The sequence below is a fragment of the Pezoporus occidentalis genome, unplaced genomic scaffold (genome assembly GCF_034315485.1).
Source record: "Pezoporus occidentalis ecotype Australia unplaced genomic scaffold, CSIRO_AGI_Poc_V1 ctg421, whole genome shotgun sequence".
Classification (NCBI taxonomy): Eukaryota; Metazoa; Chordata; class Aves; order Psittaciformes; family Psittacidae; genus Pezoporus; species Pezoporus occidentalis.
The window spans coordinates 1-116,265 of record NW_026915749.1 but is presented as its reverse complement, the minus strand read 5'-3'; the positions used below and the strand labels follow the sequence as shown (position 1 = coordinate 116,265).

The 116,265-nt window shown below is 56.5% G+C and overlaps 9 protein-coding genes across 15 annotated transcripts; 5 read left to right on the top strand and 4 right to left on the bottom strand.

Annotated features, from left to right (window-relative positions):
* Positions 1-432: 432 nt before the first annotated feature.
* KXD1 (KxDL motif containing 1) lies at positions 433-2,135 on the bottom strand. Of its 3 annotated transcripts, none has more exons than XM_062634335.1 (5): positions 1,967-2,135; positions 1,649-1,756; positions 1,417-1,569; positions 1,060-1,142; positions 433-768 (listed from the first exon to the last, which is right to left on the bottom strand). In XM_062634335.1, the coding sequence occupies exons 2-5, from the start codon at positions 1,741-1,743 to the stop codon at positions 533-535; spliced, it is 567 nt and encodes a 188-aa protein (XP_062490319.1). In that variant the 5' UTR covers positions 1,744-1,756; positions 1,967-2,135; the 3' UTR covers positions 433-532. The 3 variants fall into 3 exon arrangements, with proteins under 3 accessions (XP_062490319.1, XP_062490321.1, XP_062490320.1); XM_062634337.1 differs by having other exon boundaries at positions 1,060-1,106; XM_062634336.1 differs by lacking the exon at positions 1,967-2,135 and having other exon boundaries at positions 1,649-1,877.
* Positions 2,136-2,307: 172 nt separating this feature from the next.
* Positions 2,308-7,622, top strand: FKBP8 (FKBP prolyl isomerase 8). 2 transcript variants are annotated; one of them, XM_062634333.1, is made up of 9 exons: positions 2,308-2,435; positions 2,589-2,849; positions 2,967-3,136; positions 3,275-3,363; positions 3,618-3,835; positions 3,907-4,079; positions 4,182-4,259; positions 6,422-6,559; positions 6,773-7,622. In XM_062634333.1, the coding sequence occupies exons 2-9, from the start codon at positions 2,603-2,605 to the stop codon at positions 6,857-6,859; spliced, it is 1,200 nt and encodes a 399-aa protein (XP_062490317.1). In that variant the 5' UTR covers positions 2,308-2,435; positions 2,589-2,602; the 3' UTR covers positions 6,860-7,622. The 2 variants fall into 2 exon arrangements, with proteins under 2 accessions (XP_062490317.1, XP_062490318.1); XM_062634334.1 differs by having other exon boundaries at positions 2,361-2,466.
* Positions 7,623-8,054: 432 nt separating this feature from the next.
* ELL (elongation factor for RNA polymerase II) lies at positions 8,055-55,463 on the top strand. Its single transcript, XM_062634332.1, has 12 exons — positions 8,055-8,247; positions 29,537-29,584; positions 35,054-35,175; positions 35,453-35,616; positions 38,514-38,767; positions 41,553-41,677; positions 44,541-44,637; positions 47,766-48,261; positions 50,881-50,947; positions 52,881-53,052; positions 53,900-53,944; positions 54,827-55,463. Exons 1-12 carry the CDS (start codon positions 8,113-8,115, stop codon positions 54,929-54,931), a joined length of 1,830 nt encoding a protein of 609 aa, XP_062490316.1. The 5' UTR covers positions 8,055-8,112; the 3' UTR covers positions 54,932-55,463.
* A 6,994-nt stretch (positions 55,464-62,457) lies between these two features.
* On the top strand, positions 62,458-66,292 carry ISYNA1 (inositol-3-phosphate synthase 1). The gene is made up of 11 exons (XM_062634330.1): positions 62,458-62,615; positions 63,071-63,195; positions 63,420-63,581; positions 63,777-63,906; positions 63,989-64,182; positions 64,272-64,421; positions 64,496-64,711; positions 64,795-64,959; positions 65,032-65,145; positions 65,231-65,448; positions 65,933-66,292. Exons 2-11 carry the CDS (start codon positions 63,082-63,084, stop codon positions 66,144-66,146), a joined length of 1,677 nt encoding a protein of 558 aa, XP_062490314.1. The 5' UTR covers positions 62,458-62,615; positions 63,071-63,081; the 3' UTR covers positions 66,147-66,292.
* A 1,000-nt stretch (positions 66,293-67,292) lies between these two features.
* On the bottom strand, positions 67,293-76,894 carry LOC134171785 (single-stranded DNA-binding protein 3-like). Of its 2 annotated transcripts, XM_062634328.1 has the most exons (18): positions 76,733-76,894; positions 76,125-76,197; positions 75,922-75,983; positions 75,145-75,229; positions 71,354-71,443; positions 69,889-69,954; positions 69,707-69,766; positions 69,522-69,591; positions 69,340-69,410; positions 69,187-69,254; positions 69,055-69,100; positions 68,924-68,959; positions 68,785-68,839; positions 68,623-68,693; positions 68,455-68,533; positions 68,257-68,285; positions 67,537-67,638; positions 67,293-67,383 (listed from the first exon to the last, which is right to left on the bottom strand). In XM_062634328.1, the coding sequence occupies exons 1-18, from the start codon at positions 76,786-76,788 to the stop codon at positions 67,354-67,356; spliced, it is 1,149 nt and encodes a 382-aa protein (XP_062490312.1). In that variant the 5' UTR covers positions 76,789-76,894; the 3' UTR covers positions 67,293-67,353. The 2 variants fall into 2 exon arrangements, with proteins under 2 accessions (XP_062490312.1, XP_062490313.1); XM_062634329.1 differs by lacking the exon at positions 69,889-69,954.
* Positions 76,895-77,562: 668 nt separating this feature from the next.
* Positions 77,563-80,382, top strand: LOC134171783 (leucine-rich repeat-containing protein 25-like). Its single transcript, XM_062634327.1, has 3 exons — positions 77,563-77,767; positions 77,860-79,194; positions 79,658-80,382. The coding sequence occupies exons 2-3, from the start codon at positions 78,026-78,028 to the stop codon at positions 79,776-79,778; spliced, it is 1,290 nt and encodes a 429-aa protein (XP_062490311.1). The 5' UTR covers positions 77,563-77,767; positions 77,860-78,025; the 3' UTR covers positions 79,779-80,382.
* An 804-nt stretch (positions 80,383-81,186) lies between these two features.
* GDF15 (growth differentiation factor 15) lies at positions 81,187-84,135 on the bottom strand. The gene is made up of 2 exons (XM_062634326.1): positions 83,055-84,135; positions 81,187-82,456 (listed from the first exon to the last, which is right to left on the bottom strand). Exons 1-2 carry the CDS (start codon positions 83,926-83,928, stop codon positions 81,669-81,671), a joined length of 1,662 nt encoding a protein of 553 aa, XP_062490310.1. The 5' UTR covers positions 83,929-84,135; the 3' UTR covers positions 81,187-81,668.
* Positions 84,136-95,880: 11,745 nt separating this feature from the next.
* On the bottom strand, positions 95,881-105,435 carry PGPEP1 (pyroglutamyl-peptidase I). 3 transcript variants are annotated; one of them, XM_062634325.1, is made up of 5 exons: positions 105,350-105,435; positions 103,032-103,084; positions 98,156-98,272; positions 97,452-97,684; positions 95,881-96,812 (listed from the first exon to the last, which is right to left on the bottom strand). In XM_062634325.1, the coding sequence occupies exons 1-5, from the start codon at positions 105,381-105,383 to the stop codon at positions 96,620-96,622; spliced, it is 630 nt and encodes a 209-aa protein (XP_062490309.1). In that variant the 5' UTR covers positions 105,384-105,435; the 3' UTR covers positions 95,881-96,619. The 3 variants fall into 3 exon arrangements, with proteins under 3 accessions (XP_062490309.1, XP_062490307.1, XP_062490308.1); XM_062634323.1 differs by lacking the exon at positions 105,350-105,435 and adding an exon at positions 103,619-104,343; XM_062634324.1 differs by lacking the exon at positions 105,350-105,435 and having other exon boundaries at positions 103,032-104,343.
* A 326-nt stretch (positions 105,436-105,761) lies between these two features.
* On the top strand, positions 105,762-111,721 carry LSM4 (LSM4 homolog, U6 small nuclear RNA and mRNA degradation associated). The gene is made up of 5 exons (XM_062634322.1): positions 105,762-105,960; positions 106,071-106,112; positions 106,223-106,321; positions 108,743-108,926; positions 110,995-111,721. The coding sequence occupies exons 1-5, from the start codon at positions 105,958-105,960 to the stop codon at positions 111,081-111,083; spliced, it is 417 nt and encodes a 138-aa protein (XP_062490306.1). The 5' UTR covers positions 105,762-105,957; the 3' UTR covers positions 111,084-111,721.
* The last annotated feature ends 4,544 nt before the right edge of the window (positions 111,722-116,265 follow it).

Genomic DNA, 116,265 nt, shown 5'->3' with positions numbered 1-116,265 from the left:
CACCACCGGTGCCCCCCACTTCCCCCTTCCCCCAACCCCCACCAGACCCCCCCTGCCCCCGGTCCCGGCCTCCTTCCCCGGCTCCCGCCCGCCCGCACCCGCGGCCTCGCTGCTCAGAAAAGGGGCGACCGGAACCGGAATGCGCGCGGGGCCGCGTCACCGCCCCGCCCCGTGCGCGCCTGGCGCCAAGCGCCCCCTCCCGGCCGCTGCGCGCCAAAGCACCGGGACCCGCCCCACCGCGGTGCGGGGCAGCCCTCGGGTACCGGCGGCGAGGGGCACACGGGAGGATCCCGCCCCCCCCACCCCAACTCCTGCCCCACGGAGCCCACCCGCGCCCCAAGCGGGCTCCGGAGCGCACAGACGACACGAGAGGCGTTTGAAAGCCACGTTTTACTGCTCTGCCCCCGCGAGGCACGGGGCGCACCCCGGGGCGGGACGGCCCCGTCCAGCACCCGCCTTTCGCGTCCCTCTTCCCGGCAAAGAGAGACCCCGCTATGAACACAGCGCAGAAAGTTCCGCAGGGACCCGCCGCCTAGTCCAGGCCATCGGCTGTGTCCTCGTCTGTGAGACTCTGTCCGTTCACGGCCCGTAAATCGTACTGGCCTTGGGATAAATCCTCAAAATCCTGGCTCGTGGTGGGGGAGATGACGTCGGGGCTGGTGTCGCAGGACTCCGTGCTCTGCTCAGAGGTAGCGATGGTGGTCGTGGTGCTCTTCGGGATGGGGTCAAAGTCGTCGTCGTCCTCCAGGATGGGAGACTCGTGGATGTCTGCAAGGGAAGGCGCAGGCGTTGGTTCTGCTGCACCCAGCAGGACAATTGGCTCAGTTCTAAGGTGTTGTCCGCCCATGTAACCAATACATAAAGTGATGCCACATCAGTGAGCGGCCGTTTGGAACATCTCCCAAACGCATTTGATACAATCAAGGTGACTTTTAGCACAGGTGGATGTCTCGGCGGCTTCTCCCGACACCCACAGACCACCCGGTGCATCCTTAAGGAATGGGATTCTGACACAGGAGGGAAACCAGAGGGAAACCCATGCTGGGAGGATTCACTCACTGCTGAAGGCCTCCGGGTACTGCTTCGCCAGCTTCCCCTTCAGCGTCCTGGGGAGAGGAGGATGAGGTGAGGCTGCAGCAGAGCTGCTCATGGATATCACAACCGAGCTCTGGAGGTTCCTGGGGCTCCCTCCCCACCACCCCATCCCAGCACATGGGGTGCTCCAAGTGCCAGCTCCCTCCCAAGGGAGCACAGCCCATCCCAGCTGGAGCGGGGCTGAGGGATCCCGAAGCTCCAGCTGCTCCTCTCCATGTTGCTTACCAGCACGTTTGCCTCTCCAAGAGCATTCCGTGTTCTCCCTTCCACCCCTCGCAGCCCACCCAGACCCGCAGCACCGCTCCCGTCCCTGCTGCCCACCGGATCCTCCGGAAGATGCCATCCAGATCCTTCTTCATCTCCACCAGCGTCTTGGTGTGGTGGAGGAAGCGCTCGCTCATCTGCTGCATGCGGACGCTGGAGAGGTTGTTGAAGTTGAGCAGCATCTCGTTGGTCTTCTCAAACCGATCCAGCCTGCATGGGGGAAGCGGGCGGAGCTTGGCACGGACCCCGGGAGGCTCCCGGTGCCGGTGCCGCTTCCCCCGGGACTCACATGTTCTTCTGGGCCAGGATGATGGCGTTGACATCCTCGGCGTTGACCATGCCCAGCACCCGCCCGCAGAACACCTGCGAGGCCGTGGGCTCCATCGCTCCTGCGGGACTGCAGGGGGCGGCTCAGCACCAGGAACGGAGACGCCGGTAACCGGGCCCCCTGCACCCTGCCGCTACCGGACCTACCCCCCCTTCGCTACCGCCGTGCCCAGTCCCGGGGCGGCCCCACACGCACCCACCGACGGTACCGGGGTCCCCTGCCTGCCCCACCCCCGCACTCCCCGGCCCCGGGGCCCGGCGCGCTCCGGTGCCCGCGCACCTGGGGGAGCCGCTCCCGCTGCTTCACATGACGGGAACGGCGGCGGCACCGGCGGCCGCACCTCGCTTCCGGGTACCGGGTCACGTCGAGCGCAACCCCGCGGCGCCAGCGTGCCCCTGCGTCACGGCGCAGAGCCGGAAGTAGTGGCGGGTGGTGGAGGGACAGGGACAGGGCCGGGACAGGGACCTCCCCCCCGCGCCATCCCCGGGACATCCCGGGACCCCCCAACCCCCGTGCCGGGACCCCCGCCCCGCTCCCGCGGGCGCTCGCGGCACCACCCCCGCAGCGGCCCCTTTAAGGCGGCTCCAAGCCCCGCCCAGCGCTCGGCTGACGAACGTTCTCACCAGCCAATGGCGTCAGCGCGGTGGGCGGGGCGGGACCAATCGGAGCCGCGGGGCGGGGCCGCCGGGTTCGCGGGGCCGGGTGGGCGCGCGGCGGCCGTTGCCAGGGGGAGTCCCGGCGCGTGACGGTGACGTGGGGTCCCCGCGGGTGGCGGGAAGGCGCGTGGCGGCGGGGATCCCCTCTCCTTTTCCCGCGGTTACCGGACACTCCCCCCCTCCCCCGGTGCTGCCCGGTTCCGGTCCGCGCAGGCCCGAGCCCCGTCCTCCTTTCCCCGCTCCAGGTTGCTCCGCGGCGATGGCTTCGAGCGGGGAGGAACCGAGGAGCGGTTCCCCGGGCCGGGCGGGCAACGGCAACGGCCCCGAACCGGCGCTGGACACGGCGGAGGATTTCGAGGTGCTGGAAGAGGAGGAGGAGGAGGAGGAGGAGGACCTGAGCGAGATGCCGCCGCTGGAGGACGTGTCCCGGCCACCGGCCCCGCCGCCGGAGGAGCGGGGCGGGAGGGAAGCGGCCGAGGACCCTCAGGAGTGGCTGGATGTGCTGGGTGAGAGCCCGGGGCGAGCGGGGCCTCAGCCCCGAACCGGGGCTGAGCAGGGCGGTGGGGGCCCGGGCTCCCCCCTTCCCCGCCGCGGGTAACGCGGGGCCGGTTCTCCCGTCGCAGGGAGCGGGCTGCTCAAGAAGAAGACGCTGGTGCCGGGCCGGGGGGAGGACACGCGGCCCCGCAAGGGCCAGGACGTGACCGTGCGCCTGAAGGCCGCGCTGGAGGACGGCAGCGTGGTGGAGGAGAACCCTGCCCTCACCTTCACACTGGGGGACTGCGACGTCGTGCAGGTCAGGGCTCCATCCGTGTGTGCGGGGCCGGACCGGGGCACGGGGAGGGTTCGGGGACCGTGGCATCCTCATTTGTGGGTTGGAAGCGGCCCCTCTGCCTTCGCTTTCGTTCCCACCCCGTGATGTTTTTCCCTTCAGGCTCTGGACCTGTGTGTGCAGCTTCTGGAAATGGGAGAGACGGCTTTGATCGTGTCAGATGCGAAGTACTGCTATGGAGCTCAGGGCAGGTGAGCGGGGAGGGGTGGAGCAGGATGGCTCCGAAAGCTGCCCATCCAGCCACCACGGCACAGGTTCTGTAGGCAGCGAGATCCCACTCGTGTGGCGCATGCAGGGGACAGCAGCGTGTCCTGCCAGGGGCAGCAATTTGCATCATGACCCTTCCCAGGGAGCTCTGATTCCTGGTCTGTGGTGCTTAACCTCCCTGGCACAGCGCCCGTGGCACTGGCAGCGGTGCCATGGGTTTGTGTCCTCCTCTGCACAGGAGCCCTGACATCCCACCCAACGCAGCCCTCACCCTGGAGGTGGAGCTGCTGGAGGCTCGGGATGCCCCAGACCTGGAGCTGCTCAGCGGGAAGGAGAAGGTGGAGCTGGCCAACCGCAAGCGGGAGCGTGGCAACTTCTTCTACCAGCAGGCAGACTACGTGCTGGCCATCAACTCCTACGACATCGCGCTCAAGATCATCAGCTCCAGCTCGAAAGGTACCTGCCTGCTCCAGCAAAGGGTGCCCAGGCTCCCTTCCCGCTGTAACCTGCCCCTGGGGTCTTTGCAGTGGACTTCAGCCCGGGTGAGGAGGCTGAGCTGCTGGACGTGAAGGTGAAATGCCTCAACAACCTGGCGGCTTCTCAGCTGAAATTGGACCATTACGAGGCAGCTCTCAAGTCCTGTAACCTCGTCCTGGAGCACCAGCCAGGGAACATCAAGGCTCTGTTCCGCAAGGGCAAGGTGAGGCTGGGTGTGTGGCCAGCCTTTCCCCATGGCGTGGTGGAGAGCAGGACCAAGGGACAGATGTCACCCGTCCGGCTCAAGCCGTATCCTGCTTTCCAGGTCCTGGCTCAGCAGGGCGAGTTCAGAGAGGCCATTTCCATCCTGAAGGCAGCGTTGAAGCTGGAGCCTTCAAACAAGGTAGGCTGCTGTGGCGTGCTGCTGGTGATCCTGCTGAGCTGCATGTCTGGGATGCTCTCTCTTGTCCATGACCCTGCAAACCTCGGTGTCCCCATGGAAAGCTGATGTCCCCATAGCTGTTCCCAGCTCTCTCCAAGAAGGGAGGCTGGAAATAGCCCCCAGCCATGGGGCGATGCACCACATGGTGCAATGCCTGAGCTTGGCTGGGCTGGTGGCTCCCTTATCTCCATATTGCGAGCTCCCTCTTTGCTCTTTGGTCCCTGTTGGCAGGACTCACTGCCAGCCCAACCCCGCTCCAGCAATCCTTGTGTGCATGGTCCTGGCTGCTCCGGCCTTGCCGGCTGGTTCCATTGGCTCGTGCTGTGGCTGCGGGAGGTGGAGCAGAGCCGGGTGCCTGCAGACTGGCTCAGCAGCCCCGGGGTGATTCACTGCGTGGTGGGAGCAGCCTGGACCTCGTGCCAGCGCCAGGCCAGGGTCAGGAATTTCCTGTGGGTTAATGATCAGCTGCAGGACAGGATCCTTGGCACAAAGGGAAAGCCAGCGCCAGGAAATGGCCCCAGCCTGGGTGCGCTGGGGGCTGGTTCTACAGATGGGCTCCGACCCCAACCAGGTCTGGTGGTTTATCTACTTCTTTGGAGCCGGAACATCGTGGTTTGTGTTGTGATCCGATGCAGGATGGAGTGCTGTGAAAGCGGGTCTTGGTGGTCCCACAGCACCCACAGAGCTCATGGTCTCACAGCACCATGGGGAAGGGCGGGCAGGATCGCGAGCCCTCTGCTTCCCAGCAGGGTTTGAATGAACAGGGTGCTGAGGGAGCAGCATTCCTGGTGCATCCCTGCACGTCACTGCCAGGGCGGCTGCTCTCCAGCCCATCCCAACAAAGTGTTTTAATTGGAGAGGGGTGGAAAAATCCGGCTGCCCGGTAGTGACGTGACTGGAACCACAGGCGCAGCAGACGAGGGGCCTCTCGGCTGCCGGTCAGCGTTAAACACACACCGGTGAGTCAGGGCCACGGCTACCGGGGTGAAAACACCCCAAAACCGCCCGGCTCCACCTGCTTCTCTGGGGCCCTCGGCACCTCCCGGCTCTTGTGAACCATCACAGCTTAGAATCACAGCATCAACCAGGGTGGAAATGACCTTCAAGCTCATCCAGTCCAACCATTCCCAGCCCCTAACCCATGGCACTGAGGCCTCGTCTCCACGGGGTGTGAACACTTGCAGGGACGGTGCCTGCAGCCCTGCCCTGGGCAGCCTGTTCCAATGCCCGAGCACCCTCTGGGGCAGGAATTGTTCCTCAGCTCCATCTAAACCTGCCCTGATGCAGCTTGAGGCCGTTTCCTCTTGTCCCATCCCTTGTTCCTTGCGAGCAGAGCCCAGCCCCTCCTGGCTCCATCCTCCCATCAGGCAGTTGTAGGGAGCCATCAGGTCCCCCCTGAGCCTTCTCTTCTCCCTTCTCCTGACCCCTTGGAGCAGGGAGGTGCCAGCGTGGGCTGGAGACCGTGTGGGGCACGGGGAGGTGTCGGAGCCACCCGGAGCGTGGTGTCCCCAGCAGAGGGCACAGCACAGCCGCGGTGTTGGGCACCGTGGTGCTATGGCTGTGGCCGTTCTGCCACCGTGGGCTCAGGGCAGGGCTGGTGGTGCCGTGCTTGGCTCCGCAGCACCTTCTGCTCTGTGCGGGATGCAGGGGTTGCTCCTGCAGCATTCCCAGCAGGCGCAGCCATGGCCACCGCTCGGCACAGCCGGGCAGGTACCGGCGTGCTCCGGGTATTGCTGCAATCCTGCTTCCCACTTTCCTCAAGCCCACTTTCCCAGCCTGCTTCCAGACAGAGAAGTGGGCACACTGGGGCATGTCTGTGTCCCTGAGGCAGACACTTCCCTGTGTAAAATCCTTTTCCTGATGTCTGGCATCAACCCTGGGGTTTGCTCCCTGCTGCTGCACAGGGAATGGCTTGGGTGGCCCAAAGGACACAGGGATGCTCAGCCCCACAGGACACCCAACCCATCAGTGCAGGGCAGTGGGGCAGGATCAGGCCATCACCCCCCCCCCCCCCCTTGCTGGCTGCTTCTGAGCTGTTCCACAAAGCTGGCCCCGGGGCAATGGGGCCCGCTGGTGGTGGCCCTGTGGTCCCCATCCGCACAGCTCCACGCTCTCCTCCCCAGACCATTCATGCCGAGCTCTCGAAGCTGGTGAAGAAGCACGCGGACCAGAGGAACGTGGAGACTGAGATGTACAGGAAGATGCTCGGGAATCCCAGCGCCGCCGGAGCCCCCGGGAAGTGCAAAGACAAACTGCGCTGGGTAAGGGCTGGGGCTGCACCTCCGGGGGGTGGCACGGAGGATGTGTGGGTGCCCCCAAGGTCCCTGGGGGTCACAGCGGTGCTGATGCTGATGTGGGGGCCTGCTTCGGGAAAGTCGGATCCCTGTGATTCCAGCGGAGGGATCCCACTTGTTCCCAGCGGCTGTGCAGGGTGGAAGCGCTGCAGTCCCCTCACAGCACCCGTGTCTCCTCAGTCCATCCCCTGGAAGTGGCTCTTCGGTGCAACAGCCATCGCGCTCGGTGGCGTGGCCTTGTCTGTAGTCATTGCAGCAAGGAACTAAGGATGGCAACGGGGTGGCCCCGTGGCACAGGACCTGCACCGGGATCTGCCTCTCCCCTGCTGGGGCCTCGCTGACCCCTTCCCGTGGACTCACAGGAATACGATGCTTTCTCTGCCGGAGGTGCCGAATCCCCCCTCCCGACGTCCCCCCGTATCTCTCCCGGTGGCGCAGCTGCGGGGATGGAGCCGCAGGCAGGGCACAGCTCCCCTGAGCCCCTGCCTGGCAATGTGGGGCTCAGCCCCCAGCCCCGAGGGTGTTGGAGGGAGCAGGAGCTCCTGCGCACCAGGACAACCGTGGCTGTCCCCAGACAAATGAGCCCCCATGGGTGCCATGGTCTTGCTGGCACGGCGAGACGGTCAGGGGGAGGCACATGGAAGGAAAGCACATGGTATGAAGGGGCACGGTGGTCTCTGCAGGAAGGGAAGCGGTGCGGATGTGCTGTGGGGCACATGCAGTGACATTCCCCATGTGTTGGGGGGGCTGCCGGCGGCTCAGCCCTGCACCGGCACCCGCTCCCCTGCTCATCACTTCCCCAGAGCGTGCAATGTCCAAAGGAAGCCAAAGAACGCTGCGGCGGGCGGGATGCAGGGGGAGCGCCGGATGCTCTCCGGGGCTGGCTCGTGTGGGTCCAAGCTCTTTGGGGTCCCTCTTTTCCCTGCGGCTCTCTCCAGCCCCGGGGCTCAGCTCTGCCCCCGGGGGTTGTAGCACTTTCCTCCCACCCCAGACCGACTGTGAACTTCCCCAATAAAGGACAATTCCTTCACGCCTGCGCCTCGTCCTTGCCGAGGGACGGGGATGCTCCTCTTGGCTGCCCCCCTCTCACCCTACACGCGTGTGGCTGCAGCGGGCGCTGCGGCACGGGATGCTCGGTGCCTGGGGGGGGTTTGGCTCTGGAGGGACCCGCTGAGCACCGGGAGGGGGGAGAAACCCGGGGCCTGTGGGTCCTGCCTCGGCCCCGGGTCCCGGAGGCTGCGAGCGGGGCTGTACCGGGGGTACCCCAGACCACCCTTCCCGCCATGCACCCCGGTTTTAATTTGCATATCCCCGCCCCTTCTTCCCATGTCCCAATCCGGTGCAACGCCCGGCGTAGCTCGGCCAATAGCAGCGCCCGCTGCCCACCTCCTCGCCCCAGCAACAGGCTCCCCCGCTGGGCGTGGCGTCAGGGCCGGCGGCTCATGAATGATGCATGAGCGGGGCGTGGCCTCGGCGGGAGGCCCCGGCGGCCCAGGCGCGGAGGGGGAGACGGTCCCAAGATGGCGGCGCTGCAGGCGGAGCGCGGGTACGGGCTGTCCTGCGGCCGCCTCGGCCGCGGCACCCGCGTCTCCGTCTTCCACGTCAAGCTCACGGAGAGCGCCCTGCGCGCCTTCGAGAGCTACCAGGCCTGTAAGGTACGGGGCGGGGGGGGGGAGGCGGCGGGCACGGCCCCGCGGAGGGCGAGCGGCCGCCACGAGGCCCGGCCGGAGCCCTACAACGGGCGGCACCGGCGGGGTTGGGGAGCGGGGTGAGGCGGGGCAGGGGGGGGGCCCGGGTCTGTTCTGTGGGGGGGTGTGGGACGGGGGGGGGGGGGGAACCGGGGAAATGGGGGGGGGCGCTCGGTGTGAGGGACGGAGGGGACGTGAGGGGCTCCCGGCCCCCCCCTCTTTGTGAGGAACCGGGGGGGCTTGGGGGCAGCCCCATTGAGGGTGTCCCGGGGTGCGCCCCCACCGCTGTTGGTGTCTGAGAGGCCTCTGTGCCCCCCCGGTAGGTGACCGAGGAGGCGTCACGAGCCTCCGGTAAGTGCCTGAGGGGACCCGGAGGTGTCGGTGCCCCCCCCCCCCCGCGGTAACCGATGGCGGGACCACACTGTGCCCCCCCCTCCACCGGTGGGTGATTGAGGGGCCCGGGAGCCGAGACCTCGGTGCCACACCCCCCCCCGGTGTGGGGGCCGGGCTCTCGGTGCCCCCCCCTTCCCCCCCCCCCGGTGATGGTTGGCAGCCTCCGCCAGGCCCCGGTAAGTGGATTGAGGGGGGGGGGGGGGCACGTCGGGGCTGGGGGGGGGTTCTGTGTCCTCGGTGACCGTGACGTGGGTTCCCGTGGCCGGAGGGGGCCGGTCTGACCCCGGGGACGTGTCCCCTGGTGCTGGCATGCGGCCCTGGGGGGGTCCCTCTCCCTGCAGCACCCGGTTGTGCCCCCCCCATCGGCCGGTGCCCTCCGCGGGGCTGTGTTCGAGAGCCCCAGGTTCTCTTTTCCTTGCCATGGGCCCAAGTGCTTCTTAGCCATGTAAATAGGGAGTAATGGCAGCGCTCGGCCTCTGGTGCTGGGGGGGGGTGTGTGGATAAAACTCCCCTTTCTGTGGCCATTCCCTATGGATTCACGTCTGGCCCTCACCTTGCTGGGGAGCTGGAACCTGAACCCGTTTGCCATTAGGAGCGTCCTGCCTGCAGCTCCTGTAGGATAACCCATATGTTGTCACAACACTATTTTTAATGTCGTGCGGTAGTTACATCACATCCCCCAGTTGGGCAATCTCGGTGTGAGGACGAAGGGAATTACTGGACATGGGTTTATCCCCATGGATTTTAATGAGTGTTTATCAGCATTAGGAGAAATCAGCAGCGAGAGGTGTCATGGGGAAGATGGGGTTATTGGCTTTTTCCCCCCTCTGAAAAAGGAAAAACCCAGCATCATAAATGCTTTCCTATACATTCGGAAGCGTTTTCCTTGGAGGGAGGAAGAATAGGAAGACTGCAGGCGGCTGCGTTCCATATTTTGGGAAGTTATTCCCGGTCTGTGTCACACATGAATAGTGGTGTTTATTTGCTAAATGAAGTCTGGTGTGGGGATTGTTTGGTGGCCACTGGCCACTAATGAACTTTGCTTCCTTCACCGCCACCCAAAAGAGAAGTAGTCAAAGGCTACTGGTGATTAACTGGGCAGGAAGGGATAAGGGCAGAGGAGCTCGCTTGTTTGTACAGTGAATAACGCAACAATTAGTGGGCTATTAAACACATATGCTCATTCTGCATTTGTTCTATAAACAGTTTCTGCAGCGTGTTGAAGGTCTCTGCTCGCTCTGAAGCACACCATGCCAAGGAGTGACTTTCCAGCTCACCTTGGGAGCGGGTGTTTGTCCAGGCTCTGGGGTAATTCTGGGCTGCAGTAGGTAAATGGAAAAAATTTGCTAAGGCTTCTGGTGCTCGCTTTGGTTTTCAGTGTGGTAGAACTGACGGCAGGGTTGTGTAATGTGTATAATGGCCTGGAATCCAATACTGCTGTTTGTGTTACCTGCAGCCCAACATGTGCAGTCTGACCTGTTTTAGGCACCAGGGCAGCACGGCGGGGCGATTCCTGCGACAAGGCTCTGTCTCTTTGCCAGGACAGGAGGGTAATGTCTTCGGTTGCTCGAGTTTGTTCTTGGGCTCAGAATCATGTCTGGGGATTACACAATCCAAAAGTGATCACCCAGCCGGGCGAGCTGCCACTTGGTTTGAGTGTCCCTGGTGCCAGGGCAGTCGTGTTCCTGGTGTGGAGCTGGGCCATGTGTGCAGCAGGACTATGGACAACCAGATCTTTGCTGTCTTGAGTCCCTCCTGCTTGGGTCTCTGGCTAAATTGTCCATGGCCTGGTGGGGAAAACAGTCATGGATCTATATACTGATGCCCAGCTCTGTGTTTCAGCAAGCTGCTTCCCTGTAGCCTACAGAGATCATGGTGCTGCCACTGAAGAGGTTCAGGTCACAGGGCTGCTGGCTCCTTGAGAGGATTTCATTCTCCAGTAGCTCACTGGGTCCATGGAGGACACCTTAAGATGTCACCTGCCTGCTCCTTGAGAAAGTTGCTACCCCTGAAACTGCTTCCACGCAGTTGTGAAACCGAGCGCTGAGCCCCACAGCTGAGGGCTGAGCAGGGGAGAGCATGTCCCAGGTCAGTCGGTCCCCTGGTGAACTGCAGTGTTTTAGCCCACAACAGCTCCTGCATCTCCGAGGAACGTAATTTGATGTTAGCTTGGAGTTTCCTGCGTTCCCTTTGGGGGTGTGTACAGGCCTTCCCCCCCCCCCCCCCCGAAAAAGCAGGGCATGGCTTTGCCCTGGGGGCAAGAGGCTTCCGGCTTTGCTGCCGTCCATGGTGAGGTACAAAGGATCTCCTCATGCCCCTGCCTTGTTTTCCTCTTTCATTCCTTATCCTGGACCCTGTCCTCCATGCTTCATGTTGAGATGGCGTATCTATCCTCACCTAAATCACATGGATGCCCCCATCCGTGGCATTCATCCTTTGATTTTTCACACTCGCATCCTGGGGTTTCTGGGCAAGCAGGGACCTTACCCCAGCATTTGGGCGCTGCACGGCAGCCCCAGGTGTCACTTGGCAGTAGGTGCATCTGCTCACGCTGTAGGTGCTGATGGCGTGTGAGCAGTGTTAGGGCTGTTCCTGGAGCCCTTAGCTGGGAATTTCCCAATTTCCACAGGTGTATTTGAGCTCTCTATGGCATGAGGAGCAATGCAGTGAGAGCGTGGGGAGTGTCGTGTGAGAACAGCGTGCCTGCAGTTGCACACCTCTCTCTGGTACCCGGAGCTTATGTGTTGACCTAAGCAGAGCTGATGGAGGCCAGGCTCAGCTCAGCAGCCCTAGTCCTGGCTTCATGACAGCCCCATGATTTTAAGAGGATGTGAAGGGGGTTGTAGCATCCCTGCTTTGGTCGGTGCATGATGAACGGGGCCTCCTGCGCCCATTCTGCCTCTCTGCCCCTGCTCCGCAGAGTGTTTTGAACTGAAGCCACTGGGTTGTTTCACTGGTGAACTTTGGTAGATGCACAAATATTTATTGGGGGCTAAGTTGAGATAACCAAAGCACATTGCCCCTGTGCTTCGCTACCTGACTGCGTTTTGGAACCGTGCTCTGATAGATGTGGCTTCACAAGTCATCTTCCCCATGCTTTCTGTGCTCAAACCAACCGTGTCAGAAGGGATTTCTTGAGGGCTGGGGTTAAAGTGGCCCCTGGTAGTTGCAATTATTGAAAGAACTTTTTCAGAGTTGGCTTTTAAAGCAGGTTGCCTTCATCTCGCTGTGTTTAAAGCACAAAACACAAAATGAAGGCTCCTGCTGTCATTGCAGGGTCTTTAGGGTAATGCGCATTCATGCTGACGGGGGAATTGAAAGCTGCTTGCAGGTGTCAGGAGGAGAAGAACAATCCGGCTTTCGAATCAAAACTCATTGAATTATCTTCAAGCTTTTTGCATCATTCCTCCTTTCCTGTAACCTGTTTTTTCCTGTCCCATTAATTCACTGATGCTGTAGTCCGTCAAAATTGAAGCTATTACGACATCGGGAGCATGAGTCGGTGACATGACTGCATGAATCAGAGGAGGCTGCTGGAGAGGAAGCTCTTTGTACACGTACATCTCCTCCCCATCAGCAGAAATGGGACAGGATATGCAGAACACACTGAACTGCTAAACTCCTGCTAAATGGTCTTAATGTTGACCTGAATGTGGCACCTCCCATGTGAAGGAAGGGGACAAAGGGATGGTTTAACGTTGTGCATGAGGAATGTTTTGGCCTGTGGCAGTTTCCTTTTAATTATTTAGGGTAGCTTTTTCTCTCAGCCCTGTACCATTTGGATCTGCTGAAATTATAGATTCATCTCTCTAGTTTTCAAATTGCACGGGAAAGAATTGTCTGTAATTTCCAGCTGAAGTGACGTACAGTTGCTATGGGATTTGGTGGCAAATTAGAAACCCATTCTGCTCTTTTCTTTTATACTGGTGGTAGCAGGCTGGAGAAGTAGTTCTAATGGGTGCTGTGCCAAGGGAACATAGGAAGCTTCTGACAGAATCCTCAGTGCTGTTCTTCAAACCTGATCTGCTGCTTATCAGCAAATTGTAAGCAGCATTAATTGGAGGAGTTGAGTTTGGCTGTGAAGAACTGCTTTGGAGCAGTGCTGGGGCAGTGAGGCTGCACATTAACCCTTGAGGTTCTTTTTGAGGCGAGGTTGTGGTGTTTTGTTAAAGATAGGCAAGTGGAGTGTTCTGGCACTCCTATCAGTGGCTCCAGCAGCTGGATCCCGGTGACTGTATTCATTGCCAGCAAGACTAAACCCTTGCTCCTCCTTTTTTTCTAGAGTTGGTTTCTTATTCCACTGCAACAGCAGCAAAGGGAGCAAGGCAAGCTGGTACAATGCTGGGGTTTGCTGCCGTCTGCAGCCTGTCCGACCCAGCACAGGGTGCAGGCGCATCCCCTCAGAGCAGCCTCTCTCCCAGTGACCTCTTCCCTGGGCAGCCTGTGCTGCCCGAGTCCCTCCTCGCCATGGAGCAGCAGCTCCCAGCGAGGAGCCCCTGGCTGATCCTCCAGCAGCAGGTTTTCTCCTGAGCTGTGTGAAGTGCTCTGGCCTGTTCAGTTGGGTTTTGTCATCGCGCTGCTTGGCAGAGGGATGGTGGCTGTTGAAATAGTTCCCTTGCATGGTGCCGACTGTTGGGACAGCAGAAGAGCCTTTATCACCGGGGAGGGAGGGGAAGGTCTGTAAAAGCATTTGAGGTTAGGAATCCAAGGTGTTATCTCCTCAGCAATTTACACATCTCTGCCTCCAACTTGTAAGCATGAACTTGTGCAGCGTCTCCAAATCCCTGGGGTTTGTGCATGTTGAAAACGGAAAGGGACAGACTGCATGCGTCACTCCCGTGCTGATTTGTGCCAGCTAATCCATGGGAGAAGAATACGTTTTGGCTGACTTAGTGGTTTTGCTGCTAATGCACAAGAGAATGCATTTGAATGGATGGAGTGGCTGCACGGGTTTAGGTAGATGTTGAAGGGGCACCGTGTGTCTGGGATCCTGGACCAGATACCCTCATTTGGGAGCACAGTCCTGTAACACACTGGCTTGGTTTGGGGGGAAGGAGTGGAGAAGTTGAGGGGGGGAAAAGTGGTCCTCAGCTCAGCACTGTAATGTCAGGAAGGTTGAGATCAAGTTACCTCTGAATAATTAAGGTTAATGCTGTGGCTGGAGAAGCCATTATCTGGAGTGAGCTTCATGCTAATAATAAAGGAAAGCCTGATAACCTGAACGATGCTAATATTTTATACAGGGTGGATACGGAGGAGACAGCACCAAAACCAGGTTCTGCATTCAACGTGCCTTAGCTTGACCTAGATGCATTATCCAGGAAAGTAGCTTGGATTTGCTGATAAGAGTTTTCTATAGTAGCTCATGTGTTGCTTGGAAACATCCCATGCACATAAGGCAACTTTTGCACACCGGGGTAACCCACTCTTGCCTTTTGACTGGGGGCTATGGGTTGTTTTGTTAGGGGGCTTTCCCAATAATTTATAAAGCAAGGAGCCTGCTGACCCCCTGAGCAGCTCTTTGCAGGGTGTCTGTCACTGCTGCACTGGGAGAGCAGGTTTCTGAGCTCCAGTCCTTTGCTGCAGTGAAAAGGCAGCCCAGAAAAAACACTTCTCCGAGCGCTGGGTCTCTCCTTTCTTTACCTTGGACTTGTGCCCCTTCAATTTAAAGAAACAAGCATTTGCTCAACTCGGAAAGAGGTCACTGCTTGTGAGCAGGGCTTGACTTAGCTGCCCACCTCCACCCGCCGTGAGGCTTCCCTGATCTGGTACAGCCTCATGGCAGTTAACCCTCTGCGCTCCCTCTGTGCAGCAGGACTTTGCTTGCCTTTGGTTACGCAGGAGAGATTGCTTTAGCCCAAGGCTGTCATGGAAAACCAGGATCTTTTACTTCATTGTCATTCTTTTCAGGCCAGCCTCCACCACCAGGTCCTCTTCCTTCTTCCATGCGGAGCCTGCGAGCATCCTGGGAGGCTCTGGGCATGGCCTGGGCAGGAAAGCAGGCCGATCACAGGGAGAAGGCTGGAGACAGTGTCCTGAGGGGCAATCTGTGCGTAGCACTGTGAGCAAAGGCTTGAGCCAAGTCTAGACCATGGTGCTGGGCTTTCATGGCAGACACAGACGTTCTGCTTTAGGTTCACGTCCATGTGTGGCAGCGTTTAGCAAGTGACGCTTCCTGAAGGCAGGGAGCTGCTAAACCTTTGTAGTATTTAGATTTCATCAGTACAAACATCCTCTTGACTACTTGGCTCGGCTATTTGGTGACCTCCATCGTTGAGCTGATAGGTTCTTGCTTTGACAAGAGCAGCACCTGAGGCCCAGGCAGCTCTGTCCTGCAGCACCAGTGCTGTCAGGAGAGCTTGTGCTAATTGTCATTATTTAGGAAGAGCCAATGCGTTACTTAGAAGCCCATCAGGATGGAAGAATCCATATCACTATGCCCAAAGAATCCATATTTTCTATAACCGAGGTGGAAGAGGCTAATTTAATCTTTTTTCTTTATTCTTACCCACTGAGGGCCTGTTCCATGATGGGCTGCAATCAATACATTATGTGCCAGTTGTGGTTATTTGAATCATATTTCCACATTTCAGTGTCTAGACTTGATGTTTGTGTGAGTTTTGTTGTACCTTTCCAGCTCCAGCGCTGATTTCAGTTGGTTTTGGCTCCTGGTTTCTATGAGAAAATCAAATAGGCTGTTTCTGTCTTTCCCAGTCCCTGAGAAAGAAGGGACCAAGGGAAGAATTTGGGAGGCTTTTTAAGCTCCTTTGCCACCATTTTGCTCTCTTCTGAGAGAATCTGTGTGTGGATGAGCAGGGTTCTGCCATTTGGTGATGAGCAGACGAAAGCAAACACAAACCACTGATGGCTGGAGATAAATCTCTCCCTGGTTCTTGCAGTGAGAAGCATCTGCTGGGAAGATGTCTCGTGGGCAGTCAGGGCCAGCAGCAGTGACTAGGCACACCTTTTAGAAATAAAGAACTCGATAATCCACAAAGAGTGTTCGTTGGGTATTTAATTGACTGCAACTGCTGTGCTTCACTTCAGCCAGCAGCTTTCTTACACTGGCAGGTCCTCAGCACTGTGGATGTGGCTGTATTTACAGTGACCAGGAGGCTTGGTCTGTGTTTGCTAAGTCTGAGTTTCTCTGTGATGCTCAGAGAAGCTGATAATGACATGCACCCAGATGACGTTCATCTTACTGTGACCAGCAGGTAGGACAGGCTTCAGCAGCATTAACTGCCAGAGGAAGCATTGGCTTGTGCAGAAAGTAGTGTCTAAACCTGAGCTGAGGCTCTTCACCTGGTGCTGGAAACAAAGCTCCTGCTCTATAGCAAAGTGTATTGTGGATAAATCGGTGAAAGGAAATAATGTTCCCAACTCATCATTAACTTGCAAAGCCATGAAATTTAAAAGGCTTCAGTGCATCAGAACAGCAAGAAATCCTGGTGTGCAAAGAGCCCAAGCTGCAGTTCCAACTTCTCCGTGCGTCCCTGCCTGTGCATCAGCCCTCTGCTCCCGTTCCTGCCCGCTGCTGGAGGTGATGCTGTTGCTAGAGCCGTGGCTTCACCTCTGCAGGGAGCTGAGAGTAAGTTCTTCCATTCCTTTTGGATCCAGGGTTCCGAGCCAGGCATGGGCGGAGGAGTGAGGAAGCAGATTTTCCACCCAGCCTGAGCTTGGGCAAGAGGAAATGGTGCCTTGGGAGCCATGGAAGGGAGTGGGTCGGCTCCTCCTGGGCTCACCTTCCCCGCAGCAGGCTGGGGAGGGAGCAGCCCTTGCTCACAGGGAGAGCGTGAGCTCTGCTGGGCCTTTGAAGCTGCTCCCTGCGCGTCTGACACTGCCCGAGGTGTGTGGCCTCATTAGGTCCCAGCAACTCAGTAACTCCCTGACTCGTGGGGCTTTAACACGGGCCCAGAACCGAGGCGTCAACGTGTGATTCAGAATGAAACTGCTATAAAATGACTGGAGCTGGGAAGAGGTTGGGGCAGGTCAGAGAGTGGAGCAGCCGCTCTCGCAGGGTCTCTCCATGTGTGTGTGATGCTGCAGCAGGCTGGGCTGAGCAGGGCTTTGCTCTGAACCCAGCCTTCCTACGTCACTAAAATAGGTTTCTGAAAATGCTGGTGGCACCTGTGGGTGCTTCCAGGGCTGAAGCCACAACCGTGACCTCTGCTGCTGCTGCTCCTCACAGAATTAACAACTTCTGCTCCCATAAATAGTCTCCTAAGAAGCGCGTAGGAGCTCTGCTGCCCAGTTCCTGTTCAGAGGTGCTTTCAGAGCTCACAGGGCAGCTGGGTTTGATGGGAGTGTGGTGGTCCTGTCCTTGGCTCTGCTTCCTCCTCTTTGTTCTAGTCAGTAATTCAAAGAGCCTTTAGTTGCCAGTGCACTTGTGCTCTTCATGCTAAGGTAGGGAAGCTGCTGGTGCTTCTCTTTGCTTTTCCTGCTTTAAGACCTGAAGTGCCTCAGTGGAGCCCATGTTCCCTGTAGCCACTGAAGAGGTGAGGGTGGCTCTGGGGTTCTGTGCACCTTGGAGGTGGTCTGGCATGCAGAGGGATGGCTGCTGACCCTTGTCTGTACTCCAGAAAGAAAGGGTGGTTTTGCAAAGGCCAGCGATGCAGCCAAGCAAGAGCATTGTGATAAACCAGTTCTGCCAGGCTGGAGTGGAGGAGCAGCTCCGTGCTGAGGGAGAATCTCAAAACGCAGCTCTAGTAAGGAATGGCTTTTTGGTTGATCTTTAGAAATAGATCTTGGCTGGGTTTGAAATGTGCACGTTGACACGGAACGTGGTGTGATTCAAACCCCTGGCCGATCGAGAGGCCTGATTCTGAAATCATTTAAGATTTAATTAAGGACTTTGTCCTTAATGCATTACAGTGGTACAGTGGTGGTCACTGTGTTACAGGCTAGGAGACTTTCTTTTTGGGTTCTGTAACATGAAGGAAAACCAGATTTTGTACCTGGAAGGTTTGGTGTTGCAGTGGAAGGTGTTTCCGTGACCTTCCTGCTGGGTCTCTGCAGTCTGCACTGGGGATGTAGCTAACGTATGTGCGCGTTTTAGCTCCCTCTTACGATTAAGGCCATTTAACTCCCTATAAAGACCTTTTACTTGTCATTAAGATTAAACTTTATGGCTGCTGACGGCAGAAGCAGCACACTTTTATTCTAACCTCAGATGGGCTCAGTTAAGGAAGCAAAACCTTTCAGCTAACGTGAACTTGCAGGGTTATTATATTTAGACCAAAACCTCTGGTGAGACAACTCAGAGCCGGCTCAGTGGCCCCACCACTGCTTTTGCATGTAGGAGCTGGGTTAACGCCACCACTCGCCCTCTCCGGCAAGAGAGATTCTCTGTCTCCATGGATGGAATCCGTGGGGCTGGGGAGTCTTTGCACAGCTCTGGGGCCAGGATCTCTTCGTGGCTTTGCTGTTCTTATTGGCACGTTTGTGATGTTCGCTTGTGGGATTTGCTGGGGCTGAAACGTTTGCAGAGGTGTCTGCAGAGGGTATGGAACACGTGAGGTTAGAGAACGCAGTGGGCTTGTCTTGCTCCATGCCTTCAGCTGGGTTTGTGTTGCACATCTTCCCTTGGGAATAGAAAAACCTGGGTGTTTGTGGTGACTTTATCACTCACCCCCCCATGATGTTGATAGGAAACTTCATTCATGTCCCTGTCGAACCCTGTTGGGTTGTGTACCCAGAGTCCTGGTCTGGAGCTCCAGCCTTTGCTTGAAGGCCAAAAGAAGCCCTGTCTGAGCATCTTGCTTTGGCTTTTGAGGTTGATCTGTCTGGTGGGGGGGGAAGGGGTGGTTGGATTTCTCTGGGGTTCCTTTAGGATCCAGGCTCTGCTGCCTCTGGTTTGTCCTCACTTCCTCCAGCAGGGCTGGCTCTGGCTCCCTGAGGAACATGTGAAGATCGCCTTAAGTAGAACTGTGACAGCCCAGTAATTACACTTCCCTGCAAGTGACAATAGGGTAGAGTTGGGCACAAGGAGAGAACTGGTCCGGGCTTGTTTTCCTGGGCTCAGCAGTGTGTGCGCTCCGAGATGGTTGAACGGGTTCCTCAATCTCATCTCCAAATTGCTGCTCTATATGTTTTCTTTTTTTTCCTCTTGCAAGAAAACTAGTAAAGCTGTGTGGAAGATAAGGATCACAGTGATGCTTCAGCAGCTCCTTTAAGCCATTTTATGAGCACATAAGCAAGTGAATCAGCCCTGGTGTCTTGATATGCCCTAAAATGAATTAGACTTTGGTAAGCAGATTCGCTGGGTCAGAACTTCTGTATTTTCCTGACAAGATTGCAGTGGGGAGAGTGCTCTTTCCAGTCCAGCCTCGGGGTTGTGTTGTTCATTAACTGATAGTCCCTCCTGTTTACCCTGGCTGATAAGTACTGCACTCAGAATGGCCAACAGTGCTGATGCCGTCAGAGCTGCCCTTCACAGCGCTGCTCAGGGGCTTTATGGCTTCTTTTACTGACAGGTGGGGTTTTGGAGCTAAAATGCAAACAGACAGAACATCCGTCTCAGAATCATGGAAACCAGCTCCCCCCCCCCCTTGTTCCTAACAGCCTGGAAACGCTGCTCTGGGTACAAAGGGTATTTAAAAGTCTGACATGTCAGGCCAGCAACGTGCTGCTGCTTAGTGAGGCTTAAAGCCAGTGCGTGGAGGGACATTGAGCAGCAGAGTGGAGCTCTTCTTGCTCACCTGTAAAGGGGTTTGAGTTCTCTGGTGTTTGACAGCACGTGCGGGTTCCTGGATGAAAAGCCACTGAAATGCTTCCAAAATGCACGTTTTAAATGATTCCTTCCTGCGCTTCACAACGTGGTTCCCCCCTCCCAGCCTTGGCCTCTCACTGCCCTGCAGCCACCATTCAGCGTGATGCTGAGGAGGGCCTGCAAGGCCCGTTACTTCATCACTGTCTTGCTTAAACCCTCGCCTCCCTCCTCCCCAAAGGGTCACTTGACATTGGACTAAAGCTCTTGAACCTTCAGCTCCTTGCTCCGTTGGGTGTTTGAATGTCTGAGGGCTCCTGCTCTCATCCTGTTCCCCAGCACTTCAAGCTCCAGTACTGGAATTTCAGCACCTTCAGCCTCGCCTCAGTCTTTTCGGCTCTTTGACTGTTCTCCAGTTAAAACTAGGTCAGAAACAACTGTCAGCTTCTGATAGTTCACTGTTCCTGTTTTATAAGTTGCAACCTGCTGTTGCTGGCTTGAATTTAACACATGAAATGTCTCCTCTTGCTCTGTGTGAGCAGCCCGATATCAGAGCTGGGAATAATACCTTGGCTGTAAAAGCAATGTTACCTCGATGGGTGTGAAGAGGTGGATTGTCTGTTTGTTACACATGATGCCCAAGATGTCAAAGGGAAAGGTTTTCCCCACAAGCTCTCAGTGCGTGTTTGCAGTCAGCCTGTGCACAGGCAGGTTCTAGCTGCGATAACCAGCTTCTCCCTCCTCCTTAACATGATGGGTGAAGGAAGGATGGCTTAACGCTCGGATGGGTGAAGAGTACAGGAAAGTGGGAGCTGGAAGTGATTGCACGTGCTCTCTGGCTGAGTTCTGGCTCATTCAGCACTGTGGTAAGGCTGTTATCAGAGGGGTGCTTGATGTTTGAGCCGGAGCGCTCGCTGCAACCCACCTGGTGTAACTTCAGAGAAGCCTTCCTCCTCTCTTTGAGCTGCCGAGCAATAGTGGAGTTCTTGGGCATTCTGGCATTCATGGGACTTAAATTCAGTGAAGCTTATGGAGACCACACTGTTCGGTTGTACCCATGGCTCAAATCGGAGCCCATTGGGGGTGGGAAGGGTCAGGGATGGAGGTGCTGGGTAGCTGGAAGTTCCATCTCCTTTCGGAGGAAGCACTGAAGCCTTCATTCAAGGGATCTTCTGCTTGATCTGGAGGAATGGCCTTTAAAGCATTCATCTGAGAACACCTGAGGACTCTTGGCTCCCAAAACTGTTTGAGGAAAGCCTTTAGGGAAAACTGGAGCTGCCGTTCACCCTTCCCAGAGTTGGCAGGTTTGGAGGAACCCGTTGCCTTCAGACAGTTGGGGTTTGGTTTGGGTTTTTTCCTCAGCCCTTTCCCAGTTTCCCAAGAGCTGCAGTAAATTCTGCTCAGAACCAAGCAGTGCTGCCTGCAGGAGGTGCCTGCCCTGGGACTTGGAGCATGGATGTTTGATGGGATTCTTGCCAGACTGGGGTCTCTCTCCATTGCCTGGTAGTGTAAATGCTGCAGATGCTGGAGCCTTTTCTTAAGAGAATATTGAATTATTCCACTTTCTGGGATTTCCAGTCTCTAGGAAGAGCAGGAGCTGTCTTTGGAGGAGTTTCTTGTTGCAAACAGGGCTTCCAGGCAGATCCACGTGTGCAAGCAAACAAAGCTGAGGCTTTGCTTGCAGTTTAGAAATCCCAATATTTACCTTCCTTTTTCCTGCCCTCTCTTTAGCTTCCAGTCTCTGGGAACAGATATAGCATTGCTGAAAGATACCCACCATTTAACTTCCCCCCTCCAGACAATTCCTTGTAAGTAGCAAAACAAAGGAACTTGTTTCTAAGCTTTGTGCTTCAATGTGTTGCACTGGATTTGCCAGCACAGCATTATCTTTGTACGAGTGCTTTGGGAACTGGGGTTTCAGCTTGGTTTATGCTTTCCCGGATTTACCTTCCATTGCTTTTAGTCTGAGTTCCAGAAGCAAAAGTCCCTTCAGGAAAAAGGTGGTAAAAATAGCTGTTTGTGTGCAATTGTGCTGCTTCCCAGCATGCCTGTGGGGAAGAGGGACTTGAACTCTGTCTTGGGGAGAGCAGGACAAGGGCCTGAGATAAAGGTAAGGGGGTCTGAGTGGACAGTTTTGATTCAGGCATGCAGTGGTGACTGATGAAACTCAATAGGTGTGAGGGCTCCTGACTCTGGGTTTCAGTGAGGGTCTGGAACAGCCTTTTGGGACCACCAGGAACCCCAAATGAAACTTCCTTTTCAGAGAGGTGAGAGAATTGTGTTGAAACACTGAGGAGGGAAGGAAACCTCCTGTGTTACTGCACTGACAAGGGGCACAGTGGTTTCTGAGCTCCTAGTGCTTCCTAATTGATGACCAGACTACGAGCAGTTGTACTGGATACTGAAAGCTGCACGGGGATGTGAAGGGTTTTCTTTCTCCAAAAAAAGCCTTTCCTTCCCAAGCCTTTGGAAGTCATGGGAGTTATTTCCTGACACAAACCCCACTGAGTAGCCCTGCCTTGGTAATAGGGAAGTTGGTGGGATCAAACTGCACATAATCATCCTTTAAGCGCTCGTGGCAGTCTGGTGTCGGGCACAAAGAGCGGAGACTTTCTGGTTACTGCTTCTCTTGCTGGATTTAATGAGTGGGTCTCCCTCAGCTCCCTGGAAAAGCAGAGATGAAAAACACAGCATAAGAAAAGAGTGCTGTTCCACTGGGAAACGTGCTCAGAGGCTCCAAACCTGGATTCCCAAATGAGGCTTCTGCATCAGTGCTGAAGATGTGTACCTGTGGTGGATTAATTGGGAGCCAGGGGCCGTGATGCCACAGACCCACCTTTCTCTTCTCCTGTTTCTCCCAATGCATGCTCCCTTTGACCCCAGGCTACAAATCACCTCCCGTTGTGGTGTGGATTTGGGCTGGTTTCCAGCTCTGGCCAGGTGGAGACCTGCAGCCACCTGGTACCCATGGCATCGACCTGAGCTGGGAGTCCTGGAAGTAGCAAAGGTGGGATCCAGTCACCGGCAGGCCATTGGGAGTCTGCAGTGCCCCATCCCTGGCACTGTTCAAGGCCAGGTTGGACACAGGGGCTTGGAGCAAGCTGCTCCAGTGGAAGGGGTCCCTGCCCGTGGCAGTTGTTGGAGCTGGAGGAGCTTTAAGGTCCCTTCCAACACAGACCACTCTGTATTTAGAAGTGTGTGGCTCTTAAAATGAGCTAGGCTATGGCTGTATCTGTCCCCAGAGCTTGTTCTCTTTGCAGTGTCTCTCTCTGCAGTAACCTGTCCCCTAACAGGTGAGCCCTTTGCTGCTGACAGGTAGATATAACTCTTCCGTGTCCTCTGAAGTCCCAGGTTTGTTGTCTACAAAAGCAAAGGCTGTATTTTCTTTGGGGGCAGACCACTGCATCCTTGCAACATCATTTGTGGCCATTTCTGATCATGTGTGTGTGTTCATACTTACCACAGATCAATTCTGTATCCATCTTGGTGCTCAGGAGAGGGAGTTACTCCATTACTGCGTTTGTATTGCCATGGAGATACAGGGATTGCAACAAGTCGTTTGGTGGTTCCTGCTCCTGGGGAGGAGTTGGTGCTGCTCTGCTGTAGCCAGGTTCTCCTATGGCCAGCCAAGGTCTCCTGCTCTACAGCGACTCTGTACCAAGTCACAGTACCTTAATTATTCCTCCAAGGAATTGAGCATCCCTTTAATTTTCTTCCTGAAAGGCTTTGCCTAAAAGGCATCTGTGTGGCTTCCCTTCCCAGTGGAAAACTACTGTGCCTCGTGCTGGCCAAACACCTTGGCCTGATGATGGAAGCAGCGTGTGGTTTGTCCTGGGAGTTTTCAGCCTATGCAGTGAGCAGGAGCTCCTTCCCCAGAGCCACCTTCACGGGACGGGTGGTCTGGTGCTAGGGGGGATCAGAGCAGCGTGCTTTGTGTCAGAGGTACCTGTGCTTTGGAGGCTTAAAGGTTTCTTTTTGCAAAGCCAGGATCAGCAAACCCCCATCCTTTAGTTCTGCGCTGGGAAGCAAAGACTCCTTTGAAGCACGGCCGGGAAGTTGGACTTGATGTTACCAAGATGAAACAAGCAGATTTCACTGGGCTGGAGCATAAAACTTCAGCTGCCCTTGGTGTCAGACACGATGGGGGTGAGCTCTGCGTGGGTTGTTCAGTGCTGTGGAGGGAGCTTCGTACCTGGGACAAGGGAAGGAGAAGGATGGGTTTGAGGAGCTGGGTGGTTTGTGCCCAACCCTCAGGTCAGCCTCTGCTCCCTTGAGTGCTGGGGAGCCAGTTTGCTCCCATAGGTGCTATTTCTCTCTCCTGTCCCCTAGTTCTTTACAGAAAGCTCCCTGGCCTGTGTCCCACAGTGCTGGGCAGGAAGGGTTCCTCCCTGCCCTGTGTCGCTGCCTGGGGCTCGGTTCTTGCAGTTTAAAGTTTCCAAATGAATCCTACAGCGAAGAGACCGATTGATAGATGCATTGGGTTTTACTCAGGAGGCTCTTTTGAGCTCAGGAGGTCCAGGCATGCGTGAGAGAACGGGCTCCATGGCCAGCTCAGCTCTCGGGCCTGTGGGGTGGCATCTTGATGACAGGGGACTTTAATTGCTTTCTGCTTTGCTGATACAAGCTGTTGGCCATGCTGGGACCGAGGCTCTGCTTTACATCGCGGGCACAAAGCTTTCTGATTATTCTACACTTGTGTTTTGGGGGGTTGTTCCATTTCTTTAACTTACTCGTGTGTTTTACTCCGCGTTTCCACCCAGGGTGTCTCAAGTGGGACAGTATGTTTGATGCTCAGATGCTGTTGTGATGCTCTGCTCACACTGCTTCCAGTGAATGCTGAAGTCCTGTAACTCAGCCACACTTTCAGTAATGACAGGAGGTTTTGGGGGGTTTAGCTGACGTTTTTAGTAACACTTCTTTCCTGTTTTATCAGGAATTGCTGCATTTTGAGCCTGGAAAGGTGAACTCCCGAGGAAGCTGCTTTTGTGCTGGAGTAGGCGCTTCCTATGATGCAGTTAGCACCAGGGAAGCCAATGTGTATTTTGCAGCTTAGCAATTAAACACTTTCAAATGCACAGCTTGGCCTTTCTGGCTGACATTAAGAGCTCTTGAGCATTTTATTGCTGCTTGCTCTGTGTTCTGCCTGGGAGTTGTAGGTGCTTTAATGCTGCAGTGACAATCTGCAGCCATTAATGTGTATTAGGAAAGCGATAAGCCAGTTCCCAGAGTCATTGGGAAGTCTCCAGCTCCTAAACCTTCATCAAAAGCACCTTCTAAAGAACGATTTGTGCTTCTGCCCCACATAAATGCTTGTTTTCAATGCTGAGGAGGGGAAATGGGGTAGAAGAGTGGTGGGTTCAGAAAGAGGTGGTTTTGTTCTTTGCTCATGGAAGTCACAACCAGGGTGATGTCGACTGAGGAGCAGACGTTCCTGCCCCTTGTCCCTGTGGCTGCTGGCATCTCTCTTGAGTCGAAAGCTACTTTGCTTCAGTAGCTGTGGATTTACGTGGCCTTTCCAAGGCTCCCTCCCTGACAGTGTTGTGTTTGAATGGCAAAACTGTAATTGTCAGGTCTCAGCAGGCTCGCTCCGTCTCAGTCTGTGTCCTCAGCATCAAAAGAGCTTGTTGGGAGGCCTTCAGTTGCAGATGGAAGTTGTGTTGCAGGCAGACAGTGGTTTGATTCCATAAGTAATAGATGTGACATGAAAAAGAATATGCAGGAGGCTTCTTACTGCTGTGTTTCTGGTGGGAGGCAAATGCAGGCCTTGAAAGAATGGAATGTCTTGGGAGAAGTCTTTTTGTCTCTACCTAACGCACAGTGCTTCTCTCCTGGGCCAGCTTTGGCTAATGACTGCCAGGAAGCTTCACACACAGGCCCTGGAAGTTGTGGCTATATTCAAAGGTATTTGTTTCCCCTGGGGTTTATATATCTTACTACTAATGAACTTTGGGACTCGGAGGCGTCTCTTGCGTGCCTGTCACAACGATGCACTGGATATACTTGCTTTGGGTTTGCTCTGTTGGACATTGCAGGATGTAGGTGGTGTATTTAAAACTAAATGAAACCCTGAAGCTCTGCTCAGGTCTGCAGCCAGGTCTGCTCAAACCAAGCATCCTCCCGGATTGGGATCTAACCCTTTCCTTGTCAGCCTTTGCCCAGTTGTGCTGCGAAGCTGGAGGAAGCAGGGGAGGGAGTTTGCCTACATTTGGACCCCGCTGCGTGGGCACCAGAAACATGAACCAGTCATAACCAAAGCCGTAAAGAGGAACTTTGGGTTTGGGCGAGTCTGAGATGTATGGATTTGAAATGAGTTCTGTTTGTCCTCAGTTTTGCATCTGGTTTCTGAGCTGCAGCAGCTTTACCCAGCTGGGACTGCACGTGAGTGTCCAAAGTGCCCTGCTCGTGCCAAGGGGGGGGGGGGGCAGCAGGATTTGATGGTTTCTATGTATATTTATTGGAATTCTTGCTACTAATTTTAAGTGTTACATTCTGGAAATCATTCCCTTGTTCCCACAGAAATAAGGGGAAGCTTTCATTTGCTCTGCTCCACGTTTGGACTCTTTAGCAGTCAAGAAAACAGGCAAATACACCAGTCAAAACCCCAGGCAAAGCCTATGTATAGACAAATATTTTCCATAGGACACTGCCTCCAGTATAAATTCCAGTAAATGCAGAACAGGGCTTCTCGAAACAACATTTTCCTGAATGCTCTGTGTTTCCCTGAAGAAACGGGGATGTTTCCAACTGCTTACTTGACCTCAGGATTTCAAATGGCATTCCTGCTCCTCTGCAGAGGGATCCCATCCAGCTTTTCCACTATAGGTTTTTAAAACCTCAGGTCAGCTTTGCTCATACCTAATAATGCAAAACTAATGAAATCCGTTCAATTCTTGGGTGTTTTGTCAACACTTTCTTGTTTCTCCTGCTCTTTACTCAGGCTTCCATGTGCCACATGTGGAGTATTTCAGCGTGAAGAGCTGTTTGTGCATTGCCACCGCCTCTTGGAGCCCATGGCAAGGGTTACAAGCTCCCCTCTAGCATGGGAAGCTCCAGGCTGATGAGCGTAACACCATGCTAATAAAAGCCAAATGGGTTTGTGGGAGCTGTGGGCATGAGTGGCTTTTTGGTTTGATCTCATGACTTCTGCAGTAACGTTACGGTATCTGGTGCTGGGTCTGTGCGCTTTGATTCCAGTTGGCATCCCGGAGCCGGAGCTTTGTGTGAAGGCTCGTGTGCCCAAAGAGTCCAGCAGGAGCTGGGGCAGGCACTGAACTGGGCACAGAAGCAGGGAAATGCTCCTTCCAGAGAGCACATAAATGAAGTTTTATGGAGAAGAGTGCTGGGTTATCACTGGACATAACCAGAGTCTATTCAGGCCCTGTCTGAGGGGCAGGTAATGATGCTGAGGCTGGCAATTGACTTTTAGGTAGATCTCCACACGAGTGCAGCCGCACATCTGCGGCGTGGATGTGCCTTTGGCAGTTACTCCTGTGGAGCTTTGGAGCAGTGGCAGTGCAGGAAGGGCTCCCCAGTCTGTTCATGCTCTCTTGCAGTGAGGTGGGAGGAAGCCTCGATGCTCTTTTCTTGCAGATCCACTGCAGGAGGTGGCAGAGTCGTGGCAGGGATTTGCCAGCCCCTCAGTCCTGCGTCAGGAGGTGGCAGTGAGCACCCAGCAGGGATAACCTGTGTGTATCAGGTGTGTTCAGGGGGGCTTTGCTTGCTCCTGGTATGCACAGCACTGAGGAGTTCTTTATTCCTGCATGGCAGTGGCGTGTCTCTGGTCCCACGCTGCTTGGACCTCTCCAGCATCACTGTCACTGTGATGGATGAGTGTGTTAAGCACAGAGGTGAACATCTGGTGCCTGCTGCCCTGCCAGCAGCTTGTTCAGAACACTTGAACTGTTCGGTTTGTCTTTATCCTCAGCTGCTCCCAGGAGCTGTTCTTCAATACAGAGAGTCTCGTGGAGGAATAGAGCTGGGATGTGTTAGCTGGAGGCTGGTGGGGCTGTGCAGGTGGCCCCGCTGCTCAGATCTGCCTTAGTTGAACACAGGGGAGAGGTTTCAGCAGCAGCCTTGATTTACCAAAGATGCACTGAACCCTTGTTCATCAAATCACATCCTGAATTGGGTTTGGGTCTTGCATGTTTCCTCTTCCATCAGCATTGTCAACCAACCGGTAGCCAAGGCATCAGGCATGAGCAGAAGGGAAGCAATGCCTGTGCAGGTACAAGGTGGTGTTGCCGAGGAGCCAAGAGCCTTCCTCTCCTCTCCCTAAAAGTGGAAATTCAGACAGTGCAACAACTCTCCAGCATCCAGCTATTCCCTGGGATCCCTTCTGTGGATCATGGTGGGAGTGATGCTGTTCCTATGGAGCAGGTCACCAATCCCAGCGGTCCCCAAGCACTGATAGCTCGGGAGCCTAGGAATATTTTGGAGGTTCAAGGAGATAAAGCTCAAGTTTGCCACTGAATTCACGTTGAAGTTGGAGCTTGCACATTTACCTTTGAGCTATTCTGTCTGTGATCAGGGAATTGATGGGTTCTGTGGCTAAAGCCTGTACTCGTGTGCTGTTATCACCTCGCTACTCCCCTTGCTGTGCTCTGTGTTACCCTCTTATTACACTGAAGTCATTTCCCAGCTGGAACTGCAGCACCTCCCAGATCTGTAATGAGCTGGACAAGATCCCCGTGGAGTTTTGTGGAGTTTTCCTCTTCCAAATCCCCATTCTTTCGCTGTTTCAAATGCCTCTTTGCTCCGGTATGTTCATGTGGATTGCTGGCCGTGCCGCGCAGCGCGCGCTGACACCGTGAGCGCAGCGCTGGCTCTGAACAGCGCGCTGTGGTATGCGGTGTCGTGGCACTCCAGGAATCCAGGCATCTCTGTACGAAGAGCAAGATGTTGTTTATTGTTTCTTTATAAAGGTTGTTTCGGGTCTATAAAACTCGCTGTACAGCACAGAGCGGGTGCTGTTGCCTTCAAGCATATTCTTGCTTTACTCACTGCCATAAATATCTAGTAACTATTTAGGGTGTGAGGCAGAGCTGTTAAATCGCATTGGATGGGCTCTGAAAAGGCTCTGAAGCCTGTGTCTCGGTATGAGCTTACTCATCTGGGCTCCACGGATGTTTTCCTGCTAGGAAATGTATTTCTTTCTTTGTTCATGTCAGCGTGTCGTGGCTTAGATCCTTGAAAGGGATTTTATGAGAGATGATAAACTCAATGGGCTTGCAAGCCATTAACTCTTGGGCTGCCAAATGTGTTTCTCTAATCCTATGGGAGCTGGTGTGATGCTTTCTCATGTCAGGATATACGATAGGAAAAGGACAATGGACTTTGTCTCCTCAGCCCTTCTTGGTGTTTTTCCCTATTGAAAAGTCTCTCCTGTAGATGTGGCAACACAGTCACTTCTCAATGACGTTTCAACCTACTCATCAATTCTTCTGGCCCTTTGGGAGGCTTCCCAGTGGGATCCATGCTCAGTTTTCCCACCCGGTGGAGCATTTCCTTGTGCTGCAGGAGGGTGTCTCTTAGCGTGCCTCGGAATGGTTTATGTGACTTTAGGAAATAAACCCAACGCAGCCACAATCCACCTGGAATACAAGAAGTAAAACCTTAGTGGATTCAAGGGGGTTTGGAGCTTGCAGGAGTCTGTGAGGATGGAGGGAGAGGCCGACGGTTGAAATGGGCAAGGGAGCAGCAGGATTTTGCAATGAAGCTGCAGTTTGCTTTTGCAATGGACTGCCAGCTTTCTGCTGGAAAAAAAACATGCTGAAAGGCTCCTCGGCCCTACAGCTGGAACAGATTTCCCCTCAAATATCCACTGTTTAACTCGCAGCTTACACAGCTGAGCTGCTCCCTGCCGGAAAGGTGGAGCAGGAGGGAACTTGGTGTTGCCCATCAGGTGTCATCTCAGAGCTGACAGGAGGGACCATTGGGGATGTTACAGGTTTATCCTTTTTTCTAGGTCCAAATCACTGTTTCAGCATTTTTTGGTGTTTTTTTTTGCTTGGAATATACTTCCCCAAAGCTTTTTCCATTAAAAACAGGCACGTAAAAAGCGCAGGTGACAACTGCAGTGAGTGGGTTTTGGCAGCAGATGTTGGAGCTTTAACTTTCTCTAAGGTAATGTCTTCTTTTTTTTCCCACTTGTTTTTATAGGATGCTGTGACATCAAAACCAGTAATCCAGTTTCAAGGAAGCCAAGGGGTAAGTTCATGTGTGGGTTGCTTGGAAAGTTCTTCACCATTAATCCAAGTAAGGTGTGTGTTCTGTGTGTCTGCCCTGGCCCTGTTCACAGAGCAATGCTCTGCTTTCTGAGAGGGAGAGATGCACAGTTGTTTTCTCACCTTGCTACATCCATCACAGCAGCAGCACCCGCATTGCTGGTGGTGGAATTCTGGTTCTATAAGGCCATGCTGTTGGGTAAGAGCAAAGAGAGTTTGCTGGTGGCAGCACTGTGATGGGTGCAGCAATCCATGGAAACCCCATTGTGCAGAGGAAAGGCCATGCCTCCTAGTGCAAGACTTCATGGGTACCAGTTACTGCCAGCAGTGCTTGGAGGCTACTCTGAGTGAAGCTTTATTGCAGTACATACATCTAACCACCCGTGCCATGTCTGTGAGTACCACAAGTATTGTATCTTGAGGAGTTTTATTTCTCTAACTTCTGTGCCAATGATTGAACTCCTCTGAGATTATTTATGCTTGAAAGCGTCATACCAGTCAGTGACAACACTGAGATTTAACTGGTAAAGTAACACAACTCCTTAGTGAACTTTAAAATGTCATTTATACACCTTTTAGCTACAAAAGGTGCGTGTCTACCTTTAGTGCTCTGCATGAGAAACCTGGAGAGGGGCTTTGGACAAGGGCCTGCAAGGACAGGCCAGGGGGAATGGCTTTAACCTGCCAGAGGGGAGACTGAGATGAGCTCTTAGGCAGAAGCTCTTCCCTGGGAGGGTGCTGAGGCGCTGGCACAGGGTGCCCAGAGAAGCTGTGACTGCCCCATCCCTGGCAGTGTTCAAGGCCAGGTTGGACACAGGGGCTTGGAGCAAGCTGCTCCAGTGGCAGGGGTTGGAGCTGGAGGAACTTTAAGGTCCCTTCCAACCCAAACCAGTCTGGGGTAAAGAAGGTGATTGTTTTGTTCTAAGGAATCTGAACTCAGCTGTAAATAACTCCTGAATTTATTATAGTGGTGCAATAAACCTTTCAAGAAGGCTTGAATTAAGTAAGCACTAAAGTCTAGCACATTTGTCCTTGCCCATATTTTACCTTGGGGTATTGGTCTCACTAATAGTACTTTGCATTCTAACAAAACCGAGCAGGAAAGACATGATTGTTATTGTAAGTTAAGAAGAAAAATCCAAACTTTCTTGTCCTGGGAAATAAAGCAAGGAGCAGTTTCCAGGTTTCTTTTACTTTGTTGACAATGAAACTTCCCAGAGAGCTCAGCAGGAAAGCTTAGATTAAAATCTGCAACTGCACTTGGGCAAAATGAGAAGCGAGTGACAAGAGAAACCTTTAAGGCTGTGTGATTTGTTGTTATTAGATGAGCAAACAGCTCTGCCTGTAATGAAGCAGCTGCAAAGGCTGCAAATGCTTCCCTTTCCCTTTGTAGAGCACCTTGTGAGGATCTGCATCCAACTCTTCCTGTCAAACTGCTTCAGTTCGAGAAATGCCTCTTCTCTTGCTTAATCTTCCTCCTGGAAGGAAATGTAGGGGAATGAATCAGAACAGCTTAAAACACTGCCGTGCCTCAGCCCCGGCGTGCCCCGCGCAGTGGGGTTCACACAGAGCTGAGATCCAGGGGTTCAGGTTAACCCAAAGAAACCCTGTTTAAAATGATGCTGTTCCTCAGGAGAATGAAAAACATTTTGAAATGATGCAGTTACTTTATTAAAAACAAAGCAAACAAAATCCAAATCTGTTGAATGCACTGAATTGTATTTGAGCCCTTCACTGCCAGAGAAACGTGTTCTGGTCACTGGTGGTTCCAGTCCAGGGGGAACATCCCATGTGCCATTTACAGAGCATCAGGGGTGAAGGAGGATGCTGGCAGCTGAAGCTGACCTCTGCTTGCCTCATCCTCAGCTCTTTCATTAATTGCACTGTTGAGTAAAGGGCAAAGGTAGAGCTTTGAGGAAAGTGAGCTCCAGCTCAACAGGGGCAGACGGAAAGAGATCTTTGTCCTGTTAGTGTTAATTTAATGGGTACGACAAGAAGCTGCAGCTCAAAACCATCTGGGTTGAAGTGTGGTGCTCGCATCGGTCAGGATTGTGCCCTGCTTTGAGGAATTAGCACTGGGGATTTACATGCTCTCCAGTGAGCCCCCAGCAATGGGACTGGAAAGGTAATGTCAGGGATCTAGCAAGGTCTCGGATGCAGATGATGACATTAAAAGACATTTGTTTAGTTGCTTGTTTTTGGAATACACTTGCTTCTGCTCTACCTTAATTCCCCGATTTGTTGCCTTCCTGCTTTGCTTCCTAAGAAATATTGCTATGGATATTTCCCATTAATTCTGGGGGGTGGTAGGTTTTGTGTGTAGCACAAATGGCAGCGTGTGACTTCAAGCAGTGGCCAGTGATAGGAGATTTCAATAGTGGGACTATTCTGTGTAAATATGCCCCTTGCAAGGAGGGAAAACTTAAAGCACTTCATGAGTAGGGGAGGCAGGACATAAAATCAGAGTTTAAAGCAAACTCCTGCTGAATTTAATTCTCTAGAAGCCTTTAAATTACTGTGTCCATGTCTTTTTTTACCTGTTCCCAGTGCTTGTCTGAGGAACGCTGTCGAGGATGCTCTCAGCTTCTAAGACACAGCTTAATACTCAGTTAACCAGGGAAAGGAATTGCTTGGGAACAAAACAGCAGGTCAGGGAGTTTGGCAGCTTGGCCAGAGGAGCATGTTGGTGGCTCTACCCCCCAAAAAAAGCTGTTTCAGTGCTTGGATCCTGGTCTCCTGCATGGATCCTGGCCTGGGTGGAGGCTGGCGGGAGTTTCTCAGCTAGGGACGGTGAATGAGCTGTGCCTTGTGATCATTTCTTCACTGCTGGTCTCATTCATGACTTCCATTGAGCACAATAATCTGTGCAACAATCAGCATTTCAACAGTAGGAATGGGGTTGGAATTAGCAAAGTGTTGCTCTGCTTTGAGCTGCTCAAGTGGGACTCGCCCGATAGGCCTTAAGAGCAGCACCTGCTTGTTCGTGTGTCATCGTGGGCTGGGTTTTCTTGGATAGTTCTATTCAGTTTAATGCAGTCTGGAGCATTTGGCTCGTCTCAACATGCATGCAAATGAGAACGTAAGAGTTGAGGCACCCAAGCGTTACCAGCAGTGGTAGATGGTGCTTGTGACCATGCAAGAAAGGCTAGAGGTGCTTATGTTTCAGTAAAGCACTTGCTGAATTTGAGCTTGGGTTGGGTCAAATTTACAGGTGCTTATTGGGAGAGGGGAGCTGAGATGGAGAGAGAAGGGAAAGAACTGAACTGGGGCTAAAAAAAACCTTCAGGTGCCAAATACATGTATGTTCATGCAGCTCTTAAATAGGAGTTAAGAACAAAACACCTTAACGTGACGTGATTGCAAAATCTGACGTTTTCCCCCATTTTGTGGGGTGAACTTGTGCTGGTATGGATAGAGGAAGAGGAAATTGCCCTTCAGAATGAGCTGTGCACAGATGAATATTGCTTGAGAGAAGAAAACCAGAAGTCACATCTGTACGGAGCTATTTTTAAGTGTCTATGGTTACTGGTGTAATGCTCTGCACCAGAATTAGGGCTCCCTGAAAGCAGTTACCACGCTGCTTTGGTGGCTTGAGAAACCTTCTGTTTCAGCTAAAAATAATTCCTAGATAACGGCCAGTTTGCACACAGGAGGCTTTCCAGTACTGCAGCGAGCAGCGTTAACACTGACGTGGCTGACGGAGGGGAGACTGAGATGAGCTCTTAGGCAGAAGCTCTTCCCTGTGAGGGTGCTGAGGCGCTGGCACAGGGTGCCCAGAGAAGCTGTGGCTGCCCCATCCCTGGCAGTGTTCAAGGCCAGGTTGGACACAGGGGCTTGGAGCAAGCTGCTCGAGGGGAAGGGGTCCCTGCCCGTGGCAGGGGTTGGAGCTGGAGGAGCTTTAAGGTCCCTTCCAACCCAAACCGTTCTGTGATGCTCTCACTTCTGTCTTATTTTACATCCCTTGAAGAAGCTGCAGAAACTCCACAGAAATGCCTAGATCAGGGCTCTGGGAGCAGCTGCTTTTCACAGCAGTAAATCAGGAACCAGAGGGCAGTTACTTTATGTGAATATATGATTTGGTTGCATCCTCCAGGTTTTATTTGGCAAACCCCTGGTGTGATCACAACTCCCTCGAAGCAGGATGAATTCACCTTCTCAGTTAACCACTGGGTGAATGGTGCTGGCTGTGAAAGCCCCACAATCTGCTCTTCACATCCCTCTGCCCTGCCACATGTTCCCTAAAGCACAAGAGCATCTTGCTTGTCGTGGCTGGGTGGGGGCAGAGGGTGCAGGGACAGATTAAGGGCTCGAGGCTGTGGCGCGCGTTTGGCCGCGTTGATAACAGGGCTCCGAGTCCTTCCCTGATGGCCACCAAATCTGCTCCGAGTATTTTGGGCCTGTGTGGGGGATAATTTCTGCTCCTGTCTCCATGGGAAGCCTGGTTTGAGGCCGGTCTGCAGGGAGGGGACGTGGAAAAGGGCTCGGCTCAGCGCAGGTCACACAAGCGCTTCTTGACGTTTCTGAAAGCATCGCTGTGGTTTAGCCAAGTGGCTCGGATGCTCTGGGCTTCCAGGCTGCTGCAGGCAGCTGAGGGCATAAGGAAACCACCTAGAAGCCCTTCTGCACCAGTAGTCTTCTTTTATGGAGCACAGTCATACGGGGATGCCACGGGTTGGTTTGCTAGGCGTATATATTTTGTGCATATATGTGGCCATCTGGGTAAATATAAATGTGTGTGGTAGAGCAGAGCCTAAAATAGGTTGAAGCTGATGTTCTTTCTGCCTCGTTTTCTGGAAGCCATCTTCATTATCCAGTATTGATGTGATAGCAGAGCTCGGCTGCTGAGATTGCTGTTGGCTCTCTCGAGTGCAGAGGGAAACAGTTTGCTTCCCTTTGGAACAAGGAATGAGCAGCAGCGCAGTGTCTGTGGAGCACACTTACTGCTTGATGAACTATTGAATGCAGCAGCAGTGGCACGCTCTGCTGGGAGCCAGGAGCTCTCATGATGGAATTAGAATGAGCATGTTACCTGGTCACCTGGTGTGTGCTGCATCACTCATTCGAAAGGAGCATGCCTCAAGTGCTTGAAGTTGAATATAAACACTGGTAGCGAGTCTGTTTTGAGCCAGAATCAATAGAATTGGGTCACATTCTTAGAACAAGGTTACTGTGGGCTCCACTTTGAAAAGCAGCAAGCTGCCAGCTTGGGTCTCTGTTCTCTTCCAGACAGAGCAGTCTTTTTAGCTGTTCTCTACAGCTGTCTACCCCTTACCCTATCTTTTATGGGCATAGGGTTTTGCAAAGTTGAATCCTTGTAGCTTCTTGCTCGGGGCAGCAGTCCCCACGCTCGTAGCGTGTTGCCAAACAGCTAAAAGCATAGTGACAGCAGGACAGTTGGATCTGTGGTACTGTGGGCTGCCCAAGTGACCGGTATTTCTCTCCTTCCAAACAGCACATCACGATCCCGAGGCCGGATCGCCCTACGGAAGTGCGGACCTTCACATTCTATCTCTCCAATATTGGCAAGGACAGCCCGCAGGGAAGCTTTGACTGCATCCAGCAGTATGTATCTAGGTGAGTGGGACATCAAGAGAAAACCCAGCCTTGGGTTTACCTTCTCTCCTGTAGAATCTTTTCCCCATCAGACCTGAACCAAACTGAGTACCTGTTCTGTCTTTTTAATGTGTTTCTGTGGATTTGGGGTAAGGAGGCACTCGCAGAAGAATCTGTTCACTTCTCAGCTTCTTTCTGCCCTCTTCTGTATTTAACACAACCTCCATTAGTCACCCATGACAAAGATGTTCCCATTTGCAGTGTTGGGAGTGTCTTTTCCATTGCCTTTCTTTTACAGCAATGGCAATATCCATTTGGATTGCCTTGGAAGCATACAGGATAAAATCACTGTGTGTGCTACTGACGATTCCTACCAGAAAGCAAGGCAAAGCATGGCACAGGCAGAAGAGGAGACTCGCAGCCGGAGCGCTATAGTCATCAAACCTGGGGGGAGATACGTAGGTAAGGAGCGCCTGGGCTTGGGGTGTCCTCACCAGCTTCTGAAGTCAAATGCTGACCTTTGCGTGACCATGGAAGTCTTTAGTAGTTCCTAATGGGAAGTGATTTATTAGGGTGCCCTTCTGCTTGGATTGTGACTTCCATGGCTTCCATCTTCACCCTGGAGCGTGTGTGGTGGTGTTTGTGTGTGGCCTCGGAGGGTTGTCTGTGTGCATTCATGTCGTTCTCTGGTGTTGCTTCCTATCTGTCCTATCTGATGCTGAGAACACACTGCTGATCCACCAGAAGCATCTGTGCTCCTAGAAAAGTCAGCTGCAATGTGCCACTGTTGTCACACATCTGGGCTGTGCCTGCACTTGAGGCCGTAGGATGCGACATCTAGGATGCAGATACAGTGCCCTTGTGTTGAAAAACAGATTAAAGCAGTGCTGCTCACTGCAGCCTTAAACAACCATCTTAGTGTGACAACAACAGGAGAGTGTTAGGGGAGGGAATAAAACTGTGGCAAGTATCAGTGCATTCCAGAAGGAGCCTGCACAGACTTAAGCTTGAGCTCAAGTCCCTGCTTAAGCTCAGTCTTCTCAAATATTTAGGGCATAAATACTAAGCAGGAAGCAGAATTTCAGGCTGGTGTGTTGTGAGCCAGCTGTTTCTCCTGCAGCCCATGGGATCTGTAGCCAGTCTCTTAGAGCATGTCTGTGATGAGAACAGTGAGTTGCAAAATGTAGAGCTGACCCTGACTCATTGTTTTATCCGCCAAGTGCTCAAAGCTGAGAAATCAGATAGTAATCAGGAAGGAAATGCATCGATTTCCTGTAGACCAGAAGATGATTTTGTTTAGCTTTCTCTCTGAGAACATTACAGTAAGTGGATGGAGTTGTTGGGCTCGTGAGGGAGAAGATGCTCAACACAAATTGCTTCCCAGAGAGACAGAGCAAAACTTCAGATTTAGAAATCCTCTTGCTAAGCCATCTCCTGCCCTGAGATGGAGGCACAGCCATGCACAAAGCAGTGGAGTGGAGTGCATGCTGCACAGAGCAGATGTCAGTGTTCCAGCCAGGAGGCGAGCACTGCTCCAAGAAGGAAGAGCCTGGGCAAGGACAGTCTCTGCTGGGATGCGCACGTACCTGGTGTGCCAGTGCCAGCCCCAGGGGCTGATTCCCCTGCAGGCTGGGCTCTCACATTGCCAGAACATGGAGCTCAGCACTTGAGACCTCGCTGGGGTCATTCCGGGCAGCTCAGATGTGGAAGGATTTATATGACACATTGAAACTTGGAGATAACAGAACAGTGTAGATGGGAACTAACACGGGTGAATATATATATGTATGTGTGTGTGTGTAAACAGGTAGCTGATATGCCTGCAGGGGATGTGTGTGCTCATATACACACTAAATGTGTGTGTTGCATCTGTTTATATGCACATGCATAAATAGGTTAAGATTTCACGTTCTGGCTTAACTGAGTTTTCTCTTTTCCTCTCATTGCACATTTTGGCTCTCTCCTTGAGTGGAAATGTCCCAGTGTGTTTTTGCTGTTCAGGACCTGGCCAGAGCAAAGCTGATGAATCTTGGCCCAGTTCTGGCAGTGAAGTCCACTTGATCTCTGAATTCAGGGATGTTTAACGTGGGAACTGTTGTTGTTCTCCCTCTGTGTTAGCTCAGCCCCGCCGCCGGTGGGTCGTGCTCACTTGCATCAGTGCGGTGCGTAACAGGGAGCAGGAAATGGGACTCAGTTGTGCAATCTGCAGTTCAGTAAAACAAACACTGCACACAATCACCAGTATCTTCAGATGACTCAGTTGAAAAGTGCTTCCTAGCAGTGGAGAGCTGCCGTGCTCCTAAACCTCCCAAATTCCAGCCGTAAATGCTGGGTGTTTGTCCCAGTGAAGGTCACTTGCTTGATCCAGAGGGGTTATTGATGGCGTGTCCCTGGTTTAGACCTTGGAACCTACACATTTTCTTCATTAATCTGCTTGTTGCACCTTTGGTAGCAGGAACCTGGCTTTGAGACCTGTTTCTGTGTTCAGAATAGTAAACCCCTTTGGTTTGTGTTTTCCCAAGTGATGTGGGACTTGGGCGAAGGGCTTTAGTTTAAGCTGATTTTTCAATAGGAATGGGGGAAAATGAATCCTTGCAGGATGCTGGCAGAAACCAAGAACCACATTTGGGAGAGAGTTGAGGAAGCTGCCTCTGAGGGCTCGAGATGAACTCTTGAGACATCTTTGTGTTCTCACGTGTATGTGAATGTATCAGAGGGCAAAGCAGTTGTTACTACACTGTAGAAGGGGTTATTCTATTAGACCAGACAGCGTACTAATGAATAGGCTAACGCTGAATATATCAGTGTTAGACCCCATTCATGGGGCTGTGTTTGGCAGGGGGAAGGGAGGTGGACCCAGCCCCATAAAGTTCCTATTGTTCTAAAAGCAGAAACATCTGCTGGAGTGGCGTTTGTGCTGAGCTCAGCAGCAGGGAGCCCGCTCCATCACCAGCTCTGCTCTTTCCACTCCAGATTTCAACTCGTCTACATAATAATGCAGAATTTTCTTCTCATTGGGAGGGAAAAAATGGTTAGATTAAGCATGGGGATACTTGCACTTGGGATAAATGAAAAGCTGGCAAACAAAGAGAGCTTTATATAAGCTTGTGGCCAATAATACTCAGGTTTGCAGAGCTTGGTGCTGCTGTTTACTTGTTACAAGCTTGTCGTGAACCATGAAGCTCAGGGGATGCTTGTTGCGGCAGCGTATCGGAGCGGATGGAGTGTGCTGGTTGTGTTTGTCCTTGGTTGTCATCTTCTGGCACTGCAGGTGGTGTAATGAGCTCCCTATACGTGTTGACAGACCACTGGCCTTTGCAAGGTGACTGCTGCACTTCACTATTCTCATCTCATTTTAGGCAAAAAGGTTCAGGTGCGTAAACCTGCACCAGGAGCTTCCGATGCTGTTCCCTCCAGGAAGCGCCCAACGCCAGTCAACCTTGCCAGTGCAATAAAGAGAGGCAATAGTGCCATTTCTCAGAGACCCTTCAAAGATAGGGTTGTGCACTTACTGGCACTAAAGCCTTATAAGAAACCTGAACTTATTCTCAGATTGCAGAAGGATGGACTTTCTCAGCAGGACAAGGATTTGCTGGACAACCTTCTGCAACAGGTTTGTACTCTGATGAAGGCAACCCTTTAGGTAGAGGGAAACGTCTTCTCAGAACAGTGGTACCTTCTGTGTCAGCCTGACCATGACCTGCCTGTCTCAGAGCTGCAGGCAGGTGTTCCTCTGCAGGCTGTGACCAGCAGAAGCTCACATGAATTGTGTGTACAGTACTTGTGTGTACGCCTTGGTTTAGGTGGCTGCAACTAAGCTGTATGATGTCAGTGCACCAGATCAGTTGCTTAAGAGGAGCACTTGGGGTTGGTCATGGTGAGAATGGCCTAACAGAGGGGTCTGCAAGCTGTTTGGGTTGTTAGAAGCTATAAATCTATGTCTTTTGATTAACATGGACATAAAGGAACAAGTTTTGTCTCAATCACGTAATGTTTCCTCTGGGAAGGAAAAACCACATCCCTCTCCACAAAGCTTTACGTGTTCTTTGGATTGTTCAGGCCTTTCCTGCTTAGAAGTGCAACTGGTTAGGTGTGAAGATCATGCAGCTTCTTGCAAAGCATATTATTTGTATGTCAAGTGTGAAAGCTGTCTCCAAGCTGAATCAGTTCTTTACACTTTGAGTCATGTTGAAGGTGCCATTTTAGGAATTGCAGTAAATACCTTTAATGCTCTTGCAGTGGAAAACACATCGTGGGGATTTATTTCAGTGCTGCAGCTGCCCTCTTCTGTGCTGGATGGTTTTCACCTCCTTTCCTTTCTGAAAGGAAAGCAGTTTGCCCAAGGGCACGGGGCAGCTCACGTTGAGAATGGAGTTCTGGCTGGCACAACTTGCACCTTCCCCTGTTGTTCACCCCGCAGCGCTGGTGTTCTCCTGAGCACCCTTTTGAATGCTATAAATAGCTTTGGGACTGGAACTGCTGTTTCTGATAATGACCCTTCAGTGATGCTCTGGCACATGGCAACGAGCTCGGCAGCGCCCGCAGTCCAGCCTGTTGGGCTCAATGCTGATCTGGCTGTAAATGTGGTGCTCGTAAACTTAATCTCCTTTCAGTGCTACCAGGGCTCCCATCCACCAGCAGGCACAGATAAGCTAAAAATTACAGGCTGCATTAAAGCTGCATGCCTAAATACGTCGAGGTGTGGGTTTCGTTGTGCTCCTGCATCTCTCAGAGGACTCTGTGTTCCTGCTGGCCTTTTTGCCTCATTTTGCAAGGTTTCTATTTTTGGGAAGCCTGGGGTGGAGCTTGCACAGTCCCACAGCAGCAAAACAAGGAGGTAGCAGCCCTCAGCCTCTGTGCAGGGAGAATGTGAGGAGTTTCCAGCTCCGGGCCTTGCCGAGCAGCAGCAGGAACCAGAGAGATTCCCAGAGAGCTTTTGCAAAAGATCCTGGCTTTGCTGCTGTCCCTTGGGCATGTTTGGGATCTCTAAAACACAGCTCCAGTGCTGCTTGGATTTTGGCTCGGGGTTTTGGAAGGGTGACAGAACTGAAAGGAAAAACAAAGTGTTTGTCATGTAAACTGATAAGTGCTTTCTATTTTTCGCTTATCAGGAGGGCTTTGCTGTGCGAGTTCTGCCGTTCGTGGAGTTTGAATATTGGGTCATAGCCTCCCTAAAGCAAAAGCAGAATTAACAGCCTCTTTGGTTAATTTAAGGCTTTTCACTCCCTCCCTTGCTTTTGTCAGTCTTCCTGCTGCATGGATAGTAGAGCATAGATAGCACAACCACCTCCTGGATGGGGCGAGTGAAGGAGAGCACTGATCCTTCCCCATCTGCACAGCACCTTCCAGTTTCAAGTTGTCAAACGGGGCGGCTGAAGCAGGGAGCTTGGAATGCAGGTTTCCCAGTTGATAGCCCAGCTCCCGGCGCAGCATTTGGCACCTCCCTATCCCTTTAGAAACACCACTGTAAGGCTGTGCCCTGCACCTGCAGTGCTCACTGAGACTGTGGAAGCTTCACTGGGGCTTTTGCTTTGTGCTGATGCTGTATTTATCAGCCATGTAGCAAGAAGCTGAATTCTCAGTCAAGCTGTGGAAAGACTGATCCAAGTGGGATAACTCTTAGCAAGTAGTTTCCATTCTAATACCATTCTGCTGCTTCCAGCGGTGTTTCCAATCCATGCAGGCACCACACAGGGCTTTGTAGGGAAATGACAAGTGATAGAGCTGGAGAAAGTGTCGGGAAGCTGCCGATGCAGAGTGGGATTTAGGTGCAGTGTAAAACCCTGCCTTCTAAACTGGTAATCCCAGGTTTTGCTCTTGCCCTGCAGTACCTTGGCAAGGTTCTCCTCTGTGGAACCCAGCAGCTGATCCCAGTGCACTGAACCGCACGGTGGGATCTGCAGGCTCCCGGGGCACTGTTTCGACAAGGCATTGGCTTCAGTGCTGCTTGAGAAAGTCCCTTTCTGGCCCCGTTTGGCTGCTTGCTCAGGAGAGATTATCTCTGGCAATTGTTAACTAAGCTGTTGCCGCAAGAGTTCCTGCATCAGCTAATGGACCGCTGCAGCCGGGTTATCGGCAGGGCTGAGAAGTGAACTGCCTGTTCCCAGGAGGGGTTGTTTGTTTCCAGGTATTTCCATAAACTGCTGTTGGACTGTTCCAGACTATCCAAGCTGAATAATCTGTGGAGGGTAGGACTTGCTTCCCAGTAAACGAGGGCAATGCCCAGGCACAGTTTGATAAAGTCATCTAAATAATGAGCAAATGCAGTATCAAACCTCTCCTTGTTCTCTGCCACTGTGAGCTGCTGCAGCGTTGCTACACCCTTGGTCTCTTTTGTTATAGCAAGTGAGAAAATGAAACCCTAACAGGCTTCATTTTTCACCTTCCTTTTGTTTCAGGTGGCAAATTTGAGTGCCAAGGACAGCACTTTCACACTGAAAGACTGTGTATACAAGGAAGTGCAGAAGGACTGGCCTGGCTACTCTGAAGGAGATCAGCAGTTGCTGAAGAGGATACTTGTTCGGTAATTATTCCATCTTCTCTCTAATGGCATCTGGAGCTTGAAAGTTCTGGGCCAGGTCAGTTGCTATAATCGGGGTGACTGAAGTCAGAGCGATGGTAAGTTGAGCGTTTGACTTGGTTTAACATCAGGTAAATCTCTCTGTCATGCAGGCAGCTGTAGAAGTTGACTAACCTCAACTCTCAGAGTGGATGCACTCTTCAGCTCAACCTAGTATCATGACTGAAAGGCAACCTAAAAACTAGGGGGAAAACACGGATGGGGAACAAAAGAGATCACAGTTCAAGTTAGCGGTGCCTTGAAATCCTGGGGATAAATGAATTAAGGCAAATGTGTCCAGCTCAGGTCTCCACTGAAGCTCTCCATTCCTTTTTCCATATCTTCTTGTACATGGCTTCCTGTGCAGACTGCCACGGGTGCTAAGGCAAGGAGAGAGACGTTGCAGCCACATCCCCCATCCTCAGCTGCTGTTTACCAGGGGATGCTCGTGTCCCCCTTGAGCCATTTGCTTTGGAGACTTTGCTGCTTCATTCCCGTTGTGTTACTGGGATGTTGGTTTGCTGCCTGTTTCTTGTGCTGCACGTGCTGTTAGTGTCACAGTCAGCAGGCAGGAGTCAACACACTTGGTTGAAGGAAGGGATGCATGAGGAAGCAAGAGGTGGCTCTATAGAGACAACATCCCTAAACACATACTGGGTGTCCTGCTGCCCATACAGCCTAACCCTCTCTGTCCAAGGGATGCCTGTTCTCATGTTCCTTCCTGAAAGCAGCCTTTACCAGAGTGAGTTGATAGATTTGTCTGTTAAGTGACGATTTTTTTCCTCTACAGATATTTTTCCTTAAGGGAAGCCTGCAAGCTTGGAAGCTTTTGGCTGGCAGGCAGCAGGGAAAGAGAGCAGATCTCCCAGCTTTCTAAAGGAGAGCGCTGCTCTGAGTGGTTCCGTTTCCCTCTCTGGGTTTGTAGTGTGTTTGTACTGACTTGGTACAGGTTTTATCATGCAGATAGAGACTTGACTTGGTTTTGAGACTCATTTGATTGTGCTTTTGGTGAAGCTGAAGTAGAGCATGCTCTGTTTGAACAGCTTCCATGATCTGAAAGCACAATTGTCTTGGAGATGAGACTTTGTTAAACCAACAGAAACTCGCACTTAAAGCGCTTTATTGTGCTGAAGAGAAATCACTCATTTCATGGCCTGGATGTTGAATTAGAATGAAAAGGAAGCATCTAAGTGCCATGCAGTCCTTATGGCTTCCACCAAAGTGAATTTCTCCCTGTCAAAAGCAATGTTTACTGCTTCTTTTCTAGAATTGTGGCATTCAGTTATGCACACGTCTAAAAATAGCCCTTGGAAAGGATGTATTCAACTGTGCAAACAAAGCCCCGCTCAGGCAGTGCAGGTAATGAGGCTCCAGAATGGAAAAAACATGTAGGGCTGAAGGCAGGATCAAAAACACGCAGAGGAAAGGGCACAAGCCCCAGACACAGCCTTTACGTAGCTGGCGGAGGCGGCCGCGGTTGCCTGGATCCAGCCAATTGTTAAATGGCCTCTTGGTTTTCAGGTCCACTTGCTGCTTGCTGGTTCAACGGCTGCAGCAGTCAGCACATCTGCCAACGTTAAACCCGTATCTCACGGTGTTTCTGGTAAACTGGCTCGGTTTCTGCTGGTGCTCTCTGCTCTCCAGCCTCTCAGTGTCATTGTGAAGCAGTTCTGGGCTGTTACAGAGCTGCTGGATTGAAAGGAATGGTCTCGATTCGCTTCTCTTTAAATCCCCCATCATTAACGCCCTGGGAGATGTGACAAGGTTGCTCAGTCTGGTCAAACGACATCCCCAAAGCCACTTTCACTGTGGTGTTCATGGGATATCACTGCTTCCCTTCCTGTTTTCGCAGTCTCCAAGGCCTTCCCTTGAGTTGATCCCTGGCTGTTGAGATGGTTCCAGATGAAATGAAACCAAGCGACCGAAGGCAGAGCAGTGGTGAAACTGCTGCAATATAGCCAAAGGCTCGAGCTCAAGGAAATACAGTCAGGTCTGGGGCTGCGTGGTCACAGTGACTCTCATTGTACCTTTTTTGCTACGAGAGGTTTCTGTTGTTTGGTCAGTATTGCAAATGCAGCCCAGAGTAGCACTGTTTTGCACAGTGCAACTTAAGAGTGTTATTATGAAGCCCTAAATGTAAATCCCAGTAGACCAATAATACCATAACAGGTCCTGTTAGAATCCTGCCCCTCCTGGAGCCAGAGGGGCTTGCTTCTATAAGAGGGCTCCTGTTCCTGTCAAGTGCTGGTTTAATGGTGCTAATGAGTGGAAGAACTTACTTCTCAACACCTGAACAGGACTTTTGGTCCCTTTCCACTGTGCTTGCTTTCTTCATGGCCTTGTGAAGTCAGGTTTAACTGGGGTTAGTGCCTGGTTTCAGTAATCTCTCTATGGACTGTTTTGCTAAGGTTGTAATTCATTTGTTCTGATACACTCCATCACCAGCTTAAGAGCAAAGAGGTAAAACTGTCAGAAAGCCAAGTTCCATTCCTCGGTAAGGAATCCCCTTGTATGTCCAATAACTCAACCTGATTCTTCCCTGCCTGCCACAACACAGCCCAAGGTGTTGCCTCCATCACAGAAAGGCAAGAGGGAGACAAGCAATTCCATGTAGTGTTGATGGATATTTTCCTGTAGTGGTTCCTCCTTCCTAGATTTTGTCCGAGATCGAAGCTGTGAGTGCCTGAACGAGCTGTGTTCATGGCATCTTCAAGCAGTCAGGATCTGGGCCCACAAAAAGGCTCTTTGCTTTGGAGGAAGACTCCAAACACCATCTGTTGGCTTTGTCAGGCAGGGGATGTGAAGAGCCTGGACTTGTGTTTTTCAGGAAACTCTGTCAGCCCCAGAACAGTAGCGGTTTTCAAGGAGAAGCACCTTCCCTGAGCCCACCCAAGGACAACGTGAACTCCAGCTCTCCTCCTCAGGTGGGTCATCCCTCTGCAAGGGTTGCTGGGGCTGTTTAGCACAGAGCAAGCAACCGGCCCCATCTGTTCTCGATGGGGCTGGCTGCTGGCCTTAGGTCCAGGCTGAGCTGCACCCTGTAATCACCTGCTGCTGAGGGCGCTTGGGTCAAGAGGTGGTTGGGGTTCAGTTCTGGTTTGTTAAGTTAGAGTCTTAATTCTGGGTTTCCTCAGCATCTGTTCCTCCTCTGGATGTGGTTCAGCCTATGGGGAGGATCTCTCACAGGGTGTCCCAGCTTTAGTTTTAAGGGCTGAGTTTTTGTCACAGCGCCTACCTCCCTCCTGGAGTTTCCTGGGAGAAGGAGCTTGTGTTTTCCTCATTACTAATAACTGACTGGAGCGAAGCAGTAATAAGCAGCTCCCAAACACGGCTGAGTTATTAAAAACCTTGACCTTTTGCAACCTAATTGCTGTGGCAGATCAGGGGCACGTTGCTCTACTCCTTGACTTGTGCAGATGCCAGTGCACGGAGCTGGGAAAAGTGCCTTTTGAGGGTTTCTCCAGGATGATGAACTGCAAAGGAGCTGCGTTTGCTTGGGTGTGAAGCAGGGCCTGGCCCCACTCTTCTTGCTGTCTCTTAGCACAGGCATTGCTTGCTAGCATTGTGAAATGCCAGGTTCCCTTCTCTGCTGTGGGTCAGCCCAGACAAGTTGAGTATTTATCCTCCTGCTGCCAATGGAATGTGTAATGCCTGCTTGTCTGGACAGACGCGCTGAGGATTAGTGGCAAAGAATATTAGCAGGTAAAGAAATTATGTGCTTTCTGGCTGCGAGAGGGAGGCAGCTCTCTATTGAGAGCAAGAACTGTGCAACTTGTTTGCCAGGTAGCTAATTCCAGATCTTCTGCTCTGCTGTGGGCCATGTTCGCTGTGGATAAAGAAGGGTCCCCTTCATTGGAGTTAGCTTGGAAAGCTGCAGTGCTGGGAAGAGGCTGGTCTGGGGCTTCTCTTAACCTGATTCTGACAGAAAGAGGTTGAAAAGGCCTCTTGCTGCTGGCTGGCCATGGTTTGAAAGGCATAGAGGTCTGTAGGGGGTGTTTGTGGTCTCCTGAGATGACCCCGTTGTGCCTTTGGGTGGTTGCTTGGTTTGGATCTAGCAGAGGCCAGTGAAACAGGGCCCATGGAAGACAAGTGTTTCCAGCAGTGCTTTTAACATGGCTCGTGTCCGGCAGCAAACCACAGACAGCTTCTTATTGTAAGCATTCACATCACAGAGCTATGATACTCCATAGCTGTAGTTCCTGTTTAGGGAAGGGGGTGTCTGCTGGTGGCTGCAGTCCTGGCAGAGGATTGGGATTTGGTAGTCTGGAATGTGAAATATTTTGGGGAAGTTCAGCTATGGGAGGAAAGCAAAGCAAAGGTTGGGCTGCAAGTTGTGAGGGAGCAGAGCAGGTATCACTGCATCTTCCACCTCGTAGCCAAAGAGGTGAGGTTGGTGAAGCTGGTGTTTGCTGGATTCAGAGACAGGAGAGTAGGAGATGGCAGCTCTTAGAGCTGCAGTCCAGGGGATGGCCCCTCCTTTGGGAGATGGACACTGTTGTGCTGGGGAGGCAGGTGGGGATGTTGCAGAGCCGGTTGGACACGCTGTCCCTGCCCCTTGAGCCCTGTGGCAGTGTGAGCAGCTCCTCTGTGTAATCACTGTGACGGGTGGGAAGGATTCCTGCTGCCGAGTGTGCCCTGAGACCCCGGGGAGCAAAGAGCAATAGGAATGGGGGGAAAGGAGCGGGTTGGTGGCTCCCTGTGAGAGCAGCCATGTTCCAGCCGGTTGCTCTTCCCTGTGAGGGTGCTGAGGCGCTGGCACAGGGTGCCCAGAGAAGCTGTGGCTGCCCCATCCCTGGCAGTGCTCAAGGCCAGGTTGGACACAGGGGCTTGGAGCAAGCTGCTCCAGTGGAAGGGGTCCCTGCCCATGGCAGGGGTTGGATCTGGAGGAGCTTTAAGGTCCCTTCCAACCCAAACCATTCCATGCTCCAGCTGCACTTCTGTGACAGAACAAACTTTCCATTTGCAACCCCATCACAGTCCTGCCTGAGACACCAAGAAAACAATACAAGAGCCAAAAGAAATAACCAAGCTATCGCTTGTTTTCCTCTGGGCACTAAATAAGCTCTGCTCAGAGTTCCTGCAGCCCCGTGCTGCCCAGCAGGCACCCACCACTGCACTGATGCCTCTCCAAGGTAATTTTTGGCTGGCTCCGGCTGGCCTGAGCCCAGTATCTGTAGCTCTGGCTCTGCATCGAGCTCTTCCTGCTGATGGATGGATGGGTTCTGCCACAGCGCAGCTTCCCCAGGCCAAGCCGCAGTCTGTAAGCAAAGGTATTGGCACATGGAGCTTCTCCAAGCCCTGCCTGCGAGTGCCCAGGTGGGGCAGATGGGGACAGTTGGGATCTGCTGCTCTCTCTGCTTTAAAAAGGGGGTACTTTGGGTCACGTTGGCTTCTGAAAGTGCTGATGTCCTTTTTTTGCCTTAAACTCTGAGAACTTGCCAGTTGACACGCTTCCCTCTTCCGCGCAGTGCCTCTTCCTTGAGAAGAGGAAGAAGTGCTATTCCTGGGTAAAACTGAGCACAGAGCTGGTAAGATCAGTTGGGAATAAAATGAACTTGTGAATCCCTCCCTGCTCCAGAGGTCTGAGCGCATCCTTCCTTCGCAGGGACTTGGAGAGGCTTTGAGTGTCGTGCCATGAGCAGAAGGATGAGTGCAGGACAGGGGTTTACTTCTGAAGGGCTGGATTTCAAATCAGAGGCTGGGAGAACAGGCTGGCTTGCACGGCCTCTGTATGACTGGTGCAGGAGATCCGTAATTGCTGATGGGATTGGGGTGGTCTATAAGCACTTCCACCAAGCCACGGGCTCCAGAGCAGCTTTTCAGGAAGGGGCTTGGGATGCATCAGCTTCTGGAGGACCTGGTGGTGCTGGAGCATGTGTGCAGGCCCAGGCTCCGAGCTGGGACACTCACTGGCAGCATTCCTGATGGCACAGCTCTTTCTCTGCGGATACTCCTTGGTTCTCTGGTTGTGCACTACCACCTAGTGGTAACAGCCCCCAGAGCCTGGCCTCAGGACCTCAGAATGACTTCCTCTTCCCTTTTCCTTCCCCAGAAACGATCCCAGCCTCTGGAGTTCATCGACCCCCTGGCCAACAAAAAGCCCAGGATCTCGCATTTAGCTCACAGGACTCAACCCACGTTCAACGGGAAGCTGAGCTCCTCCAACGGGAAGGACGCGCCTGCCCCTGCGCTGCCGCCGGCGCTCCCGGAGGCCGTGAGCTCCAGCTCCAGCCTCCCGGTGCTGGAGCTGCCCAGGCCTCACGATCCCCTTTCGGATGTCAGCAATGACCTGGCTCACAACGGCAGAGACTGTGAGAACCCGGAGCCGGCTGACAGACTGACTCACCCCCTGCCAACAGACTGTGCCCAGACCAGCAAACACAACTGCAGCTCGTACGTAAAAACCAAGAAGAAATCCAAAAAGCACAAAGATAAGGAGAAGGAGAGGAAGGAGAAGAAAACCGAAGAGAAATGCAAAGAGGAGAAGCAGAACTGTGAAGTAATTAAAAACGCTGACTTAGGTAGTGTTCCCCAGGAGCAGGTCACAGGTACGTGCACTCCCAGGGATGCTCCTGCACTCCCTGTGCCGAGATAAGGGTGGGATCAGCTCTGTGTGATTTGTGCTCGGGGTCTATTTGAGGAATTAGGCTGTATGTCCACTGGCAGAGAGCGTGTGAGTGAAGCACCATCACTGCCCCTACCTGCAGCCCAACAAACGTGCTTCCTCTCAAAAGGGGCTATCAGGTTTTTCCTGTCTAACCTTTCGTGCTGTTTGGAGCTGCCTCGGAGCGTGTCGTGTTTCTCCTTGTTAAATTAAAAGCTGTATGAATATCTGGGATGAAAGGCAGGCATCGGGATGTGTTGGTCGGAGCAGCAGCCCTGCCTGGTTCCTTACGGCTTGCATTTGGTGCTGTGATGACTCTTGTATTGATTTTAAGCTCGGTGATGAAACGTGAGTCACAAAAGCTTTGAATGTTGGATATAGCAGAAGTGACAGCTGAGTCCTGGGATAGACGTTGTTAAAGCAGGACACAACCAGCTCTTCCAGCCTGAAAGAGCTTCCTTGCTGTAGCCCATTATTACTCTGATCTCTCCCTTTGAGGACTACCACAACAGTGAATCTCTTGCCCACTGAGATGCAATGAAAATGTTTTCTCCCAAACCAGCCTATCTCTAAGTCAGTTCTGCAAAGTCTTAGAGCAGAGAATACACATAGGCCAATGCAGTCCATCACCTTGCCTGCTGCTTTCGTGTTTCCTGCTGTTTCACTGGGCTTTGATAGACTCCCAGAGCAGTTCCCTGCAGTCCCCATCTGATGCTAAATGTCTTTTTGTATCCATCTCGTTTCCCTTTCTCCCGTTACTGCTTTCAAAGTTCCTCTTCATGCTTGGTGCATGGAAATGGGCCCATTTTGCCTCACAAAGGCAAATAACTTCACATGGAAACTGATTTGTTGAATTCCTGGGAAGGGAGAGAGCTTCATGGGACATTGGGGTTAGTGTCTTCTTTTCCATGTACCTCGTGCCTGGAATGGGGGTGAAGATACACCCACACCTTCTCCCTGTAGATGGGTGTCTTTGTCAGTGTTCCTTTGTACCACAATACCCTGAATCCTTTGGGAAGTTGCTGACCCTTTCCCACCTTTTCTGCTTGACAGCCCTTTGTTCGTGGGGTTTGTTCCTGCTGCACCCTGATGGATGGGAGGTAACAAATCCGAGCTGGATTTGGGAGCGAGCATAAACAGGATGTGGTCAGTGAGTGGCTGCTTGGGCCTTGCACAGCCAGCTCACGTCTGGCTGGGATCTCTTCCTTCTGCGCCTTACTTCATGCCGATAACTTGGGCCTAACCCTGCTCCTTTGCTCTGCAGCCAAGGGCTGATGCCTTCTCCAGGCCCCCCTGGTCCAGGGGCTGCAGGGAAGCGGAGTTTTCCCGGGGAGGTTTGTTCAGGAGGCTCTGGAGGGACCTTCAGGCTCCTTTCGGCAGTCAGTAGGTGGCACTCACAGGCAAAATAAACCCTTTAAACCTCCTGGTTCTCCCTTCTCCTCCACGATCTTCCTTGCCCGCGTTCCGGCTCTTCCTTGCCCACGTTCTGACTCTTCTTCCCCATGTCTGCATCTTTCACGCTGGTGGTCAGGTAGGGACAAAAGCAGGGTTGGCTGCAGTAGGAATTTGAGGCTGGGGCGTTCAGAATGACGCTGGGTTTTCTGCCATTCTTCCATTCTCCTCAGGAAAGCTTTTCCATGGAAATTCAGGGGGAAAACAGCTTTCAAAAAGCTAGAATCAGGCTGTTGCTTTTACTTGCCTGGCTTCATTCCTTGGGTGCTTCGTGCTCCCTACAGTTCCTCTGGGTAATGACTGTACAGTGGCAGTGTAGGTGAGTGCAGCGGTGGGTGAGGCGTGGGGCTCACACCTCCCTTTCCTGTGCATCTCTGGGGCGATGGAGCAGTCAAGGCTCTGCTTACTCTAAGTAACAGACTTGGAAAGAAGAAACACCCTTCTGCAAAGCACTTGAGTTCAATCCTTTGCAGCCTTCTCCACTTGCCTCTTATTTTACTGCCTGCTCATGGATTTTCTGCTTAGGACTTGAAGTCTAATACACAGTCGGTGAGAAATAGCCCATTTCAAAGCTGTATTCAACTGCTTTCTTCCTCCAGGCTAATAATCCAGCGTCTGGATTGTGTTGAGGGATGGGGCTGGGTTTAGGCTCACATTCAGAATCCTGTTCTTCCTGAGGTCTTTGGTCCATTCACTTAAGCTTTGCTTGATTCATGTTTCTTCAGCTTCAGAGAGCAGAGAGTGCTTGGATTTGCCTACAGGGAGGTGAGGAAAAAGCTGTCTGCCTTAGGAACCTCTCTGTTGTACCCTATGGAAGTCTGGAGCATTACGAGTAGGAGTCTGAACCTGTAGATTAGTCACAGGGATCTACATAGTGTGAAATCAGGAGAGAAGTCCCTGCACCTTGCTCAGCTCTCTTCTGCTCATAAACCTGTGGTGCACTTCAGCAGTGGTGGGGTCACTTCTTCCACCCTGCACACAAGGTTTAGGAGCTTGGCTTGTACTAAACTGTGTATTGCAGCTGAGGTTCTGAATGGGAAGTTGAATTGTGCAGAGCTTTGAAGTGTAATGTTGTCTATAAACAAGTTTTCCTTCTTTTCCATCCCCCCAGGTTTAAATGGAACATGCAATAATTCTAGTGTACCAACATCAACTTCAGAAATGCCAGATTATTTATTGTAAGTATATTTATCAGTCATACCATCACTTTGGGACCATGGTTCAAGCTAAAAATCACAATACTGGGGATTTGTGTCCATTATTTCTTGATAGAACTTTCAGGTTCTATCAAGAGAAACTATTTATGAGGTTACTCATTTAAAGAAAATGAGTAACTGCACCTTGGTAGTGCCTTAGACTACGCTTGATCTCAGGTCTGTTCTTTACCTCCTCGTGGAGCTCAGGGTTATCTTCCCATGAACTGGTTGTTAAAGTACTTCCAGAAACATCCCGTGCCTTGAAGGGGTTTGGAAGGATTAAACATCTCCATGTTCCAGGTGGGAACTCTGGGAGGAAATGATCTGCTTTTGTGTTACGGAAGACAGAGCGAGACAGGATTTTGAGAGGTTGGCTCATTCCTCCCCTGTTCAGAGCCAAGATCATCTCCATAAAGCAGTGAAATGCTCTTCTCTGCGAGGTTACAATCTGTGGGTTGGGATGGGAGTTATTTCACCTCTTGACTTCTTAAACAGATCCCCTTGAGGTTAATTAAACAATACACTCATCTGCTGGAGCTCAGAAACCTGCATAAACCCAACCCTGTTACAGGCAAAGCTCCGGTAGCGAGGAGATGAACCTGTGGCTGATACTCCCTTGGGCACCTCAGCCTGGGGTTTTAATGCCGTCACTCAGGGAAGAGATGAAGGAGAAGGAGGTAGAGGAGGCCTCCATCCCCTCCGCTCTGCAGGCACAGTCACTGGAGCTGACTGGAGGAGAGATGGGGTTCCTGGGTGGTTGCACAACTGTTGGCTGGTCAAACAGCCACTTGGAGGGGACATTTCCAATGCCATTCAGATGATTGCAGGCGCCTGTTGGTATTTTCTTGCAACATGTGCAGATCCCTCCCTTAGAGGGATATTACAGCTCCTCAGTCCACCTCCAAAGGAATAGCGTGAGGTTTATGGCCTCCTGTAGGGTCTGTTGTCTCACCTTTTGGTACCATCTGGCTAGTTTGAGGGTGAGCTTCTTAAATTATAAGAGCCGTTGCTGCTGTCTTCATCATGGAGGCATGTGTGTTCATGTGCTTCCATGGAGTGCTGCGGTCAGCTCTGGGGCCCCCAGCGCAAGAAGGACGGAGAGGGAGATGGAGCCAGGCTGAGAGAGCTGGGCTTGTTCAGCCTAAATCCCAGCTTGATACCAGGTTAGCTTATAGGTGTTCATGCACTGAGCTGGCAGTGCTGCAGGCAGTGAGGTGGCACATTAGAGTCATCACATAGAAAAAGCTGAGTTTTACCATCAGAGAGGAGCGGCTGCTGGGCCTTCTGCAGCATTCCAGGTTTAATGGCTTTTTGTTGGGCTGAAGAACTTTCAAAGGGCCTCAGAGGCACATCTGTTAAACAAGAGCTCTTGTGTTCACTTCACGTTGGGTATCTTCAGAAGGTAGAGGAGATACAGTCAGTCTATTCAGCGTGGCTGCTTGTCGTGTGCTTGCCACGTAATCTTCCTGTGAGCATTTTGCAATGATAGCTGAATGCTTTTTGTGTTCCTTTAAAGACTCTTAACACTGGAAGCATCGTATTCCTGCTGTTCCAATGGTTGGCACAGATGCAGAACTCCATGTTCTGCAGGACAGCGGGAGTTAGAAAAGCTGTAGCAGTGCTATCTGAGTGTCCTCCTACACCCTCAGCTGCTCCCAGGTTTTGCTGTACCTGCATATTCCACACTTATCTGGTATAGATAGGAGATTTTGGGAGCAAACACTGTCTTGTTCTGCACAGAAGTCAAGGCAATAATGCTGATGGTTACCTTCTCACTTCTGTAATGCAAGTTGAAGAGGTTGTATTTTGTTTTCCAATGCAGTCACCTGCTGGACTGCACCTGGGCTGGGCATTGCAGTGTTCACACTGTGAGAGCAGCTTTCCTAAGCCAACAACTCCCTTATTCTCCCTGCAGAAAATACGCAGCCATTTCCTCCTCGGAGCAGCGTCAGAGTTACAAGAACGACTTCAATGCAGAGTACAGCGAGTACAGAGACTTGCACGCCCGGATAGAGAGGATAACGCGGCGCTTTACGCAGCTGGATGCCAAGCTGAAGCAGCTCCTGCAGGGCACTGAGGAATACAAGGTAGAAACAGCACTGAAAAGCCACTTCTACAAGTGGCAACGCTGCCACTCGGTGCAGTCACTGTGGACGTGGGGCTCTTGGGGCTGGGTTGGTGGCTGCAGAACGTGCAGGCAGCTTGACAGCTCTGAGGACTGTTCTTAAAACAGCTCTGTGTTCTTTCGGTTTCGGGCTGGAGCACACATCATGGTACTTGTTGACAAGGAAAGGCCTCAGTGAGACAATTGGTGTCTTTAGCCAAAAGCTGCTGGAAGCTATTAGTGTATCCCAGCCAGAAAACTCATACTTGCACATATGGTAGCATATCGGGGCTGGAAGGGGAGTTAGCACGGGGTCATCTGTTGCTCTGGAATCTTTGATCTTAATAATGGAGCATTATTTGACTTGTCAGGCTGATTTTGAAAGAGCTTTAGCTATTCATTATCTTGAGAAAGTTAAGTCTCACTGAGTATAATAAACAGATTTTTACAGAGCACCTATTGTGCTAAACCCCTTTTCCTCCCTCCAACATCCTTCCCCTCTCCAAGAAGTTCAGTGACTCCTCACTGAGTTCTCTTTCTATCCTGGGGAAAAAGGAGTCTGGAGTTTTGGAGGCAATGGCAGTTATTCTGCAGTCCAGGTGCCTGTTACAGGTAATTCCCGTGGCTGGGGAATGGGGCCTGATCCTTCCAGTACTTGTGGTGTCAGCACCAATATAGTCATGGAGTCATCGAGGTGTCGGATCTCATGGGAGGGAGTAGATTTGGGTCGTTACTTAGAGGAAACGTGGACATTGAGCCATCAGGGAATGGCACCAGTTGCAGTAGGGTGCAGGACTCTGGAATGTAATCAGCTCTCTTTTCCTTTTTAGACCATCCATGATCAAATTTTACAGGAATACCGGAAAATTAAAAAGGTAAGGAAAAACAGCCACAAAAAAACAGGCTTTTGGGTGGTGCCTCTGGTGTGACTGAAAGAGATGGGCACTTGCCAAGTGCAAATCCCAGTTCTGAAGCCATTCTAGCAGATCTTTGTTCAGCTTGAGCCTGTCCCAGAAGTGGTCTTTTCCTGGATCAGAAAGGGTCTGGGGGGGAGCTGGGACTGCTCTGGGATCCTGGGAAGCATTCAGCCTTGTTAGTGGCGTGCCAGCACAAGAATGAATGTGTTAAATTAGTGCCTTTATCCCATCAAGTGAAAGAACAGCCTGTATTTCAGAATGCACAGGCTGGGTGATAACAGCATTCACCAGGGTCCTCCAAGTCTTGGGGTCTGCTGCTATGTGGGGAATGAGCTGAGGAATCACTTGGGTGCATAGTCCCCAGTGGGCCATGGTGCATGCAGAATACTTCCTATCTCTGTATCTGTATCTAAAGCATCCATACACCAGGGGTGGTTTGTTTTCTTTTCAATCTATGGATACAGAACCGTGTTCTCCCGAGGGATTTAGGAGCTTTTGGAAGAGATTCCCTGTGTGTTGCAAGCCCATCTTTTTTGTAAAGCTCCCAGGCTTGCACAGCTTGGGCAGGTGATGCCTCCTGGAAGCTGAAGTGTGCCCAGGTCAGGCTGAGCCCTTTGAGGAGGCTCCTGGAGATGGGTACTCATGAGAAGGGATTTTGTTCTTTACCTTGTTTGGCCAGAGTGGGTTCATTTTAAGTAGGCATCTACTCCTCCAGCTAGAAAAGCTTCAGTCCGTGGTCAGCCATTGATGCTCTGAGGTCTGGTGGCCTCGGGTCAGCATGGGTGTCACTGAGTTGGGAAGAACTGCCTCCCATCACCGCGTTTTCGTTTCTCTTTACAGACTAACCCCAATTACAGCCAAGAGAAGAACCGCTGCGAATACCTCCACAACAAACTGGCTCATATTAAGAAACTGATAGCAGAGTATGACCAGCAGCAGTTCTAGCTGGCGCTGATCTGGACTGGGGAGGGCAAAATAAAAGACACCCGGATGTTCCGTTCCCTTTTGTACAACTAGATTCCTTTCAGAGCGTTAATTCCTCCTGGTTGAAGAAGTTGGGGATGACTTGCGATGATGCTGAAGCTGTCCTGGCCACGTCGGAGCTGGGTTGCAAACCCAGTGCCTGGCATGGGCCTGTTGGGTTTTAGCCTCTCTGAATGTTGGAATGTAACAAATGGCAAACCAGAAAACACATAAAAAACCCCCTCTGCTTATTTGAAGCCAGCGTTTGACACTTAAGGGAAAACTGACCTAAAGTGACCGAAGCTCCCAAAGGTTAAGAATCAGTAGTTTTCATGGATTAAAGTTTGGCATGAAGTGTAATTTTACCCAGGTCCACTGGGTTACAGTAAATTGTCCTTCAGATGGTGAGGAACTGGAATGCTGCTAGGTGACCTCCTGCTCTGGCACCTGCGACTGTTCATATGCAAGCTGTCTGCTCCACATGGCACCGTGTTAAATACACCAAGTACCCAGAGCTCTCGTTGTTTGTTCCTGCTTTTGTCATCTCCGGTGTGTTGCTCTCTTGAGGTGGTTGTGTCAGGAGGAGGGGATCAGCCCCCGGGCTCCTGCCCCATGGCCTCGTGCAGGGTGGATCCCTGCTGTGTAAATCACAGCCCCTCTTTCCTGTTCTCCACTTGTGTGTCTGGAAGCAGCGGGTGGAAGTGTCTTGCTGTGACCTCCCCAGCATGCGTGGGCCAGTGCCTGCATTAACCTCCACGTCCCAGGGCTGGGAAGATCGAGACCTGTCTTTGACTTTTGTAACTTTCTACCAAGGCAGCCAATTTTCTTAATTGCTGATGAGACTTTGGTCTATTTTTGTATGGAAAAAAAAAAGGACAAAACAAGCATCTTTTTCTAAATCTGTGCCTCCCTTTCCCTTTCAGGCCGAGTGTTTCAGACCCTTTTCCTCTCTTCCAACCGCAGTATTACTGAAGCTTATCGGATAGTGTCCCAGAGGAGTTGCCACCTGTACTGACCCATCAGAGCAGAGGAGGTGGGAGGGACACACACACACACACACACACACGATGCTTTCTCCTTCTGGTTTTTGTGTCTTTCCAAAGAAGCAGCAGCAGAAACTCGCTCTGAGAGCAGACACCAGAGCCATGAGAGCAGTAAGGTAGCACTTTCCCATGCGGGTCACTTCCACTCTCGTGCTCTATCAGCCAGCTTCTGCTGCAGTCTTTCTTCTTGATTTTTGTGGTTTTGTTTCTGGACTTGAAGGGAACATTTTGAAGAGTATAGCCAGGGTGTGAGAAACACTCCAAAAAGCACAAAGGTGGCCTTTAACTCTGCTGTTTCTTTCTCTCCCCTCTCCCCTTTTTAATCCTGCCAGCCTGCGTGATTTGACTTCTTCCCGCTTCCGTTTATCTCAGAGTAAAGGATTCCTTTCCCGTGGCATCTCCTTCCCTTGGAGGTTGCACTGAAGAGTCTTTCACCCTTTGAAGGAGAGTGGAATGGCAGAGTTAAGGAGGGAAACAGTTCTGACACAAGGAGGATTTGATCCTTTCCCTGCTCTCCCCAAAAAGTGGGTCCATCTGCTGTATTGAAAACGAGAAGAAATAATTCCTAACAATTCCATTCTGGCTGCATGGGTTTTGCTGCATTGTCCAGCCAGAGGCACCGCTTTGCTTTGTCACACGCTGTGCTCTGAGTTTCTCTCCCTGTAGCATCACCTCAGCGTTCACCAGGACTTTGCCATCCCATTCTCCAAACAGAGCCTGCGCCTGAGCCCCTCGGGCCGTGGTCCATGGACTTGCACAGCCACCTTGTTCTGCTGCTCTGCAAAACCAAACCCGCTCCCAAACGGGGCAGTGGAGGAGAGGAGGGAAGAGATGTGGTGCCTAAGGAGCACTGTGGGGTGAGCACCCCAAAAGCCTCACTTAGGGAAGTCCCAACGAGCATCTCTGGGCTCGGGGAACGCTTTGGTTCCATCTCTTCTTCTCCAACGAAAGCCAAGTGGAGGTGAGGGAGATGCTTCTCCTGCAGCTCTGCCCGTTTGTGGAGCGCTGCTGCCTCCTGTGCTGCTGCTCATCAGGGAAAACTGGAAAATGCACATTAAAGGCAAGGAGCTTTTGTCCAGAAGACTTTGTCCTCCTGCTCGGTGGGCTCTTGCCACGTGCTCGGTGCACAAGTCTCTTGAGCAGTAAGTGGTGGCTGGTGCCCATGTCCAGGCTCCAAGTCCAACAGAACTCCCTGTGCACTGAGGTGGCTTTCCCTGGCGCTGCAGGGATTGGGATTCACTGCACACCCCAGACCTGCGAGCGGTTCCCATGCGGCAGCAAGGCCCAATTCCTGCTTTTCCCAGCCCGAGCTGCGGGGCTCGGTGGGACTTTGACCTCCAAGTGGTGCATGAGGAGCTCCGGTGGCAGAAGGGGCAGCAGCTGCAGCCCCAGGATGAGTAAATCCTTCCATGGAAACACTTCTTCTGATCCTTAATATTTTGAATGGGGTTTTCTTGTTGCTTTGGGGGGGGGGGGGGGAGGGATAGAGATGGATCCCGATCTTTATACATCTGCTATAAGATATTTTTGCAAACAGAGTTGTATACAGAGCTGTATTGTGTACATTGACATGTATATTCTGGAACTTCTAAAATTTGAATATAAAAAAAAGAGAAACCCTGAAACTATTTAATGAATATCCAAACTGTGAGCCCCAACTAAGCATCCACCACCTTCCCGCTTCCCTTTTCTTTGGCCTGTGTTCAAGAGCTGTAGTCAAATCTGCCTTTTCCTTTCTTTTTCTTTTTAGAAATGATGAAGCTAGGCAAATTTTGTGCTTTTTGGGTTAACTAGAAACCAGTTGTAGGTGATTAAGTATGATCTTAACTTATTGATACTGTGTTTTCCTTTGTAATATTGTACTGTGGATAAAAACTATATTGAGCCATGGAGTTGGAGTTTACAAAAGAGCTTTTCACTTTGCCAAAATGTTACAGTTTAAAGGCAGCATAGTCTTCAGCTTTCCTAATCTTTTCTTAAGAGCTGGTGTCTTTTTTGTACACTGAGAAGCTGAATGCTGATTTTGCAACATATAATAAATTCACTGTATTGGAAAACAAGCAGACAATAAGGTTGTGTCTTTCTTTTCAGTGCTGCTTAACTGTGAGGGAACTCGACAGGGAAAGGTGATAAATGGCTGGCGTGGAGTTGGGAAGCAGGAAGCTTAAAGGAACCGAGGCAGTTGAAGTGTCAGAGCAGGCGGTAAGAAACAGGAGGAAGGTGCTTGGTGTGGCCAAGAGCAAGGGCATCGTTCCCCTTCCCAGTGGGATCGGCCTCTCCATCCCGTGCCAGGAGCTGGGGTGTTCCTGCTCCAGCAGAGGTGGCTGGAGGCTCTCAGAGAGGCACCGAGCCCTGGTGCTGGTGATGCAGAGTTGCAGCCTGGAGGGGTGCTGGCAAGCGGGATCCTCACTGCTTCCCTCGGGATGGGCGATGCTGGAGCTCCCTGGGCTATGGCAGCACGTAGCCCCCGGGGAGCCTCCAGACCTGCTTCTCAGGTGCCTCCCTCCGGCTCCTGGAGCCGGGTTTGCCCCGTGCACACCCTCTGTTGGGTGAATCACATCCATGGGGAGCTGGAATGGGAACGGGCTGGCTGAGCCTGGCACAGCCGCTGCCTCCCACCTCCACCCCCGGCCCTGACTCATCCCGCTGGAGCTCGGGATGCAAATAGCTCGGCTGCAGTGAGCCCCTGTCCCTTCCTCTGCGGGCACAGCGCCTGCTTGCTCGGGTCCTGGCTCTGCTGCTCGCTGTGCCTGGAGCATAAAATCACTCGGTACCAAAGTACCCTCTGAGCAGCTTCTGGTTTCCTTCTGCTTTGGGACCCCCTCCTCTTAACAGAGTGTGAGAGGCACAGGTTCACTGGGCTGGAGCCCGCAGGTGTGGGCAGAGGATCTTGCTTGATCCACCCCTATCCCCAGTGAGCCTGTGCTCACCTGCAGCTCGCTGGGTTCAGTGCAGGGTTCTGGGTTCTACCTGCAAACAACAACAGAATCCCAGCCTGATTTGAGTGGGAAGGGGCCTTAAAACTCCTCCAAGTGCTGTCAGAGGGATGTCTTGGCTGTGTTTGAAGCGGGAGATGGACAGGGAGGTCTTTGGTCCCGTCTCACCAGCATTCATCTCGGAGCTGACACAGCAGCAGGAGGTGATGCTCCCCTGGGTTACGGAGCCAGAGCTGACCTGAGCATCAGCTTTCAGTTGGAGATGCTGCTGCTGAGCCCAAGCCCCCTCCCACCACCTTTAATTCCTCACTGGGGTGAGCCTCACCCCTGGGGTGTTCATCGGAGGAAAGGCTGGCTCCTGGGATGGGGCCGCTCGCCCCGGCGGGGTCCCTGCCCCTTCCCATCCCAGCTCTCCTGGGGAATTCCTCTGCTCCGGCCGGGGTCACGCTCGGAGCTCATTAACTCCGAGCAGCCCCAGTGGAAATTTACTGGCTGCGTTCGCTGTGCCAGAGCCAGGCGGGACCCGGCGCTGCCGGCACTGGGGACCGCGGCCAGGCCACGGGAGCAGCAGCTCCTGGAGCCTGTGGCCGTGTCCCCCACACCCTGAGCCCGGGGCTCTGCGATCCAGGGCAGAGCCGGGAAAGGGGCCTCTTGGCACCGCAGCGGGCACAAGCCCGGGGTCAGGCCCGTGTGGGGCGGCGGAGCCGATCCCGCAGCATCCTCCATCCCCGGAGGGATGCCGGGAGCGCGGCAGAGCCTCCGTGGGGTTTTTCCTTGCGCACCGTTTGCTCCCGGCTTGTTTACAGGAGGAGGCTCATCGGAATCATCTGTCCCTGCCACGCTCCGATGGAGCCGGTCCCTTTGCCAAGCAGCTGCTGCACCTCCGCAGCCCAGCAGGAGCACCCGGATCCCTCATCCCCTCTGTCCCTGTCCATGCGTGGGTCCGTCCTTGGGCACACAGCGCGTGGAGAGTGATGGCACAGGGATAGGGAGGGGAGGACATGGAGCTGCGAGCTGCCAGATAACAAAGGGGCAGAGCCTGGGAATTGCTTTACACGAGGGGGGAAAAAACCCAACTGTGAACGGAGATCAGGGAATGCACAAATGTGGGGCTGCTTGGGGTGGCTTTGGGGAGATAAGGGGGGGTCCTGCCTGTGTTCCCCCACCACTGAACCCTTCCCAGCGCACGGAGCATCTCTGCCAGCAGAACCGGGCTCTGAACCTGCTTATGATGAACCACGGGGGAGTTGGTGCTGCCCTGGCTCCTGCCGCGGGGGCTTCGTGCTCCGGATGCCCATCTGCTGGGATGGGCTGGGGTGGGCTGGTGGGGGGGGGCACCATTGCCAGGCGGTCGCTATGGCTCCGCGGCTCCCCGCCAGCCCCCGGGCTCCGGGCCCATGGACACGTTGGGAGAGCGGGAACAAGGGAGCCCTGCTCATGCGGTGCCGAGTGTGGGAGGAGTGGGAAGGGAGTGTGGGAAGGAACAATGGTGGGAGTTATGGGAGGGGGGCAAAGGGAGGAGGGGGGGGGGGGGGGAAGGAAAAGCAGTGGAAAAATACCAGTTGTGGGCCCCTGGCAGCGCTGCCGCCCCCCCCGCCCGGGATTATTGTACAAAGAAATGTTATTTTTGTTTCAATAATTCGCTGAGGCATTGGCATTCCAGCGCGGGGCTCGGTCCGCGCTCCAGCCCGGCACCAAGGGATCATTGTTCCTCCATGGCCAAGGGGCCGCACGCCTCCTCCCCGTGTGTTCCCCCCCCCACACACACACCTCGCCCGTACCCCGGCCCCACCGCGGCCGCTGGCAGGTGCCCCCCGGGGGCTGTCCCGTTTGGGCGCATCCCAACGCGGTGTCCGTGTCCCCCCCACCCCGGGCCCGAGGCGCTGGGTGGCGGCGGGAGCGGAGAGCGAGGGTGGGAAGGGGCCGGGGCCGCCCGGGCGTTGCTCCTGCTCCGGGGGCTCCTTTGAAGCCCATTGAAAGGGAGCGGAGCCCCCGGCACGGCCCCCGCTGCTGCGCTGCCCTTTCCCCGCAACAGCCCCCCGGGAACACTTGTGGGGTGCAGGCTCCTGGGGACCGGCGGCTCCCCCCCCCCCCGGCAGCGCTGCGGGGCTGGGGGTGATGGAGGGGGACAGAGTGGGGGTTGCATAGCCCCATAGGGGCTGCAGGGTGCCATCAACTTTGTGATACCCATAGGGGCTGCAGGGTGCCAGTGCCTTTGGGGTGCCCATAGAGGCTGCAGGCTGCTGGTGCCTTTGGGATGCCCATAGGGGCTGCAGAATGTCATCGCCTTTGGGGTGCCCATAGGAGCTGCAGGGTGCCATTGCCTTTGGGGTGCCCATAGGGGCTGCAGGGTGCCAGTGCCTTTGGGATGCCCATAGGGGCTGCAGGGTGCTATCGCCTTTGGGGTGCCCATAGGAGCTGCAGGGTGCCATTGCCTTTGGGATGCCCATAGGGGCTGCAGGGTGCTATTGCCTTTGGGGTGCCCATAGGGGCTGCAGGGTGCTATTGCCTTTGGAGTGCCCATAGGGGCTGCAGGATGTCATCGCCTTTGGGGTGCCCATAGGGGCTGCAGGGTGCTATCGCCTTTGGGGTGCCCATAGGGGCTGCAGGGTGCCATTGCCTTTGGGATGCCCATAGGGGCTGCAGAGTGCCATAGCCTTTGGGGTGCCCATAGGGGCTGCAGGATGTCATCGCCTTTGGGGTGCCCATAGGGGCTGCAGGGTGCCATTGCCTTTGGGATGCCCATAGGGGCTGCAGGGTGCTATCGCCTTTGGGGTGCCCATAGGGGCTGCAGGGTGCCATTGCCTTTGGGATGCCCATAGGGGCTGCAGGGTGCTATCGCCTTTGGGGTGCCCATAGGGGCTGCAGGGTGCCATTGCCTTTGAGATGCCCATAGGGGCTGCAGGGTGCTATCGCCTTTGGGGTGCCCATAGGGGCTGCAGGGTGCCCGTGCCTTTGGGGTGCCCATAGGATCTGCGGGGTGTCATCGCCTTTGGAGTGCCCATAGGGGCTGCAGGGTGCCATTGCCTTTGGGGTGCCCATAGGGGCTGCAGGGTGCCATCGCCTTTGGGGTGCCCATAGGGGCTGCGGGGTGCCGGTGCCTTTGGAGTGCCCGCAGGGGCTGCGGGGTGCCGGTGCCTTTGGGGTGCCCATAGGGGCTGCAGGGTGCCGGTGCCTTTCGGGTGCCCACAGGGGCTGCCGGCGTCGGTGCCGGTGCCGGGGCAGCACCGTGGGAGCGGCCCCGCGGGCCGGTGCCCGTGGGAAGCCGCAGGGCTCCGGCAGCTCAGGAAGCCGCCGGCCCCGGGCGCTCAATGGCCGGAAGGCGGCAGCGGGACCCCCAGGTCCCGGTCCCGGCCCGAGCCCCGGCCCCGCCGCCGCTTCCCCTTCCCGGGTCAGCGCCCGCTCCCCGCCGCCTCCCGCTCCCGTTACCCCCCCCCCCCCCCCCAAGCCCCGGTAGGGGCCGCCCCGCACGTGCCTTGGGGCCGGGACCGGGGGAGTCCCGGGGGGGTGATGGGGGGGGGCGGTGCACGTGCGGGGGGGTCGCGGGGGCCGGTTGTGGGGGGCGGGTCCGGGTTGGGGGGGGCGGGCCCTGGGAGCCGATTAAGCGGCGGGAGCCGCGGCGGCCGCAGCCGCGATCGCATCAATCCCCTGCGGGGCCCGCACCGGCACCGGCTCCAGCGCGCCCCGGTGAGTGCCCGGCCCCGGGAGGAGGGGGGGGTCCTGCGGGCAGCGGGAGCGGCCCCGCTCCGTGTCCCCCCGGGTCCCCGGTGCCACCCCGGGGCGCTCGGACACCTCTGTCCCCGGGTCCCCTCTCCCATCGCAGGGTGCGGGACCGCTCCGTGTCCCCTCCGCCGCTCCACGGACACCTCCTGTCCCCAGGGATCGCTCCTGTGCCCTAGGGGGGAGACAGCGGGGACAGGACGGGACCCAGCGCCCTCCGCCTCCTGCTTCTCAGTGGGGTCCTGGGGGGGCGCTGGGCGATGACTCCCTTGTGTCCCCCCCGTCCCCCCCGTCCTCCGTGTCCCGGGGCCGCGGTGCCACCGGCCCGACCCGGAGCTGGGCCAGAGCAAGGCGGGGTGGGGGGAGCCGGGGTCCCGGCGTGCCAGGCCCGCGGGGCTGACACCCATTTCCTCCTATTGCAGCTGCAGGAACAATGGCAGAGGCATTCCTTGTGGAGAGCCCCGACGTCACGTACAGCAAGGACTTCATCGAGGCCAAGTACACGTACAGCGCCGTGCACGTCTGCCGCGAGAACGGCGTCACCAAGGTGCGGTGGGGCGGGGGATGCAGGGGACGGGGGGGGCTGGAGGGGGCTTGGGGGGCTGGTAGGGGTTGGGGGGGCTCAGAAGGGGTTTTGGAGGGTGAAGGGTGTTGATGGAGGCTGTCAGGGTTTGGGGGGGCTGTCAGGGTTTGGGGGGGTCAGGAAGGGGTTTGGGGGGGTCAGGAGGGGTTTTGGGGGTCCCCCCATCCCCACGCATCCCCATCCTGTAGGTGCGTCCGTGCTCGACCCGGTTCACGTTCCGCACGGGGCGGCAGGTCCCACGCCTGGGGGTGATGCTGGTGGGCTGGGGGGGCAACAACGGCACCACGGTGACCGCGGCCGTGCTGGCCAACAGGCTGGGGCTCTCCTGGATGACCAAGACCGGCCGCAAGGTGGGTGTCCCCCGCCAGCATCCGGCATCCCACAAGGATCAGGACATGGAGCTGGTCCCTCTGCACCAGGGTCCTGCACCCCAATCCCCGTCCCTGCCCCTGCAGAGGTGGTCTGAAGCCCCAGCACCCCACTTTGGGGGTGCTGGGCACCCCCTTCCCTGCACCAGCAGCTCATCCTCACATTCTCCATCCCAGAAAGCCAACTACTATGGCTCCCTGCTCCAAGCCTCCACCGTCTGCCTGGGCTCTGGCCCCACCGGTGATGTCTATGTGCCTTTCCGGGACCTGCTCCCCATGGTGCACCCCAACGACATCGTCTTTGATGGTAGGTGGGGTATGGGGGGGGGACACGGACACCCCCCATCCATGGGGCACCCTGAGCGGTTGGGTCACCCCTTGTCCCCCAGGCTGGGACATCTCATCCCTGAACCTGGCCGAGGCCATGCGGCGCGCGGAGGTGCTGGACTGGCCGCTGCAGGAGCAGCTCTGGCCCCACATGGAGAAGATGAAGCCCCGAGCCTCCATCTACATCCCCGAGTTCATCGCTGCCAACCAGGAGGAGCGGGCGGACAACGTCCTGCGCGGGTCCATGGCGGAGCAGGTCCTGGTGCTGGTGGTGGGGACACAGAGGTGACGGTTGGGGGGGGGAGATGCCCCCGTGCTGACGTATCCCCATCGGTGCCGTCCCAGGTGGAGCAGATCCGCAGGGACATCCGCGACTTCAAGGAGAGCAGCGGCGTGGACAAAGTCATCGTCCTGTGGACGGCCAACACGGAGCGCTTCTGCGACGTGGTGCCGGGGCTCAACGACACCGCCGACAACCTGCTGCGGGCCATCGAGGTCAGGGCACGGGCAGGGCCCGGGGAGGGTGCCGGCAGCCCCCGGTGGTGCTGAGCTGCCCCGTGTCCCCGCAGCGAGGCCTGGAGGTGTCCCCGTCCACGCTCTTCGCCGTGGCCAGCATCCTGGAGGGCTGCGCCTACATCAACGGCTCCCCCCAGAACACCTTCGTGCCCGGCGCCGTGGAGCTGGCCGCCCAGCGCCGCGTCTTCATCTGCGGCGACGACTTCAAGTCGGGTCAGACCAAGCTCAAGTCGGTGCTCGTGGACTTCCTGGTGGGCGCCGGGCTCAAGGTACGTGGGGATGGGGCAGCGCCGGTGGTGGTGGGGGGGACCTGCCTGTGATGGGGGGTGACCTGTGCCCACCGCCCGCCCAGACCAAGTCCATCGTGAGCTACAACCACCTGGGGAACAACGACGGGAAGAACCTCTCGGCCCCGCAGCAGTTCCGCTCCAAGGAGATCTCCAAGAGCAACGTGGTGGACGACACGGTCCAGGCCAACCCCATCCTCTACGGCCCCCAGGACAAGCCCGACCACTGCGTGAGTTGGGGGTCCGGACCCACACGATGAGGACGAGGGGGATGTGGTGGTGACGGCGACGTCGCTTCGCAGGTGGTGATCAAGTACGTGCCCTACGTCGGGGACAGCAAACGCGCGCTGGATGAGTACACGTCGGAGATCATGATGGGCGGCACCAACACCATCGTCATCCACAACACGTGTGAGGTGCGTGGTGGGGGGGCACAGGGGTGTCCCCGGGGGGAGGTTTGGCGTGACCCCATCTCACCTCCCCATGCCCTGGTGCCCGCAGGACTCGCTGCTGGCCAGCCCCATCATCCTGGACCTGGCCATCCTGACGGAGCTGTGCCAGCGCGTCACCTTCTGCACCGAGGCCGACCCCGAGTTCCAGGGCTTCCACAGTGTCCTCTCCATCGTCGCCTTCCTCTGCAAGGCCCCGCTGGTGCCCGAGGGCACCCCCGTTGTCAACGCGCTCTTCCGCCAGCGCAGCTGCATCGAGAACATCCTGAGGTACCCTGGGGTCCCCTCCCCGTCCTCGTGGGGGTCACGTCCCTCCTCTCCCGAGGCTTGTGGGCACCCTGGTGTTTGATGCCCAACACCAGTGGGTCCCTGCGGGTGCCCAGCACCCATGCATGGGGTGTGCAAAGCCAGTTTGGGGTTGGGACGCCCGATGCTGGTGCTGGTGCTCAGTGCCACCGGTTGGTCCCACCCCGTGGGTGCCAGCACCCAGCGCCGCTGTGTCCTGGTGCGTGATGCCCAAATGATGGTCCCAGTGCTGGCAGTGCCCAGCACCAACACGTCCCAGCGCGGATGGGTCCCTGCTTCCCAGTCTTGGGGTGCCCAATGTGAGAGCATCCCAATGCCCCCAGCCCCCGGTACCCAACACCTGGGTACCCAATGCTGCCCCCAGCACCATGGGTCCCATCACCCTTCCCTGTCACTGGGTGCCACATCCTTGACACCCCCCCCCCCCCATTTCCTCCCTTGGTGCCAGGGCCTGCGTGGGGCTGCCCCCCCAGAACCACATGCTGCTGGAGCACAAGATGCAGCGCCCTGCGCCCAGCCCCAAGCGCTCCTGCCCGGGGGGGGCCGCCTGTCCCCTAGCACCCAAGAAGACCCCGGCAGCACCCACCCAGCTCAATGGGCACCCCTGTGCGCCGCAGACGGGGCCCCCCCGCACCCCCCTGCACATCGATGGGGCCGACTAACGCCAGGACCCCTTGAGCAGCTTCCTGGGGGGTGGATGTGGGGGTCCTGGGGGGGGGGCGGTGTCCCCCCCCCCGGTGCTCCCCGGCCCCGATGCCATTGACACTGTGAAGCTTTGTACCCCCCAATAAACCCGGATACCCCCCCCCCCGGTGTTGCCTCATTCTTGGGGGAGCCCCCCCCCAAAAGCAAAACGTTGGCATCTTCTGAAAAAAAATCAAGTGACATTTATTGATGGGGGGGGCTGTATTTTTGGGGGGGGGGGTTGTATTTTTTTGTGTATTTTCTTCTTTTTGTTGTTTTTTTTTGGGGGGGGTCCCCCCCGTTTAGTTTTGATAAAGCAACGGGGGCTCTAATGGCAATAGAAATGGGGGGGGGGGGTCCCTACACAGAACAACTATGCCTATGGTGGGTGCTATGGGGGCACAATGGGCCCCCCCCCGGCGTGGGGCTGTACAAGGGAGGGGGCCCGGGGGTGCGGCGGCAGTTGGGGGGGGGGGGAGGGGAGAGGGGGTTGAGGTCGTTTTTGTTATAAAAGAGGAAAAATCCCAACGAAAATCCCAAAAAAACACACAAAAAAAGAGAATTCCTTCATATTAAAGTGGTCCCGGGGGGGGGGGCCCGGTCTGGCGCTCGGGGGGGGGGGCCGGGGGTCACAGTGCTGGCTGAGCACACAGACAGGGCTGGGGGGGGGGGGGCTGCTCTCTGCACTGGGGCCTGCCCTATAGAGCATGGGGGGGTGCTCTATGGGGAGGGGGGTATGGCTTGGGCCCCCCCACCCCCAACACAGCCTTTGGGGGGGGGTTGCAAACCCACTGGGGGGGGATGGGGGGCTGTGCTGGTGGTGTGCCCCCCCCCCCCGGGCTTTGGCAGGGCTTGGGGGGGGGGGGGCACTGGGAGGGGGTTATACCCCCCCCCCCAACCTCCTCTCCACGTTTTGGGGGGGCACAAAACACCCTTCCAAAGCCTACCCCCCCCCCCCCCCAGTGCCTGCCCTCACCCTAGAGGGGGGGACCCTGCGCCGGGGAGGGGGGGGCAGTAAATAAGTCATGTGACTTATTCCTAATTCTTCTTCAATTGTCCCCATTCTGTGTTTAGTGTTTTCTCGCGGGGGAGGGGGGGGGGGGGGGGGGGAATGTGACTGATAATTATTGATCATTGATTATTGATCACTGATGAGGATTCCGGGGGGGTCCGGCCTCGCGGGGCTCACACGCTCATCGTCATGCTGGGCGAGTACTGCAGGGACCGGAGACACCGTGGAGTGAATGGGGGGGTCCTTGGGGGGGGAACCACCCCCCATTGCAATCATTGGGGTTCACCAAAGGGGTTTAATGTTTCCCCCCCTCCCCTTCTTGCCCTCCCTCCGCCCCCCCCGGGGGGGTCCCTTACGCTGTCGCTTTGGAAGGGGTTCAGGAAGTTGCTGCTCAGGTCCGCGTCGTCCCGGGGGGTGCCGGGGGGGTTGCTCAGGGCCCCCAGGTTACTGGGGGAGCTCTGGGGAAGGGGGAGAAAGGGGAGAAATAGGGGGGGACGGTGCATGGGGGGGGTGCCAGTGCATTGGGGGCTCAATAAATGGGGTCCCAGTACATGGAGGGGGGCAATAAATGTGTCCCAGGGTACGGGGGGGGTCAATACGTGGGGTGCCAGTACATGGGGTGCCACACAATAAATGTGTCTCAGGATATGGAGGGCTCAATAAATGGGGTCCCAGTACATGGGGGGGGGCAATAAATGTGTCCCAGGATATGGGGGGGTCCATGGGGTCCCAGTACATGGGGGGGGGGTGTCAATACATGGGGTCCCTGTACAAGGTGGGGGGCAATAAATGTGTCCCAGAATATGGGAGGGGTCAATAAATGGGGTCCCAGTACAAGGTGGGACAGTAAATGTGTCCCAGGGTATGGGAGGGTTCAATACATGGGGTCCCAGTACAAGGTGGGGGACAATAAATGTGTCCCAGTACATGGGGGGTTCAATACATGGGGTCCCAGTACATGGGGGGGGCAATAAATGTGTCCCAGGGTATGGGGGGGGGGTGTTTCCCATAATTGGGGTCCCAGTACATGGGATTGATGGGGGGGTCCCAGTGCATGGCGGGGTCCCCGCACTCACCTTTGGCAGCCCGTCCATGTCCCCGGAGCCTGCAGGGACAAAGCAGCGCATCAATGCCCCCCCCCCAGGCCATGCCCCCCCCCCCCGGTGATGCTCAGCTCCCCCCCCCCCATCCCGTCCGCCGCAGCGGGGGCCCTGCACCGAGCGCGGCCGCCCGCAGGTGGCGCTCACGGACCGCGGGATGCGGGGGGCACGCACCTAAGGATCCATTCATGTGATGCGGCTCCATCGCGCCCATGCCCCCCATGGGCCCCTCGGGTCCGGGCCCCATCGGGAACTGGAAAAGGGGGTGGGGGGTGAGCAATGTGGGACCCCCCCCCATCCCCATCCCTGTGTCCCGTTCCCCCCCCCATCGCTGTCACTCACATTGGGCCGGGTCCCCGCGGGCCCGATGGGGTTCATCATGGTGTACATGTTCTCACTGGAGTTGGTGGAGTCTGGAGGGGGGGGGACACACATGGAGGGGGTGAGAATGGCACCCAAATCCCCCCCCATAATGTCCCCATCCCGCTCCCTGCAGACACTCACCTCCGGGGCTGGGCAGGATGGGGGTGCCAGGGGGGCCACCACCCCCGGGAGGACCCTGGGCAGGGGAAAGGAGGGAGCTGGGTTAAAGGGGGGGGACCCCCAGCATGCTCCCCCCCCCCCAGTGCACCCCAATACTCACCACATAGTTCCCAGGGGACGAGGAGGAGTAGGCGATCTAGGGGAACAGAAAGGGGAGACGTGTTCATCATGGGGGGGGGCAGAGCCAGCACCCCCATGGCCCCATCCCCTGCAACCCCCCCCCCAACTTACGGAGTTGGCGTTGGGGTTCGGCCAAGGCCCGCGGCCACCGGGACCCCTGGAAGGCAATGGGGAGAGGTGAGGGGGGGTCCCGGTGATCTCGGGGCGGGGGGGAGGATCCGGGGGGGGTTCCGGGTCTCTTACATGTTCATGGTGGGCATGCCAGGGCCAGCCAGTGAGCTGGGGGGGGGCCGCATCCCGCTGCCATAGGTCTGCAGGGAGAGCTGGGGGTCAGCGGGGACATCCCTGTCCCTGGCCCCCATCCCCATCCCGACCCCTGCATCCCTGCGCTCTCACCTGGGGGGCCATGGCGGCCATGCCTCGGGGGGGGTTCATGCGCTGCATCGGGCCCCCCATGCCAGGATGCCCTGTGCAAAGGCGGGGGGGGGGCCGTGAGACCCCACAGCCCCCCCCCCCCATAACCGACCTGGGCGTGCGGGGTGGGGGGGGACAGACAGGGGACCCCCCCCCCAACTCACCTTGTGACCGCACCGCCGGGTCCATGGCGTTGGGCAGCAGCGGCTGCGAGCCCGGGACACCCACTGGGGGCTGCAGGGGGGGGGACAGCGCGTGAGGAGCTGCGGCCCCCCCCCCAAAGGGGTCTGCACCCACTGTAGGGGGCGGGGGGGGGGTATGGGGGAGGTCCCATCTCTGAGCACCTCACCTGGTTCGGCATCCGGAGCGGGGGCCGGGGGCCGCCGGGGTACCGGGGGGACATGAAGGGCTGCAAGAGACAGAGCAGGGATGGGGTGAGCTGGGGCTGGGGGGGGCAGCATCACCCTGGGGGGGGCCGGGGGGGGCCGGGGCTCTCCTGCAGGCGCTGGGGGGGGGGGGGCCCAGCCTTACCTGGCTGTGTGGCCCCAGCAGGGGGGGCCCGGGGTTGTGGGGCAGAGGCTGAGAGCCCGCGGGTCCCTTCAAGAGAAACAGAACATGGTTATGGGCCGGGGGGGCACCCCGATGGGGGGCATGGGGGGGGCACGGGACGTGGGGCTGGCCCCAGGAGGGGGCAGAGTGGGGCGGGGGGGGCCCGGGTCATGTATACCCCCCCAGCTGCACGCACACGCTAAGGGCACGCATACACGTAGGTAGAGAGACATTAAGGACACGCACATGCTAAAAGCATGCACACGCTAAGGACATGTACACACTAAGGACACACACAAACTAAGGACACACACACACTAAGGACATGTACACTCTAAGGACACACACACACTAAGAACATGCACATGCTGAGGACATGCACACGCTAAGGACATGTACACTCTAAGGACACACACTAAGAACATGCACATGCTAAGGACACACACACACTAAGGACATGCACACACTAAGGATACATACACACTAAGGACATGCACACCCTAAGGACATGCACATGCTAAGGACAGGAACAGAGTGCACGCACACACTAAGGACACGTACATGCTAAAGACAGGCACACTGAGTGCATGCACATGCTAAGGACATGCACAAACTAAGCACATGCACACGCTGAGGATACATACACACTAAGGACATGCACCCGCTAATGATATGTACATGCTAAGGACATGCACACTGAGCGCACACACACTAAGGACACATACACGCTAATGACGTACACGCTAAGGACACTCACACTGAGTGCATGCACATGCTAAGAACATGCACACTGAGCACACGCACATGCTGAGGACATGCACACGCTAAGGACACACGCGCGCTAAGGACATGCATACACTAAGGACATGTACACTGAGTGCATGCACATGCTAATGACATGCACACGCTAAGGAGACGCGCATGCTAAGGACACGTGCACGCTAAGGACATGTGCATGCTAAGGACACGCGCACGCTAAGGACATGCATACACTAAGGACATGTACACTGAGTGCATGCACATGCTAATGACATGCACACGCTAAGGAGATGCGCATGCTAAGGACACGTGCACGCTAAGGACATGTGCATGCTAAGGACACGTGCACGCTAAGGACATGTGCATGCTAAGGACACGTGCACGCTAAGGACATGCATACGCTAAGGACACGTACACTGAGTGCATGCACATGCTAATGACATGCACACGCAAAGGACATGCACATGGCTAATGATATGCACACGCTAAGGACATGCACACACTAAGGACACGCATACTGAGTGCATGCACATGCTAAGCACATGCACATGCTAATGACACACACACACTAATGCCGCACACACTAAGAACACGCACACTGAGTGCATGCACATGCTAAGGACACGCACACGCTAAGGACATGCACACACGTGCTCTCTCAGCACACACACACACACACACACGGTACCTGGAAGAAGGCGGGGGCCATGGGCCCCCCCGGGATGCCGTCACCGGGGGGCAGGTTCCCCATCACCGGGCTGGGAGCCGCCGCCGCGCTCTGCGGGGAAAGGGGGGGGGGGGGGGGGGGTCAGCACCGCAGCGGCTGTGCCCAGAAAGACCCCGTCCTGCTCCCCCCGAGCCGAGCGGGGGGGTCCCCATCCCGGGGCAGGGGGCGCGGGCCCCTCTCGCTGCCGGCCCCATGCGAGGGGAGCCGCGCAGGGAAGGAATGCGCCGGAAACCGGCTCGGCCCCTCCACAACTGGTTCCAATTTGTAGGGGAGGAGGAGAAGGGGGGGGGACGGACGGAGCTGGAGCTGCCCCCTCCACCCGGGGGGCCCTGCAGCGCCCCATGGCTGCCCCCAGCCCCGCGGGGGGGGTCTTGGATGTGTTTGGAGAGGGGGGGCATCACCACTGATGGGTGATGGGGATGGGGCACCCGTGGGGGCTGCTGGTGTGGAAATGGGGATGGGGAGGGCGAGACCCCCATCTGGGCACATGGGTCGTGGTATGTACATGGGTCATGCTATGTACATGGGTCACACATGGGACACGCATGGTTATCAGAGAGCCCATCATGGAGCACACCACAGTCCCACCACAGCACCCATGATGATCCCACCACAGCACCCATCATGGTCCCACCATAGCACCATCATGGTCCCACCATAGCACCCATCATGGTCCCATCACAGCACCCATCATGGTACCACCATAGCGTTCACTGTGGTCCCACCACAGCACCCATCATGGTCCCATCACAGCACCCATCATGGTCCCACCATAGCACCCATCATGGTCCCACCACAGCACCCATTGTGGTCCCACCATAGCACCCATCATGGTCCCACCACAGTGCTCATCATGGTTCCACCATAGCACCCATCATGGTCCCACCACAGCACCCATCATGGTCCCAACACAGCACCCATCATGGTCCCAACACAGCACCCATCATGGTCCCACCACAGCACCCATCATGGTCCCACCATAGCACCCATCGTGGTGCTCATCATGGAGCCATCACAGTGCCCACCTTGCCACAGCACAGGGGACAGGTCCCAGGCCCCAGGGGGTCCATCCCCATCACCCAGGGGTGCCAGGAGGGGTGAAGGGTGGGATGGCAGCAGCATCACCCCATGGCTGTGTCCATGTCCAGCATCAACCCATGGCCATGGGTCCAGGACAGCGCTGCCCGGGGGGGCCGGGCAGCCTTTGCCTGGGGGCAGGCACAATCCCTGTCCCAACCCTGGGGACAGAGCCAAGGCTGTTCCCCCCCACACACACCCCACAGTGGGGCCACCGCTGCCCCCCAGCTCCAGCCCCACAGAGGGGACGGTGCTGCCCCCCCCCATGGCAGGGACTGAACTGCCCCCCCATCACTCAGTGATGCAAAGCAGAGTTGCCATGGCAACAGGTTGGGGAGTTTTGGCTCCTCCTGCAGGCTCAAGGTCAGGAGGGAGAAAATGGGGGGGGGGGGGACACATGGGGGGGGTGCAGGCTGGGTGGGGACGGGACTCCCCACACCGATGCACCCCAGGGTACCCCAGTCCCCAGCGTGGGGCCGGCTGCTGCCACCATTTGTCCCCACTGCCAGCCCCCCAAGTGATGGGATCCTCATCCCCACGATGCTCATGGTGGGGGGGGTCCCATGTGCACTGGGGAGGGGCCGCTTAGCAGCACCCACGGGGGTGAGGTGAGGGGCTCCATGGCAGGACCCCCAGTTCACCCCATGGGTACCGCTTTCACTGCAGTGAGGACCCCAGGATAGGGGTTCACGGGGTGGGGGTGCACTGGGGGGGGGTGTGCAGGGGGGCTCCCCCCATGGGTCCCCAGCGCTGCCTGCCAGGCACCAGCGCCATGGCAACGCTGCCTGACCCGCGCCGCGTCCTCGGCATCACCGCACCGGCAGCCTCATTAATTCCAGCATGGAAATCAGCGCTGCACAGCGCCGGGGGCCGGGGGGGGGCTGCTGCAGCCCCCCCCACGCTGGCACAGCCACACGCACCCACAGGCACCCCCCGTGCAGCGATGGGTGCTGCTGGGTGGGGGGAGGGCTGAGCACCCAGGGATGGGGGGGCAGCTCCAGCCCCTCTCCAGGGGGATGGGGGAGAGGGTCAGGGCAACGTGTGCCCTGTGGCAACCTGCATCCCACAGCGCCATGGATCCCACAGTGTCCTGCATCCCACAGTGCCACGGGTACCATGGCATCCTGCAACCATCAGCACCCCCTACTGCACAGCACCATGTATCCCACACAGAATGGCACCGCCTGACCTGCAGCATCCTGCATCCCACAGCATCCTGCATCCCACGGCCTTCTTCATCCCACGGCATCCTGCATGCCACAGCATCACGTATCCCACAGCATCCTGCATCCCACAGTGCCATGGACCCCACAGGCATCCTGCATCCCACAGCACCATGGACCCCACAGCATCCTGCATCCCACACTGCCATGGACCCCACAGCATCCTGCATCCCACAGCACCATGGACCCCACAGCATCCTGCATCCCACAGCACCATGGACCCCACAGCATCCTGCATCCCACACTGCCATGGACCCCACAGCATCCTGCATCCCACAGCACCATGGACCCCACAGCAACCTGCATCCCACAGCACCATGGACCCTACAGCATCCTGCATTCCACACTGCCACGGACCACACAGCATCCTGCATCCCACAGCACCATGGACCCCACAGCATCCTGCATCCCACACTGCCATGGACTCCACAGCATCCTGCATCCCACAGCACCATGGACCCTACAGCATCCTGCATCCCACACTGCCATGGACCACACAGCATCCTGCATCCCACAGCGCCATGGACCCCACAGCATCCTGCATCCCACAGCACCATGGACCCTACAGCATCCTGCATCCCACACTGCCATGGACCACACAGCATCCTGCATCCCACAGCGCCATGGACCCCACAGCATCCTGCATCCCAAAGCACCATGGACCCCACAGCATCCTGCATCCCACAGCACCATGGACCACACAGCATCCTGCATCCCACAGCGCCATGGACCACACAGCACCCTGCATCCCACAGCACCATGGACCACAAGGCATCCTGTATCCCACAGTACCATGGACCCCACAGCACCCTGCATCCCACAGCACCATGGACCACACAGCTTCCTGCATCCCAAAATACCATGGACCCCACAGCATCCTGCATCCCACAGTACCATGGACCCCACAGCATCCTGCATCCCACAGCACCATGGACCCCACAGCATCCTGCATCCCACAGTACCATGGACCCCACAGCATCCTGCATCCCACAGCACCATGGACCACACAGCATCCTGCATCCCACAGCACCACAGATCCCATGGCATCCCACACCCCACACCCCAGGATCATTCACCAGCCCCATCCCAAGGCACGGTGCCCCCTACAGCCAGTCCCCAGGACCCAGTTCTCCTCCTGCCACCCCCAGCAGCAGTGGGGGTGTCCCACTGAACCCCACGACCACACTGGTCCTGGAGCACTGGGGGGGGGGGGACGGGACACCCCAACCCCTCTGGGGTGCCTCCAGTTGGGAAGCAGGAACCGGTTACAGGATGTGATCCATGGGATGGGGCTGGATGCAGGGGGGGCTGAGCCAGGCCCCCAGGGATTAACCCCCCCCCTTCATCCCCCTGCAAATAGGTCAGGGGCTGGGGCCGGGTGTTAACCCCTGGTGTGCTGGGTCCGGGGGTGTCACAGTGGGCACAGACCCCCCCCAGCCCCACGGTACTCACGTAGTCATGGAAGGCTTTGGCCTCGCTGGAGTGCTCACAGGTCTCCCTGCGGTCGGGAGCGGCGCAGTACAGGTCCCAGAACACACTTGGAGTGAGGGATGGGGAGACACAACGGGTCAGAACCCCCCCAATGTCCCTGTGCGTGTCCACGTCCGTGTCCCCCCCCCGTGTGTGTTGGGGCCTCCCAGCTCCGCCGCTGCCTCCTGTTTTCCCTGGAAACGGTCGCTACGGCCAGAGCCCAAATTCCTGGGACTTTACATCAGGCTGCAGCATCCCGGGGCCGGATGGGACTGGGGGGGTCCCACTGCCCGCGCCCCCCCCACCCCGGCTGCAGGGCTGGGTATAGGGATGGGACCACAGCGCTATTCATGGGTGCTCCCCCTTGCTTTGGGGGTGCTGGCAGCGGGAGGGTTAATGGCCAGGAGGGAGCTGTGCCCCCCCCACAAATCACTTCTTGGCAATGGCCAAACCCCACTGCACGAGGGGTTCCCCGCCTCCCCAGCATCCCCTATCCCAGAGGTGATCTCCTGCCCCCCCCCCCGCCGGGTGCGGGTACAAGCCCCATACCGGGAGCCCCCTCCCGCCCCATGCTTGGTGCCAAATTGGATCCATCTGGAGGGGCCGGGGGGGGCAAATCGTTGATGGGAAAAGCAGAGCAGCAGGTTTATGGGGTACGAGGTGATGTGGTGGCAGTGGGGGGGCAGAGCAGCCCCCAGCTCAGCCCCATGGGAAGGGAAGGGAAGGGAAGGGGGGGGGGGGTATCCATCCCCGACTCACCACCACCAGGAGTGCAGGAAGCCGGGGGGCTCTCCCAACGTGATGTTCTTCTCCCATCGGATCTGTGGGGAGGGATGCGGGGTCAGGCTTGGCACCGGCAGGCCTGACACCGCGGGGATGGGCTCCGGGCCCCCCAATCCCATGGGATGGAGGGGGGGATCGGGAGGGGTTTGTGTGTGTGTTCCCCCCCCTCCATCTCTTACCTCGGACAGGAAGGTCTGGGCTGATTTCTGGGCCCCCACGTGCAGCAGGTACTCATAGACGTACAGCGCCAGCCTGCGGGGACGGGGACCGGGACACGGGGGTCAGGGACCGGAGGACACCCCCATGGCCGCGGGGGGGGGGGACGGACGGACACGACACCCCCCCGACAGCCACAGACCCCGAAAGCGGGGACCCCGCTCCCCGGTCAGGACGGAGCGGGAGCGATGTCAGCTCCCCGCGAGGGGCGATGCGGGGACCGCGGGTCCCACCCGGCCCCATGGCCCGGCGGGGGCCACCGCGGGTCCCGTGGCTGGCAATGACTCAGGGCTGGTCCCGCGTCCGACGGGACCGGAGGCGCGGCGGGGGCCGCTCCATCACCGCCGGCGGCGGGGAACGGCTCCCGGTGCCCGGGGAACGGGGGGGGGGGGTCCCTTGGCCCGGGTCACCCCGCGGCTCCCGGTGCCCGGCTCAGCCGGGGCTCCCCGGCGGGGCGGGGCCGTGGGGGTCCGCCCGCCCCCCGGCATCCCCCCCCCATCGCCATCCCCATCCTCTCCGTGCCCGCTCCCCCGGCCAAAGTTGCGGGGCCGCGGCCCGGGGCCGCACTCACTTCTCCCGGGCCTGTCCGTCCGAGGGCACGCCGGAGCCCTTGCCCTTCCCGTACATGCTGTGGCGGCGGCGCGGCCCCGGCTGTCAGCGGCCCCGGCCCCGGCCCCGCTCCCGGGCCCCCCCCGCCGCCATCCCGGCCCCGGCCCCGGCCCCGGCGGCTCCGGCCGCGCGCCCGCGGGGGAGCTTGAAACCGCCGCGCCGCCTCCCCCCGCGCGGCTGTTCCAGCAGCGACGCCCGCGCCCGCCGCTCTTAAAAGGGCGATGGCGAAGGGTGGTGGGGACCGACGGCGTTATGGGGACGGGGGGGGGGGGGGGGGGGGGATGCGATGGGGTGGGCGCAGCCACAGGGGAGGCGGGGGGGGGGGGGCACGGAGGGACACGGAGGTTGGGGGTGGGCAGGGGGATGGTGGATGGGGGGGACGCGGACACGAGGGGTGGGACACGGAAGGGAGATGGGGGGACACGGACACGGGCGGGGGGGGGGGTACGGACACGGTGTTCTCGGAGGGCACGGACACGAGGGGGTGGCTACGAGAGGGACACGGACAGCGGGGGTGGGGAGGGACGCGGTGGTAATGGAGGGACACGGACGCGAGGGGGGGACATGGGCACGGTGAAGGCAGAAGGACGCGGATGTGGGGGGGGACTCGGGAATGGGGGGGATGGACACAGACGTGGGGGGCTTGAGGGGCACAGGACACCGAGAGGGAGGCACAGGGGGATGTGGGCATGGGGAACACCGGGATGCGGACACGGACACAAACCATGCATGGAGTCACCCAGCCCCGGGGGCCCTTTGCAAGGGGGGGTCCCCTCCCCACAGTGTACCCCAAAGAGAGCCCCCCACGGGTGCCAGCACCCCGGGAGGGTCCGATCCTAGCCGGGCCCCTACACGAATTCCCCCAACACATCACTGAGACCCTGGCATCCCCCCCAAACCCGCTTCACTGAGCCGGCGTCTGTGCACATGTGCCCATGTGTACCTGCGAGCGTGTTCAGCACCCAGCACATGTGCACTGACATGTATGTGCGAGCGTGTTCAGCACCCAGCACATGTGCACTGACATGTATGTGCGAGCGTGTTCAGCACCCAGCACATGTGCACTGACATGTATGTGCGAGCGTGCAGCAGCACATGCGTGTGTGTGTCCGTGTGTCCCCACGCGTGTGCCCGCGGAGGTGACGGAGCCAGGGCACACGGTAGTGACAGGCGGGGCCACTGGGGTGCTCAGCACCCAGCAACACCACCCCAAACCCTGAGACAGCCCCCGGGTCCGGCTGCATCCTGTCACAGGATGGGACCCGCCTGTTCCTCTTCTGTGCCCTGCGGAGGAGCGGCCGGAGTGCAGGCGAGTTGGGTGCTGGGGATGGACACACACACACCACCCATTGGGACCCCCGGGTGCTGCCCTGCCTGGGCAGAGCGGGAGAGGGGTGGGTGCCAAACTGGGCTGCACTGGTTTGTACTGGGAGGGGTAACGGGCAGGCTCAGTGAGAACTGGGGTCTTGCTGACCCCTCGTTTCCCACCCAGGTACCTGGAGGGGCCATGGGGCACCCGATGGCCCCCTTTGTGCTGCTGCTGCTGCTGTGCCCCACGTCCCCCCTGTCCCCTATGTCCCCCACGCCCCCCGCGTCCCCCTGCTTCACCGTGCCGCCGGACGCCCCCCTTGAGCTCAATCTGACCCAAACCATCCCTCACTGCGCCAAGCTGGACTGGGGCCTCTTCCAGCGGCAGCAGCGGCTGTGGCTGGACCACAACGGCATCGAAGCCCTGAGCCCCTCGTCCCGCGTCGAGCCGGGGCTGGAGGAGCTGGACTTGTCCCACAACGCGCTGCGGGAGCTGCCGGCCCCGTTCCTGAGCGGGGCGCGGGGCTTGCGGAAGCTCCTGCTGCGGCACAACCGCCTGCGGGACCTGCCCGACGGCTTCTTCGCCAACAGCACAGCCCTGGAGAGCCTGTGGCTGGACGGGAACCCCCTCCCCGCCGTGCCCCGCTCCGCCTTCCAGCCCGGGCTGCGCTTCCTGACCGTGCCGTGCCGCTGCGATGTGGTGGGCACCGTCCTGGAGCCCTGCGCCTGCTCCCCCGCCGCCTGCCGCTGCCACTGCCTCGACCCCCAGCGCGGCCGCTTCAACGTTACCCACTTCCACGGCTCCGAGTGCCGGGGCCGAGCGGTGCTGGCGGCCGGAGCGGCCGCGGCCGTGGCTGTCGTGGCCCTGGCGCTGGCGGTGGCCGCCGTGGTTTGGCACCGGAGGAGAGCGGCGGCCGCCGGCGTCGGGGGGGCGAAGTGGGACGCGGTGGCGGCGCACGGGCAGCCCCGGTACGTCAGCAGGGCCGATGGCATCGACGGCACCGATGGCATCGACGGCACCGATGGCTCCGCGCCGGACTATGAGAACGTGCTCGTGAGCCCCCGCAGAGCCACAGCCACCGCGCAGGGATGGACCCCGGGATGGCAGCGGCACAGGTGAGGTTCTGGAGCCGGCACCGGCTGCTCCAGGTGTGTCCCATCCCTTCCTGTGCTGAACCATGCCCTGCACTCCCGTGCCATGACATCCCATGCCGTGCTGCGCCATCTCACCCTGCCCAGTCCATCCCCATCCATCCTGTCCCATCCCATCCCATGCCATGCTGTGCCATCTCACCCTGTCCAGCCCATTTCCATCCATCCTCTCCCATCCCATCCCATGCCGTGCTGTGCCATCTCACCCTGCCCAGTCCATTCCCATCCATCCTGTCCCATCCCATGCCGTGCTGTGCCATCTCACCCTGTCCAGCCCATTTCCATCCATCCTGTCTCATCCCATCCCATGCTATGCCATGCCATCCCATCCCATCCCAACTTGTCCCATTCTACCCTACCCCACACGTCCCATCCCCACGGGGCCCATGCCACGGCCAGGGCAGCGGGTGCCACCTCCGTGTCCCAGCCCGCAGGTCCCGGTGGGTGACGAGTGTTCCCCGCGGAGCGAGGACACCTGGGACCAGCCCATCTATGTCAACACACTGAGCCCCTGCCAGGACAGCATCTACATCACCCCTGACCAGTGATGCTCCTGTAATGACCCCAGCACAGAGGGGACAGGGATGGGTGCTCCCCATGGATGTGGGCTCCGTGGGTCCGGCTATGGCTGGGACAGGGACACGCACATTCTCCGCTCCCATCCTGCCATGGACACCTCTCTCAGAGCGGTTATTTTAATACACCCTGGCCCCTTCCTTCACCCTGCTCCCTTTCAGTAGCTGAGGGCTGAGGTGCTTCCTCTGACAGCAGGGACACAGCACCCATGGGCAGCAGCATCCCAGAGCAGGGGACATGTGTGAGGGCCCCCGGGGTGACCGCAGCAGCGCACGGTTCCTGTTCCCCTTTCAGCTGCTGATGGGGTGCACGTGCACCTGGGGTTGGGGACATCTGGACACTGGGCCCAACCCCGCCGTCGCTTTCGCCACCACTTTCCCTGCTAAATCTGCCCATGTGGGGAGCAGCAAAAGCCCCTTTTGGAGCGCTCCTGCAGGATTCCCGGCTCTGCACCCCAAGGGGATCAGCATCCTGGGACACGGCCTTGTCTGGGAGTCCTCCCCCTCCATGGGTCCCCTGGGCTCCATCCCTGGTGATGCTCCACCGGGCCCCATTAAGTGGTTTAATCAGCTTAAATGGCCCAGGCTGCTGGGAGCCCTGGGCAGGGATGGGGGTACCTGCCCCTGGCATGGCTGGTGCTGTTCCCATCGGGATCCATCCCTCTGCCATCCCCAAATAAGGGACGCTGGTGACAGAGGGTGGCTCTAAACATGAGACTGGAGGTCCCAGGGACCGTGTCCCCAGAGCGGGGTGTCCCATGGGACCAGAGCCTCAAGGACAGGCCCCCATAGCCCATGTCCCCAGAGGAGAGGTCCCATCTCCAGACTGGACGTCCCCAACCCCGTGTCCCTCAGGTCCCCGTCCTTGCTGTTCCTCAAGCCCAGGATCCCTCCCAGGAGCTGCCAAGGGTCTGGGCAGCCCGGGACCCCCCTGGGATGTGCTGGAAGCAGGGAAAGGACCGAGAGGAGCCGGGACCAGCACCCATTGAGGTGCAGTGAGTCCCTGGGGGACGCTGCCTGGTGGCAGAGCCTGGGGGAGCCGTGGTCCCCCCATCCCAATGCGGTCCCACAGCTGAAGGTACCTGGAAAGGGGCAGTGGCCACATCCTGGCCCAATGTCCTGCCTGGAGGAGGTCAAGGCTGCGCCCAGCACCCATCTCAAGGCCACAGACAGCTCAAAGGTCTTTGGGAGCACGGCCCAGGCATTACTCACCTGGCACGGCAGGGTGGGATGGGCTGAGCTGGCCCCACTCATCCAAAGGGAGCCACCAGCAAATCCATATGGAATCAGCTCCTGGCTGGTCACCCAGGGAGGGGGTAAGTGAAGAGCTGAAGGTGACCCACTGCAATGGTGGGTGGTGGGGCAGGAGAGGCAGCCAGGATCCCTGTTCCCATCTCTTTATTCATTCCCATAATTCTGGTTTATAGAAATATATAAAATAGAAAATACACCAAAAAACCCACCTTTTCCCCAGAAAGGTGCTTTGCTATAAAATACAATAAGTTAGCAATAAATAAGAGGGTTGTATAAATAAGTCTCTAAGCAGAGAAGAGATGATGCTCAGGCAAGGGGTGGGCTGTGGCCACCCAGGACAGACCCACCTCAGCCTCTTTTGGGGTCTCTTGGGTGGGAAGGATCCACCTCCCACATAAAATGTGCTTTAAATAAGGAAAAAGAGGTGGGAATAACGTGGCCTGCAGAGGGGGGAGTCACAACCAGGGACCCTGAGGATGAGCTGGATGCTGGAGGCGATGCCAGCACGGAGGCATTTCATGCCATGGGGTCTGGGTTTGGGGACGCTGGAGCTGCCGGGAGCCTCTGCCCAGTGGCAGCAGGGCACGGTGTGAGCTGGGGGCGATGCCATCAGGCACAGTGGCACTTGGTGACCAGCATGTCCTCGAAGACCGTGGAGACCAGCCTGCCCTCGCTGTTGTAGTGCATCAGCACCATGGGGTCGTATCCGGCGGGGACGCAGCAGGGCGGGGGGGTGGCTTTGGAGAGGGAGTGCATGCGGGCTTTGATCTGGGCGTGCATGCTGGCCGGTTTGTAGTTGTGGGGACAGGACCCCTCACAGAACCTCATGTAGTAGCTGTTGGGGGCGATGATCCAGTCCGACCAGCCGATGTCCTGGAAGGAAACCTTGAGCGACTTCAGGCAGCACTTCCCATCGCTCTTCCCGCATTCCTCCTCCAGCCCCCGGGCTCTCCGGGCCCCCCGGCCCCCGGCCTCCTGGGTTTCCACCTCCAGCACCAGCGTCTCCGGGGAGGAGGAGGGCAGCAAGGCCGAGACGTCGGTGCTGAAGAGTAGCTCCAGGCGCAGGGAGTCCTCGGCACCGGCAGCCCAGGGCTGAACGGCCGCCGTGAGGTCCAGGCTTGGAGCATCCCGGTCCAGCTCTTGGCTCTGCAGGAGCTGGGGGGTCCCCTGAGCCCCCTCCACGCTGTAGATGCTGACGCGGGGGGGCACCGAGGAGCGGAGCGGGGACACCCCAGGGGATCCCGGCTTGAAGAGCTTCAGCTCCGCCTGCACCACCCGGAGCTGCCGCTGGAAAGCCTCGGTGCGGGACAGCAGGAGGTGGTAGCGGTGCGGGCCGGCGGCGTCCCCGTGTCCCGGCGGGTCCCGGTGCTCCCGGGGCAGGTCCGGCCGGCGCAGCACTGCGGGGACAGCTGATGTAAGAGCCCGCAATCCTGCCCGGCAGCTCGTGACCGGCTCCTGTCCCGCGGCCAAGCCTCCCCCGCCGCGTTATCACCCAGAGATCCCCAGGGATGTGGAGGCCACGACGGGGAAGCCCCATCCTCATCCCCACAGCACCCGGCACCCACCATCCCTCGGGGGGGGGGGGGGGGGGGTACTGCTGAGGGACAGCAGATGGTGCCCCAGGAACCATTGGGGTGACCCACACCCCCTTGTACCCCCCCAAACACGTGGCAGGAGCGGGATGTTTCCCTACATCCCCCCAGCTCCCGATGCAAGCCCAGACCCCGCTCCTAGCACCCAAAACTGCTGCTTTCACCCCAAAACTGCCCATGTTGTGTGGGCTGGAGCAGAACGGCTCCAACAGTGGCTCCGCCCCAGTGCCAGGACAAGGGAAGCAGCCGGGATAAGGATGGGCACAGCCACCGCTGTTCATGCCCAGTCATGTCCCGGCACACGCTCATGTGCCTGAGCAGGGACACGTTGGGACACACACGTGTGTGTGGGGAGGGTGGGAATGGGGGTCAGGGATGCACACGGAGTCACGGCATCGCTTACATGTGGGGGTCAGGCGATGCAGGCGCCTGGTCCTGGGCACGGCTCCTTCCTCCTCCTCCCGGCTCCGGTTCTGCATCAGCTCATCCACCGTGCGCTGGTAGAGCTGCTGCGCCCTCCGGATGCTCTCCTGGTCCAGCCGGTGCCGGACCACGGGGGGTGCCGGCATTCCCAACCGCGCCAGGATCCCCTTTTTGATGGCCTCCAGCTGGATCCTGTCCCCATCCCACGTGTGGGGCCTCAGCTCCACGCCGGTGACGAGCAGCAGGAGCTGGAGGCAGGTGAGGGCAGCCTCGACATCCCGCAGCGCCTTCGGCATCGCGCAATTCCCAGCGGGATTTAGCTGCAAAATCCTCTTGCGCAAAGGCTCGGACGTGCAGCTCCCGGCGGTGCTGCCCCGGGAATGAATGAAGTGGACCTGACCTGGCTTTATAGGAGCCGAACTTTGCCCGCCCTCCGGGTGACGCCGGAGGAAACACCCAGCAGGAATCTCTCCTTTCCGCCTGGGAATTTGCATGGGATGCACTGGTGGTGCTGGAGCCGGGTGATGTGCGAGGCTGCTCTGCAGCTGTGGAGATGAATAAGTGTCAGCCTTTTCCTCAGACACAAACAGTTCCCTTCCACCGCCTGGTTTTCCCCATGGATCACCGCGCCAGCTCATGGCTGGGGGGGATCTGGCACCTCTCCTGCCCCACTGGTGAGTGACCAGCGTCCGTAGGCGACATCCGATGGGTGCAGGGGGTGATGGAGAGGACGATGCGCAGGCAGGCGCCGCTCCTCCATCCCTGCATCCCAAGCTGCCTTCTCCATCCCGCTGGTCCCTGCTGGCACCCGGATCCCCGTTACGGTGCTGCGCTGAGCCCGGCGCACGGCCCATTCCCTAGAACCCCTCCGGAGCAGGGAAGCAGCGCCCGGCTCCTGCCGGCGCACGCACGGAGGGAGCGGATCAGTTGGACCTTGGCCTCCCAAAGCGGCTGATGACACCACAGCCCAGCTTGCAGCAGCGGCTTCTGCACGCTGAGGGATGGCTCTGCCCCACGTCCAGGCCCTCCTGAAGCAACCATGGCTGGTGTTACGTCATCCCTGGGCACGCCGGGATGGCCCGGAGCCAGCGGGACGCACCGCACCGGGAAAGGGAAAGCTCATGGTGGGAATCACAAGGCCGGGACCCGCTGCCTCTTCCCTTCTCCTGGGGGATGCTTTGACCACAGGACACGAGAACCCCTTGGTTGGACAAGGCAAGGGGCAGGGTGCCCCCGGCGCCAGCCAGGGCAGGCGAGGTCATTCCCAAGTATCCCGACGCAAAGCCAAGCGGCCGGTCCGTAGCACGGGAGGAACATGCTTCCAGTGATCCCGTGGTTTGTGGCTGTTGATCCTCTGCTTCCCCTTGGAGCCGGCTCCAGCCCCACTCCTGCCTTTCCATCCTCCCTTGGATGACCCCCCCACACACAAGAGCATCTTCCCATGGGGAGCTGGACCAGGGGTTGGCTCCTCAGTGAGTGCTTTCGTTCCCGACCTCAAGGCATTCCTGTGTGTTCCAAGGAGTGTTAGGGAGCTCTGACCCCACACTGCTCCCTTCTCCTGGGGTGATTGCAATGCTCCAGCTCCTCAATTCAAGGAAGGAGGGAGAAGAACCATCACTGCAGGAGGACCACAGAACTCTGGGTAGCAACCACAGCAGAACATCCCCATGAACATCCCCATGTCCCGGGGGGCACCAGCACCCTCCACCATCAGCAAGGTGCTAAATAAGCTCCTCCAAAGCCAAAGTGGAGCTGTGCAGCAGGAAGAGGCCCTGACCCAGCAGCAACCCCATTGCCTGGGGCTTGAGCAAGACCTGAGGTCTGCAGCGGGTCCTGGTGCTCTGCGTGGTACCAGCTCCATCCGCGGGGGATGCAGAGCCTTGCGCTCGGGAGCATCCGAGCATCCCAAAGCCGGATGTTTCCTCCGAGAGGCGCCAGGGGTGGAAGCTGGGGATTTACGGCCCGGCAAGGGCCATAAAAGCCGTGGTTTAAGAGCAGGGCTTGCGGGTGCCGTTGTGAAACGCTCCCAGCGTGTCCTCCCCATCGGCGAGCACGACGCGATTGCACAGCGCAGCTCCGTGCGTAAGCAGCTTCCCACGTTTCCTCCGGTCCTTCCTGGGCCACCGGCAGCAGAAGGTCAGGTTTGTCCAACGCCTCTTCCCACCGGGATGCAGGGTCCTCCCTGGTTAACGCATCCATCCCTCAGCAAGGTCCTGAGCCATGGATCTAGGGGTTAATAGGAGCCTTTGGCCATGGCACTGTGGGTGGTCGGGGACTCCCGGCCCTTGGAGAGGCCAATCCCGGGGTTGAGGGTGAGGAGGAGCTGATGCCACAGTGCTGTTACCCCTTCACATGCAGAGAGCAGGGGAGAAACTGGGCGCTCTGGTGTTGAAACATCACAGAGAGTCATGGAATGGTTTGGGCTGGATGGGAGCTTCAGATCCTCCGGTTCCAACCCCCTGCCATGGGCAGGGACACCTCACACTGCACCATGAGGAGTCCAATGGTGGCAAAGGCTGCCCAGAAAGCCCAGGCAAAGCTCCCAGCGTGCGCTGCTGAGCCTGGGAAGATGGGAATCATCTTCCCCCCTTCCTTCCCTCCATCTCCAGACAAGAGGAGGTGGGGACCCGGAGCCACCCCAGCTCCAGCTGAGCCAGCACTGGGGGAAGAAGCCGTGCTGGAAACGCTGACATCGAACGCCAAAAGCAACAAGAACACCACGGACGTGAGTCACTTCCCATCAAACACAGCCCAGCCACAGCCCTGAGCCTGAACCAGCTGGGGCAGCTCCTGCCCTAAAGCACTGCCCTCCAGGGTTAGGCCTATCCATCCCTTGAGGATGCTGAGCAAATGGCTCCTGAGAAGGTGCTGAGAGCCTAACAAGAGCCAGAGCCCCCCCAGGAACAGGCATTCATCAGCCCTGGGACTGGCAGAGCGAGGTTACAGCATCCCAGTATCCCCAGCATCCTGCTCTCAGGCACATGGCATTGGACCAGGAGCCCTCCATGACCTATGGGACCTTCTGTGATCCCTGGAAAGCACTTGGATTGAGCAGGTTGGATGCTGCAGAGGGGATGTTTCTTGCTGCAAGTGAGGCGGATGATGGTGTGGTTTTCAGCTGAGGGCTAAGAAGGGAAGAGCAACACGGCTTCCCCTATTGCTGCCACCGAGAGCAGTGCTTAGGGCTTGGTCTTTAGGGAAGCTGGTGGCTGGGAGCAACTTCAGCACTTGCAGAAGCAATCCCAGGTGAGAACCCCCTCGGGTCTGAAGGGCAGGAGCCTCCGAGGTTCCATCAGTCGCATGAGGGACAAGGTTTGCTCCATCCCATCTCATCCCAGGTCTGGGAATGGGCGCAGAGGGATGGCAGATGGAGGCATCCCGTGTTTTGCCAGCGCTGGCCACCGGCACGATGAACCGGCCGAGTGGAAGCTGTCCTGACCTTTAGACGTTTCCAAGTACAAACAAACAGGCTGGGTCAGGTGAGCAAAACGCAGCTTTTGCCCCCAAAAAAGGCACATTTTTGTTTCCCTTGCTGCAAGCTTACGGAATCTGCCAAAAATGAGACTTCTGCCCTACTGGGACAAGGATGTTTTTGCCTCGGCTGTACCCGTGGTCAAGGATTAACCTGAATCCCCATCCCTCAGCCTGGGCACTGCAGGGATCGCTCCCATCCAGCCACCGAGAATGGAAGCAGTGCTGGAGATCCTCACCCGCTGCCCCAAACCCCTTCCCTACAGCGATGCTCCATCAGGATGAAGCCCTCCATTAGCAAAGAGCATCCTTCCTGGAATGGGCTCCCCGGAGAGATGGATCCACAGGGAGCAGCCGTCCTCTGGCTCCGATGCTTCACAGCTTGCAATGGGATTTCCTATGGTGCAGGTCCTTGAGAGCATCATCTGCACGAGCAGCAGGCAACTGGGTTATGGAGGGCTATGGAGTGACAGCTTTAACATGAAGCTGTTCCATGGTGTGAGCCTCAATGGGCTGGAACAACCCTTCCTCTCCATCCAGGAGATACCCTCAGGCCAAGGCCTTCAGGAGCATCCTTCTCCCTCGGGATGGTGGTGCTGAGCCCAGGAGTAAAGCACAGGGAAGCAGCAGAGCAAAAGCCATGGCTCTAAAGCAGGACCTTGGGAGGGACCCTGCTGAGCTCTAAATCCTTCCAGCAAAAAGCAGGTTGGGAAAGAGATGACGGGAATCAAACCCGACCCGGGACACATCCAAGGAAAGCCTCGGGAGATGCTGCAAGGAAAGGACAACCCCGAAAGCTCCTTAAAACTGCAGGATTGTAAGAGTCTGGATGGGTTCTCTAAGTGCGAGGCAGTTTTGCATGGGGCAGAACAGGAGCGTTGGGTGAGCGCCAACAAAGGATGGATTGCTCCGTGATCCCAGCCTGCAGCACAGGGAAGCGGTGAATGTCAGGGTATAGAGAACCATGGAATCACACAGAATCACAGCTCCTCCAGCTCCAACCCCTGCCATGGGGACCCCTTCCACTGGAGCAGCTTGCTCCAAGCCCCTGTGTCCAACCTGGCCTTGAACACTGCCAGGGATGGGGCAGCCACAGCTTCTCTGGGCACCCTGTGCCAGCGCCTCAGCACCCTCACAGGGAAGAGCTTCTGCCTAAGAGCTCATCTCAGCCATTCCCCTTGGCCTGTCCCTACAGGCCCTTGTCCCAAGCCCCTCTCCAGGTTTCCTGCAGCCCCTTCAGGCACTGGAGCTGCTCTCAGGTCTCCCCTTCAGGAGCCTTCTCCTCTCCAGGCTGCCCCAGCCCAGCTCTCTCAGCCTGGCTCCAGAGCAGAGCTGCTCCAGCCCTCGCGGCATCTCCATGGCCTCCTCTGGACCTGCTCCTTCAGTTCCACGTCCCCCTTGTGCTGCTGCCCCAGAGCTGGACCAGGGCTGCAGAGGGGGGGCACCATCCCCTCCCTGAGCAGCAGCAGGGGAAGAGAAGCTGCTGTGGTTGAAAGGAACCCGAGCACGAGGAAACCCTCGGCTCCAGCATCACCCCTGGCCCGGGGAGCTTGCAGGGCAAGAGGCAGCGAACCCGGGACCTGCCTGCACCGGGGGCTGCTCGGAGCAGGCAGGAAATTCCAGCCATTCCCTGCAGCAGCTCCATGGCTCCGCTGGAAGCTCTGGGGAGCCCTTGGGCAGCAGCCGGGGGAAGGGGGGGGGGGGCTCGGGGTCAGCTTTGATTCGCACACGGGTATGAAGGGAGGAGGAGCAGGGGAGGGAGAGGAGAGGGGGCACAGAGCAGGGTGGTACAGGGAGGAATGAAGCTCCATGGGTCCACCAAAGGGAGCTCTCCCCCGGTGCTCTCTGGCTGTGCAGCCAAGCGGGATGCTCTGGGATGAGTGCTCGGTGCTCTCCCTCTGGATTGCTGTGGGTGCAACAACGACCTCAAGGCTCACCCCGCACAGGACATCCCTTTGGAAGCCCTGCGGGAAAAGCTGCTCACCCTATAAAGGGAATGCGGCTCAGGGGGATTGCACCAGGGAGCGGAGCCTGCGCCCGCTCCTTTGAGGGAGACCTCGAGCCCCTTCGGTTCCCATCGCCTGTCAGTGAGGGGGAGAAATGCTCCATCTCTGAAGGCAAAGCTGGAAAACCCGGCAAGATCCCGACGGCAGCTCAGGAAAAACCATTCCCAGAGCCGGGATGTCAAAGAAAGGCGTTGGAAAAGCAGAGATTCGGAAAGAGCAACAAAGCTTTCCTCTCTGCTCCTCCCTCCAGCCACAAACCACCATTAACTCTGGAGCATGCTCAGCCCTGGCACCACAGTCTGTGGGCCAGGAGCACCGTGTGACACACACCCCCCCCCCAGGTCCTGTTCCACCTCGGTATCCTCTGAACTTCACCAGGGTCAGGCGTTAAATCTCGGTCTTAGAATCATAGAACCACAGAATCAGAATAGGGCTGGAAAGAACCTTAAGATAATCCAGTTCCAACCCCCTGCCATGGCCACGGACACCTCACACTAAGCCATGGCACCCAAGGCTCTGTCCAACCTGGCCTTGAACACTGCCAGGGATGGAGCATTCACAACCTCCCTGGGCAACCCATTCCAGTGCCTCACCACCCTCACAGTAAAGAACTTCCTCCTCATATCCAATCTAAACTTCCCCTGTTTAAGCTTGAACCCGTTACCCCTTGTCCGGTCACTGCAGTCCCTATTGACGAGTCCCTCCCCAGCATCCTTGTAGCCCCCCTTCAGATACTGGAAGCTGCTCTGCCGTCACCACGCAGCCTTCTCTTCTCTTAGCAAAGCCCTGCCTCGTGGTAGTAAAGAGAGCATCAAACCTCCGAATGCCCATCAGGACCTGATGCTGTGGCGCTCCCCGTCCTCCCATCCCTGCAGCATCCGAGCCGAGGGACCACCAGAAGCCGCCGGGATGAAGCTGACGCTGTTCAAATGCTGCAGCTCGGGGCTGCCCCGGCTCCGTCGCTGCGGGGTGAAGCCGAGCACAATCCGGCTGCAGGGCAGCACCATCTGGTGGCACCGGCCCTCCCACAACCCCAGTTTGCTCCCACTCAGGACCAGCGGCGACAGGAACAGCCTGATGGCAGCCGGGGCAGGACCCGTGCCCGCCGTGAGCCGGAGCCGGGCTGCACCGCATCCCAACAGGCGCGGGCGCTGCGGCTCACAACGCTGGGGAGAAGATGCTCTTGGAGGAGATGGGGAGAGCTCGGGGTTAACAACCGGCACCCAGCGGCTTCCAGACCCCTTCCCACGATCCCCAAATTTGCTCTGCCTGCAGGAAAAGGAATTGGGTTGGAAAGTGCCTCACGGCGGGCTCCGAGGGCCTTGGGAAGGCTGGGAGGGAGCTGCAGCCTGCAGGTCCAAGCCAGCTGCAGGATCCCAGCGGCTGCTGCTGCATCCCACAGTGCTGCCCCGCTCCAGCCTCCACCCATGGGGAGCAGAAGTGCTGCTGCTGCTGCCGTTGAAGCCCATGTGAGAGCAGTCATGGGGGGGAAGCAGAAATACTCCATCAATTGACTGGAAGGATTCAGGGCTCATTGGGCAATGCAGCCAGTGGGTGACCCCCTTCTGAGGCTCAAGGGAGGCCAAGCGGACGAGCTGCCACCTCCAGCTCATGGGGCATACGTACAGCCCATGGGGCACATCCTTTTCCACCCACATCTACATCACCTGTTTAAAGGGATAAACCCAGAGTTTAGACTTAATTCCACCTTAGGATGCAGATGGAACTCTGCTCACCAGAAGCTCGGGGCTCCAAACTCCGCTCTCCGAGACCCAGCAGAGCTTCCATCGAGCTTTTCCTTGTGGATTAAGCCAAGAAAAGGTGGGAAGTGGTGGGTTTGGTGCTGGGAAATGCCTGGGCCGAGGAGGGTGTTTGTTAAGGAGATCTTTTCCCTGCTGCCTCCTGCCATGAGCCAGCCAAGGGGCAAGTGCCACACTCCCACTGCTGGGTTGGGTTTGCTCCCCAAAGCTTTCAGGATTACAGGCTCTTGAGGAAGCACTTGGAAGAGGCTTCATCAAGGCAAGGGAAGGACACGCTCCCTGGGCCTCAGCACCCGCCATGGCAAGGGAATCCTGCTTAGAAGGGGCTGTTGCTCCATTCGGCTCCATAATCAAAGCCGAACCACTTTGGTACCTCGGAGTAGGAAGAATGCACAGAATAGATGGAGGGAACACACACACACCATGGACGATGGCAAGGTGAAACTTCCACGTGTTCCTGGGAACACAGTGACACAAACAGCCGAGATGAACAGTCAAAAAGGAGCCCAGAGAGTGCCTGTTCTGCAAACGTGGGGTGGGGATGGGGTCCAAGGGCTCACCTCCAGCAGCAGCAGGGACTTCAGGGATGCTACAAACCCCAAGCTGGTCAGCCTGCAAAAGGCATCTGGAAGCGCTTGTCACAGAGCACCAGGAGTCAGAGTTGAACTCTTTTTATTTCCTTTGAACCACGGGTTTCAATCTTCAGTTACAAAGTCCAGTCTGGCCACAGCAAGCTGCAAGTATGTGAAGGGTTCTTTAGTCCACAGCCCTTTGCCACAGGAGAGAGTTTGGGTTTTACAAGGCACTGCAAGAACACACGGAGAAAAACAGAAGCCCCACCGGGTTCCAAATGCATCCTGACGAGCAAGAGGGAGATCGGCCCCACCTGAGGTACCAGACAGACAACTGGGACTGATGAACAGAGGGCCCCGGCGGCTGCGTGATGCTGCGATGCGCACAGCCCAGCCCGAGCGCAGCACTGAACCCTATAGAAGAGACAGAACAACCTGCACAGATGCAGCCAACCCAGCCCAGGGTGACAACCAAGCAGCAAAGAGCTGGTTTGCTCCTTGGTCAGGTCTGAGGGTGAGTCAGGAAACCCCAGGTCAGCGCAGCTGCTGTAGAGCATCCTCGGATGAAGGGGATACCGGCGTCTCCCGGTCTCTCCGTCCACCTTGGGTGGATGTGTCCCCATCATCACCACTCTGCTCGCCAAAAGCAAGCCCAGCACAGGACAAGGCACTCCCTGTTTCATCAAAGTAAACATTTGTGATTTAAGAAGCTGGTGCAAGAGAAAACCTGACCGTGCACTGAGGCAGCACGGAGTTTGATTCAAGAGCAGTGTATAGGTTCATTTCCTAGCTTTAATTCCTGTCTACGGGAGGCATTTTCTTCTCTACTTGGTCTTCCAAGAGAGTGAGCAGAAGGAGATCACAGGTTTCAATGACTACAATGAAGAACAAGATCCTCAACTTGGGAGGTTAGGCAGAACATCACTTTCAGCACATCAGACACTCATCAGACAGGTGTGTCTGAAGAAAAAGTGCACTTTATACTGCAAAACATGAGAGTTTCTGGTGCAAACCCACCCAGTCCTATGTCAGGACGTGTACTGAGGGACTAGGGCTCCTTTATCTAAGCCAACAGATGGAAGGTTGAAAGAAACCTGAAAATCACAACTAAAACCCCCAGACACCACTAGTGTCATCCCTGTGTGGAAACACACTGGTTTCAGCTGGCAAACACCCCCCCTCGCTCTCCCAGCAGCTCCATGCCCCAGCATCCCAAGGGTGGTCAGAGTCAGAAACACCCTAGAAGTTAAAAGAGATGCAGGAGTCCCAAGTTAAACCATGAAATAACCAACTCCTTTTCATGGTTTTCCTGGTTTGAAGAAGCTCCTCCGAGCACAATTCCTTTCCTACACTCCATAGGAAAGCCCACAGATGAGGTCACTGCATCCCACGCTCCATCAAATGAAGATTATTTGAGTATCATTAGAAACTTCAGTGGATTGGAACTTCTTTAGCCTTTTTCTTACCAAAAAGAACACCACCAAGAGCCCATTTGCGAGTCTGCAGGCCTGGAAGCTCCTGGGTTTTTATGCCAGGCATGGAACTGCGTGCCAGCAGCCTGGAATACTCCCCTTTGCCAGGTGACTGAGGCACTCAAAGGTTAAGCATTGCCTGCACAACCTGCACAACAGCAGGGTTTGAATGCTACATCCAAGTGGGCCAGCCCAGGAAGGTAAATACTCAGTCTCCTACCTGCCTTAGCACAGCACACACGGTACAAACCCTGTTGGGATCAAGGGGACACACCAGAGCAGAGCCCTGGCTCAGTGAGGCTGGTTTCCTGCCAGAGGCAGCATCAGGGGATGCTTTACAGGGCCCCTGCATGCAAACATCACCTCAGCTCCTGCCAGGAAGCACTGAGCTCAAACTGCCTCCAGATGCCTTTGAGTGCCCCTCTTCTCGGGGAGGGGGGAAAGCAGAGCAACCTGTAAGTTCTCATGGTCTCATGGCCCCTCTTGGAAGGGCTCCTGAAGCTCAGCAGCTCTTGGCCACGCTCTCATGTCACAACCACACTCAACACCTCTCACCATCGTCCTGACCTTTGCGTCCTTTCTCACCACCATTCAGGAGGAAGCAAGCAGCTTGGGGGATGCTCCAGACACGCGTGAGGCGCTCTGGAAATCCCACAGATTTGGCATCCTTTCCAAAAGCTGCCCCAAAGCTGCTGTAAAGTGGGGCTTTACCTTCAAGCGGCCCATGGAACACCTCGGGTTGGGAGGGATCCGTACGGATCAAGTCCCCCTTAAGCCTTGAAGGTAAAGAAACCTCCACGCTCACCGTTTCTCTTTGCTGGGGTAGATTATCCACCCAGCCATCAGAGTCACCCAATGACGATGGAGTTCACGAGTACCTGGACTTCCTCAAACCCCTCCACAGCGTTTAATAACGGCAACAATCACATTGGCATCACCAAACTCCACCACCACGCCAGCCAGCTCCTACTCCAAGCTCTTGGCGAGGACATCAAATGACAGCAGACCCGATACAGCGGAACCTCCCTAATCCTCTCTTGCATACAAATCTTCTCCGTTACCCCAGAGACAACTTTGCGCTCCCAGGATCACCTGCATCACCAAAAAGCATCACCAAAAAGCATCACCAAAAAGCATCACCAAAAAGCATCACCAAAAAGCATCACCAAAAAGCATCATCATCAGCTTTTAGGGTTTGCAAGTGGCAGGCACCATAATGAACAGCAAACCTGAGCTCCCTCCACCTCCTCCCCAGCACACAGCGTTCTGTGCTTGGCAACAGGTCCCCCAGCCAGTGCAAATGTGCAAGGTCTATGGATGGGTGATCTGGAATAAGAAGCAGGTTAAGGAAGAATGACCCCAAAACATCAACTTTTGGAAGCTCTGCAGCAGTTTGATGTCCTATTCCCGAAGCAAATACGCACCTACGGGGAAGGCAATCTGAATCCATGAATTTAACACAATAAAAAGGCAAAAAAAAACCACCCCACCCCAAAAGTATTTAATTTAGTTCAGGTTAAATAAAATCAGTTTCATGCCATTTGTAAGAGTTTCACTACACAACTGCTCTAGCACCCAACCCCCCTTTACAAATGCCATCTCTGAGGACTAATGCTCAAACAAACAAGTCCAAAAGAGTATAAAATAAGTTATTTTTCCTATGAAACTGCTCCCACGGAAGTATCACCAGAACCACAGCTCCAAGGGCTGCTCCAAGCAAAGCATGGCCCAAAAGGAGATGGATTTCACAGTGACACGTAGGTCAAGCACTGCAGCCCTCAGACAAACAGCAACCACAGGCACTGGCTCAAGATTTACCCTGGAGGAGCAGGGAGCACCCAACAAGGAATGTCTGTAGGGGCAGGACAGGCCCCAGCTCCATGGGGTGAACAGAGCAGTGTGGAAAGCCGCTCTCCCCACGCAGCCGCTGCTATCTACCATGCCCACGGATGCACCTGGAACTCCTCCTCCTCAGTCACATCCAGATGGGAATCTCCAAGGCTCCGAGGAAGCACAAACGTGTAACAGACACGGACAGACAAGGCACATCTCACCTCGAGACTTCCATCACCAGCAGAGTGACCTGCTCCAACCCCTTCTGCTCCAGGTGAGGGCTGCCTGGATGTCAGACCTTCCCATGGGAAGGGCTGATTCCTTAGCTTTTCTCTTCTCCCCTCACTCAACTGCTCCCTTCCGCTCCCATTTCATTCCCAGCTACGTTACAGGTAAATTAAACAGCATGCCTAAAAATCCCTTCAACCAGTTGCTGAACTCAGCCCAACACCTGAATTCCTCCTCCTCCAAGCACTCAGCAGCTAAGATACCCCGATGCTGAAGCTTCCTACCACAGAAAGGGACAACCCTACAAGAGAAAAGGAGCTCAACTATTGGCAAAAACCATGTCAAAGCCACCCATATCTCAACAAAGCATTAAACAGAATAAATGACTCACCAGAAAGCCTGCCTGCCCGCCGACAAGCCCACAAGCGCTACCTCGCATCTGAGTGCAAAAGAGAATCTTGACTTTGAAAGCAAACCCTTTTGCTCAGAAAAGCCTGTACAGTAAATCCAGTGGGAATTTCCTTGGAAAAAAAACCCCAGTTTATCCCAACATCTTCACAACAGCCAAGTTATTCCAACTGCAGAAGCCTTGGTCCCCTCCGCAGGGTGGCAAGAAGTGGTATCTATTCCCTTTGTCGCTAGACTTCTCCTGGAAAACAGCAAGTTAATGGCAGCTCTCACTGAGAGATACTAGAGCAGGATCACTCCTAATCAGAAAATAAAGATAATGGCATTCCAAATGTTGGGGGGGGGGATATATATATGTATACATATATGTATTTGTAAGAGTATTAGGATCAAATCAGACCTCTTCATTTAAATGGCCCCTCAGTGGGTCATCAATCACCGATGCCTGTTCCCACTGCACCATCATCCATCCTTCACTGGAGCCGTGTAACCTGGCAGCAAACCTGCATCAACCAGTCCTGCTTAGAACCTGCCAGTGAATTCCTGGGAAAGCTCATGCAAGAAGCAGCACTCTGTACCCTCCCACTGGGAGGGAAACATTACGAACCAGCCTGGAAAACTCATCCGAAGCAGAATTCCTCATTTTCAACCAATTGCCTCTGGTTTACAGACAGCAGGCTTCAGATTTTAGCTGGGATTTGGCAGAATGTCTCCCAGTCAGCACGCTTGCATATTCATGCCCCTAATAACTCAAGGCGAGGACGCTGAATTGAAGTTAAACATTACTCTTCTAACCTTTCAAAGGAGGAAAATGTATAACCAAGGAAGTTATCAATTACTCAACCTCTGCCTTCAAAAGGACAGCTAGCACCAAGTGGAGGGTGAAGGTCTCCTGTGGAGAAAGTGGCCTTTAGCAAAGCTATTTCACCACTACTGCTTTGTTTCATACACAGATGACACAAGGTGTTTTGCACAGGAGGTATACGTTGACTTGAGTAAGGAAGGGAATAAACTGAGGACTGGCATAGAGAAGGGAATAAAAAAGACATTTGGATGTATTTGGCCAAGTCAGGCTCATCCTTGTGTACAAGAAACGAAGCCAAAGCCAACTCCTGCTCCGCCACAGAAGGAACCCAAAGCACGGCCCTTCTATCTGCAGCTACTGGTTAACCAGTACGTGACAGAGGACCCTGGGAGGATTTGGACAATGTGGGGTAAGAAGTCAGTGCCTGAAGGATTTTTCCATCTCAGCAATTCCCAAGATTCCTCGTCTCCACCAAGCGCTGTTGTCCAACAGACAATCCCACACCATTCCAGCTCTTTATAGCATAACCTAGCGCTTGGGCCAAAGAGGGGGGGAGAAACCCCACAACAAAACAAAAGCAAACCTTTCAACTTAAAAACTAGTCATTAGAAGACTGGGTTATCAATTCCCTGCACCTGACCACCAAGCCCAGGTGAGAACCCTTCCATCTGCACTGGGTTACACTGGTTGGTAGCTGTCACTCGGCTGCCAGACGCTCTGCATCAAGCCCAGCACACACACTTCAGTCGCTTCGCATATGAGGGGTTGCAGGTGTTACCAGGAAGAGATTCTGACTCCTTTGTTGCCTAGGCTGAAATGCACACATTTGACAGAGAAAAAAAAAGAAAGAAAAGGTCCATTTCTAGGAGTGGGATTTTCCTTTTTGAAGTCTCCAGTTCTTGGGTCCCCACGCTTCAGGCTGGTTCCCCAGTTACTTCAGGAACAGGGAAGGATTTGGAAGTGCAATACTAGGGTAACTTCTGCCCACTTTCAGTGTTCATGCTGACAAGTGATTTTGTCTTCAGAATGCTCCAAAACATCCAGCATCTCTTCTATGATAGCCTGTAGTGCCCGACCCAGCTGTTCTGCAGTATAGGGCTTTCCCAGAGGAGGCACGTGAACAAAAGCCGACCTCCCGCGACTCTGGTATAAGGACGTGTAGTAAGTGAAGTCACAGAGGTACCTGAAACACAAGGAGAGGGCTTATTTAGCACCAGGTGACAAATCCAATGAGAAAACTGCAGGACACAGTCATGGAATGGTTTGGGTTGAAGGGACCTTAAAGCTCATCCAGTCCCAACCCCTGCCATGGGGACCCCTTCCACTGGAGCAGCTTGCTCCAAGCCCCTGTGTCCAACCTGGCCTTGAACACTGCCAGGGATGGGGCAGCCACAGCTTCTCTGGGCACCCCGTGCCAGCGCCTCAGCACCCTCCCAGGGAAGAGCTTCTGCCTAAGAGCTCATCTCAGTCTCCCCTCGGGCAGGTTCAAGCCATTCCCCTTAACCTGTCCCTACAGGCCCTTGTCCCAAGCCCCTCTCCAGGTTTCCTGCAGCCCCTTCAGGCACTGGAGCTGTTCTCAGGTCTCCCCTTCAGGAGCCTTCTCTTCTCCAGGCTGCCCCAGCCCAGCTCTCTCAGCCTGGCTCCACAGCAGAGCTGCTCCAGCCCTCACAGCATCTCCATGGCCTCCTCATGGCCTCGCTCCTTCAGTTCCACGTCCCCCTTGTGCTGCTGCCCCAGAGCTGCACCAGGGCTGCAGGAGAAGGTCTCGCAAGAGCAGAAGAAGATGAACTTTCCACTCTATCACGCTCACTGGCATCCATACCTGCCAGCATCCTTCGATATAGTGACCGTGACGTCCAGCCCCAGCGCTGAGACTCTCTTGCAAACTGTGTCCATGTCAATAATGGAATCGATGCACTCGGGGCCTCCTTCCACGCAGCACTGAGAGCCTGGGCAGAAGCGGCAGTTGTCCAAGCCTTTATAACCCACGTTGTGGCCGCACTTCTCCAGAGTCACGGTCGTAGCCATACCCGAAACACCCACGTGAACCACCAGCTGCAAGAGAAAAGAACCAGGTCAGATCAACCACGACGCAGCCGGTGGGAAACCCAGCGCCCGCTATTCCCGGGTACAGACTGGGGGTTGCTGCATGTGTATCATGGTAATGAGTCACTGAGCAGTGACCTCATGGGTCCAATCCAGAGCCATCCTCCTTGTTTCACCCCCTCCTGGCCCAAGCTGGGATTCACTCAGGGTTAAGGTGACCACCTCTGACCACCGGTGGCACAGCCCAACACGAGCTGCCTCCACAGCCCTTTCCAGTGGCTCCTTCACACCAACTGCTCCCATTAATGCACTGCTCTCTTCTGAGCTTTCCAACCCTACATATTCACATGTTCTCACGACAAAGGGACACCAGCCTGAACACGTGTTAGAAACAGGAGTTCCCATTCTGCTTGTTGCTGTCAGTGGGACAGATCTCACCCATTTGCTGTGTCTTTTCTCCTCCTCCCTCTACTCACTCACTTGTGGACTGTGCTTTTTCCATAACGCAGGAATGAGCCTTTGCACTGTCTGGTATTCAACTGGGACTTCATAGACGTGCAGATCCACGTCATCTCGCAGCCCCAGCTTCTCCAACTCCTAAACACACCAGGAAACAAAGCCAAGATGGTCAGACACAAGCTCAGCAGAGGACAGAGACTCCTGGAAGGTTTAATGGTGCAGTGAGCCTGCTGTGAAGGACTAACACCAGCTGACACTGCGGGCTGTATCCCCTCGGAAACAGCACGGTTAAAAACCTCAAGACAACAGGGAAACAACAAAGGCACCTCTGCACCTGCAGGAACAGTCTTCACCCACAGGACCGTTTGCTTTGCTCTGATGTGTGTTTAACAAAGAGATCAACACTGAAGTGATGATGGTTATCAGCAACAGCCACGCTTCAAAGAAAGGTTTGGCTCCTCGTATTCACCTACTGAAAGAACTAGGTACCTGTAGGAAGAAGTCAAACTGGGAGGATTACATTCATTGTCTAATTTGTCCTCTGTCTGATGACCTGGAGAGCAAATTCCTCTTTGCTTCCAGGTGAGGAGCTCTCAGAGTTAGGTCACAGGCTGTGACTCTGTGTCTATCAGGCTCCACGGAACACTCCTCTATGAGAAACGGAAGCAACACTGCCACATCCTCCTCAGCATATTCCTTACTCTCCTTTTGGCAGGATCTGGAATACAAGACAGCCCGTTTCCACTGCTGCTTTTACCTATTTACCTGATATATTTGACTTCATTTTGCAACATGAGCTGTCACCATCGTAGTGGTTCAAGTAACGCAGTGAATTAGTTCTCCCCCTATAACCTTAACTAAAGCCATGGCTCGAAAACATCCCAACTACCCAGGCAATAAACTTGGCCCATTTCCCTTTGTACCTTTTACAACACAAAGGGTCAGTTTAATACCTTTAAAACCAGAGGCAAGAGGAAAGGCCTTTTTTCCCCCCCGTTTGATCCCAACACCGACTTCCCTCATGGTCCTGGATACTTCTGCCTTGTTCTTCTTTGGCCTCAGGCTCAGCACACCCCAGTAAGAGTTTGAGACTTGCTCCCTTGATACTTCAGGTGTTACCAGTCAAGCCCACACCAGGACTTGATCAGAAATCAACCTTTTGGAGCCATCAAACCCAAACTTCCGAGGGCTCAAGGGAAGGATCCAGCCTCTGGAAAAACACAGGTTCTTCACCAAAGCCATTGGCTGAGCTCAACCTGAGGAGCCAGGGACCAGGCTAGAAGCTCACCCACAGCACAAGCTCCTTGTCTGGTGCTGCTCTCCTCCTCCTGAACACATTCAATTGGAAACACCAGCTTCCTCAGGCCGGGAACACGGAGCCGTTCCTTGTGCTTACATCAAAGGGGCTGCAGGCACAGCAAGGACAGAACCTGCTCCTCCCACAGCCACAAACCCCTGTGGTTGTTCTTATGGATCTCAAGCAGAGAAGGCAGCAAACTAGCAAAGGCCTCTTCAATATAGTCTTGAATGATCAAGTTACCTTTCCTGGAGGTGCGGATTCGGGGAGCAGAGCCAAGAGCAGCTCTCTCATGCAGTTCTTAGGCTTTCTTTTCCTGCACACAGAGATGATGCAAACCTCAGGCTAAAGAGTGCACCGCAGCTAAATGCAATGAAGCTCACTCCCCTTCCAACGTCGTATTGCCCTAGGTTTACACTGCAATAAAGCCAGTTGAAAGGAGAGGACAAGCTGAGGGTTTTGGACCTCCCCGTTACGCTCCTACCTCCCCTATCTAAACCCGAGCAGCACTTCAATATCCTTTCTGTCTGTAGTTGTCAGCACGAGTGGTTTCGTTACTGAGTAAAGAAAACCCATCCCACTTGTAAGGCCCACGGCCGGTGGAGCAAGGTTTAAGCCAACCAAAGCAGCAAAGGCAAGAGGAAGGCTTCCACAGACCAGCAGACATGAGCAACAGCAGTGATAAATCACTTGTGCTGGCTCCGAGGGCAAGGCTGATATTAAAGGCTTGCTGTATTGATTAGTGTCTGGCATATGCAGACATCCATTACCAGAGAGGGATGCTAAGTGATGTTTCACCACATGTCTTTTGCACAGATCTGCCTTCAAGACGTCAGCTGGTTTATGTGGCGCGTTAATAAAGTAAGTAGCTTACAAATGAGAGCATTCAAATACAAGTCAGTCTCTTTAGGAAGATCTCCAGTGTTAACAGGGGGGAATCCATCATCACGGCCCTAAAGAGCATCAAACAGTTCCTTAACATGAGCTTCACTGCAGAAACTTTTCCTGGCAGCACAAAGGAGACACCTTGGGCTCAGCCCCACAGTGACAGCTCCAAACCCCAGCTTTACAAACCCACATCTTCCCTTTAACCAAGCACAGCACTGGCTGCTTCCAGTCCATAATAAAGATGTCCACTGGCCCCCAGACAACTCATTCCCTTGTATACCTGACAGCCACAGCAACCCGAACGCGTCTGCCCGCTTCCCTGACCCCTCCACAATGGTCGCCTTTGTGAGCCTTTAATATCCTTATCAGGTCTGTCTAGACACCCTGACAGCAATTGTCCTTAGTAATGTCACAGCACAGCCTGACCTCTCTCCTCCTCCTCCTTCTCCTCAGCCAGCAGCACTTTGGGGGGATGAAGGCAGGAGCCCATTCGCTTCACAGTCCACCTGTGTCTACACCTAAGTTACACCCAGGAGGCTGGAAAATGAACAGAAAAGCTCGTTTCAGTAACTACTTCTTGAAAGGAAGGTCCTTCCCAAGCAAAAACTGCCGCGGAGGAAATTCCTCCAAAGGAAATCATGGGACAGAAAATCCACATTAACAGGGAAAAACAGAGCAGAAAGATGTTGTTATTCCCGCTGAATTTATAGAGGATCTCTCCCTGAGGCGCCCAAATCTCCGAACACCTCCCCATTATTACACTGCAAGGGCTGCCATCGAAGGTACCCATGTGTGAAACTCCCTTTGCTTTCAAAGGCAAGCAGCTCTCCTGGAAGCCCGCTGCAGTCGGCAGGAACAGACACCCCGCGTCCGTGCCAAATAACACCGAAGAGGAGCGGAGAGAGAAGCAGGGAATTGGCTTCCTCGGGATGCGGGCTAATAAAAGCTGTAATAAAGCCGAAGGAGCTCAGCCCCGGAGCAAGGGAGGATTTAGCAAGATTGTTTAATTGATTTTTCTTCTATTAAGATGCAGATCACAGCGTCTGGGGCTCCGGCGCGCAGACGCGCCTTTGTGTCCCCTCAGCTCCATGAAGTCCCCCGTCTGAAACCCGCACAATGCCCAACTCGCCTGCGCTCAAAGCCATGCTGTTCCTTTTTGTCTGGGCCTCTCGGGGCTGAGCAGGGTGAGGGAAGGCAAAATCCTCCCCGCTGCTGCCTGAAGGCTGGGCTTTAGTGAGGAGCTCAGGACTCGGGAGGGAGACGGGCTCCAAGGCAGCACAAAGCACAGGCTCCAACTCCGGTTTGAGACTCTCCAAACACCCCCAAGCCCCTAAAAATGAATGGGAAAGGCACGTGGTGCCTTCAGCCCTCAGCTGAGCAGCCACCAGTGCCTCGAGCTGCCGTGCTGGAGGAGTGACATTAAACATTAGGTGTGTGTTTGCAAGCGCCATCACAGCAGCCACCACTCTTCCTGCTCCACAAGCACAACACCCTTTTGTCTATCCCGCCTAGAATAAAAGTAGCTGGTTCACACGAGTAAGAACAGACCAAATCCAGTTGCCTCGCTGCTCAATTTCAGTACCAGGCCATTTTTTCCCCCCATATACTTGCATTTCCCCCCCAAACTTAAACCAAGCAAACCCTAACTCGGATATATTCATTTCCAAAAGGCTCTGGGAGGCAAAGGTTTCTTCTTGTACCAGCCACCCCATTAGACATCTGGACGTTAGTTGACTGTAATTGATTAGAGTTTGTGATTTAATTTAAAAGCATTCTAAAGAAGATATTAATCTCTGAGCTCTGAAGGGAAGAGAGATGTGCTGGGGAGAAAAATAGATCTAATTCCCTGGACAACTGTACTAAAAGGTACCCTTGAATTCCCAGCAGCTTTGTCATAAACCGCAGCCAGAAGTGACAAATAAGGAAGAAGGGGATAATGTGGCAGCACTGGCCCTAGGTAATGCTTTTACAGCAAGTGACCTTAACTCCTTCATTCAGCTGGGCCTCTGGCAGGAGTCTGGCTCTGCTCCTCGCCTCTGCTGGGGTGCAGGATGAACGTGCTCCTGCAGATGTGCAGCTACAAGTGGCATAAACTGATGGAGCATCCCGTGCTGCTCCTCAGCAGAGAGGAGGCTGGATCCGGAGGGACAAACACCACCTGGTCCCCACCACCCCATGCCTCCTGCTTTGCCTGCTGCAGCCCAGCACCAAAAGCAGAAGGAACAGAGGGGAATAAGCCAAGGGCAGGTCAGAGTCCTCAGACCCACGGTGGACTTGACTCTGCAGTTTACTTGACTCCACAGGCTACAAGGGGGAAGTCTCATTGCAGATGAGGCTTGGCTTAAAGGTTAACCAGCTCCCCCATTCCAGCTGAGAGGCAAGCACAGCAGTTCTCCTGGGGTTGTTTATTCAGGGCAGAGGAAGAGCCCAGCTCCCTGCCCTGTTTAACAGCTTCCAAACCCCGGGGCTTAGCCTACAGATTCCTTCCTTGCCTGAGCTACACTAACTCTATCCCATTACGTTCTACTAGCTCAGGGATTGCTTTTGGAGTAGTGAATAAAACACCACCTGACCATCTGGAGCGAGCTGCTCGCAGGTAACAAAGTGGGAAGACAAGTTCCAAAGGAGCCACACACCAGAGCCAGAAGGGGGATGTTATCAGCAGGGCTCTCTGCTTTAACTTGCCACGAACAGAGGTATGTGGAGGGTTACCTGAACTGCAATCCAACTGGCGTTAACAGCGTGCTCTCCAAACGGACCAAACCCTGCAAGAGAAGGAAAAAGCCACAGTGGTGAAGTCATCCCAACAGGTTTGACTCAAGTGAAAGGTGCAAAATGGTTCTGTGCTTTCCTGGTATAGAGAGCCTGAAAGAAAGCCCACTTCTAATGCCCGAGCCTTATTTACCTTCCATCCAAGCACTAAGAGACCTCCACAGCCATGACTGAACCGTACACCTTGTACTCTGAGCTTGCCTCAAAAGAAACTCCTTTTTCCCTAGCAGACACTGGGGCAAGTGGATTTTCCCCTTCCTTGACCAGCTTGGAAGAACTTGGTCCAAACAGAGAAGTTCCCTGATGTCACAGAATTAGAATCCTGATTGGATTTCCTATTCCTGATTGGTTTAGGCCACAGCAAATGCTTCCACAAATGGAGACAAGCCTGGTTCAAAGAGTTATTCAGATCTTCACCATGATCTCTGCCAGCATTAGTTCTGCCTTAGGAGGAAACGGGCTCTCTGGACACTCACCTCCAGCAAGCAGGAAAGGTTATGATAACGTTATCAATGCCATTTACTCGCCACATCTTGATTTCCTAATGAGCAACTCAGAGTTAACCAGTAACCCCCAACATCTCCTCCTGAGCAAGCACACAAAGGTTGGGCAATTCATCTGGGCACAACGTCGATACGCTTTAATCTGAACTGTCAGAGCTTCCCTGGGAGCCTCCTGCCATTAAGAGACATAAATTGTGCCTAACTCCTGAAAGGCTTTGAGAGGGACCACAAATATTATGTGACACATTAATGGAAACGTTCTATTTGCTCTCAATGGCAGGGCTGAGGTTACGCCGCACGCAGGGTTTGCACGGGGTAGGCTCATCCACACTCATGGGGCTCTTACAGTCAAACCCATGTCGATATCTGCCCAAAAGGAACGTGCTGAAGGTTTCCACAAGATCCAAACGTCGGGGTTTTCCTGGGAGCAAACCTCCAGTGTTCCCAAGACAAGCTACGACTGCAGCAGAGGTGAACAAGTCCAAGCACTGAACCCCTTCTCGGGTGGTTCTGCAAGTCAGTGATGTCCAGGCACAAGCAGGACCTGCAAAGGCTCCTTGCTAAAGAAACCATGAGAGCCTGAACCCAATGGAATCCAAACACATCCAGCTCCTCCTAACAATCCAGCCACGGGAAGGCTGGAATCCTACAGGTGCCCGTACACAGAACGGAGCCCTCCTGCTCCAAAGTGAACGGGCACCAACACCACCGTGGGCTACTGCTCCTCTGCCTCATCTCCTGCCTGGATCCTCCCGGTATAAGCAACTTTGTGAGCAGCAGGGAACTCCAGCGAGCATGCCCAGGACTTCCTCCACATCCACAATAGGGCCCTCCAAGGCTCAGGACGGCAGCGGCAGGGATGCCGATGGGATGAGCTCCTTCCCCACTCCTAAACCAGACCCCGTGCGCGACCAGCACCGATCCTCCCCGCTGCAGCTGACGGGAGCCCAGTGTGACAGCACCAGGAGATGATCCCCCAGGGGCAGACCCGAGGAGCAGCGCTGCGCTATAGGAACAGGCTTCCCCGCACACAGCGGGGCAGGAGGCAGGGGAAGCACCGCACGCAGGAGGGGACTGATTCACTGACGCCGGGTTTCTGTTTAGTCACGGCTCCGCAGCGATCCCGGCTTTCCCAAAGCCGGGATCTGCCACCTGCTCCTTCCCTCTCCAAGCGCTCCCTTGCAAAGCCGCTCAGCCTCCAGCGCAACCCGCGATGGCAGCGAGCCCCTCTCGCCCATTCAAACCCCAGCCCTCAATAGTTCCCCCCTCCCCGATCCCCATTTGTCACAGCACTGCCTGCCCCACAAATCAACCCGCCGCCCTTTGTACCCCGGGGAAAGGAGCCTGACAAGCTCCCGCCTGCGACGCTGGGGCCTCCCGTCCCCTCGCGTTCCCCTGCTCATCCTTCCCCCGGGCCCCGGGGGCTGAGCGCGGTCCCGGCTCCCACTCGCCCATGGCTCAGGATGGGGTGGCCGGAGCGCACAAGCCCCCTCCCGCATCCCCGCCGCTTCTCCCCACTCCTCCGCAGCCTCAATCCCCTCCTTCCCCCAACCACGCACCCCTGGGGAGGGTCAGGGACGGGAAACGGGGGGTCCCGAACCCCCCCCTCAATGGTTGAGCACCGGGGCAGCGGCTGCGCGCCCCTCACCGAACCCAACCACAGCTCCCCCACAGCCCCGTTCCTCACCCCACACCCCCCCGCCATGGGGCTGCCCCCCCGCCAGGACCCCCGTGCCCGGCCCGCTCCCCCCGTACCGGTCACCACCACCGCCCGCCGCGGCTTCTCCATCGCGCTCCGGTCCCGTCCCGCCGCCGCCGCCGCCCCGCACTGAGCTCCCGGCCCCGCCCCGCCCCGCCCCGCCACCACCGAGCGCGCTCCGCCCCGCCGCCGCCACCACTACCATAGAGTGCGGTCCGCCAAGCTGCCTAGAGCGGCCCATACGCACCACTTCCGCCGCCAGCGCGGAAGTCGCTCGGGGAGACGCGCCGGGGCTGGGCCCGGAGCTTCTTCACCGCTGAGCGGTGCCCTCCGGGGGGGGCTCTAAGAAGCTCCGGCTCGACCCAAGGTGGGGGGTGGAAAAGGCACGAACCGGGATCCGCGGGTAACGGGAAACGGGCGCGCCACCGCTTCCCTCCCGCCCGCCACCCCCTCTTTCTATTTACGGCGCTGTCGTAAAGGCGCGGACCGGAACGGTCGTGGTGTTGCTTTGCGGCCGTATGCCGTGGGTGCTCTGATTGGCTCTGCTGTGAGCGCGCCGTGCTCTGATTGGCTTCGCCAGGGCAGCGCCGCGCTCTGATTGGCCCCGCGAGGGGCCGGGGGCGGTTTGAGCGGCAGCGACCGGCGCGGCGGTGGCTCCGGCACGATGGTGAGTGGTGGCGGGGCCGGGACCGTGGGGTGGGAGGGCCCGGCTCAGTCTGCGGCCATGCCCTGCCCCGGGCCCCTCAGGTACCTGAGGCCTCTCTCTTCCCCCCGCAGCTGCCCCTGTCCCTGTTGAAGACGGCGCAGAACCACCCCATGGTGAGTACCGGCAGCGCGGCCCAGCCCCGGGCCCGCTCCCCTTCCTGGCCCCAGCGGCACCGGTACCGGTCCGTGTGCTGGGGCTGCGCCGTGACCCGTGTGTCCCGCAGCTGGTGGAGCTGAAGAACGGGGAGACGTACAACGGGCACCTGGTGAGCTGCGACAACTGGATGAACATCAACCTGCGGGAGGTCATCTGCACGTCCCGGGTAAGGCCCGGCCCCCGAGCGGCCCCGCGGGGCCTCCGCCTGAAAGCCGTGTTTACCGTGGGTGGTTTATAGCATCCATAGCAAAGGCCGATGTGCTCCTGCAGGGCAGCGCTGTCCACGGCACACAAATGCTCTGTGAGCCTCTCCTAGAGCTATCGAATCCCAGCCTGGTTTGGGTTGGAAGGGACCTTAAAGCTCCCCCAGTTCCAACCCACTGCCACGGGCAGGGACACCTTCCCCTAGAGCTTTCCCCCTGTGAGAGGGTTCTCAGCGTAGGGCTGGAGGCCCCGTGCTGAGATGGGTCCAAGGATGGAGCCTCTTCCATCACGTGCTGTTTGAGAAGCAAAGTCGGCTTCAAGCCCTGTGCTTGATTGATGTACTTGCTCCTCTTAACTCTCCCCAACAGAGGAGGCTGTTGTTTCTCCGCTCTGCACTGTCTGGTACTTTTGCCCTTGGCCACAGTTGCTCCCGAAGATTGTGATCAGTGTTTTGGGCTTTGACCTCAGCCAGAAGTGTCTGGTCTTGTCCCTGCCAGGTGTCTGCTGAGAGGAGCAGCAGCTGGGTGGATGCGAGAGCCTGGCAGAGCTCCTCGTGCTCCTGAAAACCTCTCTGCAAATCCCCAGGAGCTGATGTTGTGAGCCTGGAGAAGAGAAGCTGCATGGAGCCCTCAGAGCAGCTTCCAGTGTCTGAAGGGGGCTGCAAGGATGCTGGGGAGGGATTCTTCATTAGGGACTGTAGTGATAGGACAAGGGGTGATGGCTTCAGACTGAAATGGGAAGTTCAGGTTAGATCTAAGGCAGAAGCTCTTCCCTGTGAGGGTGCTGAGGTGCTGGCACAGGGTGCCCAGAGAAGCTGTGGCTGCCCCATCCCTGGCAGTGTTCAAGGCCAGGTTGGACACAGGGGCTTGGAGCAAGCTGCTCCAGTGGAAGGGGTCTCTGCCCATGGCAGGGGTTGGAGCTGGAGGAGCTTTAAGGTCCCTTCCAACCCAAACCATTCCATGCTTCTATGACAGTGCTGGGGCACAGAGGCGTGTTTGATGCAGTGAACCACCCCTTGAGCAAGGTTTGAGAGGAACCTTTGGGGCTAAGAGATGGAAAACGGGAGCAAACCCTTCCCTGTGCCCGCGCCGTGGGTGCCGCAGGGATCTCCAGGCATCCTGGCAGCCCCTGCCAGCCTTGAGATACCCGAACGCCTCCAAAGGCCGGGTGGAAGCGGGAGCTGGAGCCGCTCCGGGGCTGGTACTGGTGGCACTGGTGGGGATTGGCCGCTAGATGGCACGGAGCGGCGGGCGAGCCCCGGCCCCGGCCGGGAGGCGCTTGTTTACTGCGGGGAGGCCGGAACGAGGAAGCGGAGGAGCCTCCTCCGTCCCTTCCCTTACCCCGAGCCAAGGAGCAGCCGGGCGGGCCCGAGGCAGGGCGGGGTCTGGCGGGTGTCTCTTGGAAGGGAGCTGCTTCTGCCTTGTCTTGTGTGCAAAGGACTTGCCCGGGCAGGCTGAGGCGCCCCAAATAACTCCTGGGGTGTGTGCGTGGAACCGTTTCATCCCAGGAGAGCAGGAACGAGGCGTTCCTGCTGCTGCTCCTCGGAGACACCGCAGATGCCTCTTCCACATGCTGCTGCTTGAGGCTGGGCTGGAGCCATCCCATCTGCAGCCAGCCCCTGCTGGAGCTGCGGGACGAGGCGGGTCCCTGTCCCTCCTCCCACTGACATCATGGGCAGCCGAGTTGTTGTTCAGCTCCGTTCCTATTCCCAGAGCCGCTCCCGGGATGCGGGAGCTGAAACCCTCCTGGGTTGTGTCCTAGGAAAGCCCTGGAGCTGGTGCCCAACCCACAAACCCTGTGTGGAGATCCCGGCTCCATAATGGGGCACCTGGAGACTTTCTTTTCTCTATCAAGAACCCACCAGCTCCTTCTTTCCACAGCTGCTCTGGTGGTGCAGAGCCCACAGCTCCGGAGCTGCCTCCCTGCTCCATCCACACCCAGAGGAGCGCAGCAGGGAGGCGACTCCCAGCTGGGGCTGCTGGAGGACAAACCCAGCCGTGCCTTTGCTGCAGCTCTGGTTTCTCCTACCCGAGCTTTTGGAGCTCCCCACGTTGGCCTCTCCAGCCCCACTTTTGATTCCCTTTCTTAGAAGGGAAGGTGCTTGTTTCCTCAGCCTCCTCTTCTTCCGCTTGCAGCAAGTGTCAGAGGCAGTGAATTGAAAGTGCAGTCGCTCGTGGCTCAGTGCCCTCCCCAGCCTGCAGGGCTCCGTGTTCTGGAGGGAAAAACCCACCCTTTTGTGCTCCTGCTTTCAGATAGTGCTCCCCAAAAAGGTCTCTGGAGCTCTCACACACTCCAGATGTGATGGAAACCCTCAAAAATGCCCCAGAAGTAGATAGCCAAGCCCCAAGTTTTGTTTGTAACCGAGTGTGTTGCTCCCCAATAGGATGGAGACAAGTTCTGGAGGATGCCAGAGTGCTACATTCGTGGCAGCACCATTAAATACCTGCGGATCCCCGATGAGATCATTGACATGGTGAAAGAGGAGGTGGTGTCCAAGGGCAGAGGCCGTGGTGGGATGCAACAGCAGAAGCAACAGAAGGGCCGTGGCGTTGGAGGTGCTGGACGAGGTAATGCTCCTCTTTGGTTTTCAGGGCAAGGAACGGCTCCTGCTTCCCAGCTTGAACCCCAGCTGCGTGGCTGGGAGAAGCTGGAGCCGCTCCAGTGCAGGATCTGGTCCAGTTCATGTGTGTTGCCTCGCTTGTGAGGCAGCTTCAGGGAAGGATTCGTGCCAGGGATGTGCCTCCCTCGTTCCTGGGGTTGGGCAGGAGCTTAAGAGAGTCTGAACTTGACTCTTCCTACCCCTCCTGGCTGGTTTGGGAGCGTGGCTTGATGAACCTGGTCTCTCTTAGCTTAGAGAGGCAGGGAGGGGAACAAATGGCTGCTCTGTTTGGAAACAGACTGAGCTCTAACCGTGGCACTGATAAAAACCCATCAGCTTCCATCGGAATGGCGCTTTGGATCTCCTGCCTTGTTGGTTGATTTATTGTCTATCCCAGGGGCTGTGCTTCTGCTGCTCCGAGTGAAGAACTCGTGCTTCTGATCAAAGGGGAGGTCGCTGCTTGGGAAGAAATAGGTCACAAAAGCAAACTCTTCCTTCCCTGTGCCACTTCCTGGGCTGAGCTGAGCTCGGGGCGCTTCACCTCGGGGATGGGTTGTTCTTTCCTCCCCAAATGGCCCTGCTGGAAGCCTGAGAGCTGTTCCTCTCCTTGCCTGCTCGCCCCTCCTGCCGCATCCTTGCCATTCGCTTTGTGGTCACGTCGCTCAGCCCTGGGGTCACTCTTGGGCCAGGCTTAGCCTGCAGTAGGAGCTTCAGATCCTGAGTGTGCTCCCTTGCTCCAACACCGCTTGGGAGATGCTGGGGTTTGGAAGGAGCCTTAAGGCCTGAGCCATGATTGAGGTCTCTGCAGAGCACCCTTCAGAAGCCACCTCTGCAAGGAATCCCAGTGGGAAGCTGGGCACTACCTGGGGCCATCCAAGGACCTTGGGGAGGGGAAAACCCTGGAGCCTTGTGCTGCCCTGGGACATCCTGGCAGTTCCCAACACATAGAAGTGACCTTTACAAAGCTGAAGGCGCCTTTCTTTCCCCCTCCTTCCCTTTCTCCCTTTGGCAGAGCAGCTTTTTTGGATGTGGTTACTTGGACAAACAGTTTGCCTGCTCTGTTTTCTCTGCTGTGGAAATACCCACCTTGGGAGAGCGGAGCAGAGCCCTGGCTCCGTCGGAGGTGGAGCTCCCTGCTGCTCTGATGTGCAACCTCAATGTGCTGATGGAATATGTTAAAGGGAAGCTTTGGTATTTGCTAATTAGCTCCAAGCTTTGGCTCCCATTAGTGAGACATGAGGAGAGGAAGGGGGAAAAAGAAAGGCAGGACGCGTTGGTTGGGAGGCCAGCAGGCAGGAGGGAAGCTGCAATTGAGCACGCGCTTGAAAGGATTATTGTTCCTGACACTGGGAATCCTTCTGGCTTTTACTTCTCAGCTTGCCAAAGCCAGGAGTGGGGCAGCCTTAGCTCAGCCTCACTGGGAGCATCCCCAGCACTGCAGGGTTAGGAGTCATCCTCTGCCTCTGGTTGAGGCATGTCCCCTCCATGGAGTGAGCAGAGGGCTCTGGAGAAGCCCTTGTGCCTGCCCTGGGTGTCCTCTGGGCTCTGCCTCGTGGGCTTGGGTGGATCCAGAGCCCCTCGAGCACCGAGATCAGCGTCAGAGCCTGGCATTGCTGTGGGGCTGGGGTGACTCTGCAGGGAGGGGGGGCCCAGCGGTGGGTCCCAGGGCAGCTCCTGCAGCCAAACCAAGTGCCCCCCTTCCTTGTTTCAGCTTGCAGGGGACACACATAGAACCTGCTCATCCCACTGCTCTTAAAACACTGCTGCTTCCATGGATCCATTTCTCAGGAGTAGATTCAACAGAGGGTGAGGGCACGGCTCTAGGGCAGGGAACAGACCAGGGAGGTACAGCTGAGGAGGGGGAATCCATTGATGCACCTTATAAATCCAGGCTCTGGAACAGAGAAGGGAGAGATGTAAAAGTCCTGTTTCTAAGGCTGGAAAAAGAGGGGAGCACATGGATAACTACAGCTCCGGGCAGCTGGGAGACGTTGCAGTGATGCTCTTACCCCCTGCTCTTTCTTTCTGCCCCATAGGTGTCTTTGGTGGCCGTGGCCGAGGGATCCCAGGCACCGGAAGAGGCCAGCAGGAGAAAAAGCCAGGCAGACAAGCAGCAAAGCAGTGAGCTTGGCCGGGGCTGGGGCTGGGGCTGCGATGCCCATGGGGTTTCCACCTCAGGATTGCCATGTGTTCAAAAGTGTCCCCTTCCTCCTCTTCCACCCATCGAGCCAGGCCCAAATCATGTCCTTTGGAAGCCCCTCTCGCAATTTCATGTGGTAAAAAGTGGAGTTATTTGCTCCTTGTAGTAGGCAAATCATTGGATTTACTTAAACTGCCCCATCCCTGCTTCAGGAGCTTTGGTTCTGCTGCTCCTAGGAGTGAAAATACTTTAGTTTTCCAGGCTCCCCAGTTTCATTGGAAGGATGATCCTGTTCCATGGTACCAGATCAAAGGCAAACAAACGCCTTCTGGATGGTCTGGAATCTTTCTTTTTATACTTGAGACTCGTTGCATTTGTACCAGATGGGAGTGCTTTGGGTTGAAAACACCCAACTCCAGGACCTTGTATCTTTCTGTGAGTAGTCTTAAGGGTTTGGGGTGGTTTAGAAACAGCCAACCTGGAAGCTCTTGATTGCTTCTCTTCCTGGCCAGTCCCTTCTGTCTCCCTCCTATGGCTTAAGGCAGGATTCGGGACAAACGTTCCTTTGGCCTTCAGGGGTTGTTCCCAAGAGAACTTGGTGATAAACGAGCATCTCCCAGTGAGTGTGTGGCTGAGTTGACTTCAGAGGGAAGTTCCCTTGGATGGAAAAGGCTTTTCTGGGATGTTTGTGTCCCCAACTCTGTTATTTCCCTTATTCCCCCCACACACTTTGCAAACTCGGTGACACAAAGTCCTGAGTGCTGAGATTTCTCCAGCTCATTCCCAACACCTGATGATTCCCTTCCCTCCACCTCCTCTTCTCCTCCTTTTCCAGTCCCTGGGGACACAGGCCAGGCTGTGAGCGTGTCCCAGCCACAGGTTTGGGAAGCTCCTGGGAATTCCCAGCTCAGGGTATTCCCGTCTTGCAGCCCACGGGGCCACAGGGTCCCATGAGGAAAACGCACCCACAAAACATCCTGGCTGACGGGAATGGAATGTGGGGAAGAAAGAGGCTCTGGCCTTGCCTCTGCCCCGTGAATGGGTGAAAAAGCTTAATTTTAGGGGGAAAGCTGATCTTGTGACTCGCTCTGAAGAGGTTTTGGGGTGGTTTCTGTTGTTTTGGGGGGGTGCACACCTGATTCCCCCCCCCATTGGAGCCTGTTCTCTGCCACTGCTCCGAGGAGGAACATGCTTTTATAGACTTATTTTTTTACTGTTTCTAGAACTCCGTGGTGAGCAGGAATAAACCAACCTCTGCCAAGCGGTTCCCTCTCTGTCTGTACTGGTGCTGAGCCCCCCTGGACCCCAGCCTCACATCAACCCTTGCTGTAAGCAGCAACCCCCCAAGCAGATGGGCTTGCATGGAGCCGCTTCCAGGCGTTGGGAATGGGGCACACGTGTCCTCCTCCCTGCTGGAAACTCACCATCAACGCCCGGGTGGCATTTGAACAAAGCCCGGCCCGAGCCCTGTGTCAGACTTTCCCTTCCCAACCTGCTCCCTCCCTTTCGAGTCCCTCCAGCCACAGAACCTCCCCGTGTTCCTGGTGCATGAGGAAGCGGCAGCGGCAGTGCTGGCTGGATAAAGCCCTGCAACAATGGGGCCTTTGGCTTGGGAACAGGGCAGAGTCCTCCAAGTCTTCCTTATCTCCTGCTTGGAGCTCTGGGCTCGGGCCTGGGAGCTGCTGAGGTTCTGCTGTTGTTTAATGACAAGCCCAGGCTCCTGCAGCCTTTCCTAAAGCCTCCCCCTTCCTTTTTCCACCCCTGGAAGGCCAGCGGGGGACGATCTTCCTTGTGCAGCAGCGGGATGGGGGGGATGATGGCTCTGTCTGAGCAGCATTGAGCATGGGCAGCGCTGCCCCCGTTGCCTGTGCTTTTAGGGCTTTCTGCCCCAAAACGGAGTGGTTGGGGCTGCTGTTTGCTGGAAAACCACAGCAAGCCAAGAACAAACCAGGGAGGAGCGAGATGAGAGCCACAACCAGGGAGGAGGAGGAAGGGCTGGGGGGGAGGGGGGGGGGTTCAGCCCGGCAGGACCCGGCTGGTTAGGACCCATGGGGACCAGCATGGCCCTGTCTCTGTTCCCGGTGCCACCGTGGCCGTGCCGGTGGCTCCGTGACTCATGGCTCCGGTGCCTCAGCACAGGAATAGTTCCCCAGCAGCCGCGTGTGACGCGGAGGGAGTGGCTGCCCAAATACTTGAAGGCTGCGCTAAGCAACTAAAAATACACGTCAAAGCCTCCTCCTCCTCCTCCCCCTCCCCCTCGTGTTTTCCTCCTTTCTTTATGGTTTTTTTTTTATAACGATGATGTTTTTTCGTGCCTGGGTTCACTGTCTGAGGCCCCCGGGGCCATTGCAGCCCCTTGGGACCAGTGTGGGGTTGGCTTTTGGGGGCGGGCACTGGTGGCCGCTGACTCCTTGTATTCCCTGCTCTGTTCCTCTCTCTCCCCCTGCGGCAGTGACTAAGAGGCAGCTTCCCCTGTGAGCCCCGAGCCCACGGAGCGCATCCCGGGACAGCGACCGCTCTCCCTTGTTCCCTTTATGCAGGAGCAGGGCAATGCGGGTGCACCCATGGTGGCGTGTGGGCATCTCGCGTTGAGGCTGTGGGTGTCCAGCAGTGCTGTGACACCTTGTCTGGCTGAAGCAGGATCAGGCACCACCAGCATCAAGGAGCTGGGGATGGTCCCATGGGAAGAGCGGGAGCTGCGCGGGGTCCTGCCGCAAGGATGCTCTGGTGCCCGTGGCCCTGGTGTTGCGTGGCTGAGGTCCGGTGGTGGCAGCGGTGACACGGGCTCATCCCAAACCCTCACCGCCTGCTCCAGGGTAAATATATCCCGGCTGGCAGGTGGGAAGCGCAGCGTGACTCAGGGGGTGCCCGGCGCCGCCGGGAATAGCAGCTCCGTCCCCGAGCCGAGGTGACAGTGGCACTGCCACCAGCCCCATGGGCAGCGACCGCCCCGCTCCTGCTCCCCACGCCTGTGTCCTCCCGGGGGGCAGAAGGGGCTGAATCACGGCCCTCATTAAATGCTCATTAAGAAAATGAAGCTGCCGCCTCGCTGCGGGCATCGAGCTGCCACCACCGGTGGTGACTCCGGTTTGGGGACAAGGGACACGTGGGATGAGCACCAGTGGCGACAGGGGGGATGCGGCAGGATGAGGACAGGGTGCTGTGACCCTGGCAGAGGTGGGGTTTTGCTGGTGGGTGCTGGTGGCTGGGCCCAGCCGGAGCACGGATCATGGCTCGTGGATCGTGGCTCATGGCTCGCATCCGTGGCCACGGGCCAGCCGCTCTTCCAGGGAGGCCCTGGGGCCGGTTCGTTCCTCCTGCAACTGATTAAAGCACCTTCAGCTGAAGCTGGTTCTCATTTCATCCAGCTGCAGCCCCATTGCGATGGGGGTGCAGGCAGGAGCACATCCATGGATCCCCATGGGGTGCAGGCAGCCCTGTCCACGGGTGCATCCGCACCGGATGGGGACGGATGCCCTGGGGCAGGAGGAGCTGCTCCCCCGGTCCCCATCCATCGCTGTGCCCGGACGGGACGCCAGAACCTGCCGGTCCGGCCGCACCGCTCCCTAATGATGGGCTTGCAGCGGAAACAGGGACAGGGAGCCCGGGCCCAACCCCCCCCGGGGCACCGGCACCGGGGCTGGGACAGCCCGAGGGAAAGGCGCTGATTTGGGCTTTAATCAAGGCTTTGGTTGGGGTTCCATCGGCTGCGGGGGGGGGCCCAGCCTTGTCCTGGTTGTCACCGGTGTCCCCTGTGGCCTGAGCCGTGCCCTCATCCGCCACCATCACCTCCCCTCGGCACCGGGTCCCCCCGCGACCCCTCCGGCGGGGGCCGCATCCTGCCGGTGCCGGGAGGGGGGGGGTTATCGGCGGCCATCGGCCCTGACGTCAGCCGCTGACGCCGATCCGCCCCCTCAGCCGCCCGCGGGCCTGGCCGGCCGTGACGTGCGGCGGCCCCGCCGCTTAACCCCTTCCGCACCGCCGGTACCGAGGGGGGGGCCGCAGGGGTCCCTTGTGCCGCGGCATCAGGGAACCGCCGCGGCGGGAGCCCCCCCCCCCCCTTCCCCCCGTGGTGAACCGTGCGGTGGCACCGCTGTCACCGGGGCACAGCGACGGTAGTGCCGGTGGGACGGGGTGGGGGGGGAGCCGGCACGCACAGCTCACGGGCTGGCTGCTCCCGGTGTGTTTGGATCATTGACCTCCGGTGCCTTTCACCGGTGGGTGCCCATTGCCCGGTGTCAGGTCCCGGTGCCCCTTTGCCTGGTGTTGGTGCCCGGTGCCCCATTCCCATTGCCCGGTGACAGATCCCGGTGCCCCTTTGCCCGGTGTCAGGTCCCGGTGCCGAGCCCCGGTGCCCGGTGCCCCGTTCCCATTGCTCGGTGTCAGATCCCGGTGCCCCTTTGCCCGGTGTCGGTGCCCGGTGCCCTGTTCCCATTGCCCGGTGTCAGGTCCCGGTGCCCAGCCCCGGTGCCGCTTTGCCCGGTGGCGGTGCCCGGTGCCCTGTTCCCATTGCCCGGTGTCAGGTCCCGGTGCACAGCCCCCGTGCCCGGTGCCCCGTTCCCATTGCCCGGTGTCAGGTCCCGGTGCCCCTTTGCCCGGTGTCGGTGGCCGGTGCCCCGTTCCCATTGCCCGATGTCAGATCCCGGTGCCCCTTTCCCCAGTGTCAGGTCCCGGTGCCCAGCTCCGGTGCCTGGTGCCCCGTTCCCATTGCCCGGTGTCAGGTCCCGGTGCCCCATTGCCCGGTGTCGGTGCCCGGTGCCCCGTTCCCATTGCCCGATGTCAGATCCCGGTGCCCCTTTCCCCAGTGTCAGGTCCCGGTGCCCAGCTCCGGTGCCTGGTGCCCCGTTCCCATTGCCCGGTGTCAGGTCCCGGTGCCCCATTGCCCGGTGTCGGTGCCCGGTGCCCCGTTCCCATTGCCCGGTGTCAGGTCCCGGTGCCCAGCCCCGGTGCCTGGTGCCCCGTTCCCATTGCCCGCTGTCAGTTCCCGGTTCCCGGTCCCGGTCCCGGTCCCGGTCCCGCCCCTCCCCTCCCTTTTGTGCCCATCATCCCCGGCGGGGGGCGCGCGCGCCTTCGCGGGGCCACGTGACCGCCCCCTCCCCCGCCTTGACGTCAGCCCAGCGGCCCTCGCGCTGTTTTCCCGTTTACCCTCCGGTTGCCCCGGTAACGG

What these genes read in the sequence shown, in the direction of transcription:
- KXD1 (XM_062634335.1), bottom strand. Translation starts at nt 1,743, where the DNA reads ATGGAGCCCACGGCCTCGCAGGTGTTCTGCGGGCGGGTGCTGGGCATG. An exon ending in ATCCTGGCCCAGAAGAACAT is followed by an intron (nt 1,570 to 1,648) that starts GTGAGTCCCGGG and finishes TCCCCCATGCAG; the next exon opens with GCTGGATCGGTTTGAGAAGA. An exon ending in GGCATCTTCCGGAGGATCCG is followed by an intron (nt 1,143 to 1,416) that starts GTGGGCAGCAGG and finishes ATCCATGAGCAG; the next exon opens with CTCTGCTGCAGCCTCACCTC.
- FKBP8 (XM_062634333.1), top strand. Translation starts at nt 2,603, where the DNA reads ATGGCTTCGAGCGGGGAGGAACCGAGGAGCGGTTCCCCGGGCCGGGCG. An exon ending in GGAGTGGCTGGATGTGCTGG is followed by an intron (nt 2,850 to 2,966) that starts GTGAGAGCCCGG and finishes CTCCCGTCGCAG; the next exon opens with GGAGCGGGCTGCTCAAGAAG. An exon ending in CTCTGTTCCGCAAGGGCAAG is followed by an intron (nt 4,080 to 4,181) that starts GTGAGGCTGGGT and finishes CCTGCTTTCCAG; the next exon opens with GTCCTGGCTCAGCAGGGCGA.
- ELL (XM_062634332.1), top strand. Translation starts at nt 8,113, where the DNA reads ATGGCGGCGCTGCAGGCGGAGCGCGGGTACGGGCTGTCCTGCGGCCGC. An exon ending in ATCCAGCAGTATGTATCTAG is followed by an intron (nt 35,176 to 35,452) that starts GTGAGTGGGACA and finishes TTTCTTTTACAG; the next exon opens with CAATGGCAATATCCATTTGG. An exon ending in GAAATGCCAGATTATTTATT is followed by an intron (nt 50,948 to 52,880) that starts GTAAGTATATTT and finishes TTCTCCCTGCAG; the next exon opens with AAAATACGCAGCCATTTCCT.
- ISYNA1 (XM_062634330.1), top strand. Translation starts at nt 63,082, where the DNA reads ATGGCAGAGGCATTCCTTGTGGAGAGCCCCGACGTCACGTACAGCAAG. An exon ending in TGACCAAGACCGGCCGCAAG is followed by an intron (nt 63,582 to 63,776) that starts GTGGGTGTCCCC and finishes TCTCCATCCCAG; the next exon opens with AAAGCCAACTACTATGGCTC. An exon ending in TGGTGGGCGCCGGGCTCAAG is followed by an intron (nt 64,712 to 64,794) that starts GTACGTGGGGAT and finishes CCGCCCGCCCAG; the next exon opens with ACCAAGTCCATCGTGAGCTA.
- LOC134171785 (XM_062634328.1), bottom strand. Translation starts at nt 76,788, where the DNA reads ATGTACGGGAAGGGCAAGGGCTCCGGCGTGCCCTCGGACGGACAGGCC. An exon ending in TGCTGGGGCCACACAGCCAG is followed by an intron (nt 69,767 to 69,888) that starts GTAAGGCTGGGC and finishes TGTCTCTTGCAG; the next exon opens with CCCTTCATGTCCCCCCGGTA. An exon ending in TCACATGAATGGATCCTTAG is followed by an intron (nt 68,286 to 68,454) that starts GTGCGTGCCCCC and finishes TTGTCCCTGCAG; the next exon opens with GCTCCGGGGACATGGACGGG.
- LOC134171783 (XM_062634327.1), top strand. Translation starts at nt 78,026, where the DNA reads ATGGGACCCGCCTGTTCCTCTTCTGTGCCCTGCGGAGGAGCGGCCGGA. An exon ending in CCGGGATGGCAGCGGCACAG is followed by an intron (nt 79,195 to 79,657) that starts GTGAGGTTCTGG and finishes TCCGTGTCCCAG; the next exon opens with CCCGCAGGTCCCGGTGGGTG.
- GDF15 (XM_062634326.1), bottom strand. Translation starts at nt 83,928, where the DNA reads ATGGGCCGTGCGCCGGGCTCAGCGCAGCACCGTAACGGGGATCCGGGT. An exon ending in GCATCGCCTGACCCCCACAT is followed by an intron (nt 82,457 to 83,054) that starts GTAAGCGATGCC and finishes CTGTCCCCGCAG; the next exon opens with TGCTGCGCCGGCCGGACCTG.
- PGPEP1 (XM_062634323.1), bottom strand. Translation starts at nt 103,709, where the DNA reads ATGAATTGCCCAACCTTTGTGTGCTTGCTCAGGAGGAGATGTTGGGGG. An exon ending in CATTAGGAAATCAAGATGTG is followed by an intron (nt 103,085 to 103,618) that starts GCGAGTAAATGG and finishes CTTCTCTTGCAG; the next exon opens with GGTTTGGTCCGTTTGGAGAG. An exon ending in ATATCGAAGGATGCTGGCAG is followed by an intron (nt 96,813 to 97,451) that starts GTATGGATGCCA and finishes CTTGTGTTTCAG; the next exon opens with GTACCTCTGTGACTTCACTT.
- LSM4 (XM_062634322.1), top strand. An exon ending in AGGTCATCTGCACGTCCCGG is followed by an intron (nt 106,322 to 108,742) that starts GTAAGGCCCGGC and finishes GCTCCCCAATAG; the next exon opens with GATGGAGACAAGTTCTGGAG. An exon ending in CGTTGGAGGTGCTGGACGAG is followed by an intron (nt 108,927 to 110,994) that starts GTAATGCTCCTC and finishes TCTGCCCCATAG; the next exon opens with GTGTCTTTGGTGGCCGTGGC.